The 105,860-nt window shown below is 31.7% G+C and overlaps 9 protein-coding genes, 1 long non-coding RNA gene and 1 other non-coding gene across 16 annotated transcripts; 7 read left to right on the top strand and 4 right to left on the bottom strand.

Moving 5' to 3' along the window:
- The first annotated feature begins 10,942 nt into the window (after window positions 1-10,942).
- Window positions 10,943-14,673, top strand: LOC101210360 (UDP-glucuronic acid decarboxylase 6). Of its 2 annotated transcripts, none has more exons than XM_011657056.2 (13): window positions 10,943-11,099; window positions 11,673-11,786; window positions 12,276-12,362; window positions 12,505-12,592; window positions 12,699-12,790; window positions 12,937-13,001; window positions 13,078-13,166; window positions 13,354-13,431; window positions 13,513-13,606; window positions 13,728-13,794; window positions 13,897-13,960; window positions 14,043-14,083; window positions 14,168-14,673. In XM_011657056.2, exons 2-13 carry the CDS (start codon window positions 11,697-11,699, stop codon window positions 14,351-14,353), a joined length of 1,041 nt encoding a protein of 346 aa, XP_011655358.1. In that variant the 5' UTR covers window positions 10,943-11,099; window positions 11,673-11,696; the 3' UTR covers window positions 14,354-14,673. The 2 variants fall into 2 exon arrangements, with proteins under 2 accessions (XP_011655358.1, XP_004142743.1); XM_004142695.3 differs by lacking the exon at window positions 10,943-11,099 and adding an exon at window positions 11,305-11,464.
- A 553-nt stretch (window positions 14,674-15,226) lies between these two features.
- On the bottom strand, window positions 15,227-21,435 carry LOC101210109 (methionine--tRNA ligase, chloroplastic/mitochondrial). The gene is made up of 12 exons (XM_004142694.3): window positions 20,924-21,435; window positions 20,243-20,386; window positions 19,982-20,131; window positions 19,574-19,741; window positions 18,415-18,539; window positions 18,092-18,185; window positions 17,483-17,581; window positions 16,665-16,845; window positions 16,447-16,562; window positions 15,905-16,060; window positions 15,668-15,796; window positions 15,227-15,574 (listed from the first exon to the last, which is right to left on the bottom strand). The coding sequence occupies exons 1-12, from the start codon at window positions 21,233-21,235 to the stop codon at window positions 15,413-15,415; spliced, it is 1,836 nt and encodes a 611-aa protein (XP_004142742.1). The 5' UTR covers window positions 21,236-21,435; the 3' UTR covers window positions 15,227-15,412.
- An 11,668-nt stretch (window positions 21,436-33,103) lies between these two features.
- LOC101209864 (enoyl-CoA delta isomerase 1, peroxisomal) lies at window positions 33,104-34,244 on the top strand. The gene has a single exon (XM_004142693.3). The coding sequence runs from the start codon at window positions 33,271-33,273 to the stop codon at window positions 33,985-33,987; it is 717 nt and encodes a 238-aa protein (XP_004142741.1). The 5' UTR covers window positions 33,104-33,270; the 3' UTR covers window positions 33,988-34,244.
- Window positions 34,245-38,999: 4,755 nt separating this feature from the next.
- LOC101211906 (hypothetical protein) lies at window positions 39,000-49,542 on the top strand. The gene is made up of 11 exons (XM_011657054.2): window positions 39,000-39,314; window positions 39,829-39,925; window positions 40,472-41,386; window positions 41,492-41,619; window positions 41,999-42,130; window positions 42,223-43,258; window positions 44,417-44,929; window positions 45,032-45,309; window positions 46,137-46,229; window positions 46,316-46,441; window positions 47,254-49,542. Exons 1-11 carry the CDS (start codon window positions 39,141-39,143, stop codon window positions 49,039-49,041), a joined length of 5,280 nt encoding a protein of 1,759 aa, XP_011655356.2. The 5' UTR covers window positions 39,000-39,140; the 3' UTR covers window positions 49,042-49,542.
- A 2,720-nt stretch (window positions 49,543-52,262) lies between these two features.
- Window positions 52,263-59,505, top strand: LOC101209373 (elongator complex protein 1). 2 transcript variants are annotated; one of them, XM_004142691.3, is made up of 6 exons: window positions 52,263-52,666; window positions 52,756-53,077; window positions 53,487-56,544; window positions 57,405-57,503; window positions 57,588-57,906; window positions 59,107-59,505. In XM_004142691.3, exons 1-5 carry the CDS (start codon window positions 52,508-52,510, stop codon window positions 57,901-57,903), a joined length of 3,954 nt encoding a protein of 1,317 aa, XP_004142739.1. In that variant the 5' UTR covers window positions 52,263-52,507; the 3' UTR covers window positions 57,904-57,906; window positions 59,107-59,505. The 2 variants fall into 2 exon arrangements, with proteins under 2 accessions (XP_004142739.1, XP_011655355.1); XM_011657053.2 differs by lacking the exon at window positions 52,263-52,666 and having other exon boundaries at window positions 52,940-53,091.
- A 474-nt stretch (window positions 59,506-59,979) lies between these two features.
- Window positions 59,980-60,051, bottom strand: TRNAC-GCA. Its single transcript has one exon. It is a non-coding gene; the product is annotated as a tRNA-Cys (tRNA).
- Window positions 60,052-60,927: 876 nt separating this feature from the next.
- LOC101209124 (actin-depolymerizing factor 2) lies at window positions 60,928-63,882 on the bottom strand. 2 transcript variants are annotated; one of them, XM_004142690.3, is made up of 3 exons: window positions 63,709-63,882; window positions 61,548-61,813; window positions 60,928-61,439 (listed from the first exon to the last, which is right to left on the bottom strand). In XM_004142690.3, the coding sequence occupies exons 1-3, from the start codon at window positions 63,709-63,711 to the stop codon at window positions 61,289-61,291; spliced, it is 420 nt and encodes a 139-aa protein (XP_004142738.1). In that variant the 5' UTR covers window positions 63,712-63,882; the 3' UTR covers window positions 60,928-61,288. The 2 variants fall into 2 exon arrangements, with proteins under 2 accessions (XP_004142738.1, XP_011655353.1); XM_011657051.2 differs by lacking the exon at window positions 63,709-63,882 and adding an exon at window positions 61,890-63,699.
- A 1,476-nt stretch (window positions 63,883-65,358) lies between these two features.
- On the bottom strand, window positions 65,359-67,564 carry LOC116404113 (transcription factor bHLH112-like). Its single transcript, XM_031886350.1, has 7 exons — window positions 67,462-67,564; window positions 66,652-66,746; window positions 66,440-66,535; window positions 66,210-66,296; window positions 65,915-65,980; window positions 65,655-65,702; window positions 65,359-65,559 (listed from the first exon to the last, which is right to left on the bottom strand). Exons 1-7 carry the CDS (start codon window positions 67,538-67,540, stop codon window positions 65,476-65,478), a joined length of 555 nt encoding a protein of 184 aa, XP_031742210.1. The 5' UTR covers window positions 67,541-67,564; the 3' UTR covers window positions 65,359-65,475.
- Window positions 67,565-74,704: 7,140 nt separating this feature from the next.
- On the top strand, window positions 74,705-81,003 carry LOC101208883 (2-oxoglutarate dehydrogenase, mitochondrial). Of its 2 annotated transcripts, none has more exons than XM_004142689.3 (9): window positions 74,705-74,874; window positions 75,567-77,209; window positions 77,691-77,917; window positions 77,994-78,326; window positions 78,607-78,853; window positions 79,321-79,449; window positions 79,525-79,740; window positions 79,972-80,095; window positions 80,547-81,003. In XM_004142689.3, the coding sequence occupies exons 2-9, from the start codon at window positions 75,659-75,661 to the stop codon at window positions 80,783-80,785; spliced, it is 3,066 nt and encodes a 1,021-aa protein (XP_004142737.1). In that variant the 5' UTR covers window positions 74,705-74,874; window positions 75,567-75,658; the 3' UTR covers window positions 80,786-81,003. The 2 variants fall into 2 exon arrangements, with proteins under 2 accessions (XP_004142737.1, XP_011655352.1); XM_011657050.2 differs by having other exon boundaries at window positions 75,564-77,209.
- Window positions 81,004-87,669: 6,666 nt separating this feature from the next.
- Window positions 87,670-90,865, top strand: LOC105435516. Its single transcript, XR_969574.2, has 3 exons — window positions 87,670-87,923; window positions 88,841-88,922; window positions 90,545-90,865. It is a non-coding gene; the product is annotated as an uncharacterized LOC105435516 (long non-coding RNA).
- A 1,992-nt stretch (window positions 90,866-92,857) lies between these two features.
- Window positions 92,858-97,130, top strand: LOC101208640 (WAT1-related protein At2g39510). Of its 2 annotated transcripts, XM_004142688.3 has the most exons (7): window positions 92,858-93,111; window positions 93,214-93,276; window positions 94,073-94,189; window positions 94,306-94,549; window positions 95,096-95,257; window positions 95,397-95,548; window positions 96,771-97,130. In XM_004142688.3, the coding sequence occupies exons 1-7, from the start codon at window positions 92,918-92,920 to the stop codon at window positions 96,961-96,963; spliced, it is 1,125 nt and encodes a 374-aa protein (XP_004142736.1). In that variant the 5' UTR covers window positions 92,858-92,917; the 3' UTR covers window positions 96,964-97,130. The 2 variants fall into 2 exon arrangements, with proteins under 2 accessions (XP_004142736.1, XP_031740967.1); XM_031885107.1 differs by lacking the exons at window positions 92,858-93,111; window positions 93,214-93,276 and adding an exon at window positions 93,360-93,994.
- The last annotated feature ends 8,730 nt before the right edge of the window (window positions 97,131-105,860 follow it).

Raw genomic sequence — 105,860 nt, 5'->3', positions numbered from 1 at the left:
CCAAGTTGTGTCATATAATTCTTCCATATTTTCTTCTTTCACCATCACTTGCATCCATTTTTGCTCTCAATGTATAAAATAGGCGAATACATCAAACACAATTAGACAAAAGAAAAATGCATACAACTTTCCTATTAATATTGATATCCATTGAGTTAAACACACATTTCCACAAAAAAAAATCAAAATGTCACGTTTGAACTTGAAGTGTGAATTTTGACTCTCATTTTCACATTATTGAAAAGTTTAAATTTTACATTTTTTTAGTCAAGTCATATGGCAAGAATGTTCACCTCCTCCATTTTTAAAACGTATATTTTGTACTTCTAAATATTTTAGAATAGATTTAGGTTTTAAAAACTGTGAAATTAAAGGAGTTTAACATTTTGAAACCAAACTCATTTTTGGACACTTACCATAAAATTCTCAATATTCAGAAACCAAACTCATAGGTTTGATTTTTTTTAATTAACTAATGAATGTTATGGTTTTGAGATAAATCTTCATTCATATCGTAGCTTCTACTAGTGAGTGTAAGTGGCTACTGGTATCAGCCATCGGTTAACTGACCATGGGATTGTCGATGATTGACTACAATATTATTAATAAACACTATCTCATTTTCACAAAAAAATAAAATCATTGTTTTAGGAGTTTCAATGCATGAACGTGTCAATTGCGCTAGTCATGGTTCACTTATCATTTATTTTGTTTTTATGTCCTCCTTCATCCTCACTCTTCCCTTTAATTTTTCTTCTCTTCCCCCTTCTTCATTTTTACATTGAAGAAACCAACTCAACTAATGATTATTAACATTGTTAAATACAAACCTGAAGGATGGAATCCATTTCATGGCACAAAGAAGAAGAAAAGAGATAAATTAGAAACTTATAGCAAAAATCAAATTTAAAGTTCTGTTACTTTGAAAACCGAAAGCTAAATTTGTTATAGGAAAAAAAATAAGTAGATCATAGCATTCCTACGTTATTGTCATGAAACGATAATAGAGCAAAGGAATTAACAGTGTATTACAAAAAGACATTCCTACGTTGAGTTACAATAGTTTGTGTTTGAGATGTAGATTATTTTAGTTTGAGTTATTATAGTATATGTTTGTGGTATAAATTATTTTAGTTTGAGAGAATGAATTAAATTGTCACACCTCCTCCCACATCCATATCTCTCCTTTACTCCAAAAGAGGGTGCAAGAGGCTAACAAGCATTGTCATACTTGACAACACTCCCCAACCAACTAAACTAACTAACACAACAGCCTCTAAACTAATAGTGCATGTTAACTAAGACCAAATCTTACCATTAGTCCATGTTAACTATTTAGCATAGACATACAACAAAGACATAAATCTTACTATTTGGGCTCATGACTTCTAACTTATGCTAAATGCATACACATGCTAACTATAAGGAGAATAACCTCAGTTCACTTATAGCAGTTGTAGAGCAAGCTCGATACGATGATCACTACCTGAAAAGTAAGAAAACATTTTGAAAGGATGAGTTAAGAAACTCAGTGAATGACTATTTTAATAAAAATATGTTTTTTTTCTAAATAGTTATGCTCAAAAGTTTTAGCTCTTGGAAACATGCAAGCAGTTAAATAATATTACATAAGTTTTAGCTTGTACGTAACTCTATAACCGGTCTATAACCTTATAATTCTCAAACCATAGACGCAGTTCTAACTATAATCTTCTCCCTTAAGGACAATATTTTGTACAATCACTGAAATGTACAAGAAACATAGGTTGTATTACCTCGTAAAGTCTTTCTGCCTTCACATCAGTAGGGAATACATGTGTGCACAACTTTAAGTAAAGAGAGTAACACCATTGAGTCTAAATTCGTGTAAAACAATCTTGAAATCTTAGTTTGAACACATACTTGATTGAATTCTTGCTTTACCCAATTCATTTAATAGCTTAAAAACATGCTTGCTTTGAACAGTTTAAAATCTAACTTTCAAATCTCATATTTATTATAAGTCATGCTTGGAAATAGTTTATAAAACATTTTTAATATAAACTCATGCTTTGCAAATTATTTATTAAATCATTAAAGAAATATCATTTAGAGTTTTCATAGCATGCTTAGAAACATTTAGCTTTAAACTCATGTTAAGATTAAACATTTGATTTCATTTTGTCACTCAAAGGCTTGTAGGTGAAATCCTTATCTGTAGGTGAAATCCTTATCTTAAAATTTTCTCATTCCTCTCATTGGTTTTAAACGAAGGCATTAATATTCCATATTAACTTTCTCATACTTAGAAAATATCCAGAACCAACCAAAAGTTACAAAACTTCCAAAAATCCACTTTTTTGTCAAGCCATAGCACGTGCCATGACATAGGCAGGCCATGGTATAGCCCTGGACAACCTTACAACTTTGCATGCCTCAGGCACCAGCCTTGCCTGACACTTTCTTACTGCTCACCCTCTACAATAATACTTAGTTGCTCCCAACTAACCTCTCAAATGGCCGAACACAAGCCTAGATCACCTCGTCTTGCCACCCAGCTTCAATGCCCATATATTCACATTGAAGGAAACTTTAACAAAAAATCATTCTGTATTTATTCTGGCTTTTGACTATAGATTTTGGGGAAGAAATCTCTACCCATATATTCATCTTAAAAAATTTAAAAAGAAATTATGTTAGATAAAATATTTTTTTAAATATATATATATATATATATATATATATATATATATATATATATATATATATATATATATATATATATATATATATATATATATATCAACTATTTCACCTTAAATAAAAAACGACGTATTAAAAAAGTTGTTAGATAAAATATTTTTATTAAAAAACTATCTTCAGTAACTTTGCGACATCTTTAATTTCATATTAAATCATTAAATGGTGATTCAATCAAATTTAAAATATGTGCACTCGTACATGTGTTCATGATTTACATTCATTAATTATCTGTCAATTCATGATTTAAGATGGCATAGATGGTATTCAAAGCAATTGTTCCACAAGGTTATTTGTTCATATTGTTAGATTATAATGTTACTTCCATTCTAATTAGTATTGATCTTCACTCGTTAAGTAATTAATCTTTTGTATATTTCAACCATTTTCGGTCAATTTATGATTCAACGAACGATCAAAATACGCATTGGAAGCAAACCAATAGTAGAGAAGCGAAAATTGAATTGTGAAAATTTAACTTATATATAGTTCTGTAGCCAATTAAGGACATATAAATAGATCTCTATAGCAATAACAAAGAAAAAAAATACATATACGCATAAATTACTTTGACGATGATGTAAAATTATTAACGACATAGGCAAGTGACAACATAAAGTCGTAAGAAAAGAAGGAAGAATGAGAAGAATGACCGTTGGATAAGAGAAAAGAAAGAGAGACGTTTGACTTGTTCACGTCAAAACAAAGTGATGTCCAATAAATAGTCTTACATATAAATTAGTCGGACCTATTTAAACAAGAAATAAACTAGTTTTCCATAATAAAAAACTAACTCTATAATAATTCGGTCACAATGTCATGTTACCATGTAAAAAGCTTACAAACTAATTGCTTATAAATTTTTGGAAGACACTTGAAAATTTGATAGGTACTAAGAGTAGAAAGGGAGCAAATGTGGTCTAATTAGGAACTTGCGATTCTAATGCAAGCCCATATATGGTTAGTGAAGGTTAACAGTTATTCCTATCATTCAACCATTATATATTAAGATGGTTATATATAGATTTTTGTTTGGCTCGATTTTAAATGTTTTTTAATATAAAATTCGAATCAGGTCGAAAAGACAAGTTGGTATATAACAACACTCTAACACGTCAATGTCTTATCGACAAACCAAATTAAACTACTCACCAAATCAAACCATTTTTGTTCGATTTGGTTTATCTATTTTTTATCTCCTATCCCTCCCCTCGCTTTTTACCCTTTCAAAAAGCAAATTACAAATTAAATTTTAGGTTTAAAAAATCCAAAATAAAAGAGCCACGTTTTGCTAGAGTTTATAGAACTTGGAGGTAAATAACTAATTAAATTTTGTCATATTTTAATTTTTAATAAAAAAAGATCATACTAAATCACCATCTAAAACACAAAATTTAAGAAATTAAAAAAAAAAAAGATTATATATATATATAAATGAAATGTTGGGTGAAAGAGGTGAAAATTTTCACAAAACCTTACCTCTTTTAACATACAAATTCAATTTGATTTTGAATTTTAAACTTATTTGATTTTTTAAATTAAATTTCTACAAACAAATTTTTTAATTATTTTATTATTTAGCACTAATTAATCTAATTAATTAATATTAAATCAAATTCCGATCAAACAAACTGAATTAATTCGTGAAATTTTTCGATATTTAAATATCATTTGTTTCTAGAAAAACTAGTTAATAATATCAAATATGTTTAACGAAATTAATTCGAACTATTTCGAATTTTTTGATCACCTTGTTCTAAATTTTACTACCGTAATGAGACCCAGTGAACCTATAGATCACGAGCTCCATCGAGTCAAGATTAATTAACTAAACTATTTAATCATGGGCTCCAATAATTCAACATTCGTTAACTGACTGGTCATTCCACTAGTTTTGTAGTTGCACTCCCCTTATACGTCCACCTAATATAACCATAATTAGTAAGTTAATCATTCATAAGGTGTTCGTAAACTCAACTGAGTCAATTTCTCGTAGAGACATAAGTGTGGATTAAGTTCGACTTCATAGCCTAAATGGTCTCTACAGAAAATTCAAGTCATAGTACAAAATAACCTTGGAGCCTTAGTTTATTGGATTCAAAATTGTAATATTCTATTTTACTAATAAATAATTCAATAATCAAATTATTCAAATTATTGAATGTAAATTACAAACCATGAGTTTTATGACATAATTTTCAACGAATTACATCGTTGAATAAATAAGAAAACAATGTGAGAAAAGAATAATGGATATTAAAGGAAAGATACACTATCGAATTGTAGAAAACAATGTGAGAAAAGAATAATGGATATTAAAGGAAAGATACACTATCGAATTGTAGAATCAAAACGTGGAAGCTAAGGGTGTGAATCATCCATTTCTACAGCGTGCTTCAGGCTCACATCCTCTGTTATATTCATTGACTGGATTTCCAGTTGTTTTACAATTACCATTTTTGCATATGTTGCCTGTATCCGCACCCATTGCGCCATAGCTAATAGGGGTTGTGTTTGTTGGGTTTACCATTAATGAGCAAACCATCATCATAGCTATCAAAACGATAAGTGTTTTGTTGGTGTTGTCTGCCATTTTGTTTTTCTGTTTTTGGTATTGATCTTTCGCTCTTCAAATTTGAGAATAGAACGAGGCAACAGATTTCAATTTCTATTTGCCTTTTGAAACAAATTACACCCCATCCATTGTTTTCACTCAAATCAATTTATAGCATCTTGGGGATTTTCTTCTTCTTAATTTAGTGGCTCTTTCTTGTGGTTGTTATTATGATTAGGGGACAGTGTGCAACCGTTTTCTAAAAAATGAAAACACATCACAACGTTTTCTGTTAATACTTGATATGTAATTTTATTAAAACTCATTAGTTATATAGTCGATTAATCTCGTTACATAAAATAATTTTGACCACTTATTTTAATTTCTTTAATTCCAAATATTTTTTAATTTTAAAAAGTTAGTAAGGATTTAAATTATTTTGATATCTTTAAACACAATTTGGTAGATGAAAAGTCTTAAAACTAAAACCTTATTGAAAAGATATTTCCACACAGATTAAAATAGTGTAAAAATCTTAAATAAGCTCATTTATTTTAATTTAAATACAATTGTACAAAATTTACAAATTCATGGATTCAATTTTTTAGGGTATTTTAAATTTTGAATAGTTTGTTTTAAGAAAAAAAAAACTGTTTTTATTAACCACAATTTATATGTAGCTTGGGAACATCAATAGTGATTTTGTAACCCTACACACAATTCACCCAATTTTATAATTATAATTCAATTATTTATAATTTGATAAATAAATAACACTCATTCTTAATGAATAAGGGAATCGATCTGTTAATAGAAATAAACAAAAAGAGAAAAAGAGAAATGATCAAAAGAAAGAAAAAGTGAAACAAAAAGGAGGATTTGGAAAGAAGAGTTGGAAAAAGACCTAAACGCATACAAAGAGAAAATTCACATATTGTGAATGAATTTTTATGAAAATAGAAAATTAAAACTAAAACCAAACCAACACAAAAAAAAATTATACATATACATATATATATTATCGAAGAAGAAAATTGAGATTTTATTTTACGAAGAACATATATCTATTTATAGAGCAACTTTAATTTATTATAAATATTAATATAATAATATAGATGTTTATTGATGTGCATGATGATCATATATAGCCAGATGTATTTCTATCAACCATCCAACACTCATGTCATGTGTATATAAGAGACTCACTATTTGTGGCTATATAATCCAATTCATGCTTGTGAGATTGATAGTGACATTTGGTGATTTTGTAAATATGAATAAAATTGGTGAGAATTTCGTGAAAGAGGGAGAAAGTGGAGAAAATTCAAATTTTTTAATTTTCTTAATTTCTTTTCTTATTTATTCTTATAATTCTCCCAAATGCATATTATCATACTGCTACAACAATAATCTTTCATCCAAATACATATTATCATTACACCATAATTATTATAATCTTAGGATTATCATAATCTTTTTTCTCCATAACTCATTCTCTTCCCCAAACGCACCAAGGGTTAATTAACAAATTAAAAGTTTAAGATATGATTATTAACAACTATCTTGTGTAATTTACTTTCTTAAAACATCATTAGGTTTATAGTTTTAGGATTTAGGGTTAAAAAAAAAGATAGTATTATAAATAAGTAATTTAATAGTGTAGATGTTCATGTCATGTGTCTTATTATTGTAAACATTTAAGTGTCCAAATAAGATTACCTTGTTCATCCATGTGTCAAGTAACCATGCACTCTTCCGTCACATCCTACTTCCCAAATTGCTTATAAATAATGGATATTATAGAGAATTCAGAGAAAGTGAAAGTTTTGATATTTTCTATTTTCTTTATTTTCTTTATTTTTTTTATTTATATATTATGTTATGTTATTTTAATATTATGATTTTTCCGAAGGGAATTAAAGGAAATGAAAAGCCATTATTAGACAATTCCTTATAAACACTCTTCCAATTCTTTTTTTTTTTCTGTTTTTAAATTTATAAAAATAGTAATGGAATATAAGTGATAAAAGATAACATTACCATTTCAAGTTTCTTTTAGTTTAAGTTTGTTTTGTATATTTGGTTTTATTTTACTAATTTTTTTTATATATACGTGGGTACGTCTCTTAATTTGATTTAAACGTATGTTTATGACTTAAATTTCAAGTAACTTTGTATATATAAAAATGATAAAAAAAAATAAAAAAGAAAAGAAAATTGTATTGGGTGATAAATTAGTTTAGCTATTTTGCAAAAATGTTTTTAAAGTTTGTGATTTTGCAAATATAGCAAAAATAATCAAATACATAGTTTTATATAGTTTTATATGTGTTGGTTAGACTTTATTTTTTTTATCATTTTCGTAAATAATAAAGTGTGTGTTATAGAATTAGTTATTATAACTTGTTTTGTCAAGTGTGCAAGTGTCCCTAACAAAACTTATTATCAAGTTAAAACTAATATTATTTTAAATGAAACACACGTTGTTTCAACTAATATTCAAAAAATAAATTGAGTTTATATCGTGAAATGTTATATTTTTAAATGTACTTAATATAATTTTACATTTTAAAATGCAAAATTCAAATATTGAATAAATGAAAACATAAAATTGTTGTTTTATTATTTCACTAAAACAAAATATGAATTGTATGCGATTTATTTAAACATAAAACACAATCTCGATTCTCTACCTCACATCTTCATATCTCACATTTATTAAACTAACAAAAGAACTTGATTCATATAAAATTAAATCATGAACTTTATTATTAGTTTTTAAAAATGTCACTGTTCACACGACATTTTTGAAGAAATATAATTCGTAGAATTGAATTTTGTATATTGACTAATATAGTGGATACAATCTGTATTATTTACTCATTTGATGTTTTCTCTCAAATACAAATTAAAATTTCTTGGTCTTCGGTCTTCGGAAAGTTGTAGTTACAAGTTGATTTGATCTTCAATATTCTGAAATTTAAGGAAAGTTTAATCTTCTAAATCTTCAATATTTCAAAAAATGATGATCTCGAGGTTAATAAGAACTTGCACATGCTGAGAGCTTTTTAGAAGTTTGAGGATTCATTTCTTCAAAGTTTCAATTCTTCTTTCCACCAAAATATCCTCAAAAGAAATGAGAAGGTTTTTGTTTATAGATAATTTTCTTAAGTTTTAAGTGAGTTTGGGCTCATTTGTTTATTGGGCTTGAGCTTAGATTCATTTTATTTGTTTCATCCAATTTTTATATTGTCTGAATTCAATTTGATATAATAAAATTTAATCACCAAAATTCAATCAAATTATAATTATTACAATATTTGGTGTGACAACTTGACGAAACCTAATTGATCGAAATTTTCTGTTCAACTATCATTCTTTTAAAAATAACAATATTAATTTTTATTTTGTACTACAAAGTTTGGAAACTAAAATCAGAATGTTTTAAAATAGTAATGAGTTTGTTCACATGGAAATTTATCATAGTTTTCCTTTATCTTAAACCTCACATTATTTTTAAAACTATGACAATGCAAATAATAAATATTTATTTCCTATTTTAAATAAATCATACTTTATTTGGTTCAAACCACTTTTGGGAATAATTATTGCAATTTAGCCCCAAAAAAACAAACCACTGATATCCTATTTTAAATATTAAAATACTATTTTCGTCTAAGTAACTGGAAGTTGGTTTAATTTTAATTATTACATTTTCAAATATTCAATTAATTTGTATGGACATTAGTTAAATAACAAAAGTTTTGTATTTTTAAATTGATGAGTAAACATATTAATAAATCAAAAAGAACTTTTGAAAGAAAATCAACCACAAACAACTAATATGTAAAAAAATTAATTTAAACAAACAAACTATTTATTCAGTGTACCAAAAGAAATTAAATAAAAACCGATTTTGTTGGAGCATAAATATTTGGCTATAAAAAAATTTATCTTTAAAGTATTTAAAATATTAAAATGAGACATTTAAAATTACAAAATCAAACATCAAATCTTAAAGTATAGGTAGCAAATATATTTTACGAAAACATTCCTAAAAATATTTACAAATATAATAAAATATTCATAGTCTACCACAATACTCAATAAGCTAATATCTAATATTTAAAAACAACGTAACTCTTTTTAAATAGGAAAATTTATATGAATAGCACAAAAAATGAAACTATTTACAAAATATAGCAAAATTTTCAAACGAGCTATAGAGGGTTTGATGAATTTTGTAGTTTTAATATTTTGCTATTTTTTAAAATACCCATTGTATTGACTGGGGGTGTTCAAAAAACCCGACCTACCATTTTCAATATGGTCATTTATTGGGTTCATAACTTTTTTAGTCGATTGATCAACCAAACCCAAAAGTATACATTATTATATATCTCTTGCCCTCGTCGTCCCATTATTCAAAAGATTTGCATTTACCCTTTGTTAGAACACCTTCGAACAAATCCGTGCCACAAACATATACTTTTCAAAGTTGCACTAAATACTATTTATTTTGACGTTACTTTTTTTTAAAGGAAAATAGACTTCTTATCAATTCCTCGTAAACTTTATCTTCTTTTTGTTGGAAAAAGGGACCAAAAGAATAGGAAAATAAGATATTTCATTTTAAAAAATAGCAAAAAAAGAAGTTTTGAAATTTGGATAAACAGCAAATAATTTTTTTTTTGCATTATTAATTAGAAATGGACCAAAATAACCCTTACCAAATCCTAAATACTTGCTAATTCAAATTATAAATATAAAATTAAACTCTAACAAAAAATACAAGCAAAGCAATTAAAAGAATAAATATATTTCAAAATATAAAAAAGTTAATGGACAGAAAATATAAGGTAGAAAATCTTTAAAAAAATATATGAACTTAAACTATATTGTCCAAGCAATAAAACAACACCTTAAGTATTTTTTTTTAAGAAAAAAGACAAAGTAACTTTTTATAAATATTTGAGATTTTGATGAAAATAAGTAAAAATCACAATGTTTTTAGTTATTAACATCAAAAACTTTTTATTTAAAAAATTATCTCTCTCAACACAAATATAGTAAAAATATATATATATAAAGAAGTAAGAAAGAAAATCAATGTAGCAAATATTTTTAACAACTTAGCCAATAATGGGAAGAATGGCATATCACTAAATTTGAAAATGTATTAGAGAAAATATTTACAATTTAGAAGATGCAAATACCTTATGCTTCCACCCAAATACAATCTCCATTTTCCATATTTAAACCGTTTCTAGAGTTCATTATCAAAATTGATTGTACTTGAAACATAGGTTTCATAATATATACAGATTTAAATATAGAAAGATATTTTCTAAAGGGATATACGGATGAAAGATTAGATTTGAGGGGGGTTTTAGAAATATTGATATAACCTGAAAAATGATCGTAACCCGGGTGAAGGAGTATGAACACCCGGCTGCTAAGAATGTGAGAGGGGTGGATGTTCATCCAAAATAGAAGGTTAAAAAGAGAGTTAGATGTAAAGAAAAATGATGATTAAGATGGATAAACAATATGAGGTGTAATCTACGGTAACCCATTAATTATGAATTAATCCTAAAAGAATTTGACAGCTAATCTCCGTGAAACGTAACTCTCTTCAGTTTCAACTCTCACTTCTCTAATTCCCATTTTTGGGACCCGCGATTTTCTCTTCTCTCCCCAAAAATATCACTCATCCCTTCCATTTCTATATAAATTTCTACTCAAATACCTTTTATTTTCAATCCCAATTTAAACCCACTCCAGATTTTTATTTTCCTAATCCAAGGTGAAAATCTCCTCATTTTCCACTTTCTTTTACTTGATTCCATATATCATTCACCAATTTTCGATTTTTTTTTTCTTATAACAACTGTTTTGGTTCTGTTAGATTTAGATCTGGAATTGTTTGGTGGGTTAGTCCTCACTTTCTTTGCTCAAAAGCTTTCTACTTTTCGTGTTTTTGAAGTTTTTTCTTCATTCTCTTTCTCTTCAAGTCGTCGTAATTTGGTCTATTCATTCTTATATTCAATTATTTTCTTCATTTTTTTTAATACCCATCTTATAAATTCCTATATAAAAGGCATTGCTAGCAACTTAGATTTTCCAAGCAGCTGAATTGAAGCTTAGAATTTGGGGAATTCACTTTGAAGGGTTGGGTTTTTTTTTTTTTTTTTCGGTTGTTTTTGGTTTGACTTTGTTGCATTGCATTTCTAATGTGATACATTCTTTATTTTGCATCAAATCCAAGTCTATTGTCTATTTGAGTTTTTGGTTTTTATACTGAGAAATTTCAACCATTTTGGTTGGGTTTTTTGTTTTTGAAATTCAATTGTGATGTTTGATGATTTTGATGATCCAGTGTTTGAAGTGAAGATCTGAGGTAATGGCTAAAGAGGGTTCCAATGGAAATTCTCATATTTCCTCAAAGCCACCACCGACTCCATCTCCTTTGAGAAGTGCCAAATTTTTTCAGGTATCATTCTTTTGTATTTTTCTTTTCCCTTTTTAATGTTTTCGTTTTTGCTCTGTTTTCTGTTATGTTCTTACTTGTTTTGTTTTGAAATTTGGCATCTTTCTGTGGTAATGTACAATGGTTTTGTATATTTTTTGAACCATCTTGTGATCGGGTTCAAATCTGACAAAACAACAATGAGAAGAGGCTGTTTATGTTTCATAATTGTGAGGTCAAATATTGTTCTTATGAAAATTGGGGATCTAAGATGTTTATGAGCAGGATGGGTTTTGGGATATCTTTTATTGAAACAAAGAGAGAGGTTTATTAAAGTGGGTGGGGGAGGAACGTGAGTGTTAGGAAAACAATGTATTAATCCAAATTGAAGATTTTGCATCAAACTAAATTTGAATCTGATTGGAAGGCTTTAATTGGAATTTTCTATTCCTTAATCTCTTATTCAGCTCGGTTGATTTCCTTGACCAATATTGTGATCTTGCTTTACGACAGGCAAATATGAGAATTTTGGTGACTGGAGGAGCTGGGTTCATTGGCTCACACCTGGTCGACAAGTTGATGCAAAATGAGAAGAATGAGGTACCTTCTTCAGTACTTTAGCTGCTGTTTCTGTACTTTTCGATTATTGACCGAACCGCTGTATATATTCCGAGTAGTGAATTGGCCTGTCCTTGATGATGTTGGTTGCTTTGACATGACATTCTGTTTCTTGGCTTTTTAGGTTATTGTTGCTGATAACTACTTCACTGGATCGAAGGATAACTTGAAAAAATGGATTGGCCACCCGAGATTTGAGCTTATCCGACATGGTATTCCTTTGTTTTCTGTTTTTTCATTGAATGTTACTGGGGGGGCATGTGGAATCTCTTTTTGTTTCCCTGATTTACACCATTCCTCAATTCCTCTAACCCACAGATGTCACTGAGCCGTTGTTGATTGAAGTTGACCAAATATACCATCTTGCTTGCCCGGCATCTCCAATTTTCTACAAGTACAACCCTGTCAAGGTCTGTTTCCAAATTCCATATGTTTTCAGTTTTAGATAATACAATCATCATATTTGAAGATATATATTGTTAAGAGTCTAATGAATGGAGCATAGCACATGTTGCGAATGTTTGGTGATCTGACCTTCTGAGTGGTTTTTTGACAGACTATTAAAACGAATGTAATCGGCACACTGAACATGTTGGGACTTGCCAAGCGTGTTGGAGCAAGGTTTTTGCTACATCCACTCTAGCTCTAAGTTCATTTACATTTTTCTGTTCTGTTATTTATTGAAGTTGTTGTATAGGATTTTGCTTACCTCCACATCCGAGGTATATGGAGATCCGCTCATTCATCCGCAAGACGAAAGCTACTGGGGAAATGTCAACCCAATTGGTAACTTAATTGAAAAATGCAACTAATATATCTTCTTTTGTTTGTTCTAAAACAACAGTAAATTCAAACTGATGTGAATTTAAGTAGTAGTTTCATGTGTAACAATGTGACTCATGATTTTGTAATGCAATGAAGGAAGAATATCCAACAATTCATGGCTCAGTTAGCTCCACTTGAACTTTTCCAGGTGTAAGAAGTTGCTATGATGAGGGCAAGCGAGTGGCCGAAACTCTGATGTTTGACTACCACAGGCAACATGGGATCGGTGAGTTTGTTGGATCACACATATAAGGACTCCATTTTCCGTGCAATTGCCTATTTCTCTAGTGACTTTTTACAATTGCAGAGATAAGGATTGCAAGGATTTTTAACACCTATGGACCCCGGATGAATATAGATGACGGTCGTGTCGTCAGCAACTTCATTGCTCAAGCAATCCGGTAAGTCTAATCCCCACATAATCATTTCACCCGAGTAGTACTATTGTTCATCTTCAATACTTGTCTGATTTCCTCACTCCACACTAAACTAGAAGCTACCATCTATCAAAATATTGTGCAGTAGCGAGCCTTTGACAGTTCAAGCACCCGGAACACAGACAAGAAGTTTCTGTTATGTCTCTGACATGGTAAGGGAATCTTTGTTTGAAATCGTTCGTGTATAGCAACGATACCAATTATCAGCCTTTTATGTCATGATTCATTGCCTGATGTTCATTTTATGAATAAAGGTTGACGGCCTCATTCGACTAATGGAGGGTGATAACACTGGACCAATCAACATTGGAAACCCAGGTCTTCATTTGCTTTTCTGCTCAAAATGTTTCCATATTGACCTGACCTACCCTAAGAGCTTTTTTAATATTCTATGTTTCAGGTGAATTTACAATGCTCGAACTGGCGGAGACTGTAAAAGAGGTAAATTTAGCTTGTTTTTTCAAATTTCAATTACAATTGTTTCCTAATGACAAAGGGACTGATTGTGAATGTCAAACAATGCAGCTCATCAACCCTGCTGTGGAGATCATCATGGTGGAGAACACACCCGACGATCCTCGTCAAAGGAAACCCGACATCACAAAAGCAAAGGAGTTACTCGGATGGGAGCCAAAGATCAAGTTGAGGGATGGACTTCCGCTCATGGAGGACGATTTCCGAACCAGACTCGAAGTCCCAAGAAAAATATAAGCTTGTCAACCTCGGTATAATGATGATGGGGAAAATGGAGTAGCAAATGAATGGAGGAAGTTTGAGGAGATTGTTGGTTTAGGTGATGGTTAGGTGTGTTGTGTTCTTTTTATTATCTCAGTTGTCTTTATTTAGAATAAGTGGCAGTCAGAATTTTTGTTTCACTATATGATGTTTATTCTTACGAAGAAAATAGTAAAAAAAACAAAAACACAATCTCCACCATTTTGAATTTTGGGTTGTATTCAGTACACAAGCTCACTCACACATTTATATATATACAATTATAAAGAAGCTTTCAAAGTACAGTTTTTTAAGAATATGATATGATGGTCAAAATTAGTAGTAGTGCTCAGTTGGAAGAGATGTTTTACCAGAATAAGAAAAAATAGAGAATGAATTGTTCCAAGGCAAATCTTTATTACAAAGATAAATTGATTTTAAATTAATCAGTATTTTTTCTTTCATGTAAAATGTATAAAAATTGTAAAGATTTGAATATAAATTTCTAATTTCCAATTTATTTTTTTAGCTAGAACTAGAATATAAATTTCTTGTACCATTGGTATCGGTTTTTGTATAACCAATTTTAGACTTATTTTTTATTTTTGTCTTTCTCATTTCTTCCTTTGATCTTCTTTTTTATTCTTTCAAGCTTAATCGCGAATAAAAGCTATAGCTATTGTTGTTATTGGTATTCTCAAAACAAAATAGATGACTTTTTTTTTTTTTTAATGTTTTACTAGCATTCATAAAAGCTTTTAGAAATATCAATGTTGAACCCAAGGATATTTCGTCCTACAATAATTCCAATTTGATGAACTAAACTGATTGGCTTAACAAACAAAAATGGATGAAAAGGTACAGCACTGCTCTAAAAGGGCAAAACATGGCTCGGCATTCAACAATAGTTACCTTCATTTTAATTGTACAAACAATTGTATCTGATAGATATTATAATGATTAAGAAAAACTCATTTATGAAGAAGAAAAAAAATGGTAAAGAGGAAAACCAAAGAGGAGAGGGGGAGCACTTCAAATTTGAGAGCATGCATGGTTTTAGGATTCTGCCACTGCTTGTGCTATTTTCTTCTTACTTTTGACTGGTTTCTTAGGAGCTTCCTCTTCACCATTAACGATGGCTTGTTCAATCCTGGCAAAGACTGGATTTGGAGGTGCCATGACCTGACCAGCCTTTAACCCTCCCCACTTTGTTTCATTCTACATCCAAAAAGCCAAATTTTCAGTCACTGGCTGAAATTAAACATACAAAGAGAGATTGAATACAAGAGAAGTATAAATTGAGAAAGAGACCCATGTTGCAGCATCAAACTGGTCCTTCGAGTAGCCGAGTTGCGCGTATATTCTCCAGCTTAAGCGTGGTGTCACAGGGGATAGCGCAATTGCTATAATTCGCATAGCTTCAAGTATAAGAACAAGGTCCTGTCAAGAAAACCAAGCCATAGAATTCAGAGAAAGAGTTTATTTAATGTTGGGAGGCAAAGTTGATTGAAAATTCGCATTGGAAATGGATTTTTTAAACTGAATAACCTTTGCAGCAGCATTTGATGAGGCACCACCTTGTTTGAACAGAGACCATGGTGCTCGCTCATCCATGTAGGAATTTCCAGCATTTCCGATCTCTAACACAGCCTCACAAGCTGATGAAAGGGCGAGTTCTTCGTAATTATTCCGAGCTTTCACAACCTACAAGCCCAAAGAAAATCGACACAACTTGTAAACATGTTGGTCACAAAGTCATAGACGGAGGATATACAACAGACAACACACTCACCACAGAGGATTCATTCAATGGCTAAGAAGCCATTTTCAAAATTGATCCTACAGACTTTCAAGGTTTACCAATTAGCAGAGTTATTTAACAAACTCAATGCCATCTCAGATGATAGATATGCTAGGCCTCCAATCAAGAAGGTGTATATGAGAAGGGGTAAAAAGGGGAATACACCTCAGACAGGGGTCTAGGTGGTCGCAGGTTGTACATGCAGCATGGGAATGTCAATATTTAAGCTTTTGTGTTGGCTAGGGAGAATTCTTACAGAATACCAATGTAAATTCCAACTAGAACTTACCAGCTCTTCGACTTTGTCCTTGAAAGCGTTTCCGTCAGCCGCAGCAGTGGAATCAACCACCAAAGTTGATTGGCAATTCTTTTTAAGGAGTCCAAGAGTTCGATTTAGTAGATTTCCTGCAAGAGAAACGTCAAGAATTTTAGTGAGTGAGTCAAACAGAAGGCTCCAGCAATAGAGCTGTAAATTTTTCGTTCAAAAGAAACTACAGTTCACACTACCTATTGTATTTGCAAGATGAGCATTTACAATATTGATGAAGCGATCCTCGGCATAGTCCCCATCGCTACCAAATTCCACCTCTCGAAGAAAGAAATATCTCACGGCATCAGAGCCGAACTTTTCAACCAATTCGTTTGGTTCGAGAGTATTGCCTAGTGACTTGCCCATCTTCATGCCATCCTATAAAGTCAAAACAAAAAAGGTTGCTCAATTAAATAAAATCAGCAACAAGAGATTTTGCGGCTTGCCAACAATTTTTGGAACAGACAAAAGAACAGGGCATAAAATTCCAGCATGAAACATTATGTTTCCATGAACCGGGACATTTTAAGGTACCAAGATACATTATATTCATAAAGAATCTTGCACCAGAAACTTTTCAAAGGCACAAATAAGAAACATAAAGTGATAGACTTGTGGTTTATGCTTTACGCACTAAAATGAAGTTCACCAGAAAGAAGATAAGAGTGAAGTATGTGTTCCTATGCAAAGATTTTCTGGTTCAAGCTTCTTTATGAATTTGAAGCTAAAAGTAAAAAATCCATGAACTTAGACAACCAAATTGTTGAAAGTTTTTGGTTAGGAGAGAAAACGAATGTTGACCAACTCCAAGAGATTCAGTAAGATTTACAAGACAACCAAGACCCTATACAATTCACAAGATGAAACAATATTAACGCTATATATAAAATCATGGCGACAAGTTTCATCTTTATAGCCTTTGTGGAATATTAAATCTCCCCTGCATCATTAAAGTAAGACCATTACCGTGGCCAACAGTTCCTTTGTCTGTAACAACGTAGAAAGCCAAACATACCTTTGTCAAGAAACCATGACCAAAAACCATCTTTGGAAGTTTTAGTCCAGCAGACATTAGCATAGCAGGCCAATAAACTGCATGGAAACGTAAAATATCCTACAAGAATAACAACAATATTAGATTTGCATCTAACGGAATGAGCTTGCAATCAGTAAAAAAGATGAAAGGGAATCTATAGTAGCACAGAAATTAATAATTATAGCTCGAGGATACAATAATAACACAGAACTTCGAGGATAAACACAGAAATCAGAGCTCATTAATAGCTTCCATTTTTGCTATATTCCAGAAGAATATAGTAAATACAAATCTGAAAAATGGGCTAAGGGAGGGAAAAAAGAGATCTTTTCACTAAGGGCAAGATCTACGTACTTCTTTTTTATCAAGAATAGAAAAAAACTTTGTTGATGAATAGAATAAGGGAGAAAATCCTAAAGAACCTAAAGGCGGATCCATATGAAGTTCCCTTATTAGAAATCGAAGAGGATGAACTATAATTGTTAAAAGGTGCTTGTGTTTACACCAATAGAAAACACCAAGATAAAATTACATACAATCAGGAAAATGCACTAAAAGATCATCAAAGAACAGAAATGTATCACTTACCTTCCCAATCAAGTGTAAAGAGGCAGGCCACCCAGAAGCAACAACTTCTTGTAAATTTGGTTGCTCGCCATTCTCTGATAGCGCTGATATATAACTACATTACGGAATTCTCATATGAGTAAGATTGAAGGCAGTGACTATAGTTTCCATTTCAACTTCCTAACAAAATGGAGAAAAGTTGTTGCAAATTGAGGTAAACCATAAGTTTGGGGTGATGAATAACTAAAGAAATAATCTTTTAAACAAAAATCCTCCGACATAATCCTGAAGGTTCAAAAAGTCACAATACAAAAGTTGTTAGAAGAACATAAGAAAGAGATTACCCTAATAATGCATCAAACCAAACATAAATTGTTTGTTTTTCATCGTTGGGAACTGGAATTCCCCATTCTACCGATGCTCTGGAGATAGAGAAGTCTTTTAGGCCACTTCGAATCCAGCTTTGCACCTTGGAAGATATGATGCTGAATTAATCAAAGGATAATTCAAGATTGGCAAAGTGGAAAAGATTGTAACACATTCCGTTATTAAAACTGGCTATATAAATATACTATCAAATTAGATTAAAGCGGTGAGCATTTACTAAAACTTGATTTTTTTTTTCAAAAGAAAAGAAAAGACAAGTTTAGTTTGTGTTGTGGTTGATGAACAACCTGAAATAATATAATTCATTTTTATTATGAATATATTCATAGATTTTTGTATAGATGCTCTTTCAAGTCAAACTATAACAATGGCAAATCATTAAATAGGAGTGGCATTCTTGTTTATATTTTTAGATGAAAAACCGAACTTTCATCGAGAAAAAAAAAAATGAAAGAATTAAGGCCATACAAAAAGAGAAAGCTGAACAAAGGGAGGCAACCCAACAAGATGACCTTCAGTCTAACAAAACAAGATCAAGCGAGCAGTTATAAAAAGTCTTACATTCTTGTTAGTTGTTTATTGGCACCGTAAAAAAAATTACCACATTTAAAATTCGGAATCACGTTCCTTTCCATGTATCTTGATAGAAACCTTTTCTGAGTTTACTAGAGCCAAGGGAGAACTTGAGAGCTTCCAACCTCTCTAGCTTACCAACCAACCAAAAAGATAACATTCCTCTCTTCGAGTCTTGACAATATACAATCAACAAGCTCACTTTGGGCCCACAAAGGACCCACAACCCATTTCACTCCCTAGCCCCCTCTTCATCTCTATTGAGTATACACCCATGTGATAGGGGGCCTATCTTATCTCTTTGGGCCTCTACTGATAGCTTTTCTTTTCTTTGTAACTTCTCGTTGTTTTAAATTTCAGCTGATTTGAATGCCTTCTCATATGCTCCAATCTACAGGTTTCTATATGGGATGCAAACTATATGTGATGCAGAAAATTTTAAAAAAAAGTATGAAATATTGTACTTATCAATTATCATAGGAGACAAGAAATAAATACAACACATGAACATACGCACTAGTAGTAGAAAAACCCTATAGTCACCTCATTCAAACGGAAGGCAGGCTGCACAAAACCTGGATTCTGTGTTAAAGTTTCTTCAAGCAATCTTTGATATTTCGACAATGCAAAAAAGTAGTTGTCTTCTTTCCTTGAAGCACAGGGCTTTAGATGTATAGGACAACAATTGTCAGCAAGAAGTTCCTTCTCATCCTGCAGATTTATAAATGGACGCTCTTACAAAATTCAAGAGAACTAAATTTAAAACAGGCTACACCTTATAGGATTGAAGAAATGACTATTATCAAATCCATCCATACCCCAAGGAATAACATCTACTAGAGAAGCGTTAATCATGAAACTCTTTTGTGAATATCATATGAACCAAGAAACAAAATGTTCTAATGTGCGAGGGAGGAAGACAAGGAATTAAATACAGTTTAAAAACAATACCTTGTATTCTTCACAATTTACACAATAGAGTCCCTCATAATCAGCTCTATAAATATCTCCGTTGGCAAGAACCTTCGAATAAAATTCCTTTACAATAGCCTCGTGTTTAGGATCAGTTGTCCGAATGAACTTATCATAAGCCACATCTAGCTGCAAAGGGGAAAAACAATAGAAAGTAATAATAAGATATATTGAATAACTTTTAATAGTAAATTAAATGCAGCAAACTGACAAGAAAATCCTGGGATGTGTTTGGACTACATCTTTCCAGAGTGTCTTGTATGCCTCTGAGATGATATCACAATGCTCACTTGGGGTAGAACCTTGAGTAGCAGCAGCTGTGGCAATCTTCTCCCCATGTTCATCTGTGCCAGTAATGAATATAACTTTCTTTCCCAGCAGCCTCTGGCATTGTATTTTAAACAACAGGTTAGCCAAATTATAACTTAATATCACGAGCAAACCTTCAAGCATGGAGCATATGCCCATTAGCTTATACGATAAATTAACCATGTAAAGGGAATGCCAAAACTCATTGCCATTTAACCCTTGAAGAAAAACTGCAAAAGTGACTGCAGAGTGTTGACTTTGATTTGCATGGATGGTGGATTCGTTTGATTTGGTCACCTAGAGTTTAGTTCTTTGAATTGAATTGAATTGAATTGAATTGGGTAAATTGAATTGAATCCCTCAACATTCTTTCTCTATAACATTGAAATAGATAAAAGAAGTCAAGTACGATCCCAAAATCTTCACTTTAAACAACCAATTTTCGATAAAAAGATACCCAATAGCCAATAATAGAGAAGAACAAGAATTACTCAGAACTAAATAATCGCAAGTGATAAACAAAAGCCCCCACTACAAAAGATTTATAAAAGCACTAAAAAATCAACAAGAACAACAGGAATGAAGATCCCAAATTAAGGGAAAAGGGGGTACCTGAAACCGGGCAACGGCATCAGCAGCAATGGTAGTATAAGCACTCCCCATATGAGGAGCAGCATTAACATAATAAAGTGGTGTAGTGATGACAAACGGGTCTGTTGCAGCTCCGGAATCATGGGAATTGAAATTGCTCGTAGAGGTACAGAATATGGCTCGTTTGGAAGAAGAATGGGAAGGGAAGGATAACAGATTTTGACAGAAATGGAGGCGGGTTCTGAAATGGGTGGGTTTGAGATTGAGAGAACTGTGAAAAGGGTTTAAGAGCCAAAGGGAGGTTTGAATGGAGGTGTTTATTCTAGCCGCCATCTTCGTTTTTTCCGGGAAGCAAGTGTTATCTCTGAGTCTCTTCTTACCGTAGCTGAAAGTCGTTTCCGGCAGATTTGGTTCTCAAGGAATGACCATATCCGATTGTGGTTTATCGCTTCCGCGACGAGGCGACGCACAAGTTTGAACGTCGAGTAGTTCAAGATTTTATTTTTCTTTTACATAGTACCCGTTCTCAGCTACTTGAACGATAAATAAGGGCTTTCTAACTAAAAATTTGAACACAACTCATGAAATTAAAACATAGTTTCTTAAATGTATTTAATATTATATATTTAAGAAAATTCTAATAGAAAATATTATAAAAAATTTGAAGTTTTGAAGATGGGATGGAAAATATTTTATTTTTTATTTTTTATTTTACTCTTTCACAAATGTGGACAGGTTTTTGTTGCATGGGTCTCGAGTGTTAAACACCCTAACCCTAGAGGTGATCATCAATCGAGTCGAAGCAGTTTAGTACAAAAGTCGATTTAGACGATTTATAAGAGGAGAAATCGACCAATGATCGCCAAGAGTTCGAATTGATCTCCTGAATTGATGACCAATTTCGGGCATTTCGATTTTTTCAACTTCTCATATACCCTCGAGCAATCTCATACAAAATTGAAGAAAGAAGTGAAAACTTGAGACAAATCTCTGTGTTTTTCAACCAAGATGAAGAACATAGATCTTTAGAGATTGAGTTCTTGGGCTAATCATGATGCTTGTCCGACCGGGATGGAAAGCAAAGAAGTTAAGAAGCCTAGAACTTGTGTCATCTCGAGGCCAAGTTTGGTTGGGTTTGGAAACAAAGAAGTTACCTTCTTTGGAAATAGCATGAATTTGGTTTTTGTGTACTTGAGTTTCAAGTTTTTTTATTTGTTTAGCACGGTTCCTTTTGTTATATATTTTCATATTCTTCTATTCAAATTAGAACAATTTCATATATCTATATATTCAAACACAATATTAATGTAATACTACAAAATTCTTCAATGGAACTTTGACATCTGCAAATGATCGAATCCTTTAGATGTACCTTTAAAACAAAACCTACAAAATTAAAGCAACAAACTAACCTTTAAGTCTTTAAACCTTTAAAATGATCGAATAACTAAGCCTCACTACAAGAAATAAGAGTTTTCCCGACGTAACAATATGTCGCTGAAAATTCTTACCAATGTCGGGAAAGGTTACTACGATGTCGAGGACGACGTTAGCAGACACGTCAGGGAAAACACTGTTGGCTTTTTGGCCCTTAATCTCAAATTTATTTATTCAATTAATTTATGTTTTGATGATAACAAATCTGATTTTTTTTATTGATAATTTTATTAATTTGAATAGATCATATCGTAGAGCTTGGAAAAATGATTCTAACGCCTCTTGAATCACCCAAATCGAAGTTCAAATGAAGAAAATATTGCTAAAAGAAGCTTAACGGAAAAATACCCGAGATGGTGACGTGGCGACCAAGCATTCAATTTGAACCAATTAGAGAAAGCCACTTGGAGCAATGAAGGAGTAACAAATGTGGCTTTTTGTTATGTTTTATTGGCTTTTATAAAGAAAATGAATTTAAAAGGAAAATGATTTTAATATTATTATTTTTTCTTGTGTCTAACGGCTAGTTTTTTTAAAAGAGGGTGAAGTTGCTTTATTGATTTCTTTTTAAACAAAGTATTTTGAAAAGACATATTATTATATATTATTATTTGTATTGTGTCTAACGGCTAATTAAGTTTAAATCTCAACCATTCATTTTTCTTTTACTTATATCTAATGACCCAAATGATTTTGAATTTATCTTTCCTCTCTTTTTAAATACTTCACATTTACACAAGATCATTAAAAATCTTTACAATCCTCAAGCAAAAAAGCCAACATTGTTATTCTCTCTAAAGCTTCCAATTTTTATTCTTTTCATCTTATTCTTGAGAGCTTCTTATTGTATTGTGAGGATTAAATTTGTGAGCTTCAAATTGTATACTCACTCTTTTAGAGAGTTTTCTTTTGTATGATTTAAAAACTTCAACATATTGTAACGGTTGGATCCTAACCCGTGGAAAGGATCGGGTTTGCTCTTGAACCCGAAAAAGGAGCAAGAATCGGTTCGGCTCAAATCCGTGGAAAGAGTCCAAAGAAGATTTTCAATCAAAATCCCAAGAGGTGCTTGGGAAAGTGGATGTAGGTTGAGTTTAACCGAACCACTATAAAATTACGGTGTCTTCTTCTCTAACTCTTTTCTAATTATTTTTTAATTTAATTTTAGTTACATATTCTTATTGGTTGAGTTTGATTGCATACTTCCATTCATATCTTTTTATCAATCTTGTTATTTAACAAAGTTTACAAAGTTCTTTATTTAAATTTAAAAAATATCTAATTAGTTGATTTTACTTTTTATTTGTCAAAAAGTTTATTTAAACCCTATTCACCCCCCTCTAGGGTTGCCATACCGATCCAACAATTGGTATCAGAGCAAGGTTGCTCATCTTGAAATTTTAATTTCTTGATAAACTTTATTGTTAGAGCATTATGGCAAACCTATTGGCAAATGGTATTGTTGAAGGTCAATCTACTTCTAGACCTCCTTATTTTGATGGTTCAAATTATGCATATTGGAAAGCTAGAATGAAAATTTATTTGCAATCTATTGACTATAATTTGTGGTTAATTGTTGCTAAAGGTCCTTATGTACCCATGAAAAATGTTGATAATGTTGATACGCCTAAATTAGAAGAAGAGTATGATGAAAATGAAATGAAAAAGTGTTCATTTAATGCTAAGGCTATTAATTGTTTGTATTGTGCCTTGAGTAAAGATGAATTTAATAGAATATCCATGTGTTCTTCCGCTCAAGAAATTTGGAATACTCTTGAAATTACTCATGAAGGAACAAATCAAGTTAAAGAGTCTAAAATTAGCATGTTTGTTCATAATTATGAATTGTTTAAGATGGATGCTAATGAGACTATCACCGATATGTTTACTAGATTTACTAACATCATAAATGCTTTGAAGGGTCTTGGTAAAGTTTATACAACTTCCGAAAATGTTAGAAAAATTCTAAGGTCTCTACCTAAGACTTGGGAAGCTAAGGTAACGGCGATTCAAGAAGCAAAGGATCTCACCAAACTTCCACTAGAGGAGCTTATTGGCTCACTCATGACTCATGAGATCATCATGAAGGAGCACTTGGAGGATGAGTCCAAAAAGAAGAAGAGCATTGCATTAAAGACTATCTCCTTGGAAGTTGATCCCGAAGATGAGGATGGCCTTGATGAAGATGACATTGCTTATTTCTCACGTAAGTACAAAAATTTCATAAAAAGAAAGAAATATTTCAAGAAACACCTATCAACCCAAAAAGAGTCAAAAGGTGAGAAAAGCAAAAAGGATGAGGTGATTTGTTATGAATGCAAAAGATCGGGTCATATAAGAACGGATTGTCCTCTCCTCAAATCATCTAAGAAATCCAAGAAGAAGGCAATGAAGGCTACATGGGATGATAGTAGTGAAAGTGAAAGTGAAGTTGAAGAAATGGCAAATCTTGGTCTCATGGCTCATAGTGACAAAGATGATGAACATGATGATAAGGTAACTCTAGAACCTCTTTCTATTGATGAATTATTTGAAAATTTTGAAAGCATGCAAAATGACCTAGAAAAACTTAGTTCTAAGTATGTTGTGCTTAAGAAGAAATACAATGTTTTAATTAGTGAAAATAAGTCTTTACTTGATACAATTGCTTGCTTTAAAGAGAATGAAAATTTTGAGCAAATTGAAGAATTGAATGTCTCTAGTGATAAGCATGTTTGTATTGAGAAAGATGCTTTGCTTGATAAAGTTAGATTTCTTGAGCATGATAGTTGTGAAAAAGATAACTTGATTAAAGTGCTTAAAGAAAATGAACTAAGTGTTTTACAAGAACTTGATAAAGCTAAAGAAACTATTAAAAAGTTGACAATAGGTGCTCAAAGATTGGACAAAATTATTGAAGTAGGAAAATCTTATGGTGATAAGAGAGGTTTAGGCTATATTGATGAATCATCTACTCCATCAAGTTCTAAAACTACATTCGTTAAAGCATCACCTATTGTGCCTAAGTTTAACATGTCTAATCATGTGTCTAATCATGTTAAATCTAGTTTTGTACCCATATGTCATAATTGTGGTGTTGAAGGTCACATTAGACCTAAATGCTTTAAATTGAAGTATGCTCAAAATACTTATTCAAGAAGAAATTTTTCGCAAAGAGCAAAGTTTTACATTGCTCCAAGGAAGAATTTCTCCAATAAAAGTAGAGTACATAAATTTGTTATGAAAAATAAATCTTTGCATAATGTTGTTTGTTTTTCTTGTGGCAAGTATGGACATAAAGCTTATTCTTGTTACCTATCTAGATCTAGTGCTTGTAATGTCTATGAAAAAATGAAATGGATCCCTAAATATGTAAATGCTAACATTCTAGGACCCAAACAAGTATGGGTACCAAAGGATCAAACTTGAAATTAGTTGTTTTTAGGTTTGTTTGAAAGCCTCCAAGAAAAACAAATGGTACTTGGATAGTGGTTGCTCAAGACACATGACGGGAGACCGATCCAAGCTTATCTCTTTCTCCAAAAAGAATGGAGGCATGGTAACCTTTGGTGACAACAAGAAAGGTAAAATAATTGGTAAGGGTAATATAGGAAATGATTCATCTACTTTGATTGAAAATGTTCATTTGGTTGATGGTTTAAAGCATGATTTGCTTAGTATTAGTCAATTGTGTGATAAAGGATTTAGAGTAATATTTGATAAAAAAAATTGCATAATTGAAAATGTTAGTGATAGAAAAGTTTTGTTTGTTGGAAATAGGGATGAAAATGTGTACACTCTTGATTTGAATGATTATCCTATTATTGATAAATGTCTTTCGGTTTTGCATAATGATTCTTGGTTATGGCATAGAAGACTAGGACATGCTAGCATGCACTTAATTTCAAATATTTCTAAAAATTGTTTGGTTAGAGGTCTTCCTAGTTTTAAATTTGAAAAAGACAAAGTTTGTGATGCTTGTCAAATGGGTAAGCAAACTAAGTCCTCTTTCAAATCTAAAAATGTGATCTCTACTACTAGACCCTTACAACTATTACACATGGACTTATTTGGCCCTTCTAGAATTGCTAGCTATGGAGGAAATTATTATGCTTTTGTGATAGTTGATGATTTTTCTAGATTTACTTGGGTTTTGATGATAAAACATAAGGATGATGCTTTGAAAAGTTTTATTAGTTTTGCAAAAAGAGTACAAAATGAAAAAGGATTTTTTATTTCCAAAATTAGGAGTGATCACGGAGGAGAATTTGATAATGATGCTTTTAAAGCTTTTTGTGAAGAAAATGGTTTTTCCCATAATTTTTCCTCTCCAAGAACTCCTCAACAAAATGGTGTAGTTGAAAGGAAAAATCGTACTTTGCAAGAATTTGCTAGATCAATGTTGAATGAGTATGGTTTACCTAAATATTTTTGGGCGGAAGCCGTTAACACCGCTTGTTATGTTGCAAATAGAGTTTTAGTTAGACCCTCTTTAGATAAAACTCCTTATGAACTTTGGTATGGAAAAATTCCAAATATTTGGTATTTCAAAGTTTTCGGTTGTAAATGTTTTATTTTGAATAACAAAGAAAAAACTTGGAAAATTTGATTCTAAGACGGATGTTGGTATTTTTCTAGGACATTCCTCTACTAGTAAAGCTTATAGAGTTTTCAATAAGAAAACTTTAGTTATTGAGGAATCTATTCATGTTGTATTTGATGAATCTTGGAATAATGTTTCTAATGAGTCTATTTGTAGTGATGATTTAGAAAAAGATTTTGGAGATTTACTTGTTAATGACAAAGGCAAAGAAATTGTTCCAAGTATGCAAGATGTGAACATCATAGAAAAGAAAGAAGAGGGTTCTTCATCCTTGCCTAAAGAGTGGAGATATGCTCTATCCCATCCCAAGGATCTAATTCTTGGCAATCCCGAACAAGGTGTCAAAACTCGTTCTTCTCTTAATTTATTTAGTAATCTTGCTTTTGTGTCTCAAATTGAACCTAGAAGTTTTAAAGATGCCGAATGTGATGAGTTTTGGATTTTAGCTATGCAAGAAGAATTAAATCAATTTGAAAGAAACAAAGTTTGGAAATTAGTCCCTAGGCCTTCTAATGCATCTATAATCGGAACTAAATGGGTTTTTAGAAATAAGATGGATGAAAATGGAAATATCATTAGAAATAAAGCTAGACTTGTAGCTCAAGGTTATTGTCAAGAAGAAGGTATAGATTATGAAGAGACTTTTGCACCGGTTGCTAGATTAGAAGCTATTAGAATGTTGCTTGCTTTTGCTTCTTATAAAAATTTCATTTTGTATCAAATGGATGTAAAAAGTGCTTTTTTAAACGGTTATATTGTGGAGGAAGTTTACGTAGAACAACCTCCGGGCTTTGAAAGTTTTGATTTACCTAATCATGTTTATAAGTTGAAAAAGGCTCTTTATGGCTTAAAACAAGCTCCAAGAGCTTGGTATGATAGACTTAGCAAGTTTTTACTTGAGAATGACTTTAAGATGGGAAAAATTGATAATACTCTATTTATTAAAGTTAAAAATAATGACATGCTTATAGTACAAATTTATGTGGATGATATTATATTTGGTTCTACTAATTCATCTTTGTGTGAAGAATTTTCCAAGTGTATGCATAATGAGTTTGAGATGAGTATGATGGGAGAACTTAGTTTCTTCCTTGGTCTTCAAATCAAACAACTCAAGGATGGCATCTTCATAAGTCAAGAAAAATACACAAGGGATTTGCTCAAGAAATTCAAATTAAATGAAGGTAAAATTGCAAAAAACTCCTATGAGCACTACCACTAAGCTTGACAAAGATGAAAAAGGTAAGTGTGTGGATATAAAGACTTATCGAGGTATGATCGGATCTTTACTTTATTTGACCGCTAGTAGACCCGATATCATGTTTAGTGTATGTCTTTGTGCTAGATTTCAATCTTGTCCTAAAGAATCACATTTCCATGCCGTTAAAAGGATACTTAAATATTTGCTTGGAACTATTGATGTTGGATTATGGTATCCTAGAAATGTTGAGTTTAATTTGGTAGGATATTCCGATGCGGACTTTGCCGGTAGTTTACTTGACCGTAAAAGTACTAGTGGGACTTGTCAATTTCTTGGTAGTTCCTTAGTATCTTGGTTTAGTAAAAAGCAAAATTCGGTTGCCTTATCCACTACCGAAGCGGAATATATTGCGGTTGCTAGTTGTTGTGCACAAATTCTTTGGATGAAACAAACTCTCTTGTGATTTTGGATTAAAATTTGATAATGTGCCTATATTTTGTGATAATACTAGTGCCATAAATTTGACTAAGAATCCTATTCATCATTCTAGAACTAAGCATATAGATATTAGGCATCACTTTATTAGAGAGCATGTACAAAATGGTCATATTACTCTTGAGTTTGTAAGTTCCAATAATCAATTAGCGGATATATTTACCAAGCCTTTGAGTGAAGAAAGCTTTTGTAAAAATAGGCTTGAGCTTGGAATTATTCGTTGGGATGCATCTTGATTTTATATCTTACTTGATATTGTTACCGTAATGCATATTGATAGGGGGAGAATTAGACATTTTGTATGTGTTCATGTTTTTTTGGGAGAGCTAACTTCATTGGTATTGTTTTTTATGATTCCAAAGGGGGAGAAGTATAAGAAAAATATGTTTTTATCAATTTGTTGCATAATTGTTTCTATTGAATAATGCATATTTTTTTATAGAAAAAAAAAATTAATTAAGGACAAAGAAGGTTCTCTTATCAATTGTTTTCAAGTATGTTCTTTGTGGTGAAATATATACATGAGCTTTATGGTTATACATCTTGATAATAGAATTACTTGTTGATCATGTGTGTTTCAAGTTATTTTTCTTCAATGATTTGTCATCATAAAAAAGGGGGAGATTGTTGGCTTTTTGGCCCTTAATCTCAAATTAATTTATTTTAATTATTCAATTAATTTATGTTTTGATGATAACAAATCTGATTTTTTTTATTGACAATTTTATTAATTTGAATAGACCATATCGTAGAGCTTGGAAAAATGATTCTAACGCCTCTTGAATCACCCAAATCGAAGTTCAAATGAAGAAAATATTGCTAAAAGAAGGTTAAACGAAAAATACCCGAGATGGTGACGTGGCGACCAAGCATTCAATTTGAACCAATTAGAGAAAGCCACTTGGAGCAATGAAGGAGTAACAAATGTGGCTTTTTGTTATGTTTTATTGGCTTTTATAAAGAAAATGAATTTAAAAGGAAAATGATTTTAATATTATTATTTTTTCTTGTGTCTAACGGCTAGTTTTTTTAAAAGATGGTGAAGTTGCTTTATTGATTTCTTTTTAAACAAAGTATTTTGAAAAGACATATTATTATATTATTATTTGTATTGTGTCTAACGGCTAATTAAGTTTAAATCTCAACCATTCATTTTTCTTTTACTTATATCTAATGACCCAAATGATTTTGAATTTATCTTTCCTCTCTTTTTAAATACTTCACATTTACACAAGATCATTAAAAATCTTTACAATCCTCAAGCAAAAAAGCCAACATTGTTATTCTCTCTAAAGCTTCCAATTTTTATTCTTTTCATCTTATTCTTGAGAGCTTCTTATTGTATTGTGATGATTAAATTTGTGAGCTTGAAATTGTATACTCACTCTTTTAGAGAGTTTTCTTTTGTATGATTTAAAAACTTCAACATATTGTAACGGTTGGATCCTAACCCGTGGAAAGGATCGAGTTTGCTCTTGAACCCAAAAAAGGAGCAAGAATCGGTTCGGCTCAAATCCGTGGAAAGAGTCCAAAGAAGATTTTCAATCAAAATCCCAAGAGGTGCTTGGGAAAGTGGATGTAGGTTGAGTTTAACCGAACCACTATAAAATTACGGTGTCTTCTTCTCTAACTCTTTTCTAATTATTTTTTAATTTAATTTTAGTTACATACTCTTATTGGTTGAGTTTGATTGCATACTTCCATTCATATATTTTTATCAATCTTGTTATTTAACAAAGTTTACAAAGTTCTTTATTTAAATTTAAAAAGTATCTAATTAGTTGATTTTACTTTTTATTTGTCAAAAAGTTTATTTAAACCCTATTCACCCCCCTCTAGGGTTGCCATACCGATCCAACAGCATGAATCTTTTCCTCTCCCTCCCTCTCGGCCAATTTTCTCTTCTTTTCATCTTGCATACGGTTTTGTGTTGAAAGGGGAATAAATAGAGTGAACTTTCTCCGACGTCTTTGAACACATCGGGGAATGACCTGTTCCCCAACATCGCGAAAAAGGTTAAATAATGAATTAATTATTTAAACATTTCTTGACGTGTACCTGCCACACGTCATGAAAAGATGACCATTGTCACTTCCATAAGTACACTTAAATTTGCAACTTTCTGCGACGTATGGTTCTTGTGCGTCCCGGAAAGTAAAAATATTAAATTCAATTTTAAACTTTGTGCAACTTTTGATTCTTGTGTGTCCCGGAAAGTGAATATATTAAATTTAATTTTAAACTTTCTGTCACGTCTTAGTGTTGTGGTCGTAGAAAGTGAACGCATTAAATTTATTTATTTTTTACTTTATGCCACGTCTTGTTTCTCTGCGTCGCTAAAAGTGACTTACCACGACGTACCATTGTGTGCTTGCGCGGAAAGTGAACGCATTAAGTTTATTTTTTGACTTTCTATGCATCACGAAAAGTGACTTATCGCGACCTACTATTGTGCGCGTCGCTGAAAGTGAGCGCATTAAATATAATTTTAGAATTTTTGCAACGTAACATTTCGTGCGCCGGCGAAAGGTGCATCGCCACCGACATTGTTTTTGGTGTCGCAATTGTTCCGATTTCTTGTAGTGCCTTTAAGTCTTTCATGTGGGAGCATTTAGGGTAATGTATGCTAGAGATCGAATAAAATAAAAGCAAAATTCTTCATCTCAAGCCATGTGGGTGCTACTGAGACCCAAAATCCAATAACTAAATGAATAATTCTTTTATACTTGAGCATCTCGGACCATTGTATACCCGAGATCGAATGAATTAAAGCCAGAAAGTTTCATCTTGAGGCATCTCGATGAAACTAAGGTTCGAAATCGTGGGCTATTAAGCTTTCAATTTCATTTTTCAATAATATATATATATATATATATTATCTATCATAAAGTAAATTAAAGAACACCGACAATAAGAAAAAGAATAGTGTAATTGAAACAAATATATAAATTTAAGGTGATGGTTAATCAAAACGAGAATTCATTGTTGAGAGTCGAGACTTGAAACTACGCTCTGTCGTCTTAAATACAATAATTTATACATTGTTACTTATGACATATTAAATATGTATTAAGCAAGGTGTCTCAATGCTGACCATTGAATTTGAAGTATGATCTAATCAATGACATATGTTATTGAATCAGAGATTGGACCTAACCATTGAATCTAAACTGTGATTTAATTGATGTTATCGAACAAAAGATTAGATATTCAAAATACAGATGAACATTTGTGATTTGAGATTAAGCAATAAGATCCCTCTCCATTCACTCCAAAACAATAGTTAGTAGAATTATAAATGTAAATATATATAATAGCTATATATTTACAAATGACATTTTTAAAAATAACAAAATCAAATAAAATATTTACAAGCTACAACAAAATTTCTTCTATTCACGTCGTGTAAATGACTATTAATGCTAGAATTTACTATATGTTGTAGATATTTTGTAAAATCTATTCTTTTTAAAAATTTATCTATTTAAAAATGTAGTAAGCATAATTTGTATAACAAGTAAATAACAATAAATTTAAATGAGTATCGATATGATTTAGGTCTAATTCGAATCTATATTCATGTAACCTAAACGGTTGTCAAATTAAGTTTATAATCGCAAATACTTTCTTTTAAATTGATAGTCTTTTTTTCGTTTTTTACTATTGAACTAAAACTACAATTATTGCATTTTATTTAGCTTAGATTAACTAAAGGAAAAAATATTTTAAAAAAATAATTTATATTTAAATATTTAATCCTAAAAAAAAAACTATTTTGAATGATTGACGAAAGTGTTTTAAATTAAATACTTATAAAAAATATTTAAGACTATATTTTAAATTAAATTAAATTAGAAAAAATTAAATCTTCACGTATTAGAAAAAATGTATTTTAAATGATAAAATTTTTAAAAATATTTAAAAATATTATAATTTATCTAAAATAAAGTTTGCAAATCAATGGTAATATTTTATTAAATAATATTACAAAAAGTTACGAAATTACCAAATAAGGCTTTGACAAACCGTGGTCGTAAATTCCAATTACGTCATAAATTATAGTAACTCTAAGGCACACAAATCATAGTAACTCTAAGGCACACGCATTGTTGGTAGATGACTATGCTATACTAATTGTTTATTATAAGTTAGAACCGAAGTTTATTAAATAAAATGTTGGGAAAGTAAAAATAATGATAATAATAAATATAAGGGAAAGAACTTAAACAATAAATTATTGTTCCAACCATTCAAATTCAATTACCTTTTATCCAATAAATAAATAAAACATTCAATTGCTTTGAAATCTCAAATTAGAAATGATCAAACTTGGAACGATGAAACTTTAGAAAGAAAAATGGTTGGGAAAATAAATTAAAATATTTGTAAAATTTTGGATTAGAGTTTGATAGTATTCTTTGTAAAATTTGCTATCTTTTTAATAGAGAAAAAAATCAAATTAATTTTTCTACCACATGTCAGTGTATGATTGGGTACAGCATTTTTTAGGCGTTTATTTTATGGCTTATTACGGATTACTTTATTTGTGTTCACATCTCCGATACTGACCTTCAATCGCCGCTAACACCCCATACTCACTCTTTAAAAACCCCGCCGTCCATTTTCCCCTCAAATTCATTCAATTCTGGTCCGATGTCTTCATTACAAAGAAGAGGTAATATCTTTATCTTAACCCTAACCGGCCCTGGTGAGCATAGATTCAGTCCTCACCTTCTAGATTCTATTCGATCCTCTCTTCGTCAAGTCCGCTCCCATGCTGAATCCGCCGCCTCCTCTGGCACTTCCTCCAATTTTGTCCTAATTACCACCGCAGAAGGTAAATTCTTCTCCAATGGCTACGATATCGATTGGGCAAAAACCTCAATGAATCAAATGATTCTCATGGACGATAATTTGAAATCCGTCGTATCTGACCTAATCACGCTTCCGATGCCGACGATCGCTGCTGTTTCCGGCCACGCCTCGGCCGCCGGCTTTATTTTCGCGATGAGTCACGATTACATCGTGATGAGGAGAGATCGTGGATTTCTGTACATGAGCGAACTCGACATTGGTCGAGTCATTCCGCAGTGGTTTGCTGTTTTGGTTAAAAGCAGAATCGGATCGGCGGCGGTTCGACGGGAAGTTGTTTTGAAAGCGCCGAAACTGACGGCGGATAAGGCTTTGGAATTGGGGATTATTGACTCTTCGCACGATGGCGCGGAGGAGACCGTTGCGGCTGGCGTGCGATTGGCGGAGGATTTGGTGGCGAGGAAATGGGACGGCCACACTTACGCCGGGAATCGGATGGAACTGCTGTCTGAGGTTCTGAATGTGATGGGAGCACGTTGCTCCGTGGCAAAGCTGTGAGGGTTTAGGAAACCGTGAGAGTGGCAGGTGATGGGTAGCTTTTATCGTTTATTATTATATCATTGAAATTACATTAATAAGCATTTGTAAAAGGATAGGATAAAGTCGTTGGATAAATGGGAAAATATAGAAAGATGAAAAATAAATAAATAATTTGTAAAAATATACGAACAGGTATTAGGAAAAATTGGTTAAAATAGTTATAGTATTTTTCTCAGTAAAAATATTTTCAATTCGAAATTTCTTCTTCTTTAGTATATACGGTGCCGTCGTATTTTAAAAATTGCGTCTATGTTTATTTATTTAATTTTAGCAAACATATTTTTAACAAATCTTTGATTTATATTTAAGTTAAACATACAATATTACTAATTTAATTTAACCATCTTTAATCTTCAATGGTCTCTCATAATTTTAGTTTCTATTTTTGAACGAAATCATAGGATTTCAAAGTAAATTACTAAAAATAATAAAAGTTTATATTAGTAACTTTCTTTTTTCTTTTTAGTTAACGTGAAATTTTAATATATTCATTTCAATTTTTGTTCGGTCTAAAACAAATAAATAGTTTAAAGTCAGTTTTTTAAAGACTTTTCTTGAGCTTTGTAGAATTAAAGAAAGGGCGAAGAATTCATAGAAGTAATTATGATGCATTCGTTTTAAAGGTTGGAAAAAAGGCTAGACTTGAATGCAATATTATAAAGTATTATATCATGACTCACACCTATCAAATCAATCTAATAATTAATTATTGAAAACACTAAAAATAAAAATGTGGAATTCAACCGCCCTCCATTTTTGAAATGTTTGCTTCTAAACATATCTACCCTAATAATTAATTATATACTTTATTGTTGAATTTTAAATTAAAAAAATCATTATTACTTTTCTTCTTGAGCTAGGGTAAAACGACTTTATGTTTTCAAACATTATAACCAACTCCAAATCTACAACATAATAAGAACATTAACTAACTACCAAATTTGTGGTTCGAATATCAATACTCTTAGTTGTTGTACTAAAATAAATATTATCATTTCAGATCTCTCTATTTAGCTATTTGTTGCCTCATCTTCTTCTTTTTTTGTTACACAATGTTTACTACTTTACTTGAACTAAAATGACATAGGTTGATATAAATACTTTAAATCTATATAATGGATTAACCCAAGTTCATTCATGCTAAGTTATGAAGAATAAGTTACATATCAAATTTCATTGATGATGGCTATAAAATGACTTTTGTCTAATGACTATAAAATGACTATTGTCACCAAAATCTCCCCTTAGTTCTTGATGTAACTTTTGTCTAATGGCTATAAGACTATTGTCTTCCTCGACCAAAACCATGAATGCCCTTAGTTCTTAATGAAATACAAGAAAACCAAAACCCTTAATGTCATTAGTTCTTGATGGGATATAAGAAATAGTGCTTATTGTTTTGGTATATTGGAGACCATAACTATGGTTCTATTAGGATCCCATTAAATCCTATTCAATCTAGCTAAGAACAGACATGCATGTTTAATCCTTACTTACGAATCTTGTACCTTAATTAAATAGATCACATAATATGTCTAATTTAATAAAAGAACCCAATGTGATACATTATTCATTCACATACATAGCCCCCACTTTAATTAGACGTATTATTTAAATATGTCTAACAACATCGACCCTAATAACAACTATAGACCTTACTAAAATAGTATGCACAAAAAATATATTATTAGCAGAGACTTTCCTACATCTTTGGCAGAAATTGTGCGACGGGAGGGCGCGTAGAGACTTTTGCCGATGTTAGGTCTAATGTGTCTGGTGGGTACGAGGGATTTACAGTTGATATGGCAACAATATGAATTTTTCCAATATGTACAGTCATGGATTAGACATGTTGCTTGACGAAATAATGGGCACACGATTCGAGTGCACAAGTGACGGTAGGAATGCTTCCAGTGGGTTGAAGAGGAAGCGAGGAGGGCAACCAATAGAAAATGTGGACATATTTTGCAATGCCATTGAGTATGATAATGAACCGCTTAACTGCATTGCAGACTGACCGATCTTACAACGACAAGATGCAAGCACAACACGGCAAGAGGTCGTTCAACAGCCATCCTCGAACTGACTAGAATTGACATGTGTCACTATATGCATGTACTGATTCACATTATTGATGACATTAAAGCATTCCTAGATGTATCTAATGACATGAAGTTCAACTTCAATACGGTCATTCTCCAAGAAAACCCTTGAGTGCTTTTTGATATCTTTGTTTGTCTTTTGTGTCTACTGCTTCATATGTATTGTTTACTGTTTTTCGATCTTTTCATATGTGTTTGATAGAACTAAGTCATGCACAGCGGAAAGAGAATCGAATTTCTACCCTAATTGCCACAATTAACATGTAACCATAAACTAATCAAATTAGGGTTTTAAGAAATATTACATTTGAAGCTTTCAAAAGGTTTGATATCTTCTTACCAATTCTAACCGAGACCACCACTAGTACTCAACTGCTATCCTCTAGACAAAGAACCGGGTTGTGGGACCCAATTTTGGTGTAAAAAGTAATGGAGATAAAATGGGATTGGAAGGTTTTTTTTTTCTTTTGTTGAGATGATGAAAATGATAAAAGAGGCAAAAGTTTTTTCAATATTTGAAACACCTCTATTTATAACCTAATTACATGCAAAAATGCATGCAATTCATTTGCCAAATCTCAACACCTAATGTTCCACTAACAATTAGTGGAACTTAGTGGGCTAGGTGTCTATATCTCATATAGCCACATATCCCACTAAGAGTTAGTGGGATTATCCAACAAAATGTTGGATTTTCCCACTAACTTAGTCCAAGGATAAAATGGTCATTAGATATTTCTAGTCAAAAGTTAAACTTTGACTTTTCTTAGTCAAAAGTCAATATTTTTTACTTTTTACCATTTTGTCCGTCTTGACTAATTCCAACCTCCCGAGCATGAATCCGCATTCATTTTTCCAAAATTCAAATCACATTTGAATATAAGGCCAGTCAAAGTTTGACTTTTCAAAGTCAAAAGTCAACATTTTGACTTTTTACTATTTTTGACCAATTCTATCAATTCCGAGCTTCTTAGTATGAATCCGCATTCATACTTATAGTATGTAAAACATAAAACTCTATTTCTAATTAGAATTCCGACGACTATATCACTATATTTGTCGGTTTCCCTTTCTTCTCCCAATTCGAACAATTCGACTTATTTCATCACACTGTTCTAAGTTTAATCCATATGAGCTAGCAGAGGAACCTAATGGATCTATAGATCATGTGCTCCAACGATTCAAGATTAACTAGCTAAACTCTTTTAAACCGAGTTAATCAACATTCGTTAACTAACAGGTCATTCCACTAAAGTCCCGTAGTTGCACTCCCCTCACTATAGATATATTTGTGTCCATTTGATAAAACCATAATCAGTAAGTTAATCCTTCACAGGTTGCTCGTAACCTTGGCTGGGTCAAAATACCGTTTTACCCCCAAGATTACATTTTGCTCCTTAAGTCTCACTAATCCACTATTGAACAATTGGTTTAAGGTTCAACTTATAAACTTAATCCCTCTCGGGCCAATGAGAGGGTGGGGCCCCTTGTTCAAGACTTGGATTCAGTGCTTAAGAGAACAACCTATCTACTAACCCTAAAGCGGGTAGGAGTGAATTCCATCTTGTACCCTATGTTCCCAGCTGGACCTGATCTTACCCCTGAAATGGGAGGCTTATTGGGCCAACGCTGATGAGTTGCCCTCACCTATGCAGATCTAAGGATAATCTCGTGTGAACAGGAGTTCATAGTTAACTCAGGATTAAGACTAAGTTACCTAGGTCATCAATAATTGAGATAGTCAGTTTTAAACAGTAAACGATGTTATAACGTAAAAAAGACTAATTCATGATTCAGTCTTATGTAAACATTTTACATAGGATGCCCCCACTTTCATGTCTCTACATGAACGATTAGGATCACTTCGTTTGTACTACAAAGTGGGCCGCATCCATAGTTTCTCTAAATAAGGCGCCTAACCTTTATTTCATATACTATAAACTATTTATGCTATATACTCGAACTTGATCCACGTTTATGTTTACACATAAAGTTCAAGTTTATTCAAAAATAGCCTTGGAACTTGATTGATTGGATTTAAGATTATAATATTTAATTTCTCAATAACAACTTTATTGAACAGAATATGATTTACAAACTACGAGTTTTAGGACAAAAAATTCCAACAGTATTGTTATTCGGATGTTAAGTGAACAAAAATTTATAGTAAACCAAATCTTCCCAATTTCGTTTAGCTTCAAATTTATATTTGCATGCTCTAACAAATTTATGCACTAGATATGAACGACACTATAAATGAAAAAAAAAAAATCGACCACAACCTAACAATTTATAAATCAAATTATGAAATAAATGGAGTATGTAAGAAAAATATTGCAAAACATATTTACAAAAGATAATATGATTTATTATATTACATATATTCATAATGATTATTTTATATAGATTTTTTCTTATTTGTTATGTAATCTTTATTATAATAACACCCCAATCATAATAATTTCTCCAAACGCATATTATCATAACACTATTCTTATAATCCATTATTCAAACAAATGTTATCATAACACTATCTATTATAATCATTTTCTTAAACACATACTATTATTTATAATTTTCTTTCCAAACACATATTATCGTAAGACTGCCAATAATAAACTTATTTTTAAATACATATGATCATAATACTTATCGCCATAACTCTTTTTCTCCACCAAACGCACCCAAAGATTTGAAGTCGGTTTGTCGGTTTGTCGGTTTGTGTTCTTGTCTACCATAAATATGCCTTTGGAAAAAGGAAACACATCCTTCCATTGATTGGGATAATGAGAAGGGCAGACAGCTTTGTGACAGTGGGAATGACGTAATTTAATAGTTAACCAAGGACACGGATGTAATTTCACGTAAAAAATCAATCCTCACTTCGGTCTGTCCATTCTCTATTCCCGTGTCCAAACACCCCCAAATTCATCCCACCTTCTTCCTCAAACTTCCGTTTCCCTTAAACCGCTTCTTCAATCTCCCTCTTCACTGAGCGGGGAGAAGGAGATGGAGAAGGAGAAGGAGAAGGAGAAGGAGAAGGAGAAGGAGAAGGAGAAGGACTCCGATGAGCTCACCCTCAAATCTATGCCCTCCAATTCAAAACCTACCAAAATCAAAGCCTCCGATGGCAAAGAAGAAGGCGAAGTATCTTCTTCCGACAACGATACACAAACACACGACGTACTTTCTTCTCATTCCCTTTTCTTTTTGTTTTTCTCTATAATCTGCATCCCATTCCTCTTCGTTTTCGTCTTCTCCGATGCTGAAAATGATTGTTCATCCCTTACCATTTTCTTGCTTCCTCTGTTTTTCTTGGAATTGAAGGCTTCCTATAGCTTGCTTCATACACTATTCTACTAATCAAAGTTCTAGGTCTCTGTTTATCTTTTAATTAATAGTTGTTTATGTTGTCGAGGTGAGAATAGAGGGACTGCTGTATTTGAAGTTCAAACGGTTTATCTTTATGCCGTAGGGTTGAAAGTTTTAGTTCTGACTTGTGAACTCTTGTGTTTTTAGTTATGATTATGTTTAAGAACACTTTGGACTTGTGAATTTGTTTTCATTCTTTATATTCGGATCGGTCAAGGATTAGCATTTTTTGTAGTATCGTTAATGGATTGGTTATCTTTTCTATTCGTGGTATAATTTTTGTATTTCTGTTTTATATGGCTCATGAGGGATTTTTACTTCTCAGGTACATCCTGTTTGTTCTACTGTGCCTGCTTCGATTGCGTCACGCATATCATCCATTCTTCCTCCTAAGAATAAATGTAATCCAGGGATCAAGACTGGTAAGTATTGCCTCTTATGAACGATTCTGGTTTTTTAAGGCATTGTCTATTAGTTTATTAACTCCATCCTTTCACTTTGAATTCTGCAACAGTATAAAAAGTTGTTTTGAAAGCTATTTTGGTTATGAAGCTTTTGGTATATCTGCAGTATAAAATACGTTGGATTTAGTGTATATGCATATTTTAAACTAAGGATATTGGACACCTACGGCTTTCTTTCGTGTGGCAGTTTACATGGATTTAGGTTTACTATGGAGAAATACTTTTCATCTTTACTAAAGTTGAAGTGTTCACACATTTCTTTTCTTTAAGGATCTAAAAGATGTGGATACTAGCTGGGGTTCTTTCTAGCTGTGATGTTTGCATTTTAGGTTTCAGTGCTTGAATATTTCCCATTTTTCTGGATGACGGGATTCTCAAATTATTGGTCTTATGAATGAATCTATCTGTGCACTAAGCTTTATGGTGGTTTTATATTAAAAGTACTTTATGATGACCAATATCTGCCACTGACACAGTGAGCTGTTTCTGGAAATAAATTTTCAGCTTCTGCTGATGTTTGCACAAGAACATCCATATCAACTATGTCTCAGAAGATACGTGATAATGCTCAAATTGTAAACAAAGCTAGTACTCCTTGGGTTGCTTCCAGAAAGGCCAATTCTAATCTTGTGATTAGCTTCTCCGATGACAGTGGCAGTGAATTGGAGGAATGTAGTAAAGTGAGAACTTCAAAATCTCATAGTGATGCTGTTAGGCATTTTAAGCCTCCAACTTCAATACTTGATAGATCAAACAAGTTACGGAGTATGACAAGGAACAAAGTTGTGGTAAACAAACTGCCTTTGAGTCAAGCGTTTATCCCTTCAATGACCAAGAATCACAAAGCATATTCCAAAGGTGCTGCTGGGCCCTCATTTGCTGAACAAGGATCTAAAATCAGAGCTTTCAGTGGGAACCTACAGAGCCAAGGGCGTGGAAATGATCAAGGAATGAACGTAAACACTAGCAAGCTGCAGGATTTGCGGCAGCAGATAGCCATTCGTGAAAGCAAATTGAAGCTCAAGTCTGCCCAACAGAACAAGGAGAGGGTTTTAGTTACAAACCAGGATTATATTGTCACAAATTCAAAATCTGATTTGGGTAGGAAGGGGAATGCTACTATCTCGCAGTTTCCTCCACTAGGGCCTAAGGATCTAAATGCGAAGCGCATGAAAACCAGCGGGTCTTATTCTTCCAAGCTGAGTTTGAATGGGCAACAACTTCGTTCATTGATTGCTGCAAAATTTATTTGGCCTCAGGAGCCTGGAGAAGAGACACAGAACATTAAGGGCTCTTATAACCAGAAGGGGAAATCCTTGAGTAGAGAAGAGTCCAGTGTGTTGAAGCAGAGTAAGGAAGATATCAAGCATGTGGCTGCTTCACCTTCACTTGGCATTGACCTTGGCAAAGTACAGGATGGTGAATAGTTTGTTCATACTGAATAGAAAATTAAAATTTTCAGTTTAGTTCAATCTTACTGTTTATGAGGTGCTGCCCTAACTTGTTATGTAAAATGCTGTGCAGATACTGACATTGTTGCTAATGGCAATCAATCAGACTTTATTGGCAATCAGGTGGATCCTCACCCTCTTGTTGTCTTAGATCAAGCTACAGCTCTACCAAATGTCGCATCCAATGTCCAATCTCAGTTTGTAAGTCAATAATTGTATATGCGGCATGATGTCTTTTCTCATTGATGTCTTTTTTTATCAAGTATCTGAAATTAACTATACTTCTCAGAAAATCTAGAAAAGTTGCTTCATTAAACCTTTGATGAATTTCCACTATCTTATGTTTGACGATATTGTTTGTGGTTTTTCCTAAAATCGTTAAGTTCATGGTGAAGTTAATTGAACCATATCTCATATCTGTATTATTAACAGTGGATGATCAGGATTTCTTGCATATTTAGGAAATAATAAAGTATTTGTATACATAAATGGATTTCTCTTCAAAATTATGTTACCGTTTATTATACACAGTTTTTCCTTCTCTCTCCTTGAAGCATAATTTGAATATTTGTCTCAACAGGATAATGTTGAGTTTCACCGTCAGAGTGATGGCCTTCAGCCATCTGCTTCAACTGCAAAATTTTTTGAAAGAACACCTCCTCAATCAGCATCCAATGTCAAGACACCAGAGCCATGCAGTAATTTCTTTAAGGTTTATCTTCAAGCTCAACTGTTCATTTTTGGTTTTTTGTTCTCGCTCTGTTTTTATAACATGGATTTCCTCTGGATTTATTATCATCGCAGTCATTGATCAACAGTAAAACTTCTGGGACTGCTTTTGGTAATCCATCAAGTTGCTTGGATTTTGGCAATTTTGATCTCCAATCATTGTTTGAAATTGAGGAGTCACTAGACAAGGATCTAGAAGAAGCACAAGATTGCAGGCGCCAATGTGAAATTGAAGAAAGAAATGCTTTCAAAATTTATTCTAGAGCTCAAAGGGCTTTGATTGAGGCTAATTCTAGATGTGTTGAACTTTATCACAAGAGAGAATTATTTTCAGTTCATTTTCACTCTTTTTGCATGAATAATCCTGGTTCAGTTAGTTCTTCAAGACAGCAAGAAGACATGATAATTGACGTGGATCACTTAAATAGTATGTCTGGACATGCTAATATAGCTTCTCCTTTGTATCAGAAGCATTCTGAATATAACAGTTCTACTCGGCTACATAATGATTTAAATATGCAACTTGAAAATGCTGGTGCCATAAATACTTCCAATCTCCATGAGAATGGACAAAGTTTGGGGTCTGAACCTGGATCCTGCTCTGACCTAGGTGGTAATACATTGGATCCATTGCCTTTTAAGGGCAATAATATTGCAGATAGAATTTTCTCTCCTTCTGTTGATCCAAACGTTTCAATGGATGGAGATGAAGAGTCATTTCCATCTGACCATGAAATGATTGATTCCTATAATGAATGCTACATGAGAAAGAAACACTTTGAAAATGATCAAATGGAGGCATATAATACGTCGAAGAACAACCACTGCGACAATAATATTGAGGATTCTTTGCGCCTTGAAGCAAAATTAAGGTCTGAACTATTTGCACGTCTAGGAACAAGAAATTTGTCAAAGGCTTGCAATCCATGCAATAACCTTCAAACTTCAGTCGAACAGGGGACTGAGAATGATGCTAGGGATGACATAACTCAGCAAAATAATACAGAACTTACAGTAGATCTAGCAGTTGGAAGTGACGTCGACCTCATAAGTAAGAAGAATGAGAGTGCCTTACTATCAGGAAAGGGAGATCAACAGTTTGGTTTTGGAGGTAACTTTATCTTCAGGAATGAGACTTATGCTTCATCATATGTGATCTTGCAGGCATGTTTGAAGTGGCTTTTAAAGATACCTTTTCTACTGTTCCCATGTTATTCATGTTATTTTAGGTAAACATCTTTTACCTAAAATTTATCATTACCTCAGTCCTTTTCATGAAGGCCGGTTCTGGAGGTCTCTTTGAATTGAAAAATATGGCAATGTGTGGAAATATACTTTAGATTTAAATTGGGGCCATTTATTCTTTTGCTCATGTCCGAAGGAAACTTTTGTGAATTTAAATTCTAACGGCTGAGTCTAATTCTGAGTAAAAAATTAATAGAGATAAGAGCTTGTCAACTTGAAGTCTTTGAGTCTATTTTTTTTTCATATCGTTCTTTGAGTGTATTCCTAGCTCTTTAAAGCTTAGGGTGAAAGGGGCCTAAAAGTGCTAGTATTTTGTGGAATTGTGTTGTTAGGGCATTGTTGTGGAATATTTGGCTGGAAAGGAATTCGAGGACCACTTCTTGAGTATTGTTCTCTTCTTTTGATTTTGTTTTTGGAAAAAATTGCCTCTTCTCTCCCTTCCTACACCATCAGTTTAACTAAGAAGAATACATATCAATGAACATAATCTGACAGAGTAGGTAGTTTCTGGTTGGAAAATTATTCATAGCCCTCTTTGTCTTGGCACCATTGCCTTGCAAATACTTTTCCCACATTTCTAAGAGGGAATTTGCAAATGATTTTGGCCTTTGGTATCTACTCATGAAACCTCAGTGCATAATGCTTCAGTTTTTTTCTCTTAGCATCGAGCGTCATTTCAAACTGCTGATTGTGGATGCTCTGTTAACTTAAACCTCCATTACCTGCACATATTGCCATAAAATGAATCAAACCTTAAAGTTATGCATAGGGAATCATGGATTAAAGAGATAAGCCATAACTTGGTTGTTTTTGAGTTTATCAGTTCAAGATTTAGTCTCTTGCTGATTATGATATTGATCATTTTTTTCTCATTTCAAAATAATATAAATATTTTGAGCCTTTTTTACTCTTAAGCTGTGGTTCAGATGGCAGTTTTCTCAGGTTGGTTGAGTGTGAATTATGGTTAAAAATGATTTAGTGAAATACTGAGGATTTTGCTTAGAATATTTACTTCCTTATGCAGGCACAGACAGATGCAAAACCCCAGATGAGATCCATGGTCGTTATCATTTTGAAAACTTGCCATCAGAGGCTCCGGATTTAACAGACTCTGATGACAATGAACCATTCAGTAGAGAAGGATCTTGCTCCAAAACTACTAATAGTTTTACACCATTGACTATGAACAGTGTTCTGCAACACATGAAGGTCATATCCTCAGTTAGTATAGAAGTCTTACTCACTAGAACTCATGGGAGTCTCTCTAATCTTGGTTTCCCTGAAGACGGTGATTCTTTGGAAGTGGATCAAATCCACTGGAGAAAATTAAAAGAGAACTCTGTCCATGAGATTGCCAGACCCATGTTACAGAGTGATGGCTCTTATACTGACGATCTAGCAATTGATCCATCGTGGCCACTTTGCATGTATGAACTCCGTGGAAAATGCAACAATGATGAATGTCCTTGGCAACACATGAAGGACTTCTCTTTTGCCAATAGAAGCCAGTGTCAGCATGGCCACATCAACTCTTCTGGTATGATGATTCTGATGATCTTTTAATTAGATGGTTCAAATTCTGTAGACTTTTCATCTGCATCTTTTTCAAATTCTTGCGATGGACTATCATTTTCTTCAGATGAAACAAAAGTCTTCAAGAATGAAGATCAAATGACTCCTCCAACTTACCTGGTTGGCATAGATATTCTAAAAGCCGATTCACGTTCATATGGCCATGTTTTAGCTCAGAGAAGTAGTCAATGCTGGCAAAGCTTTTTTAGTATTTCTTTGACGTTACCAAATTTGCTCCAAAAGGATGCTTCTGCTGATGGGTTATTTTTACATGATGCTCGTATAGAGGCCAAGGGAAGTTGGAATAGACCATCATCATACTTTCAGAGGGGAGGCTCTGTATTGGTTTGTTTATTACTCCTTATATATGCCCTTGGTTCAGTCTGCAGCTTAACATTTTTTTTCCTGTTCTTTTCCTCTTGACATGCGGCACACGATGGCTGTGTTGAACTAATTTGTATTTGAGTTCCTTTATCTCTCTCTTCCTTCTCTGTCATGCATGGCTGCATATCTTTTTATTGTTTTTGGATCAGAAATATCTATTTAACTCTCTTAGCATGCTGTGATCACAGTACTTGATCATTGCCACTTTCTTCAATTAAACTTCATTCTGAATGGAGTTTTGCCTAAATTATTATAATTCTTTTCTTGGTGTAATTTAAAACTGCGCCATCATATCTGAACTGTCTGATTTTGGGAAACAGGGTACTCTTCCCTTGCTCAAATCATGGCATTTAATTTGAGTATTTTAACCTGAGAAATATCGTATTTTCTTCCCCTCCTTTTTGCACACACACGCATGTATGTAGTCTGCACAGGAGTATTTCATTTCTCCTTTTTGCATATTGTTATTATATGAAGATGTTGCCTTTTATTTTTTATGCTTGTGCTTGATGTTACCTCTTTTTTTCCCCTTTTCTTTTTTACATGAAGATAAAATTATCCTTTTTTAGTTTTTGTGACGTTATGATTCTGGTCTTTGAAGGTTTCTATTACATATTACTGATAACTGATCCTTAACATCTTCCGGTTGTTTGGTCCATGATCTCACTTACACTGACTTTTCTTGCAACTGCTATAAAGTTTGCTGTCACTGATTCTGAAAAAAGAACATTAACCATCTTTCTGTTGTTTGATCCATGATCTCATTGTGGCAACTTCTTACAAAGTAGAGTCAGCTGAAACAGGGTGATGAGAACCTAGCTCTGGAAACAGCTCTAATTATTATTAATCAGGAAATGAACAGTCGAGAGGGCATGAAAAAGGTACGTTTTTTTTGTTATTCATTCTTCTGTTGCTTCTTGCTTGTGTGAACCATGTTGCAATACAATTGGAAATATTTGTCTTGCAGGCTCTTCCTGTACTGTCACGTGCTGTAGAGAACAATCCAAAATCTATAGCTCTCTGGGCTGTTTACCTTCTAATATTCTATAGCTATACTACAACTGGAGGGAAGGATGACATGTTCTCTTATGCGGTATGCATTATTATATTTGTTCCTGCTCTGCTGCGTAATATAATCTGGATGTAGAAAAGTACTGCAAAAACGTTTTTAAAGATGTTAATTAAATCTATGTATTAGAATATATATAGTAGAAAGATGAAACAAGATTTGCGATATCGAAGATTTTTGCTTTTATCAACATTTAGTAAACACTTTAGCATTTTGGTGATGCTGACTGTCAATCCAAGTTATTTTTTGGTTGTATCAACTTTATAAAGCGAGGACTAAAACATAATATGTTTTTTCATCTACTTGGTGATATACCACTACAATGTTGAAACTACAATAAAGTTTCTAGTATTTTGAAAACAGTCCATCTTTGAAGTAACATTGAAGTTACAAAAAAGCTGTCATTGCTTAACAAGGGAGAAAGAGAAACCAGATGTTTACTAGAATGTTAATGAAAAATCTCTAGAAAGCTTCTTCTTCTTCATCTGTTTTGTTTTGTTTTGTATTTTTTTAAAATAAAAAATAAAAAATAAAAATCTCTAAAAAGAAGAAATTAGAAGTATAAAAGATTTTAGACAATGGGCCAGAAGAGTTCATCTACTTTGCTAAGTGGTATGTTATGAACCAGAACTACTAGTGATCTCTGAGAACATTTTATTCCAGCTGATGTATGGTCTTTGGGTCCTGTCTAGTTCTTTTCCTTTTAAAAAACTTTCTCCTTGTACTCGTATCACCTTTATGATTCAGTGTTGGTCTTTGGTGGGCACTTCTGTCCATTTTTATTCTCACTCGCTTAATCAAACATTGTGTGGAAATCCTTTGTTCTTGTTGTTCAGGTCAAGCATAATGGGCAATCTTATGAACTTTGGCTCATGTACATTAACAGCCGCATGAATCTTGATGCTCGATTGGCTGCATATGATTCTGCAATTTCTGCACTTTGCCACAATATATTTACTCATAACTTGGATGGGAAATATGCTAGTGCCCATATCTTGGACCTGATTTTACAGATGACAAATTGTTTGTGTATGTCTGGGAATGTCGAGAAGGCTATTCAGAGGATTTTTGGACTTCTTCAAGTTGCTATGGATTCTGATGAGCCTTATTCTTTTACGCATTCTGATATGCTCACATGCTTAAATATATCTGACAAATGTATTTTCTGGGTTTCTGTTGTGTATTTAGTTCTTTACAGGAAACTGCCTCATGCTATAGTGCAGCAGCTTGAATGTGAGAAAGAACTGATCGAGATTGAATGGCCTGCTGTTCATTTGACAAATGGTGAGAAGCTAAGGGCTTCTAGGGTGGTCAAGAAAGCAGTAGATTTTGTCGATTCATGCTTGAACAATGAATCACTTGATAGTAAATGCTACCAAAAATCCATTCAAATGTTTGCTGTCAATCATATAAGGTGCTTGATGGCATTTGAGGATATAGAATTCAGTAGGAACTTGTTGGATAAGTACGTTAAACTTTATCCATCTTGCCCAGAACTTCTTTTGCTTGATATACGGGCAAGGAAACATGATTTTGGGGATGCAACTGTTATGGCTTTTGAAAAAGTAATCAGGTACTGGCCAAAAGAAGTACCTGGAGTTCAGTGCATCTGGAATCAATATGCTGAATATTTACTTCGGAATGGGAGGATCAAATGTACTGAAGAACTAATGGCCCGTCGGTTTGACTCTACTTCAAAGATGGATTGTTCTAAAACTAGAACACCAGTTAATAGTGACTGCGACTCCTTGCACCTGCTAGATCATGCTTCAGGATCAATTGTACGTGCATTAGATTGCAGTCCCAATGAGGTGGATGTGGTGTTTTGGTATCTTAATCATTCAGTTCACAAATTACTACTGAATGATCAATTAGAAGCACGTTTGGCCTTCGAAAATGCTCTGAGGGCTGCTAGTTCTGAAACTTTTAGATATTGTATGAGAGAATATGCTATGTTTTTGCTTACCGACGAGTCTTTGTTGAATGAGGCTGCCTCTGTTGGTGGAATAAGAAGCATCTTAGAGGGTTATCTCAACGATGCTCGGGCTTTCCCAGTTCCCGAACCCTTGTCCAGAAGATTCATCAAGGATATCAGGAAGCCAAGAGTTCGACTTCTTGTCAGTAACATGCTGTCTCCAATTTCTCCGGATGTTTCACTAGTGAACTGTATTCTTGAAGTTTGGTATGGGCCATCTCTTTTACCTCAAAAATTTAACAAACCAAAGGAATTGGTGGATTTCGTGGAAACTATCTTAGAGATTTTGCCTTCTAATTACCAGTTGGTACTTTCTGTCTGTAAGCAATTATGCAACGACGACAACTACTCTTCCCAAGCTGCCTCTCCCAGCCTTATTTTCTGGGCCTGCTCGAATTTGATCATTGCAATTTTTAGTTCTGTCCCAATACCACCAGAGTTCATTTGGGTAGAAGCTGCTAATATTCTGGCCAACGTTAAAGGTCTTGAAGCCATAACTGAGAGGTTTCACAAACGAGCTTTATCTGTTTACCCGTTCTCTGTTCAGCTGTGGAAATCATATTACAACATATGTAGAACTAGAGGAGATACAAGTGCTGTTCTGCAAGAAGTAAACGAAAGGGGAATCCAACTCAACGAGCCTTCGTGATAGAGTTTCACCTTGGTTTGGTAGGATCAGTAAAATTACAGGAAAACTAGGATCAGTTTTTTAGTTATGGGAGAAGCCTCAGTGTACAGATAGTTCACCTCATACCGTTTTATCATATACATGCTAGGCACGGTAGTTTCCCCAATTTTGTTAAGTGGTAGAGAGTTGATTGCGGCTAGGAATTAGATATTAATATAAATACTTAGCAGAAAGAAAAACTTGGTGGAAAAATAGCCTTTTGTTTCCCGTCTGTAAAGTCATCGAGACCATATCATCATCAGATTTCTCAGCCAGTTTCTTGCTCTGACCGTTGTTCGGCTATTTCGTTAAGGTGTGTCCTCGAATCTCAGGTTTTCCTCTGTCTTTTTTGGTAGAATTAATTTCTTTAATTGACCCTACCCATTTAAATGTAAGTACTAACCATTTTTAGGTTTAAATATGATATGGTATAAAATGAAATGCTAATACTCAATGTTCATCGTCATTGTTTTGGTTTTCCTACTATCTATGTTATTTTGTTTGTCAAACAGTGGTTTATTCTAGAATTTTGCTACAAAGCTTGCTTGGGTTGCTGACTTAAGTATTGCCCCTTCATCACAATTGTTGCTGAACTACTTTGTTGATGCAATGAGTTAAATATTTGTACAAGTTTTAAATGGTGATGAACATATGATTTACCTAGCTAGGTTGGAATATTGTTTTGAACTTTAAGAAAAGATTTACAATTGTGTTGGCTTGTATAATTTGAATTATTTTCTTAAAAAAGGGTGTTTTTGGAGACTAATTGATAAAACAAACTATTTATGGCAAAGAATAAAAAAAAAACCACTAAAGGAAAAAAAATTTACAGCAAGAAAGTGTAAATATTTTGTACACTTTTGTTATTCTTTTTTTACCGTTTTCCTTCAATAAAGTAAGACTACTGTTTTTAGCATTCAAGATGATAAGTTAGGAGAAATAAATAAAGAAAAAAGGGTTTGAATGTCAAAATTGTTTAAAACTATTTATAAATATAACAAAATTCATTGGATTGAGATGAACTATTATTTGTGCTTATCGGAATATAAAAGTAGATAAATATTATATAGATTGAGATATTTTGTTGTATTTATAAATATTTTAATTTTTTTTACTATATTTGAAATTAGTATTTATAAATATTTCAGTTTGTTTTACTATATTTAAAAATAATTTTTAAAAGGTAATTAAATGTGCCGTAGTCTATTTTCTCTATACAAATGAAAAAACTTCGATTGGTTCAACAATAAAAGATTTAGGGCATTTGGTTTAGGCTAAACCTAAGAAGCCCTTTGGTTTAGGCTAAACCTAAGAATGTGAAAAATTCTGTTTGGAGTTTGTGAAATACTTTCTTTTGTATTTAGTCATTGATTAGATTTTAAATTAATTTAAATTGTCTCATCTTAATAATATTAAAATAGTTAAATTTAAAATAAATTAAATTTTTTATAAGAATATTTGTATTTTAAAAAACTTTTGAAATAGAGATTTGACCATAATTATAATTTTATTTGTTTATTAGTTTGATATTTTAACTTTACTGGGTTTTGAAAGAAAATTTCATAAATTTTTGTCTTTAATTAATTTAAAAAACATAAGTTTTTTAACAATAATTTATTAACTTCAAATTGAAATAAATTGTTATTTCAATCTTAATTTCAACTATTGAAAAACTATAATTCTTTTTATCGAACTATATTTAAGAAATAAAATCAAGTTCTTTAAAAAAATATAATAAACCGACAAAAGTTTATACTATATAGAACATTTTAAAAAACCGATTAAGCTAGCATGCCCACAATGCAAAATATAAAAAATGTTCCAATCAATATGAGATCAACCTGTCAAACTCAACATGAGATCAATCTGTCAAATGCGGACATATAATTCTTCTTCTAAACGATTGTGATCGTGTAGTTTTTTTAATGATGAAAAAAATTTCTTCAAATCTAAGTGATCGTTTTGACCACGCAAAACGACCGTGTTGAGTATGATAAACGATCGTTTATATCAAATCCACACAATCGTATAATTTTTTCTAAACGATGGAAAATGACTTCAAATCTAAATGTCTATATCATTCAAATCTAACTGCCTATATCATTCATCCTTTTATTCAAAATTATTGTTTGAAAACTTATTTTCTCTTTTCTCTACAATCTTCAATTATAAAAATGGAAAAATAAAATAAAATCTTTGTTAAGAATTTGAATTTTATTTAAGAAATATGACAATTTTCAAACTAGTCAAAACGTTTAAATAGATTGAAATTTTTTAATCTAATACAACAATAAAATATTTTCTGTTTTATAATTTTTTTGTAAATGAACTATTTTGATATTTGTGAAAACAATTAAATAAAACTTTATTAAATATAGATATAATTAGTTTAATACAAGACTAAAATAATACAAATGAATAAGATATCTTAGAAACTTTATTAAACCTATATATTTTTCCAGAATCTTATAAAGTAGATACTATGGATTAGTTAAAGATTAATTTTTATAAGTATAATAAAACACCAAAATACTATAATAAAATCAAGGTTTGCCCTTTCTTTTCATCTTATTTATCCTGTAATATATATATATTTTTTTCAAAGTATTTTTTAGTTCAAAATTGTGTGAGAAATATAAATGATCTTGAAAAAGATACTTGGATATTACGTGTACCAAAAAATCTTGAAAAAAATAGAGATTTGGGTGGTTAGTGGCTAGTGGTGATCATTGGAAAGTGAGTGAGAATGGCTAGAGGCGAACAATGGAAAAAGGTGACAAGAGGTTGCTTAGTAGGGATGCCATAAAGATGATTATTGAAAGTTAACTATCGACGATCGCACCGAAACAGTGGTTGGAAATTGTAGGCAATGATTGCCAAAATCGATAAAGGAAAGCGGGTCAACGTTTCACGTAAAAACAATGACTAAAGGTACGCTGGTGACAATCATCGAAAAATGGTGACAAGAAATTGGTGAAAGATGGTTAGCTAAAATGATCGCCGATAGTTACTACAGAAAAACGGTATACGAAAGTTGACCATGGGACTATTGTCAGAAAGTGATCGTAAGAGGAAAAAAGGGTATATGAAAGTTGCCATTAGGGCTTGAGAAAAACAGTTGCTAGAAAAACAGTATATGGATACGACGGACTTCTATATCACATATAGATATAAAACTTTATTGGTATACTTTGTAAATATTTTAGCATGACAAAAGTATCCCTCATTTGTGAACTTATTAACAAAAGTACTCTGCCACTAACCGAAGCAAGTGAACGAAACGGCGGCGTTGTCTCTAATAATACGGACCTAAAAAATTCCCCACCGATCAATCGGAGGAGCTACTTAGGTTACATATATAACCCGTCAGTAACCGCCGCCGTTCCTACGTCGCCGCCGTAAAACCTTCCATCTTCTTCCAACACTTCCAAAACCTCACTCTCAGAGGATGAATAATTTGAAGCTATATTCCGAGAGTTCTCTCAAACTCGAATTACAAACCAATGGAGAAGTCATACAATTCTCCGCCTTCGACATTGAACGGAATCGTCTCTTCTTTCTTTCCTCCGCCAATTTCATCTACACTACTCAGCTTACTTCCTTCCATGTAAGCATCTCCTTTTGGAGACTATTTTTTGTTTTTTCTTTACGGTGATATACTCTGTGCTAAGTGTGCTTGTTATTCGCTTGTGTTAGAATGAAAGAATGAAAAGCGTAGCCATGTTACCTGCTGAAGTTCATCCTATAGATGTGGAAACTGGAGACTATGTCACGTCGTTTGATTATTTGATGGAGAAAGAAGCGCTGATAGTGGGAACTCGGAACGGAGCTCTTTTGCTGTTCTCTGTGGATGGAAATGGGACTGAAATTGTTGGCATGGTGGAGGGTGGTGTGAAACGTATCTCACCTAGTCCAGATGGGGATTTGTTGTGCATAATTTCTGGGCTTCGGCAGATTTTAGTAATGACTCATGATTGGGATTTGATGTATGAGAACACTCTCGAGGATTTTCCTGAAGGTGTGTTGACGAACGTAAGAATTCCTTTCATACACAATTGAATAGGGTATTTTATGTTATAGCTTATCTATCTCAACATGTGTGTTGAAGTGCGTAAAGAGCATCTTGCTCACTGATAGAAAAATTTATGACCTTTTCTTTGAGCTTTCTTCTTTTTGAGCTACTTTCTATTTCCAGAGTTGATGAACTTTGTTTAAGTTGTGATTTTAATAGATATTGAATTACTTGATGTTGGCTGCAAGGTGCTTCATGCTGTTCTCTCGTCATCTTCATGAACATTCATAAAAAAGAAGAGGAACAAAAAAAGAACAAAAAAAGAAAAGAAAAGAAAAAACCAACCATTGTTACATTAGAAATGGCTCCATACATCTGAATGTTTGTTAATACAATGATTGAATCGTGTCTTCAGGTGAACCAAACTTTTCTGAGCAAAATGATTTTGAAGGTTCCATTTCTTGGCGAGGTGATGGGAAATACTTTGTGACTCTAAGCGATGTAGAAACTTCTAATACTGCACTCAAGAAGCTCAAGATCTGGGAGCGAGATGGAGGTTCCATGCATGCTTCATCTGAAGTAAAAACGTTTGTGGGAGGAGTTTTGGAATGGATGCCCAGTGGAGCTAAAATTGCAGCTGTTTATGATAAGAAAAGTGAATCTGAATGTCAGACTGTAGTATTTTTTGAAAGGAACGGATTAGAAAGAAGTTCATTTTGTATTAATGAGCGAATTGGTGCAAAAGTTGAACTTCTAAAGTGGAATTGCAGTTCAGATCTTCTTGCAGGTATTGTCAGATGTGAAAGTTATGATTCTCTTAAGATCTGGTTTTTCAGCAACAACCATTGGTACTTGAAGCATGAAATTCGGTATTCAAAGAAGGATGTGGTTAGGTTTGTATGGGATCCAACAAGGCCTCTTCAGTTATTCTGTTGGACAGTTAATGGACAAATTACTATGCACAACTTTATGTGGACCTCATCTATCATGGAGAACTCAACAGCATTGGTCATTGATGATGCAAAGATACTAGTGACCCCTCTTTCTTTATCCCTCATGCCACCTCCTCTGTATTTATTCAGCTTGAAATTTTCGAGTGCTGTCCGTGATGTGGCCTTTTTCTCTAAGAATTTTAAGAATTGTTTGGCTGCCTTTTTATCAGATGGCCTTTTATGCATTGTTGAGTTTCCTGCAGTTGATGTCTGGGACGAACTAGAAGGAAAGGAATTTAATGTTGAAGCTTCAACTTCTGAATCAACATTTGGCTCCTTTCAGCATATTGTCTGGTTGGACTTGCATAAACTTCTTGTTGTTTCTCATTATGGGTCTGACGATTATAATTATGTCTCTCAAGGCTCCCCAAACGAGGAACCTTTCGGATTTTGTTTATTGGAAATTGATCTTAAATCACCCAAGGATCATGTTCTAGGTTCACCTACATGTTCTGGTTGGGGTGCGAGGATTTCTAATAGAAAATTTATTGAAGGACCAGTTGTCTGTGTAGCTTCAAATCCTGCTGAAAATTGTTCTGCATTTATACAGCTTAATGGTGGAAAAGTTCTTAAGTATGCGTCTAGATTGGGCTTTCCTGGTGAATTTTTGAAGCAGGAGGATAAGAGTTTTTCATCATCTTGTCCCTGGATGAGTGTGGCGTTGGTGGATAATAATGGGTTATTAAAGCCCCTTCTTTTTGGACTTGATGATGTTGGGAGGCTCCATTTGAATGGGATGGTAGTTTGCAACAATTGTAGTGGTTTTTCTTTTTACTCAAATTTGGGGGACCAAATAACTACGCATTTGATTTTAGGAACTAAACAGGATTTGCTTTGTATTCTCGACATTTCGGACTTGTTGCATGAAAAAATAGAAGAGAAATACAATTTTTTCCAAGCTAGTAGCAAATGCAAAGAAGAAGAAAATAGAAACTTCATCTATATATGGGAAAAAAGTGCCAAAATTGTTGGTGTTCTGCACGGTGATGCTGCTGCTGTTATATTACAAACAGCTCGAGGAAATCTAGAGTGCATATATCCAAGAAAGTTGGTACTTGCGTCTATCACGAATGCATTGATCCAAGGGCGCTTCAGAGATGCACTTCTTATGGTTAGGCGACATAGGATAGATTTCAATGTCATTATTGATTACTGTGGTTTACAAGCATTTATCCAGTCTGCAGTGGAATTTGTGAAGCAAGTTAATAATTTTAACTACATCACTGAATTTGTTTGTGCCATTAAGAACAAAGATGTAACAAAGACCCTTTATAAAAACTTTATATCCAGTTCATGCACGGATGACAATAAAGTTGGAGCACCGAGAGAATCCAAAGATTCTTGTGTAAAAACCAAGGTGTCTTTGGTACTGTTGGCCATAAGGAGGGCTGTTGAGGAGCATATGATGGAAAGTCCAGCAAGAGAACTATGCATTTTAACAACCCTTGCACGTAGTGATCCGCCAGCACTTGAAGAAGCTCTAGAGAGGATAAAAGTTATATGTGAAATTGAGCTACTAAATTCTGATGTTCCAAGGAGAACATCGTATCCTTCTTCTGAAGAAGCTCTGAAACATCTCTTATGGTTGTCTGATCCTGATGCTGTTTTTGAGACTGCTTTAGGACTTTATGATTTAAAACTTGCTGCTATTGTGGCAATAAACTCGGAGCGGGATCCAAAAGAATTTATCCCTTATCTTCAGGAACTGGAGAAGATGCCGTTCCTCTTAATGTGCTATAATGTTGACCTAAGATTGTCAAGATTTGAGAAAGCGTTAAAACATATTGTTTCAGCTGGGGAGGATAATTTTTCTGATTGTATAAACCTAATGAAGAAAAAACCTCAATTATTCTCTTTGGGACTTCAGTTGATCACAGATAATGCTAAGAGGAAATTAGTCCTTGAGGCCTGGGGTGATTATCTTAGTGATGAAAAATGTTTTGAAGATGCTGCAGAAACTTATCTTTGCTGTTCCAATTTGGAAAAAGCTTTGAAGTCATATCGTGCTAGTGGTAACTGGAGTCAGGTGTTTATAGTTGCCGGATTTCTTAAAATGAGCGAAGATGAGATATTGCAATTGGCTCATGAACTCTGTGAGGAGCTTCAAGCTCTTGGTAAACCAGGTGAAGCTGCTAAAATTGCGCTCGAGTACTGTGGGGATATTAACCGTGGGATGGCTTTGTTAATTAATGCTAGGGACTGGGAAGAGGGTTTGAGAATTGCTTTTAGGTATCAGAGAGAAGATTTAGTAACAGAACTGAAGAATGCATCTGCAGAATGTGCAAGCTTGCTTATTGGTGAATATGAGGAAGGATTGGAGAAAGTAGGAAAATATTTAACTCGATATTTAGCTGTTCGACAGAGAAGATTACTTCTGGCTGCTAAAATCAAGGCAGAGGAAAGTTCAATGAATAATCTTGATGATGATACTGCATCAGAAGCTAGCAGTAATTTGAGTGGAATGAGTGCTTACTCAGCTGGGTATGTATTCTAATCTTCTTTGTACTACTGCTTCACGGTTCTTTTGATTCTTTAAAGTCTCTCTATATGTTTCCTATCAGCCTATAACTGAAATAAGGTACTCCTGTTTTGGCTGTACAACTTCTGGAAGTTTAACTTGTAGGGTTTTGTTTTTTTTAATCTCTTTTTATCCATGGGTATTCGGGTCAGCTTATGCGCACCTCGACTAATCTCACGGGACAATTCCCTGACCCTACAACATTTGGATGTCAAAGAACCTCATGAAATTAATTTCTACGTAGGTGGCTTCCATGAACTGAGTGCATAATCTTTAGTTAGTCATTGAGACTATTAACCTGTAGGATTTTGTAAAAAGCCTCAAATGAAGGAATGTTATTTATTGACAACAAAGGTTGTAGGCTTAGATGATGGTCTTATAAGTGCAGTCAAGGGGCTTGTTTGAATATCTACAACAAAACATTAACAATAGTAAAATAAGCATGATCGTTTCTTTTAAAATGGAGAACATTTTTAATAACACATAGGTTTATAGGAATATAAATTGAATATGGAAAATAAGAATGTTGTTGAACTGAACCTTGATAGATAAGAAACTTCTGAACTCTTTACAGCTAATTAATTAAATAGATGTTGCTTAGCTTCTTTTGTGCTTCTCTAATATGTTTTCTGCCTGTGGAGGTCCATCTACATGTATTTTTGCTCATGTTCCATAGTTACGGCCTTGCTATAGGTTGTACACTCGTGTCCTGTATAAGTTGAATATTAAAAATAAGAATGTTGTTACCTTTACTTTTATTTGACCATCCTTCTGTGGGCCCTACGAATATTAGTCTTCAGTTCTTACCCCAAATTATGAACAGGAGTAGAAGGAGTTCGGCTGTTACCATGAGCACAACTTCTGGTAGGAAATCAAGAGAGGCAAGACGCCAGAAAAGTAGAGGAAAAATCCGTCCGGGAAGGTATCTAAACTGCTGATTTTTCCTCTTTTAACTAATGGCATCCTGTCACTCGGGAAATAACATTTTTATTGTACACTTTTGTAGTCCTGGTGAGGAGATGGCTCTTGTAGAGCATTTAAAAGGCATGACTCTAACTGCTGGGCCTAGGTCTGAGCTAAAATCCTTGTTGATTTCCCTTGTGATGCTGGGAAAGGAAGAAACTGCAAAGAAGCTCCAACGAACTGCAGAGAGCTTTCAACTTTCACAAATGGCAGCTGTAAACCTTGCAGATGATACTATTTCTAGTGATATAATAAATGAACAGGCAGACACATTGGAGAATTACGTACAAGTATTGAAGAGTGAAGTCCAAAAATTGGAAGCTTTCTCATGGCGTTATAAAGTATTCCTTTCTCCATGACTGGTGAGCTCTGGTAACTTAACTGATTAATTTTCAGCTCTAACTTGACAACTTGAGCATGCTATGTTTTTATGGCTGTATGTTAGTTTGCATGTGAATAGCATTTGATGGCTGCGGTGCCTTCTGACAGATTAAATTTCGTCATACTTATCATGACTATTTCCATATCCTTTTTTTTTCTTTTTTTCTATTTTGTTTTGTTTTGCATAAAGAAACATTTACTATTACCATAATTTAAGAAAAACACTTCCACTTCAATTTGGCTAGCATATCCCTGGCTGACACATGTTGGACACACGTTAATGCAACAAATGTGTTAGATGTGCTCGTGCATCGAACACTAATTGAGCAGGCTAAAAAGATATATACGACAACAATAATAAAATTTAAGTGTAAAATGTATCAAACTAATTTTCTAAGTATGCAAGTGTGTTGATCCATTTTCTTTGAATTTCTTTTAATCTAAAATTGATATATTTTCATAACGCATCCCCTATCGTGTCCATATCCTAGATTTTAGAAAATGAAGTGTCCCTATGTCCTTGTTATGTATCCATGTCTCGTATACGTATCTATACTTCTTAGACCATAATCACTCTCATTCCATGCTAGTGTTAACACATGCTAACAAAAACGATCTTAATAAATAAACTATAAGAAAATACAATATATACCCAAGTATAAGGCACTTGGAACCTTCCTTTTGAGTACTCTCACCCAAGCCCTAAATCACTCCACAGAATAAGCTTCGTCTCTCTCTTACCCTCCCTTCATTTATAACAAGATGCAACCACTCTTGTAACCACACTTACATGATAACTACTAGTAACTTCCTAAGTATCTAAGTACCCTTATACCCTTAACCCTCTACTAATCTAATTACCCTTATATGAGACAAACCCATGTATACTAATCTAGGTATCTAACAGAAGAATTCCATTAGAAACTAGGAGGCTATAGAAAGGTGGGAATAAGATTGGATTCACCTGATTCATAACTTTCCTCCTCAACATTATTTCTAAAGAGTTCTTTATTCGTTTTCTTTTGGTTCTTAATTAATGTTGATGCTCTTCTGCATTGAGCCATATTTTTATAAGGTTCTGACTACTTGATAATTGATATACACATCATCATATTGAGATTCCATTGTAGATCAACATACTCTTCCATTGTTTTCTAATTCTCCTTTTATTTTGTCTTCAGCTTAACCAAGGAAAAGAAACCTGCCTTTTCAAATTAAAGCCTTTGCAATCTCAAATTCAGAGGGATTGAGATACAAATGGTGAACTGAAGAATGAGTATTAATAGAAATCCATCCAAATTTTGCAGAAATAATCTTTTGGTTTTAGAATGTATGTATCAGTAGACATCTTTATGTTTGAGAGTTGAATATTTAGATGAGCATCATATTCAAGTTTTTAACTTTTCTAATCATTTTCAGAATTATCAAGAAGAAAATTGTGAGGCTCATTTTATTTAAATGGCAAAGATTATAGTGTAGATAGATTGTTGATTTTAATTTTAGTAACTGAAGAACTATTATTGTTATTATTATTACTATCATCATCATTATTAAATTTCTACAAGTCTCTTTTCACAGAATGATTGAATGCGAAACCTTATTATTATTATTAATTTTTAAGTGGCTATTTTCTCAACTGTACTGAACGTTTGTAAAAATTTTAAACGATAATTTTGGCTTTCATTTTCTGTTAGTTTGAACATGAAATGAAATAATCATTTCAACTTGAACCATAGTTCTCTTCTAATCATCTTCTTTGATTGTAATCTAATATTGATAGCAAAATTCATCCTGAACAATTGACAACTATTTAAGTTTCTTTTTAAAGAAATTTTCAAAAATAACAAAATATTAAAATTATTTACCACATCAAACTCTCTATAACTCGTTTTTGTGTTATGTATAACATTTTTTTTTTATCTTTCCCAAGTTAATTTTGAACTTTTTATAAATAATTGATTCTATAGCTGTTTAAGAAAAATGTAGATCCCATCCTAACAAATATAAAAACAGGTGGTTTGTTTTTAAATTTTAAAAAAAAATAAAGAAAAAAAAGGGCCCAACCGGGTTCGAACCGGTGACCTCTTGATCTGCAGTCAAATGCTCTACCACTGAGCTATAGACCCTTTGATGACATTAAATCAATTGTAGTTTTATAAATATTATAACTCATAGTGTATTAATTTTACTTCAATACCAAAAGTTTTCGTTCTTTCCTTTTTGCAAAAATATTCAACCACTCCACAATTGCAAGAATGCTTTTACGGATTTCAATAAACTATACAATATACTCGTTTGTATTATAAATACTATTAATAATAGATGCTCATTAGTGTGCTTACTCATTATTCATTTAACGCTCATGTCATGTGTCTATAAGATACTCATTCTTAGTGGTCATGTAATTCATCAGTATCTTGTCACTTTTCCTATAAATAGAGGGTTATGGTGGATTGTTTTTATTTTCTTAATTTTCTAATTTATTTATTATTTTTATATTATATTTTAGTTGTCTCGTTTTTACAATGAATGCTAATTAAAAATACAGTGGAATCAATTATAAATAATCAAAACGTTCATAACTTTTTTTAACCATTTTAAACATAAATTTGTGTGTTATAACCAATTTTTATCAAAAGACAAATCACTTAAAACTATATCACCTTCATTAAAATTCTATCAATAAAATAGAGTTGTTGAAATTTAATGTGTTCAATTTAGCATCCAAACTTTTAAATTCTAATAGTCTTATATAAACTTCATATAATGCATAGTTTAGAAAGGTAGGTGTTGGGTAAGTTTAACATGCCATGGTGTCTCCTGTAAACATTACTTCCACGTTCAACCTCCAAATTTTTTTCCGAAATAATGACTAAATATAACCAAAATGATTAAGATGCTCACGAAAAAGCTTATGCTTTAGGCAAAATCTAAAACATGCACCAATAATTATCCAATCCAACTATTAAATTAAATTCATAGGCTTAAACTTTACAGCAAAATTTGGCAACATATTGAATTCATAGGATCATCATCACACAGATGAAAAATCACCAGAAGAATTGAATAGAAAAAAGAATGGAACCTATGAAACTCGAAAATCATTGAAAATTATTCCGAGTAGTTGTCCTGATAAAAACCAAACTGGCATTGATCCCATATTTACCTGCATATAAAATTATCCATCCAACTAAAATCCACCAAAGCCAAACAACACTAATCATCCTTAAAAGCTTTTAGGTAACACTTTTTAAGAACAACCCAATGTTATCATCATATAGCATTCATAAAAAGCAAGTTTGGAGCCCACATTCTTATGAACATTTTGGCGTAATCAACACCAGCCGTTGCATAGCATTTGACTCAGCCAGACCGACTTCTGATAACATCAAGTCCCATCTCAGTTGGATCAGTTGCTTGTAACTCCACTTGAATGCCGTCTAACTCCCTCTTGAACCTGTCCTTGGAGCTTGCATAAATCATCTTGCTTCTCACCTTTGATGTATCAGGTGACCTTAATGCAAAATTGGTAAATCATGTGTAAGAATGTATGTTACGTTCATGAAATGAGGGGCAAACCGTTTCAAAAATGATGAGAGTGAATGCTAGGTAGTACGTTTACCATGCAATGAATATAATCCTGCTCTTTTGGCAATTCTCTTCAGTGACAAAATCAAAATCATAGACTGCGTATCGGCATTCGTCAGCAGGGAGGCTGGCAGTGAAGTCCTCATAACTTTCAGATGGCTTGCCAAGCTTTTCCACCACAACCTGCTTCTGCTTTTCCTCAATCTTGAAAACTATAAAACGGTAGGTTCTTTTTGCCTTCAAATCCAGAAACCTAAGCTTGCAATCATCATGCACAGCCATCCCTGATGCTGCATTTGCCTGTGATAGATTGGTTTACAAATATAAATTATGAACTCAGAGAACCTAAATTTCCATGCATAGTAAGAACCCCAACCATAGTAGAAGTCTAGTATAGACTAGGTAAAGATGATGGAGGAAAACTGGCCCCAGTTTCTCATTCCTCTAACGAATCAGACCTCCTTGCTAGAAAATACAACCATGAAGCTCATATATGATAAACAGAATCTGCCAGAGTCTCCTTCAGAGAAATATGCATCCAACCTAGCCCGCTTAGAAATATAATACATATCTAGCTTCTTTGTCAAAGTTTTTTATATCTTCCCCAAGACTTCAGACCACTTCCCTATTCTTCATGATAACTTTTATAACCGAACGATTTCTTCTTTGAGAAACCTTTATATTTTGGTATTTTGTAGGGAATATGGCATAATATTCGACATTAATACATCATAACTAGCCCACTCAAGTTATTAAAATCACTCAAGTGCTTGGGAAATCCACAATCGACATGTATGGTTAAGGGTAAAATATCTGAGATATTTCTTTGTTAAGATCAGAATTGACTTCTACTTGAGTTTGCCCTACCAAGAAGCTTTAGTATTATTGTCATATCCACGGTCTGCTACTAAACAAACACAAGAATTATTGTCTGAACACAAGGAGGCCCGAAAACAAAGTCAATTGACAATGCATCTACAACACTGTTCGGATTCTAGCTTCTTTAAGAAAATTCTAAAATTGACTTCAATACAGTGTAAACAGAACCTTTGGCCAACTTCAAACACAGAGTAGGGAAAAAAAACCACCAACCCTTTTTTCAATATTCATTTCTTGATGTCATTTTACCTAGCACTGACCCTAACCTTTGATGTGAAGGAGACCAACTTTAACCAGTTCCTCCCTCCTGAAATCTAAAGCTACTTAATTTTGCTGCTCAACTCTGTAGTCTATACCAAACGAGGCTACTATCCCTATTTCCTAACAATTACACACTAATAGTGATGATGACAAGGAAGGAATACATTAAAATTTAAAGAAGAAAGAGAACAAAGGATGGATGAACAAGATGAGCAAGAAGAGGGCGACTTACAGACTGTCCCCAAGTGGTATAACTTAAATGCATAAAGGAATTTTGACAAGGACTGACCATATTAAATGAATGTACCAACAAGAGAAGGGCTACTTCACTAACAAACCTCTACTCTACTTAAATAGGTAATTGATATTATCCTTTCTAATCCAACATCCTTCAGTTCCTCCCTTCGAATTTCATCATTAAGCATTCCTAAATTTCCAAATTATAATTTTGTATGGATACATAACTCAACTAAACATCGTCTAATCCAAAATGTGAAAACAACTCACCATTCTAATTATATTTATCAACACAAAATGCGTACATTTAAACTGAGATAAAGCAAACACAAATTAACAATAACCATTATTGCGCAAAATGAAGATTGTAAAAAAATATATTGAAAAAAAATCGTTCTCCTTTTACCAGAACCAGTCCAATTTTAGTATTACATAATCTTGAAAGTTGAAATAACAATAACATGAAAACAAAGTACATTTAGAAAACTGCAATAAATGTACGATAATAGAATAAGTGGTCGCATTACACAAACGGTGACCAATGATTTTTACACACTCACTTACAAATGCATGGCACTTAAAGTACACTCACATATACAAACGGCAACAGATATGAAGCACATTATATAAGCACAATGAACAATCTAGGGGCATTAAAAACAATAAATAAACGGACCCAAATAAAGATAGAGACGAAAAAACGAAATTAGGAAGCGATTGGTGCAGCGATATACAAGGATTGAGTTTGAAAACAGAGGGAAGAAGGTTAGAGATGGAAAAGAGAAAAAGGGAAGAGGTAAAGTTAAAGAAAAGGATACCATTTTAGGGAGAGAAAGCGGAAGAAAAGGCGAGAAAGAGTGAGAAAATTTAGGGCAAAGAAGAAGGGAAGAAGATGATAAACGAAGATAGAGAGGAGATGGTGAAGGGAAGATGATGGTGGTGATGGGATTGGGAATTTGAGGGCTGTGCTGTGCAATTACATTCCACGCTAATATTCAAAATTATAAAAAAAAAACCCAAATATTCTTTTTTATAATAATTTTTTGGAAAAATATCCGTTTAGATTTTGAATTAATCGTTAACAATTTTTAAAATAACAAAATTTTGGATTCTATCCCGTTGAGTGAGAGACTTCTATCAATGACTATGAAGGTCTTTTATTAATAGAATTTAAAATTTTTGTCAAATTTGCTATTTTTGACAACTCTCTTAATAAGTATATCAAATTGAAACCTATCAATGATAACATCTATTAGTGACAACAACTTAACATCTATATTACTGATAGCTTATATCACTTACTATCAACGACAACTTTCAATATGAGAAAAAACATTTACAATGATAGCAAATAAAAAATTATTGTTGATAACAATTGAGTGCAGCTACTAGCGATCGATATTCACCTTAGTGATATCTTCCAACATGAGAAAATGAAGAAGAAATGTTGAATAAATGCGTGAAACTATCATTTTCAAGTTGAAAGCTATCAGTGATAGATGTTATATGTGATAACTTTTAATTTGAGAAATTCGAGAAGAACGTTTAAAAATGGTGGTTGAACGTAAGTTTTTAAGTTTTTAACTAATTTTTGTGCTATAGATACCATTGTTTTATCTTTATACTATATATTTTATAAACTTTTGGCTGGCTTAAATGTCATCTATACAAACAATACGGTTCAAAACACAAAAACTGATTGATGGAAAAAAATATATTATCAAGATTCCATTAAATTACTTATACATGGATAATTTCATAATTTAATAAACTATAACTATGAAGTCATTAGGTTGGTTACAAAATTCAAATGATGAAGACTAATGTTAATCACTAAAGTTAACCAAATTATTCCACATTTAAAAACACATATAAAATCTAAACTGTTAATTAGGTAAAGGAATGAATATAAAATATGCTTTTCTAATTTAATAATAATGACTTTTATTTTTTAGAGTTTCAATATTAAAAAATATAATAATAAAATATTATAAACAATAAAATAGTTATGCAAAATAATAAAAATTGGGGGCAGTTGCTAATATCACCGAGCGGTTAGAAACGGAACAAATTTACCAATTATTGGGTTCCACGCAATTATAGCGGTGCGTCGTATTGATTCGATGGTGGTGAAGGAAAACTTTCCAATTTTTCTTTAGAAAAAAGAAAATCAATTTTTGGCAAAATAACTGCATAATTAATTATTGCATCTTTTTATGGCAATAAAAATGTATTTGGGAAATATTTAAATAGATACACAACTCAAAATTATCGTCTACTCTTCTAATGCCATTCTTTTATAGAGTACCTAATTTGCATATATAAATTAGATAGGTTTGAAGGAAATTTTGAAATAGTAAAACTACTTTTATAATTTTAAAAATTGTTAAAAAGAAATATTTTCAATTACCTAAAATAAATTTTAATAACAAGAAAAACATTGTGATGTATATAATTTGGAACATAGAAGCAGAGAAATTGAGAATGAATACTAATGAATAGGGGTTTTGGATACATGATAGTGGCAATTTAGGGGTACAAAATGATATATAAAATGATGGGGTTTGAACTTTGAAGTTGGATTATCATATATGTGGTTTAGTAAAACTCAAAGGAACCACACATAATCCTTCACTTCTTAGAATTCCTTTCTTCTCTTCATCATTTCCCTGTGTACAAAAGTTTTGGAGTCATTCTTTTTTACTTCTACTTGAAAGTTGAAATTTCACTAACAACACTTTTTCATTCTTTTTTTTCTTTTTACCTCAGGATTTTGGCTTTTATATGAACTACTCTGCATTTGAAGTATAGTCTGTTCCAAACCCAGCAAAAGAAGAAGAAGAATTCTAGCTTCAATTCATATGTATTTAAGAAATTTCTATTTTCAAATTGTTTATGAAACAGATCCTAAAATATGACAATATATATACTTAGGAAACATGATGTTATGTTATACTTGAGAAAATTAAATTGAAGGAGAAAATTAAGAAAAAGAAAAGGGGAAAGGATCAATATATTTTGTACCTGAATATGGTGTTGAATGAATTTGATATAAAGATAGGCTTCTTGAAGAACTGATGCAGTATCAGTCTATAATAACAACAAACACGTACATAATCATTTTTAATTCTCTTTTATTTTTTTTATCTACATTTTTACCAAAACTATATATTAATTTGATTTTTTAGAAAAGAACAATTAAGTAAGAAGGAAAGTGAGTATAGAGTAAAAAATAGAGTTGAAAGTGTGAGTGTTGAATTGAACTGTAGAGAGGTAGGGATAGAAGAGTAGTTTAGAGAGAGAGAAAAAGAAGAGGTACCTTGCCGTAAGGGGAAACGAGCTTTTGAAGGGCAGTAATTTTATCGCTAAGCTTTTGACTTCTCCTTATTGGTAATGGTACCTGCAACTACTCCCCCATCAAACTATACATCAGAATCAGATGCTTATTCATATGTGATTCTTTTGGAGACTAATTTAAGTTACCACCATTATTTTTTGTTACTAATTAACTATACCATTTTAGAAAAAAAGAAAAGCTTGGGCACTAACCTTAATTCTCTTGTAATCTGCTGGCAAATGATCAAATGGGGGTGTTTGTACTTGTAGGGCTTTTTGGACAAACAATAACTCATCTTTCTTTGCATTCTATATTATATATTAGGCCACAACAAACAAAGGAATCAATACACAATTTTAGTATACAAAGTAGTAATAAAATTGTTGGAAATTAAGTTTAGGAGAGGGGATCAAAGTGTTGTTACCAATTCACTCTCCAAGAAACACAGCTTCTTAGGAAACAATATTGACTGTGGTGAAACATGATTTTCAGTAATGGATATACTTCCATTATTCCAACCTTCCACACAACAAAAAGAAAAAAAAAAGTAAAAGATTATTTGCAATTTGGTTAAGAAATCCATCCCAACAATATGTTTACCTCCTAATCTCATCACATTACACGTTATTGTCATATTCTATTTAGATAATTGCATTAGATAACACGCTTTAGAGATTAATTAATTGTATAACAACATATTTTTAAATAGATGTAGATATGACAAAATCTATCAATAATGATATGGTCTATCGTTAATTGACTCCGAAGATTAAAGGTAATTTTTGCTATATCTATCTTTTTTTTTCTTTTTTGTTATATATATTTACTAATATTATTCTATACCAAATTATCATATTTATAATTATAATGGTTCCTTTTCTTTATACGATTCCTGTTACAAATAATAAGTTTTCCAAATTATTGAAAGTTTTGTTTTGATTTTTGAACACCGAAAAAAGAAAAGTAGGATCACCTTCAAAAGAGAGATAGAGAAAAAGAAAAAACTACCACTTTCTTTCTTTATTATATATATATATGTATGTAAATAATTTAAAAAACCAAAAAACAAGATGATTATCAAATGATCCTTTAAATTTTGAAATGATACTTTGATAATGTCAATCACTTTTTCTTAAAGTTGTTGGTAGAAAGAGAAAAAAATGAAAAAGAAATGAGAAACTAACATTATTTCCCCAAAACTAATATAAGAAAAAAGGAGAGAAGGCAAGTAAACCTTGGTGGTGGGTGATCATAGGGTGGTGATAAGGAATAGTAAAACCTCCACCTTTTAGCTGCCCATCATTATTCTTCATTATCTTTGACTCCAACCAAAACCCTGCACTGTATTTAAACCAAACAAACTTTTTTAGTATCAAGTTTTTAAGAGACTGGGTAAAGGAGTAAACTAATCCCATATGTTGATTTCTTCATCAAACTTTGGCCATTCATTCACTCAAGAAACAAATGAAATAAAATAGAAAAGAGAGGAAGAGAAAGAGTGAAAGAGAACTAATTAACACATACTAATTATTAACCATATGTGATGGAACATCCATCTTAGCCACCCAAGAATTGATCTCACTATCTCCTTGTTACAAACAAATCTACTCATAACTGAAAACCTTACCTAATAAAAAACTGCACTGTGTCAGTTTATTTATTACTTAATTCTTTAAAATGTTTTACACGACGATTGAAGTCATTGCGTCGAAGAATATAGATACAACAATGTTCAACATACTTGTATAATAAAATTTACTATAACCATAGCTTAAAAAACAAGTAGGTCAAGTTATGTTTCTGACCTCTTAGCAGCACGAAAGAAGAGCTCAGTTTCTGAGGTTACCAACTAATTCCCATGAAGGAGCAATGTGATTGTAGATTCGATTTTGTGTACAAAAATGTTTATATAGTAAGACAGAGTGAGAATTTGGGGGACATTTTGGTAACTACCCAAAGGAAAAAAAATATTAATTTACTTGTTTGAGAAACCATATATTTAATTGATATGAAAATTATTATATTAGAGATAGATCCACTTTGATGGTTTCATAATACAATTAATATTAAAATCATTTCATGGTCACTATAAAACAATATATTTACTTCACAAATAATGATGGAATGAAATGATGAATTGACACTTGTTGCCAATATATATAAGAGTCGATACACCAAAAAAACTACCCCATGTTTTTTTTTATGATTATTTGGTTTTGAAAAGTTTTATAATTAGGATATATTTTACCATGATTTTCATTTTTTTTAGTAAGCGTTTGAATTTACATTCACATCTTAGAAACAAAAACAAAGTTTTTAAAAGCTATGATTACGTTCTAGTTTGATAGTATTGATAAGAGTGAACATGATAGATTAAAAAATCGATTGAACAAAAAATGTCGGTTAGCGATAAGAGGGGATCAGTCACTGTCGGGTTGAAAAAATTCAAACCAATAAATTTTAAACAAATTTCAAAGGTTTAACCGACCGAAGTCGTTGGTATTCCTTCATGGTGGTCGGAGTTGGTTTGAATTAAAGGCGTACATACGAGATTTTGTTATCACTATTCACAACAATTAATTATAAGAAATCATGTTAATGATAACTATGTGTTTATATAGAAAATGAAAAACAAGATGTATAGAGTGTGAGGATGAAAATTTTCCCTTCATAGAGAGTTCTAACATCATAGGCCATATTCAATAATGTATGAAAGGCATATAAAACTTCCAAATGACTCATAAATTTTGGCCAAATTTGTAGCTATCTGTTTGGTTTTGCTTTCACTAAATTTGATGACTTGCATTGTTTAATTATTTATGCAACTTGATTATTTTCTTTAGCTCATTGATTCATACATGGATTAATTAAGGATAAATGCATGTTAATAGCTAGTCAAATATAGATATTAAATTTGGATGATCTTTTCGTAAGTTAGTAGAAATTAGAAAACAAAATTAATTATATAAAATTTTATATCAAGTTCAAATTTGTGACAAACTTTGTGCTTTTGTATACTGCATACTATATAAATAAACCTAAATCAAAATATTTACAAAATAAAGTAAAGTATTTATTATATATGCATCCTGATAGATTATACTATCTATATCTAGTGGTGGAAGGAGTTTTTATGAACTTAAATTTCTTTTTTAAATAAGGTTTTATAGATGAGACTACTGTTATAAGCTTAATTGCAAAAATCTATTCGAAACCTTTTAACTAGAGGAGCCATAAAAATATCAAGAACACTGGTGATATCAATGAATATATTAAATTAATTCATCAACAGAACTATATTATTGTTGAATATTTCTATACATACACCAGAAACCAAAATAGATGTAGAACGTGACATATGGAAGAACAACAATAGTCAACAAATTAAAAGAAAAAAATAATCTTCAAATGGATATAGGGTTTTTTTTATATGGTTACTTTCTTTTCTATTATTATATACTTTGGAAGGATGTTTTGTATTTGAGATCAGCTATTTGAACTTGTAGTAAATGTCATTGGTATTCATATTACTAACAAATAGATCTAAAACCATTAGTTTTTTCTTTAATACCAACTCTATAATCTTCTAATTCTAGGTTAATCTTGATAGTAATTCTTTTCTATAAAAGAGTGTGTGTAGTTCACAAATATTGAACTTATGAAACCAACATTTTGAAGAACGAACACGAACACAACATTATATACAATAATACACCAATTTAGAAAAACCCACGTCAAGGATATGCATCTTAGGTATACTCTTTTTTTCCATTAATACAATCTACTAAAGAAAACATAAAATGTCGAGTTAAATTAACAGTGACAATGCTAGAGATGAAACATGAAGGTTTCTACCTTTGGTGTTTTTTTTTTTCTTTAATCCTAATTTAATTACCATATAAAAATGTATCCAACAATTATCTAAACTTTTCCCACATATTTGAAGTTAGAAATAAATAGATAAAAATACTTGGATATAAAATGTGTTGTTAGAAACATAAATATCTCAACATATGGGTGTCTAACATTATTGGATACTCCCTTGACCATATGTCATACACTAAATGAAATTATCTCAACTTTACTCAACTTACCTAATACTGTAATTGTTTTCAATATACACTCCAAAATAAAAATTATTTTAGCCCCAATTTTCAAGTGTGAACCAATCATTTTGTCAAAAGATTTTGTTTGGTCCAATATTATAGTGTATTAACATTATTCATTTAGTTGGAAATGTGCTCCAAAATTTCCACATTAGTTAGATAAAAGGATGATCATAAGTATACACGTGAGAGGATAAAAACTATTTCTATTGATATTAGGTTTTGTATGAGATGAAATCAAAAGTACAGCTTAAGAGAGTTTATTTCCAAGATATATAGACAATGCCAAACCCTTCACGGAGACATGTGAAGGGTTAAAAGCAAGTGATATATCATAGCCATGTCCCTAACTTAGGCCATGTCAATAAAATTTTTAGGTGTCCAAAACAAACATGTAATAATGAAATCTCGAAAGTAGGCCTAGACATGTTTGGGTAAAGACGAATATAGTCCAAATAAGAGTTAGAGGAATGAATGTCCATGTAAGGAGAAGTTGAATAGTGATCTTTTGTTGGAAAAGTATGGATTGCGTTGCCACCTACACTCCCATCATCTTTTCTTGCATTATTCAGTGTATTAGATTCTGAAGTTGGGAAATTAGTGAAAAGAGTAATTATAAAATGGGAGTTGACTAGATGGAAACATTTAAAAAAATGTCAAATGGGGTTTTGGTTTGTCTCGTAAGTTTTGGATGTTTCAATAAATCCTAGTGATTCCTTTTCATATCATTAGTAGTTTAAAAATGGAGTTATATGTTGTAATATTAAAATGAATAATGGAGTCTTGAGCATGCAAATGTATAGTGTTTCAACGTGGAAAAACAACAGAGATAGAGACCGAATAGCAACTGTTTTCCAAGAAAATTTTGCAACCAAAGGGTCAAATAAGAACGACAGGATATATCCAATAAAAACATACAGAGAGCGATTGCCAAACCTCAAATCTCTGAAATTCCCAGCATCTTCTTCTCTTTCAATTGCATGCATTCAGAGCCTAGCTTTCCTTCAAAAACATTACTTGAAACTCTATATTTGAATTAGCTGATCTAAACCGTAACAATTGGATTAGATTGGTTTTATTTTTTGGTTTAGTTAGATTGAATTTTTCTGTTTTTTTAGATTGGACCAACTGTTGGGTTGAATATTTTTTTTTGGCTTATATATATATATATATAAGTATAATATATAAGTTTGTTTTTTCTCTTAGGATTGTTGTGGTATTTACTTTTATTTCAAACTTAAAATACGTATGATGAATATTTGATATATAATCTTTGAATTTCTTAACGATTTTAGTTATCAGGTCAAAGTTATAATTAAGGGTTAGGTGGAAGACTATATTCATAATTCACATCTTTTGGGTAGGTTGAAAGAATACTTCCAACCCAACCCATATACACTCTTGACTACAAAGTATACAAACTACATGTTTATGTTTAATATTTTTCCTCAAAGCAAGCGAGCTTGAGAGTGGAAGAGAAAACATGCTTTTTCTAAGAAGACTTTGAATGTCGAATTGAAACCACATTGAAAAACAAGATCCAAAAAATGACTCAATACCAACAAACTTCAAAACCAATTCGATCTCAACTATTAAGATATGCTAGATAACCATTACTTAGATGATCTAATATATATATGAATCTAGGAATTATCTTTAAAATTTCTCATCAACCCTTGATCTTCAAAATAGTACTCCACAAACAAAACATATCAATCTTGATCACTTGAATGCTTTAAATATTCATGCATTCTAACACAAGAATACGAGAAACCAAAACTTATAATGCTTTTTAAGGTTTTAAACCTAAAATTTTACATTTTCAACTTCCTCTCTCAAATGTGAAAAATAGTACTAAATGAGAAAAATTATGAAAGAACACTATCTTACCTATATGTATTATTGTCTAAACTCATCTAACACCCTCTCAACTACTCCCATAAATGTAAATATATGAAATTAAATTGGTATATAATTCATTAATAATGTAGATGAATATGAAAATGTGTCTTTTCAATGAAAACGTGTGGCTTTTTGAAGAGTTGCAACAATTCAACAATTGCTTAGAAACTTAGTTTGGGAGTAAACATAAAATGCTTCAAGAAGACTTCTAGGTTTTTAACTCTTGTTGCTATTATTTGGGATAAAAGAGAACTACTACGGTTACGTTGGATAACTTCTCTTATACAAGATGAACCTCCACAACAATCATTTAACTAATTGATACATAACCTTAAGAAAGTTAAACAATTTAATTGGCTTGGAATGAATCAAAGACAATAAGAAATTAAAGAGAGAACTTGCAGGTACACTCTTCTTTTTTTTTTTTTCCCGAACACTATCTAATTCCATTGTAAGTCACTTATAGCCTAAGAAAAAGATAAAATGAATTCCACTCATGACCATAGATACCATATCGTCAAACTAAATTAGGATGTGAAAAGGTAAATTGCTCCATGAAGACTGTAATATGAAAGGGATAAATTTAAGTATTATATATATATATATATATGCTTAAGAATGAGTAGGTGCTCTTTCCGTTACCCTTGTTGGGAGAGGAGCAAAGTTTTGTAGCAACTAGCACATTGATTTCAATGCTATTTTATGGGGATCAGTTTGGCTGAAGAGAAACAATAGGATTTGTAGAGATGTGAAGAGGCTCTGGGACATGGTAGCCTTATGATTACCGTTTGATATCACTAATTTTGTCATATTCACAATATAAAAAGAACTGGTGCCGTGAGATGTTTTTCCTAAATGTTTTTGTCATTTGATGCAATTTTTTTTTTAATCTTGAAAAGTGAATGTTAAATTTCTATTAAAAAAAAAAAGGAGAAAGAAGGCTAATCTTAATTTAAAATTAGTAAAAATGATCCATTCATGACAAAGTGAAAGTAAAAACAAAAAATTTTAGAGGAAAAAAGAAGGAACATTTTTTAAAATAGCAAAATAAATTAAAATATTTACGAGCTATAAATGATAGTAATTGATAAACTTCTATCACTATAACATATCAATCAGTGATAAAATTTAAAAGTTTTGTTTAGGTTGTAAATATTTTGTAAAATTTGTTATTTTTTTAAAATTTTTCAAAAAGAGCATGCATACAATGGAGGTAATAAATTGATCCAAATAAAATCAAGGAAAATTAACTTTTCAAACTCCACATTTTGAAGAAAATACGTGTTTGGTACCTCAATTTTAAAAATCTCTTTTTAATCTTCATATTATAAGAGTAGAGTGTTGTTTAAATTTTCAAAATGTACATTTTTAGTCCACGAGTTTTTGAAATTAAGTTTAAAAAACTAAAAAATATCTTTAAACCTTTATTTTAAAAATAATTATATGACATTTTATATGAGACCAATAGTTTCTAAAAAAATCATATTCTCTTTAAAATAATTTTTTATTTAAGAAATTATCGAAAATAAAATATTTGACATAATATTTACAACAAATTATCAAATTTAATAGATTTTATTTTATTGTGGTTTTTTTAGGTAGAAAATTTTGGCCAAATTTTGGCACAAAATATTTACACTAATAATCAACATATTAAAAAAATAATACGTTGGTTGGATTAGTTTAGTTTTTTTTTTTTTTTTTTTTCTTGGTTAGCCCAAAATTGATTTAGAGGTTACAACCTTCAATTGCTTAACCTCACGGATTAGGATACCGTTTTGGTGGTAGAGTGTGGTTCACTTCACGAGACTATGAGAGGGTTAATTAAACGTCGTCGGATGTGTTGTTCACGGAACGAAGGTTCTGCCCATCTATGCTTGCTTGATTGCCTGCGGGCGCATCCATCACCTTACTATGCAACCCCAGCTACTTATTCACTTATTCTTATTCCTATTCCTATTCCTATTATTTACCTGCTTTAAAGAATAATTAAAAGAAAATTCCGTATTCAATGGCTCACAATTATTTCTACAAAAGTCCCTAAAGAGGATATTTGATTATAATATTTACACATTACATTTATATAATTTACTTACAAAATTCACCTTTTAAAATTATACTACTTAATATAGACAAATATTATTATTTATATATATGTATATATAGGTTGTGATATTTTGAAATTTTATACTTTAAAAGTAATTTCGGTTGCTATAGTTGTAAAATGATTAATCTAAATGTAGAGCATGAGATGATAAGAAGTTTGAAAGTAAAATCTTATTTAATTAATTGAAATTGACTTTATATATTATAAAGAAAATATTTGTAGAAAAGTAATAAGGACACGTATTTCAATTCTATTCTAGCGCCTTCCTGAACCCATTCAATTAGGATTGAATAGAATAAATCGAACGCCAATATGAAAAACAATACTAATAATAATAAAACTAACTCTATTATTCATTCATCCATATGAAAAAGAGAATGAGAGTCATAAGTTTTTTTTTTCTTTCCATAATGCGGGAAAAAGCTACACACACCCAAACCGAATCTTGCCTTCTTCTTCTACCCATCAACAATCACAACTCATTTCTCCTTCAAATCCATGGGGCTTTCTCTCAATCTTCGATTGCTTTCTGGTGATCCTTCTTCCATTTTTCTTTTACCTTTAACCATTCTTATTCTTCTGTTAAATTCCATGTTTTTCTATGCATTCTAACGTTTATTTGGTTTCTCATAACTTCTTCTCACCTTTTTCACTCTTTCCTTTATCTTTTGTAATTGTGGAAATTCTATTTTTAGAATTTGTTTGCTTCATATTCTCATCCTTATGGTGTTTTTCTTATTATATTGTAATCTGATGAATTCAACCTTTTTTCTGATGCTTGTATACTTGTACTTTGTTATGTTTTGATTCTTATACAGCTTATTTAACTTCTACTGTGTTTTACTTTCAACACATAATGTTTTATATCATTCTTGGTTTCGTTATATTTTGATATGTAATGTGTATGCTTTTTTTTTTATTAGTCAGCAGGTATAGCTTAGAGTTTATAGCTTTTCAGATATTCTGTTTTACTTCATTTTTAGTTTTTCTATAATTGATTATAGCGTATGTTTTATGAAAGTAGGGGATATTTCGTTCTGTTTCAGTGTAATATATCATTTTTGTTAATTTTATTTGTCATCTTCTCCTCTGTTTCGTTGTTTTAATTTGTTGTTGTTTATGAGCACTTTTCTGGACTGTTGGTTTTCTACAAATGTCATTAGTTATATGTTCTTTTTACTGTTTTTTATTCTCTAATCCTATGTTTTCGTTTCTCATTAGCAGGAGAGGAATGATGGGTACCTTTATGTATTAGCTCTAACTCTAAGAAGTTCAGATTTGACTCATTTTTTTTCCAATGAACTGACACGTGAACTATGAGGTGGTTTAGAGCAAGCGCTGCTGTAGCAAAATTGGCCATTAAGAGAAACATATTGCAGGGAGGATCATATGTTGGGAGATCAAGGATCAGTACATCTCAAAGTCGATATTTTCATTCGACACTTTTTAAATCAAGAGCTCAAAGTGCTCCAGTTCCACGTCCTGTTCCTCTTTCTAGGCTTACTGATAGCTTCTTAGATGGAACTAGCAGTGTTTACTTAGAGGAACTTCAAAGAGCTTGGGAGGCTGATCCTACCAGTGTTGATGAGTCATGGGATAATTTCTTCAGAAACTTCGTGGGCCAGGCTGCCACATCTCCTGGCATTTCTGGCCAAACAATACAAGAGAGTATGCGTTTATTGTTGCTTGTGAGAGCATATCAGGTTAATGGTCACATGAAGGCCAAGTTGGATCCATTGGGATTGGAAGAAAGAAAAATTCCCGAAGAGTTGGACCTTGCACATCATGGTTTCACAGAAGCTGATCTTGATCGGGAGTTCTTCTTGGGGGTGTGGAAAATGGCCGGGTTTTTGTCTGAGAACCGTCCTGTTCAGACCCTCAGATATACTGTGACCCGTCTTGAGCAAGCATATTGTGGAAGCATCGGATACGAGTACATGCACATTGCCGACCGTGAAAAATGTAACTGGTTGAGGGATAAGATTGAGACCCCAACACCAACGCAATACAATCGGCAGCGGAAAGAGGTTATTCTTGATCGTCTTTTATGGAGCACACAATTTGAGAACTTTTTGGCAACTAAGTGGACCACAGCAAAGAGATTTGGGCTTGAGGGAGGGGAGACTTTGATTCCTGGGATGAAGGAAATGTTTGACAGGGCTTCAGATCTTGGAGTTGAAAGTATAGTTATTGGAATGCCTCATAGAGGGAGATTAAATGTCTTGGGCAATGTTGTCAGAAAGCCACTTCGTCAAATATTTAGTGAGTTTAGTGGTGGTACAAAGCCTGTAAATGAGGTTGGGCTCTATACAGGAACCGGTGATGTGAAGTATCACTTGGGAACTTCTTATGATCGACCAACTAGGGGTGGGAAGCGACTTCACCTTTCCTTGCTTGCTAATCCAAGTCATTTGGAAGCTGTTGATCCTGTGGTTGTTGGGAAAACACGGGCAAAGCAGTACTACTCAAATGACGCGGAGAGGAAAAAGAACATGGGTATTTTGATTCATGGAGATGGTAGTTTCGCTGGACAAGGTGTTGTGTACGAGACTTTACATCTCAGCGCTCTTCCTAACTACACAACTGGTGGGACTATTCACATTGTTGTAAACAATCAGGTAGCTTTCACCACTGATCCAAGGTCAGGAAGATCCTCACAGTATTGCACTGATGTTGCCAAAGCCTTGAATGCACCCATTTTCCATGTGAATGGAGATGATGTGGAGGCAGTTGTTCATGTATGTGAGCTGGCTGCAGAATGGCGCCAGACTTTCCATTCAGATGTCGTCGTGGATTTGGTTTGTTACCGTCGTTTCGGGCACAATGAGATTGATGAGCCATCTTTCACCCAGCCTAAAATGTATAAGGTGAACTTTCTTGTATTCTGCTAGTCTAAGGACACATTCTATTTGTTTATTTTCTTTTATATATATTAATATTTAGAAACATTTTTTAAAATAACAAAATAAATTAAAATATTTACGAGTTATAACAAAATTTTGAATTCTATCACAATAGCATATGAATGACTATGAACGATAGAATTTGCGTAAATATTTTGTAAAATCTAATATTTTTAAAAATTCTCATAATATTTCCCTATATATATGTGCGTGTATATTATTTATTTAATTTAAATTTATTATTATTATTATCATCATGGTTATTATTGTTTTTATTACAAAGTTGGAACTCTTACATTCCTCAATCATTTCCACCTATTTATTTAACTACAAGAAAATTTCACATGGTTGTATAGTTTATAATTCATGCTTTATAATGCACTTGAGTGCTACTGACGAGACGGTGTAGCTCTTGTCCATGATTCTAAATTTGTTTATGATACAGGTTATTAGAAACCATCCTTCATCTCTTGAGATTTACCGAAAGAAACTTTTAGAATTGGAGCAGGTGTCTCAAGAAGACATCCAGAAGATGCAATCCAAGGTCAATTCAATACTTAATGAAGAATTTGTTGCCAGCAAAGATTATGTTCCTAGAAAGAGGGATTGGCTTTCAGCGTATTGGGCTGGATTCAAGTCCCCTGAACAGCTCTCACGTATTCAGAATACAGGGCATGTGGAATAATATTTTCCTTTTTACTGCCTTTTGTTCTCTTATTTGTACTAATATCTGTAAAATTCTTTTCAGGGTTAAACCCGAAATCTTGAAAAATGTAGGAAAAACTATTACATCCCTTCCAGATCACTTCAAGCCTCACAGGGCAGTCAAAAAGGTGTATGAACAACGTGCCCAAATGATTGAAATTGGGGATGGCATTGACTGGGCCCTTGGAGAAGCACTTGCTTTTGCCACATTGTTAGTGGAAGGTAACCATGTTAGATTAAGTGGACAGGACGTTGAAAGAGGCACCTTTAGCCATAGACATTCAGTTCTTCATGATCAGGAAACAGGAGAGAAGTATTGCCCTCTTGATCATGTTATCATAAACCAGAACGAAGAGATGTTTACTGTCAGCAACAGGTAATGGAAAAATATTTACATATTACGCAAGCCATTTCTTTTACATCTATGTTCACCATTGATGATAATGTTCCTGCCTGATGGTCCACTTTTGAACCTGACTTGTTGAAATATGTTCATTGCTATTGTGATGAAACAAATACCAAGAAAAGCTAGCATTGGGCCTTTGTTGATTGCAAACTAGATTTTTACCATGATAGGACAAAAGAGTATTGTCTTACGGGAGACTTCATACTGTCTCCTTGTTCATTTGTAAAAATGCTCACTTTCCTGTCTACAGCTCTCTTTCAGAGTTTGGTGTTCTTGGATTTGAGTTGGGTTATTCAATGGAAAATCCCAATGCATTGGTAATGTGGGAGGCTCAATTTGGTGATTTTGCTAATGGGGCTCAAGTAATATTTGATCAATTCGTAAGTAGTGGAGAATCAAAGTGGCTGCGACAAACAGGACTTGTTGTGCTACTTCCGCATGGCTATGATGGGCAGGGACCTGAACATTCAAGTGCAAGATTGGAACGATTTCTTCAGGTACTTCATTGAAGATTTCTTTCCTCTTTACTTGCAGATCAGCACAATGACAATCTCTACCTTTTTTCCTTCGTACTTTACTTTTGTGATTGACGTGAGAGTCACTCTCTTGTATGTATAAAAAAATTGATTTGATGTTTACGAATTATTTGTATTTTCTTAGATGAAAAAGGGCTCTACATGATCTTCTAATATTTTTAATTTTTCTACCCTTTCTAGTTATAAAATAGTCTGTTGTGCTTCCCCACTCTTTCCTAAGTTGGCAATTGGCATGTTAAATCACCAAAATATGATGTTATTTGTGGTTAAATGTCTAGAGTTTTTGCATGGAGTTCCAGAACATTAGCATATCTTTTATTATCTCATTGGCGTATTCTTAATTAGAAATTTCCATTCACGAAGTTGATTTTTTTTTTTAAAAAATTTTGATATTTGGCTGATATGAATTTCATTGAACTTTGTTGAAGATGAGTGATGACAACCCTTTCGTTATACCTGAGATGGACCCTACTCTTAGGAAACAAATTCAAGAATGCAATTGGCAAGTTGTGAATGTTACGACTCCTGCTAACTACTTCCATGTTTTGAGGCGTCAGGTGAGTTCATCAGTAAGTTACAGAATTCAAATTTTCTCGAATTGACGTGTTTTCCATCACGATTTTGCTCTCCAGATTCACAGGGACTTCCGTAAGCCTCTCATTGTGATGTCTCCCAAAAATCTACTTCGTCATAAAGACTGTAGATCCAATCTATCTGAGTTCGATGATGTGAAAGGCCACCCAGGTTTTGATAAACAGGGCACGAGATTTAAGCGCCTAATCAAGGACCAAAACATGCACTCTGATCGTGAAGAAGGTATCAGGCGTTTGATTCTTTGCTCTGGAAAGGTAAGCCACCTATTTTATTTTGACTTCGTGCATCATGTGTGTTTTTGCTCTTAAGTCTAATTATTGGCTCCTAATTGTTGGTAACTTTCAAGGGAAGAATTTACTTGTTTGTATCACATATGACTCATAATATTTTTGCATCATCATAATTGGAAGCTGAGATGAGTCAGACTTTCACCCATTATTTCAATTCCAAAATTTAATATACGATTTTGACATTTTCTACTTCAGATTTATTATGAACTAGATGAAGAGCGAAAAAAAACCAATGGAAAGGATATTGCTATATGCCGGGTCGAACAACTATGTCCTTTCCCATATGATCTCATCCAGCGAGAACTGAAGCGGTATCCAAGTATGTTTATTCGACCTACTGCCAACAATATACCAATAATGAACTAGTAAAAAACTTGTAAGGCTTTGAGCAATGCATGACAAAGCTTGCATTAGGCTATTGTTTTCAATACTTACCTGGTCACCAATTTGTGTGCTTGTGTTTTTTTTTTATTTTTTATTTTTTATGTATATATATATATTTTAGTATTTTTATTTACATGAAGGATGCATTTGTTTTCATTTTGTTTCGAATACATTTTGTTGTTGCATAATGGCTTTTGAACTCTATGGAGATGGATGAATATGGGGCTTATCTCTTGGCAGTCATCCAATGATTCTAAATATATGAATATGAATTCTTTAAATACAATTTTCGTAGGAGGGCCATGAAAGCGGGGAAAGAAATACCCCCTCATTTTAAATGGTTAATTTGGTATAACTGACGACATCGTTCACCTTTTGCCTCACAGATGCTGAGATTGTTTGGTGCCAAGAGGAGCCAATGAACATGGGTGCATTTACCTACATTAATCCTCGTCTTGGTTCTGCCATGAAGAGTCTATCCAGAGGAACAATTGAAGACATAAAATATGTCGGTCGTGCTCCATCTGCCGCTACAGCCACTGGTTTCTATCAAGTTCATGTTAAAGAACAAACCGAGATTATCGGGAAAGCTCTGCAACGTGACCCGATCCCATATATTCATTGAAGTCCTTCCAGATTCCTTTTGTAAGCAATTATTCATAACATATCTAATGATATGTAAATGTTAACTCTATGTTGTCCTAATATCTGTACTTTCAATGTATTTGTTCTGCATACGTATCTATTAACATATAATGGGAAGCCATATGCAGTCTCAATGCACAGATGTATTCTGCTCATTCCAATAAAGTTACTGATAAACAAAAAATTTATTAGACAAAATCCTCATTTCCGTTTTCTCCTAAAATGCCAAAGAATGCATTAAGATTTCTCTCTCTATCTCCCTCTATTTCTTTACACTCAAACTCACATAGGTTTGTCACAGTTGGAACAGAGAATAAGCTCTATTTTGAAAGGACACAAAGGTCTGCTTCCTGAAAATATTTACTGACATTACCAGCCTAGTTTAACGATCCTAGTTAGAATAATAAAAAAATAAGATGAAGTAAATCTCAAGCCCAATATTTCTAAGAATATATATTTCCAATCAACTCCTCCAAGTTTTGACAGTAACGTATGTATTTCATGATAAAGCCCAAAAATTATACTCTTATTCTGAATTCCATCTGATGTTTGTATTTTTTGTCAAACAGAAATTCTATTCTCATATTCTTATTTGTTTCCACTGTTTGTATATCACATCTTTAACCTCTCATGTTCTTGAAAGCAGGTCCTGACGCAAGACAACTTTTTCACTTTTGCAGGGCCTACTTCCATGGTGTAATTTTGTTTTTTAGGTATCAATGTAGAAAGGTGTATCAATTTGTACAAATTATTCTATCAATTTAAACATTCAACTTTCATAAGTATATTAATATAAATTCACCTTCTAATAAGCACTAACACTCTTAAGATAACGAAGTCACGGTATTAGAAACGTGTCCAATACATGCTAGCTGGCATGTTGGTTTTTTTTAAAAGAATTTTGGAAACGGCTCCGACACGGCCAAGACATCGTTGGAGAAATAAAAGACCCATAGAAACGGCTCATTATTCGGCCCAATGACAATAATTATTAGTTTTCTTTTTAATTATTAGGTTTGTTGATGCATGTTTTATGGGTCTGAACTTGTTATTTTGATATTTTTAATTTGAATCTTTGTTATGTGTTGTGTCGTGTGTCGGTATCTATGCTTTCTAGTTCACCTTCATGCTTTATTTGGATGCACTTATAAAAGCTCAAGATTTAAATTGATGTACATGTACTTATAAAAGTTTAAGGTTTAGGTTGTTATACTAATAAAAAAAATTAAATTGATACAACCTTTCAAGTTGGGAGGTATAAATTGATATTTGTCACATTTATTTTTTATAGAAAGTACTACTTTTTAAATTGTAATGGGGTAATTGATATTGATGTTTTGTTTTCAACAGTCACCATTTTGAGAGTATGAGATGGATTGCATTATATATTATATTCATAAGAATCATGGCTTGGAAAATCACACTTGCTCTTGTGGAGGCTGAGAGGGAAAGCATTTTTTGATTTTGAATGCTCATATTTGAACTATTATTATTCTTTCTTTCTTATTATCTCCTCTCTTTAATCAGGTGATGAAAGCAGATGAACTTTAGGTGTTCTCTCTTATTATATTGTTCCCTTTTTAAGTTTTGGAAGAACCTTCTGATTCCACACCAACATCTGCTCCACCAAAAAGCCTAATTGGACATCCAACTTGCTCTGTAAGTGAAAACGAATCTTATATATCTATAATAATACTATTATGTATGCTCTCACACTCCACTAAATTAGCCACAAAAGGCAAATTGTTAGCTTCATTGTTAGAATTGAAGATTTAATCCTTCACTTTACTTAATGCCTTGCTACTGTTCCTCGTTGGGTTCCTGGGATTGTACACTGAACAGTATCAACTAATTTATATATGAAATTAATTATAATATAGTCTATAAAGTTGTTGGAGAATCTCTCTTCAATTTAGGAATAACGTTTATTTGTCACCCAATTTTGAAGTATTTTTGTATTTAGTTGTTGTCATTAGTACATATATTTAATGGGATAATGGTGTGGCAAATTAAATATATATGGATTTGATAGATTAATGAGAATGCCACCTCCACATTTCATTAATAATATTATGGACAACAATTAAATAGAAGCATAATTCAACATCTAGGGGACTTAATTAATAGAGGTTTTTAAAGCTTTAGAGAATGAATGATTATTCACAGGATTCGAAGTTGATGACAGCTTATGATTTAGTGCAGCAAACTTAGTAATGGAAGCTAAAGACAAGTTACAATTTAATTATCCTAACAAAATTGGAACTTAGGAAAGAGGGCATCTCCTTTTAGAAGTGTTTAGTAGTTTGTATATCAGAAGTTGTATACTTTTGATCAGATCAGTTTGAACAATTTGGTAGAATGTGTAAAAATAGGTGTTGTATTGGCTATACTCGACTAAAGTAGATGGAAACATTTTAAAATGGGAGAAAAAAGGTTTTTCATTTTGAGCAGACTGAATTAGGGAAAAAAGGAAAAAAAAAGATAAGAAGGTATCAATGAGTCCATTTTAAAAGTAGAGTTTATTAAATTTAGAACTTAGAACATAAAAAGTGGGTTGTTTCGATCTTTGATATAATTAATTTAAAATATTTGGAAGTTGATCAATCTTGGTGGGTTGTTGATCATATTGGATAATATCACATTTTAATTATTTATAAGATAAGATTATCTTTGTGTGATATATAAATAATGTGAGTAGATGTATATGTCAAAATATGGATTATGGAACATATTCTAATATGAATTATCCCAAACATTATATTATTCTTCAATTTGTGGTTAGTATTATTTCACTTAACACATAATTTTCTCTCTTTTGTATTATAATAATTGAAAATCACTAATGGAAATTAAAGTTAGGCCCTTTGTTTGATTATCTAGGTGATGTTATCTTAAGATGAAATGAACATAATTGCATGCCTAAAAAGAAGTACAATGAAATAATGAACATTGTTCCATATATTAGGTATAAATACCTAACCATACATTTAAATTCTTTGTAGCCACGACAATCTCGAAAAGAAAACTTTTTTGGTTATGCTGTGGGTTTGATTTTCACTCGATCCTAGATTTTCAAATGTTACGATTGTTTCGAAGTCCTTAATGCGTAACACTTTGAGTTTATAAGAGAGTTATATGAATGAACCGATATCACATGTGAATGAGAGACATTCTGATAACATGAAAGTATATGATTAAAAAAGACTAATTGTACTTATACTAACAAGGTGTACCTTCCTTTTCAATGGTTCAATCATAGAAACTTCAAAGTTAAGTGTGCTTAGTTTGGATAATCAATCTTACATTGGTTGACTTATTGAGAATTTTACTAATAGAGATAACTTCTGCTCTTAAAAGCTTTAATAGATAGGTTGCAGGGGAAGTTTGGGAGTCATGAAGTGCGGATTTCAAATCCTAACATTAAGTGCATTACACCTAAGTTTTGAAATCTTACAATTTTACACTTAAAAGGTTCAAAATGTTACAAGCTCCGAGATTGAATTCCGTTTTAATTTGATATATAGGTTTCAATATATTTACACTTTTGAATTTGATTTTTCACTAAATATTAGTATGTAATTAACTTAAAATAATTATAATAGATTAAATTCCAGAATTATTTATCACTATTAAAATTAATTATATTTTTTATGCATAATAATTTTAAATTAATTAATATACACAATCGCCATATATGATATATAGTGAATATTTAGTTTAAAGATGAGAATCAATAGAGAATATCTTAAAACCTAGGAACTAAATTTAACTAAACGAAATTAATATTTTGAAATTATGGATCAAATTTAAATCGAAACAAAACTTAAGATATAAAATTGTAATATTTTAAAATAAATAAATTAAATGGAAATTAGATGAATTTAAAAATATATATTTTAACAAAAGAAAAATCTAATTTTATTTTTAATACTTTTTTTTTTTTAGCATTCTTCAACTTCATGTCACATTTATCTAAACCAACATGGATGTTAAATTTAGTTTCCTTTTCACTTTAGTACCTATGAATAGAAGGAATATAATAAGTAATATTATATATGAAACTAAAATTGATTATCAAAACAACATATTCCTATTTTATTCCAAGAATATATTGTTAAATCATTAAATTGACTTCTAAAACTTAGTTCTTTTAATTTAAAAAATTAAAATTTAGTAAATATCATTTGAGAAAATCTCATAAATGATGGAATGATTCGATAAAATTTTCATATTTAGGGACGAATCTTGAGAGAGCATGGAGCAAGTGCCTCCTTTAACTTTTAAAAAACATGTACGTACACAAAGTGGTATGTACAAAAATTTTATATAGGAACACAAAACACTATGTAATAAACATATTAAAAAATGTTAAAAGAATATCTCGTTTTATTGGTACTTTAGTAATATTCACTGTATTTGTAGCAATAAAGAAAGATCGACAATTTTCACTTGATTTTTGTTATAAAGTAAATATATATGAATTTAAATAAGAAATCATTGAAACTTAGTTTCATAAAAATAGTTTAGTTATAATCGAACAGTTTTGGAGTGGTCGTAAGAACAAGAAATTAGTAAAATAAAATATTATTTAATATAATATAATTTAGTACTTCAAAATTAATATTAAAATGCAAAAATCATTAATGGAAGAGAGCATGTGCCTCTAAATTCGCACGTTCATACAAATTGTTATTCAACGAAATTGAGGTATCGTGTAAGTATTCTATACTTGATAAGCCCAAGTTTTATTCGTTCAATTCTTCTCTTTTATTTTTAACACATATTATATAGTTTTCATTTTGATTTTCAAATTTTAATTGTTTTTTAAATGACACATTTATATTATTTAATTTTTTAAAAAAATATTTCCCTTGTTTTCTCTCCGATTTACAATATATATTATAATATTCTCTTTATTAATATTCAACTTTGCACGTTTTTTAAGTAGATTTTTTAAAAATTGTAGATTTTACAAAATATTTACAATCTATAGCAAATTCTATTACTGATAGTAATTGATATGGATAAAAGACTATTAGTGACATGATCTACATTTGAAAATATTTTAATTTATTTTTTTATTTTAAAAAATGCATGCAATTATATATCATTTAATTTGTTTTATTAATATTCCTTATTTTAGATATTTATCAATGTACTTTTTATATATATCTATAACGAATATCTAAACTAAAGAGTATTAATAATAAAAATTAAAACAAATTAATATATGTATATAAATTTTTTTATTTTAAATTTAAATCATATTTATAATTTTTCTAAAAAAATTGAAGTACGTCCCAACCACTCAAAATAGAGATTTTGAAATCGATTTTATCCGAACATATTTGCTGAAGTGTTTGATGGTTGCATAAAATCACTATTTTGAAAAGTATAATTTGTTCGATAGTGAATCGAAACGAACCCTCTGTATCTAAACTTTTTAAATTGTGTTCGGTAACTCTATTTTTTTCTTTAAATTTGTTTTATTAGCAATAATTTTTGGACCGTCAAGAACAATAGCAAATTATGAGCTTTACTTTGAAAAAAATAGCAAAAATAATTTTAAATTATTAGAGTAGCAAAACATAAAAATTAGGAAAATAAATAAATGAAACAATCTCTTAAATGAAAATACAATCGTTCACTTAAATCTCAAATATAATATAATTGAAATAACACATGCTACATAAAAATTAAAAATTCTCCCAAAAAGCATAAAGATTAAAAAACTTATCATTAATGGGAAGCTCCACCTCGTGCGTGTAAAAAACTTTTAAAATCAAATGATAAAATATTATATAATCTGAAAACAATGAATGATAAATATGAAAAATTGTGTATTTGTTTGTTGTAATAAAAAGTTACTAAAAATTGACCAAAACTATGAAACGTACAATGAAAAAATTATATTATCAATCGTTTTATGGATAGCAAAAAAGTATGAATTAAATAGCTATTATTATATATTAATAAAAATAAATTGTTAATAATTTGATTTGAAGTCTACAAATCCGAAAATCTGGTATAATTTGAAGGTATAGATCTAGCCGATGTTGGTTAAATGAGATCAATCTTGAAAATAAATATTTATTTAATATTTTTATAAAATTGAATGATACGTAAATACATTGTATTCATGATTCTAGTTTATATTGGATTATTTTACTCTGCACAAATACACTGTATATGAGAAAAAGAAGTTTCCGTCTATGAAAAGGTAAAATCGTTTGAAAAGTTATAAAAAAAATATCTAGTTCAAGCGATTTTATTAAAAATCAAAATATTTTTAGAATTTAATATTTTCCAAAATTTTAACGGAAGTTTGAAGTATCCATTTTTTTTTATAAAATGTAAATACTTCTCATTTTCTTCTATTTAGGTAAATTTTCTTTTATTTTATTTAAAAGATTAAAATTCAATCCATTTTAAGGGGAATTTTTATGAATAGAGAAAAGAAAAAACCTATTTATAAAATTAAGCAAGGGCTAAAGAAATTGGATGAATTTTGCTTTATAATATTTGAAACTGTCCCTTTTATTTAAGCTTGGAGGTCCAACCATCAATTTTATTTATTAATTCAATACATTTATCTTTTCTTTTTCAATCCATATTTTTTCATTTTGGTAATTTTGACATTGATGCATTGTCACTCAATTTAAGTAATGGCATCTTATCATGAAAAGAAGTCACAAGTGAGCATCTAGTTGTCCATATCTCATGAGCATCGATGCAATATCTCCATAACCTTTAAATCAATTACATGATATTATACGTCTTCCAAAAAAATTAAAGTGGTATATCGAAAAATGGAATTATATAACATGCATCTATTCACATAAAAAAAATCTCCATTCTATCATCTACAATAATCACAGATTGAATATCCGATTTTCCTATGGCAGGATTCAAAGGCAAACCAGAAAAAAAGTGTTATTCTTCATTCAAATTCTTACAAATATTACCAAGTGCTTTGCCACCCAAATCATTCTGATCATATTGGTGAAGAGGAAATCAATGTGAAGTCCGAATATGTGGCAATAGAGAGAGAAGAGTGTCTGCTACATCATTTTCATCACCATCCATATATTTGCACAATTGTCTGTATAGTCATGCAAGTAAGACAACCAACCATCCAACTATATCTTCAATCTAACAAAGATGCATGCTTTCAATAAATCTAAAATTTGGTTCCTCAAAATCAATTTATATAAAAATTTGTTGGATAATAATATTTATCTTTAAAGAAAATATAAAATGTGAATATGTTCCTTAAATTTACTACAAATTGCTCAATGGGACTGGTTTTTAAAATATTCAACTTTAACTATTGTTTGGAATTAAATTTAAAATTTATTAAAAATACGTTTAGATTAGAATCGAACTCTTTTAGGTATGGCGATCAAATTTCTAAAAGACAGAGAATGAAAGGATGTTTATGTCTTTGTTTTTATTCATGCAACTTCTTGTCATATTTGTTCTTAACAAGGCATCATATGTTCTATCTTTCTTTTACTATTAGCCCACACTCCTAAATCAAATAGACTATTTTGACGTTTGTTATTTTAAATACTTGACAATTTTGAAAAAAAACGTCAGAAAAACGAGTGTTTCTGGAGATAAAATGTCAGATTTTTTGTGAAAAGGTGGAGGTGGACAAATTTTCGAAAACTTTGCACACGTTGGGGCCTTTCTTGACGTTTCAAAACCATCAAGTGGTATGTACCTTTCTTGACGTTTTAAAAATGTCAAGTACTGGTATCTATTTTTTACTTGATGTTTTGAAAAACATCAAGAATTTTTATGACAAGGTGAAGGTGGGCTAATTTTCGAAAAAAATTCATGTCATGGCCTTTCTTGACGTTTAAAAACTGTTAAGTGGTATGTGCTTTGCATGTCAAGTAGTATCTAATATTTTCTTGATGTTTTTGCACACCTCAAAAATTGAGTACGACTGGTTTTTTTTACGGTATTTGTTCAAGACATATGACACGTAATTGTTCATATTTTTCCAATTTAATTGAATGTTCTTCAGAACATGTGACTTTTGGTGATGCCGTTAAAGGATGAATTCTAGCAAAGGGGACATTGTTAGTCAGTATCTCCCTAGATTTGAGGTAAGGTATCTTGAAGGACTAATTACTGCTAATCTTATAAGCATAAGTCAGTTGTGTGAACAGGAGTATACTGTGAATTTCTATAAAGAAGATTGCATAGTGATTGATGTAAGTAATGCTGAAGTTATGAGGGGTATGTGTCAACCTGGTAACTGCTATCATTGGAAGTTAAATAAAACTAAGTCTTGTAATTGCTAGAGAATGAGTTTTCTATTTTATTTGCAAAGAAAGAGTTTGTTGGATTTTTTTTTTTTGTTGTTGGGATAATTATTGAAGACCTATTTATTTTAAAAGAACTTGAGTTATCTGAACACTTAAATTGTATTTGTTGAAGATTGCTCTGATGTGTTATTCAAGATTATTTTATGAAGTATTGTTTTTTGAAGTTTCAAGAAGAAAGCTTATTCAAGATTATGAAATGAGGGGCAATATGCTTTGTCTACCGTGGTGTTGTCTATGTTTTGATGTTTTCTTGCTTCCGTTTGAGTATGTTGTGACTTCTAGAATCTTTTATCTATATCTTTTTATAAAGAAGATCTTGAAGACTATTGATGGCCTTAAAATTAATTCATGAGAAAGACCCATATTTATTTCTTGGCTCGTTTGTTTTTACCTAAGAAGAAAAATTGGAAGTTAGTCTTATTTGCAACCGTTGTCCATTCATCTTCGTCTTCTTGTGTTTTTGGCTGGAAAGATTGTTTCCATTTCTTTCAAGCTTGAACAATGGTGAATACTTGTCGTGCAAAGTATCAAGATCCTTCAGTTGTTCCAGAATATTATAATATCATAATTAACTTGCATGGAGTCCGAATGAGAGAAAGTCTTTTAAGAGTGTTCCTACTCATCATTCATATAGTTGACCATATGTTCGTAGATACTCCTAGACCAAATCCGAGGACTCTGTCGCTAAGTTATAGGCTATTCCAGAGCTCTCATGTTCCTGATATTAAGCACAATGTATGGCCTTTCAGGGAAGCTCGAATGTTTGATTTAGAGGATTTCAATATTTCTTTAGAAGGAATTTCAATTCCTAGTGATGTTGCCTCACAAAGTATCAACACTTAGCTGTGGAATCCGATGATTTGTGAATCTTCATCAATGTGTTGACTGATCAATATGTACCTCCATCATAGTGAATTCTTTTTGTGTTCAAAGAGGGAGTTTTTTATGTTGGTAGATTGTTGGAAGTTATGTTCTGGTGGGTTCTTATTATCATCTCTATGATGTTTCTTTTGGTGTTGTGGTTTTGATTGAACATAAAAGGAATTCTTCTCTTTTTAACAAAAATGGGGAGTTTGTTGAATTTTTTGTCAAAAAGAATTAAATAAGAATTTTTCTTAACATTTAGTGATCGATGGCTTTTTTATGAAGATAAAGATTTTGAAGATTGATCTATTTATTAAGAAGTTTGTTGGATAAATTATTATTTATATTTTAAAAGATAAAGATTGACCTATTTATTAGGAATCTTAATAGATATCTTTTAACCAATAAGATAAGGAAGATCTATATTGTTGTTGCTCGCCAGATTGGGTTTTGATGACACTGGACCTTAATTCGAAAAGCAGTATTTGTCGAAGAAGTTTTTGAAAGTATTACAGTTACCTTCTGACTTATGACAGATTATTGAAGATTGTCAAATGATTTGACAGAGTATCGATTGATAAGAAATATGAATAATGGAGGCTTAGATAATTGTACTGCAGTCAATGAATTCAGGGGAAGCTTGAATTCGTCTTCGAGGAGATTCATGATGGGGCGAAAGATGGCCGGAATGGGGAGAAACACGCACGGGAGGAATAGGGGAAATTTAGGGGAGAAACGCGCACGGAAGGAATGGATTGGGGAAAAATTAAGGGTTTAGAAGGGGAAATTGTGTGTTTTTTTTAAAATATAAAGTTGTAATTTTAATTTTTTTAAATATAAAATAATAAATTATTTAATGGTAATATTCTATAACATCACATAACTGTCGCGAGAAGTATTATCCGAAAAATTTCGTTTTTTCCGGCAAAAAACGCAAAATTTTTCATTTTGTGACAGTTTTTTCTTCTCCCTTCCATTTTGTGAGATACACAACTGTTATAGTAGACCGATTTTCTTGTAGTGTCACGATTACCTTTAGGGGAAGTTTGAGTTTATTTTAAGTTGTGGTAATAACTTATCAAAGTAGTTTTAGATTTAATTTACTAACTTTTGAACCTCAATAATATTTTTTATATGAGCCAAAAAGCTCTCCAAACATCGGCCAAACTTGTCGAAGTGGGTTATTAAACCCTTCCGTATTGATTGATCTTTATGTTTCTTTAGCTATCGAGTAGTTAATTATTTTCCATATATACCATATACTAGAATGGTTGCTACCAAATGGTGGTGTCTTACTGCGACATTTTCCTTCATATAAAACTGTACTTACAAAATCCTTTTGAATTCAAAATCTTTTGAAAAGAAAAGATAAAGCAACGTGATGTTAATTTTAGTTTGAATATTTGGTTTGGCTTTCTAATATTTTCACTATTAGAAATTTAACCAAAAAAAAAATCTTAATCAATTCATAATCAAATTAAATTACTTATCCTAATAGAAAAAGAATTGATTAAGAATTTAATTTTTTTGTTAACTTTATTTATTTATAAATTAATTAATAATTAGAACAACACCTCAACATTAACCCTAAACCCCAACCCTATTTATTTTTTTTGTACTTTCCTAATCCCCTACTACTTTATAGCTTTTCTATTATTACGTACGTCCTAAGTTTCGTACTTTATTGAATGATAAGTAATTTAATTTGATTAAGAATTGGTTAAGAATTGATTAAGAATTGATTAAGAATTTAACTTCTCTGTTTTGTTCAATATTAGAAAGCCAAACTAATATATTCAAACCAAAATTAATACCAATTTTATATGAAGCAAAAACTCACACCCATTGGCAGCAACCATTCTCTTCAGCAAGTTGAACTTCCAAAGCTACGCCTTTGACATTACAATACCTATGTTAGGAAGGGAGAGGGATAGCAAAAGGATTAAAACGAAAATATCGACCACAAAGAAATTAATCAAGTAAACCGAAACTCAATATCTAGTCTATGGTACAAATGCAACTTTGGTAGAAACGGTGCCAACACCGTCTTTGTCTTAATAATCCTTATTTGAATTCATATACCACAATTTACAATCGGATGGTTGTTAAGAGATTCTTCCTTTTAAATTAGAAAAAACTTCACACGCCAAACAACCTTCCCACAAACTCAAACTAAATTTCTTTCCGAGCATTTTAAAAAAGAAAATTGTAGAGAATGGAATAGAGTAAGCATTTGAATTCAAATATACGGAGTAATCAAACACCCTCTCATAAACATTACACAAAGCAAGAAAACAAACCCCCCACAAATTCTATGGAAGGGCAAAGTAAATTGTAGAGGTTGAAAAATCAGTGAACATCCCAACTCAAATTTACTAATTTCAACAACAATACCAATATACAAGGCCTCCATACCAAGTTTTTTTCTTAAATTCACCCATCTCCGCATTTTCTTAAATTTATTTTACGTTTTCAAAACATGAACAAAACTAGATACTATTTGACATTTTTCGTATCACTTGACAGTTTTGAAACGTTTCAAAACTTGACCCACCTTTACCTTTCAATAAAAGTTCTTGATGTTTTATCCTTGAAATCACCAATTTATCGATGTTTTTAAAATGAAAAACGTCAACAGTCTATTTTTTTTTATTTAATTGAGTTAATCATAAATCAAAGATAGATTCTTTATCTAGAAGGATATAAAGATGATGTAATACTCCATATGTATTTTTTCTTTTAGAAAAAAGAAAAAAAATTCAAAAGTTACAAAACCAAAAAAAAGTTATTCCTAATTAATGACTTTGAATGATAAACCCAAAGGACTTATTTATAAAAGGGATGTCACTAGTGGTTTTATTTTGATTGAACATAAACAAATTTAGAGAGAGAGAGAGAGAGAGAGAGAAATGGAGAAGATAGGTAAAACGTTTGAGAAGGCAAAGCCATATTTGGGAGCAATCGCATTAAGATTTGCATCAGCAGGAATGTCTATTATTTCTAAGGCTGCTTTAAACCAAGGAATGAACCAACTTGTTACCATTGTTTATCGTTATTCTATTGGTGCCATTGTTGTTGCTCCTTTTGCTTTCGTTTTGGATAGGTATATATATATATCAATATATGTGTGTGTGTTTTTTCTTTGGGTATAATAACGATACTTAACTATCATATGTATATTCTCATTCATTCATTTCCATGGCAGGAAAATAAGACCAAAGATGACTCTCCCCATCTTTGCCAAGATTCTTCTCCTCGGCTTACTCGAGTAAGAACTCAACCACCCTTCATCTTTTTCTCTCTTTTAAGAAAATATATATATTCATAAATGAGTTTACTGTAATAGTTACGTGAGCGTGTCCGTCTTTGTGAGGCGAGACTAGTCCCACCCTTGCATGTGTCATGCCCACCATTCACCCTTGTGTGTGCAATGCTAGCGCATGTGTCATTCTCATCCAACCCATCCTTGTGCACCGTCAGTGTTTAGGGGTATTATGCAAGCAGGAAGGGTGGGTAAGCATGATGTTAGACATTATATTAAATTTATATTTATTTATAAACATAAATGAGATGGTCTAAAGAGGTCTTGTATTCAACCCCTCCAACCATTTTATTTCTTCTCTAGTCAAATATTATATTAAATTTGTTTTTAAATACTAACCGAAAGTTTTGAGTTAAATGGTGTCTTGTAAGAGATTGGGGTGGGCATGGTGTATGCAAGATGGGTGGGTTGGTGAGAGACTGGGTGCGCGCAAAAAGAGTCAGGTTGGTGGCCAGATGAGGGTATGGAGGGACGAGCACAAGGGATGCTGCGCGGGCATACTAAAGTTATTTCAGCATATAAACAAGTATATATATATATATGATACGATATGTGCGCGAGGACTCTAGGAGGATAACAACATCGTCACTATGTCATATGTAACTATTACAGTGAAATCATATATATTTATAAAGAGTTTTCATATATATACCTTTATAAAACGGTGAGTTACACATGGTCGTTGGGTATGACATGCTTCGATAAAATAACTAGAAACTAACCTCAAATTTATGTGTTACAGGCCAGTAATAGCCCAAAGCTTGATTTACTCTGGCACTAAATACACAACAGCAACTTTTGCAACAGCCATGTGCAATATTCTTCCTGCCTTTGCATTTCTAATGGCTTGGATTTGTAGGTATATATATATATATAGATAGATAGCTAAATTCAAAGAGAGCTCATTGATTAATTAATTCTAATTTTGATATTATTGATGGATAGCTAATTGATTATTATTATGTGTTTCTGAAGAATGGAGAAGGTGAATATTAGAAGCTTAAGAAGCCAAGCAAAGATTTTAGGGACTTTAGTAACAGTTGGAGGAGCTATGATGATGACACTTTTAAAAGGACCTTTATTGAGTTTGCCTTGGACCAACCAAAATAATTTAAATCCTCATTCTTATTCTACTCTTCCAAATAAACAACAACCTGTTAAAGCTGCCATTGTTATCACCATTTCAAGTATTTGCTCCTCAGCTTTCACCATTCTTCTGGTACAAATTTTATAACTAGTTTCTATTTAATTTCTTTAGTTAAAAGAAAAAGAAAAACAACTGTTCAAAATCTACATTTTTTTTTTCCAATAACCAAAAAGAACAAGAATTGAAAGGTGAATAATGAGCCTGTGTAGTTTTAATTTTTTAAAAACAAAAAACCAATTGACGAGTCCATGTTATTCTTTTTTATGTTTTAAAAAGGCCTTTATTCTTTAAAATATAATTCTTTTGTTATTCTTCGACCTTTGCTAAATGTTCTTTTAAAAAACTATATTGGAAAGGTAAGTAAACTATTATATTCTTTAGAATATCGGAAAGAAATTGAGATTGGAATGAGTACAGTATTAGTATGAGTGACAGTGTTCAAGTTTCTAATTCCAATATATTTATAGTCACGCTACCACAAAACATTTCTACTTCAAATGTAATTTTGAAACATTTGCAAAAGGTTGAGACGTGTTTGAAATTAAAACAAGAGTACAAAGTTGGTATTTTGTAAAATTATAATAGAAAATTTTAATTGCTTCATTGGTTGTGTTATAGGCACATACAATAAGAACATATCCAGCTGAGCTCACATTAACAACATTCATATGCTTGGCTGGAGCTGTTGAAAGTACTATTTTAGCCTTAGCATTTGAATGGGACAATCCATCTGCATGGGTTTTACATGCAGATTCCATACTCTTAGCTGCCCTCTATGGTGTAAGTAATTTTACTTTATCTTTTTAAATTAATGTATCAACGTTTATTTTTTAATACGACAATTGTACGAGTAGGATCAAACCTAAAAAATGCATATAAATTACCACTTGGACTAAGTTTAAGGTTATGTCAATTACAGGGCATAATATCGTCCGGGATTGCTTATTATCTTCAAGGAGTGGTGGTGAAGTTAAAAGGACCCGTGTTTGTAACTGCATTCAATCCTCTTAGTATGGTTATAGTTGCTATAATTAGTTCGTTCATATTTGCCGAGACATTGCGCTTAGGAAGGTAACACTACTAATAACTCTCCAAACCATTTAATTCTAATGTCATATTTCTTCTCCATGTTAATTTGGTTTTTTTACGACATTACTATATCTTTTAAAAAAAACTTTCAAATATAGTAAAATGAATCAAAATATAACAAAATTTTAAATATATCTATGAGCCGATAGATACTTAATAGAAAGTTATTGATAGAATTTGAAAGTTTGTTATATTTTTTAAATATGTACCGTATTTTTCATTTACAAAATTTTCTCACATTTTAATCGAGAAGTATTAGGGTATTAGAGTTGAGTTGACAATATTTGATATTTAAAACAAAAGTGTAAAAAATGTAAAAAGGACACAATAACTCTTGTTGACCTATGCTTTTATTAGCTCTATATGCACAGTAAACATTAAGAGTACACTTGTTCAATATAAATAGGGAGTTTTCCAATTGTAAACATGTTTTTGTATTGTTAAATTCTTGATCATATTTTACTATTGTTAAATTCTTGATCATATTTGATTTAATTCTTGATCATATTTTATTATTTGATTACTTGTATGTTTTCTTTTTCTCCAATTTTTAGTGTTTTAACTTTCATAAATAAAAATAAGCCTTTTTGTTTCAAGCACTCCACTAAAGTTCTTTTAGTGCTAATTTATGTGGAATAATTGTGACCACATCTTCCGTGGATTCCTTAGTTGAATTTTTTTTTTTGTTTGAAAGGACTTCTTAATTATTAATTTAATTATTGTTTGGGCAACACTATTTCATTTCTTTTCGTATTTTTGTTTTTGAAAAGTAGGGCTATTTTATTTCCAACCTCAAATCAAATTTCAAAAACAAAAAATTTAAATTATTTTTGTTTTTCAAAATTAGCTCAATTTTTTAAAAGGTTGGTAAATGAAGGGTGATTTTTTCTAAAAAAAAAATATAGCAAAATTTAGATCTAATTTTTTAAAGTCTATTATTGACTATCGCATCATTAATGGAAGTTTAATAAATTTTGCAATATTGTTTAGAAAGGTTATCATGCACTTAATTATCACTAAAACGCTATCTATTCTACTGTCTCATCTCTTTTCTCAACTTGAGAAAGTGATTTCAAACCTGCATTTTATGGAGAACTTTGTAGGTTAAATTTTGTTGAGAAATAACTTTTCTTTATTATTATATTTTTCACAAATTACAACTCTCTTTGCTAAGAAAAACACTAAAAATAGTTTTATTTTTCAGGGTTGTTGGTGCAGCTGTGATAATTATAGGCCTTTACTTGGTATTGTGGGGCAAAAGCAAAGATAAATTTCAATTAAAAAATGGAAATAATGATGATGATGATGATAATAATGAAGAATTGCCAACTTCAATCCAAAACTCAAGAACCACAAAACAGCAGTTGAAGCCTTTAGATTCAACAATAAGCCATTAAGTAATGGTGTCTTCCAAAATGGAGAAACAATTGAAATTATACATTGCAACTTTTTTGATCATTTGTGTAATTGTATAACAGCAAAGATAAACAAAGTATCACATATTAATTATTGTTCCATAAACCCAATTACAATAATCTATTAATTAATTTACCTTATTATTCAATCTAATCAAAACTTTCTGTCTTATCTTGTATCTATACTTTTAAAAAAGTTTCAAATTTAGATTTACCTATATAATTTAATTTATTAATCTTATGGTTCTATATTCCATATATATTAGCTTGATCCTCATGGTTGACTTATCCTTTCAATCAAATTGATTCTATTTCATTTTAAAATGAAAGCCAATTCACCAAAATAAAGAATCTAAATATTCATTTCATCGATATACTTTTAATTGTCCCATTGATCAAAATAAAGAATTTAAATATTAATTTTGTCGCTGCACTCGTACGTGTGGGAAGAAGTTCTTGACAATGAAATTGAATTTCGTTGGCGTATGTATCTTTTCTCCGACATATATTGATGCGTTGACATACAAGTTTTATCGACGAGACGTACAAGTTTTGTCGATGCAACATAATTTTGTCGGTATAATGCATTTTTACCTACGAAAAATGTTGAGTTGGCATATAAGTTGTTCCGACGAAAATACATGTTTCGTCGATAAAAAACCATTCTTCAAAATGCGGTAAAAAACATATGTATATCGACGTTTTCATATGTTTTTGTCTGCATAAGTAATTTACAATTTTATACATGAACTGTAATTGTTAAATAAACAAATTTTTTTAATAATAATATCTAATTATGCATGACCAATAATTAATCGATAATTAAATCAATTGATGAACAAATATAATAAAAATAAGCTTCTATATTAAAAATCAAACTGATATTCAATTCAACGATGTAACATTTGTAGTATATATACATTTGAGGATCGCTAAGTTTTCACAAATCTCACATATATCATTTCCTAAGTCAAAGTTTGTATAAAGGCATAAATATTAAAATGGTTTAATATTAAAATTTTACATATATGTATAAATTTTGCGTCGGCATAAATATTAAAATTGTTTAATATTTACATAAGTCCCATGTGATAAGAGAGATAATAAAACCGGTCGAAATACTTTGAACTATGACAAAATGCCAATGTTTATCTACGATAGACAATGACAACATTTTGTTATATTTATAAATAAATTGGCTCACCTTATATCAAAAACAACTTGTTGGTTAAATATTTTATTTTTCTTTTTTATTTTTTAAAAATTAAGCTTTTAAACACTCATTCCATCTTTAAATTTTTTGTTTTGTTATCTACTTTCTCGTGATATTAAATAAAGGAAGCCAAAATTTATAAACTAAAAACGAAATGGTTTTTTAAACTTGTTTTTGTTTTTTGAATTTGACCAAAAATATCGTTGTTGTACGAATAAGGATGGAAATTATTTTTCAATTAATAAACTTAATTGTAACAAAAAAGAGGCTAAATCATTAATTCAACCTCAAAATTGTTGCAACACTCAAATATGAAAATAGATAGGGAAAATTTTGCAGTGGTTTGTGTTCAAATCAAAGCTCATATTCCCCACACCCTCTTTGTTTATGGAAATATGATATGGATGCCACATTTCACAAAATGGAAATCTATAAGATATATGAAATTGGAATGGAAATATGAGATGGATACCATTTTCACGTGTCTTTCTCATCATGTTAAACAATCACATAAACAATCGTATTCGAAAAATCAAAACGATCTTATACTTCTTATAAAATAGATAAAGTACTACTCTTCTAATCATTATTGTCAATTAGCTTTGAAATTTGTATAACTTGATGTCAAATATATCATCAGAACCAATAAAAGCAAGAGTTAATATTCGATCCAATAATAAAATGAAGTTGAGATTCAATAAAAAAAAATGGTAAAACTAAACTATGCATCATCTTAAGAAGATATATTGAATACTTTACATTCAAATAAGATAGATAGTTTATGCCATTACTTTCATTGACATTTGGTTTTAATATAAAATTCTATACTATCAAATAATTTCAAGATAAATATACCGTGGTGGATTTAAATTTCTTTAAGATTACTAATTTCTAATAACGTTTTTCTTTAATTTAAAAATTAATCAATAAGATAGAAATTGAACGTAACCACTCATAAATGTTTCATGAAAATATGAACCGATGTCTTTATCTATTAAACTACGTTTCAAGGTAAATGATAGCAACATCCAAATCAAACACGATTCTTTCCTACCACATATTTTTTTTACACCTTCTCCCACTACTTAGCATTATTTTATCAATTATTCTTTCATTATTCATACACTCTATTATTCCTCAAAAACAAATCACACATGCACTTTATTGATCAAATATTAATGTCACCAAATAGTCTTTTTATTAATCATTACAAAATCTTTTTTTTGTCTTCTCTTTTTCTAATTAAATAAACCACTAACACCATTTGTATAAAGGCATATTGTCATTTCCTAGTCATCATAAATTGGATCATCAAATTAATTGACATGTGAAATTAAACCTAATTGAATTTTAATAATGTACCAAATTAATCTTGTTCAACAAAAAGTATTCACCCTCCACCCTTTGAAATGGAGAGAGATGTTATATTGTTAGTTATATATTAATAATCTATCATGAAAAACTCAATGTTAATCACACTTTCTAATTGAATTAAGGCAAAATAATTACCAAAATCCAACAAGTTGTTGAAGGTGGATTTTCGGCACAAAGCATTATCAAATGGGTCGATCGTCACAATATATAATATAACATTTATGGGTGCAGCCCTTAATCTCTTTTTCATTATGATGTGAGGTTTAACATTATTTATTTAGGAAACAAAAATTATAATTGACAATAAAATTTGCACCATATTTACATTTATTTTAGAATTTGAATGATTTAGTGTTTGATGTGAAAATTAGTGTTAGGAGTTAAATGAGACTTTTTTTTTTTTGCACAAATAAATTGATTAATTAATTAGGAGACTCAATATTTTTATAAAAGTATTATGCATGTCAACCTCATAAAACAATAAAATTTAATTTTGATTTCAACTTTTTTACATTAAATATTAAATTGTTATAAATATGAAAGTATAAATACTAATTTATTATATATTAAAGTTTTGATGATGGATAGATAGAAAATTAAAATGATAGGAACAAAATGGCTGCAAACCAAAGTCTTAAGATCAAAATATGGTTACTTTAATAAAAGTTTAGATCAAAATTGTTTTCAACTGTACAAATATGTAAGAAAAGAGAATATAATTTGTGAATATGATAGTTCTTTTAATAAATTTATGTTTTGTTCTATTGTATAATCGTTTTTATACACTTATAGTTTTAGACGTGTGCCTATCACTATCCATTGATAATCAATTGTTAGGTTAATTAATGTATTACTTGTATGTTTATTGGTTTTTAGATATCTATTGGGATTATATATACTCGAGTCTTCCCAAATCTTGTGCCAAGTTTGGCTGTTATTTTGAATCATATTGCTATCTATATATATATGCAAGAAAGATTCAAACAATTGAGTGTAGAGAGTAGATCTACCAATTTTTAAATCATATCGAATTCAACTATCTTCTTTATTCTTTTCTTCGTGTTGTTTCTATTCTTGTGTTTATGTTGTTTCTTTGTTCTTAATTTATAACACGTTATCAACATGAGTCTCAACTACTTTGAAAGCTTTGTAGACATTGATTTTGATTCATGTTAAACACCTACTAGAATTTTTTCATTAATATTTGAGGTATTTAAAATTTTGTTCAAATATGGTGAGTATTTTGATTTTGGTGTTTGTTTCGTATATGTATGTATTTGGTGTATTCATCATTGATTTTTCCATCACCATCATTCATCTTTCTTGAATTTAAACATAAAGTTGAAAGAAGTTTATGAGCAATTTTTGTGGAAAAAAACTTTAATATTACTCAAAATGAGGTCACCTATTAGTTAGATGTGACTTTTCGAGACTTTTTAACATGGTTCAAAATTGATCCTTTTTTCGTAGGCTATAGCATTGACAATTTTTCAACCGTTTTGGGTGCTACCATAGTACACCACTAACGAGTCTCACTCGACCCCTACGTTATTTTTTAGTGTCATACAAAATGCAAAAGATGGAATGCCACAATTATCCACGGACTATCATCGGTTAAAGAGGTGAAAGAAAAAACACAAAAAAAATCAAACCATTTGAAGAAAAGTACTGGGAGAAAAATAGAAACTGACACAATTTAAAACGATGTCAAAAGTCTCAAAAATTCACATCTAATTACTGGGTGGCCTCATTTTGAGTAATATTAAATTTTTTGCCCACAAAATCCGAAGAAATATGCCTGAGAGTCGGTTTTTATTTTCGTCCCAAAACGTTGAAAAAATTACCAATGTTATAGACTACGAAGAAAGGACCCAATTTAGAACGATGTTAAATGTCTCGAAAGTTCACATCTAACTACTGGGTGATCTCATTTTGAATGATATTAAAGTTTTTTGCACATAAAAGCCGAAAAAAATATGTTTGAGAGTTAATTTTTATTTTCGTCCCAAAACGTTGAAAAAAGGGTCAATGCTATAGCCTACGAAGAATGGACCCAATTTAGAAAGATGCCAAAGATCTCGAAAGTTCACAACTAACTACTGGATGGTCTCATTTTGGGTGATTATAAAGTTTTTTTACCATAAAGGCTAAAAAAAATATGTTCGAGAGTCGGTTTTTATTTTCGTCCCAAAACGTTGAAAAAATGGTCAATGTTATAGCCTACGTAGAAAGGATCCAATTTAGAACGATACCAAAGGTCTCGAAAGTTCATATCCAACTACTGGGTGGTCTTATTTTGAATGATATTAAAGTTTTTTGCCCATAGAAGCCGAACAAAATATGCCCGAGAGTCGATTTTTATTTTTGTCCCAAAACGTTAAAAAAGGGCCAATGTTATAGCCGACGAAGAAAAGACCCAATTTAGAACAATGCTAAAGATCTCGAAAGTTCACATCTAACTATTATATGGTCTCATTTTGAGTGATATTAAAGTTTTTTTCTCATAAAAGCCAAAAAAAAATATGTCCGTGAGTCGGTTTTTATTTTCGTCCCAAAATGTTGAAAAAATGACCAATTAGCCTACTAAGAAAAAAATGACCAATTAGTCTACTAAGAAAGGACCCAATTTAGAACGATGTCAAATGTCTTGAAAGTTCACATCTAACGACTGGGTGGTCTCATTTTGAGAGATATTAAATTTTTTTGCTCATAGAAGCCGAAAAAAATATGCCATAGAGTTGGTTTTTATTTTCGTCCCAAAACGTTGAAAAAAGGGCTAATGGTGTAGTCTACGAAGAAATGACTCAATTTATAACGATGCCAAATGTCTCGAAAGCTCACATCTAACTACTGGGTGGTCTCATTTTGAGTGATATTAAAGTTTTTTGCCCATAAAAGACGAAAAAAAAATATTCCCGAGAGTCAGTTTTTATTTTCGTCCCAAAACATTGAAAAAAGGGTCAATGTTATAGCCTACAAAGAAATGACCCAATTTAGAACACACAAGAATGGGGTGTGATTTTCTCTCAGCTATGCTCTATGCTCTCACTTCAAACACAGAAGGGGAGTAAATGATGAAAATGAGATTGTCCTCTAGATTCTCGCACACATTGATTTAAGGAGGTAGCCTTGTATTTATATGCGATACTGATGGAATGTAACGACCCAACTCTTTATATTAAGCTGATGTCATTTTCTTAAAGATAAATAACAGTTTTGGTAATTTTCTGAAAATAGAAAAAGTAAATTTTTATTAAAAATACCAGCTTTCATCTACCTTTACGTTTACCTGAAATATTAAATATGGAAAATGATGAATATAAATATATACTTAGTAATAGATTCACTGCTAGTCTTGCTAGGTGTATGTTAACTTTCCATTAGGGCTCCGTAAGAAAGTACCCCAAACTATCATGCTCTTGAACACACGCTATCCAGCGATCTTATAGGAAAAAATCTAGGCTCTCGGTGAACCCGAAGAAAATACCTAAGAGAATTGGGTTGTAAGTGATCCCGTCAGATCACTCATAAAACATAAACTAGTGGTCTCATCGAACTTACATCACAGGCCCAGGATTGGATTTGGAACTCGAATCTCCGACATTCCCCTGCATCCCCTACGACCTGGCGGCATCATCCTTACTATTCTTAAAAGCTTATTAAACAACTAACACAGGTCTTGTCTAAGAATAAGACTAGGAATATTCCAAGGAGGTCACCCAACATAGAATTGCTTAAGTTAAGCACGCTTAACTTTAGAGTTCCTATGATTGAGTCACCTTAAAAGAATGTCCATCTTGTTGGTATAAGTATTAACTTTTAATTCTTTTTATGTCTTTCTTCACATGACTTTCATGTCCTCAGGATCTCTCTCATTTAAATGTGATATCGGTTCATTCATGTCTCCCTCATAATCTTAGACGTTACATGTTCACCCGCTTTCGCTTGGTTTGTTTCCGAACCACATCCTACTCGAAGAGGTTCCGCTCTGATACCATTTGTAACGACCTAACTTTCCTATTAAGTTGAAGTCATTATCATTTCAATAAATATAGATATTTTTTAAATACAAGAAAATAATAAAACTAAAGAAAATGTTTTAAATATTCAGTTAGATTAAATAATAAAGTATATAAAAAGGGAATAAAATAACTAAATAAATAATTAAAATACTAGTTTGGGCCCCATACAAATAAAATACTAACAATATAATCATGAGTTTCGAAATAAATTTCTGAAAATTAAATACTAAAAACATAAATAAAATGCAGAAAAAAACTGAATTATTCCTTATGACGAACCACAGTCACTTGTCACTCGTTAGCTTGCTTTTACCTTTATCTGTAAAATTAAACATGTAAAATAATGAGTATAAATTTATACCTAGTAAGGGACCACTATTAGTCCCGCTATGTGTCTGTTAATATTATGTTAAAGTCGTATAAGAAAGTACCCCATACTATAGTGCTCCCAAATGCACGCTATCCAATGATCCCGTAGGGACATATCTGGACTCTCGATGAACCTGAAGGAATCACCCTAAAGGAGACTTGAGCTGTAAGTGATTCCATCGAATCACACATCAAACTAGTCACACTTGCATATATAGGTGGTGATCCTAAGGGACACCCATATGGTACGACTCCAACAGATAGACTTAACATAACACTATAGCCTATACATATATATCATAACATCAATATCATAGCTCAGTCAGACATAACTCAAACATAACATATTTAATCATAGCATGCCTCACTCATACTATATCTCAATCATAATATGGTTTTTGAAGTATCCATTTACAAGGTCATCTCAAATAGTCATATTATATCTCCTTTAGTACACTACTGAGTAACACAATAATACAGAACATACATGCAGCTTCAAAGTGGGGTCTAATAGACAAATCTCTTATGTGGAGATTTGCTAAAAATAATAATTCCATGGTTGACCGTCAAATCCTCCCAATACTCAGTCCTACACATGAACAAAATTAAAATTAATAATTTTGTCAATATTATGACCTTACTGTTTAATTAGGCAACCAAACTTATTCAAACTTCAAACTTACCCCAAGATTAATACAACTTTAAATGAAAAAAATCACAGTCTCAATTCCTCAAATTACACTTGAACCTTCAAACAAACATAAATCAACTTAATCTAAATACAATTTCATTTAAGATCCAAAAATATTTTAATTGGGTGTACCAAACCCAACACAAACTCACCCAAATGACTCAAAAGGTTGCAAGAAGGTAAACTTTGCAACAACTTCTTGCAACCTTGAAGGTGTCTCAGCTAGAAGAGGCTTCGACTAGGATGCGGCTTGGTGAAGGAGCTTCGGATGGGACGCGTGGCTTAGACTAAGAGTCGGCTCGAGTGCGGCACAGTGAAAAGGGATGTGTGTGGCTTGGAGAAGGCTCGACTGTAGTGGGCTTGCGGTGGTCAATGGGGCTTTGTTTAGCGCTTGACAAAGAGGCGTGGCCAACGAACGACAAACAGCAGTAGTGGCACCCTTCAATGGTGAGGCTGCGATGAAGAACGAAGCACGGAGGGATGCAGACAGACGACTGCAGTTGGATAGGTTCAGCTTCGACAACCTAGTGTAAAATGCGGCGTGAACGCGTTCTCGGCTGGGCAACAGTCCTCGTCTCCGTATAACCAGGCGGCGAACGAAGAAAAACATATGGAGAAAATGATCGGAGGAGGGTGACAGCGTGCGGCTATCATTTTTGTTGTTGTTGTTATTATACTATTCTTGCTAGATATACTCTATGACATCTTATACTGCACAAATGAATCGTCATTACATAATTTTATACTGCTAACTTTGATTTAGAGCAAACATGGTCTTTAAATTTGTTTTTATTAATATGTCAAAATTCCAAGCAAACAAGATGAATATGTTTATTTTGTTTGAATTTAGATTATGGACAAACTTAGCTTGTTTGTTAAAAGTGTATTGATGAGAATGAAGAGAAATTTATTTGAAATTGGTTACACTTTTAGTATGTCAAAAGTTGTATACAAAAGATGAGAAATTGATTCATTTTCTTTTAGTGTGTATTAATGATAACCGAGAGCAAATTTGGATTATACACAAAAGAAACGGACTAAGATAAAACTTGGATGGTAATTAAAGTCATGAGTTTATTCCCTCTAAATTTACTTTCACATCTACGTTTATCTGCTAGGAAGAGCTACTAATAATATTCCCAATTCAATCATAATCTAGTAAACAAGATGTATATTTATTATAAAAAAGATTTATTAAAATAAAATAAAA

This window comes from Cucumis sativus, chromosome 5 (genome assembly GCF_000004075.3).
Source record: "Cucumis sativus cultivar 9930 chromosome 5, Cucumber_9930_V3, whole genome shotgun sequence".
NCBI classification, from domain to species: domain Eukaryota; kingdom Viridiplantae; phylum Streptophyta; class Magnoliopsida; order Cucurbitales; family Cucurbitaceae; genus Cucumis; species Cucumis sativus.
This window is presented reverse-complemented; position numbering and strand designations above follow the sequence as displayed.

Bases quoted from the DNA above. Each gene is read 5' to 3' on its own strand.
- LOC116404113 (XM_031886350.1), bottom strand. From the start codon at position 67,540: ATGAAGAATAATGATGGGCAGCTAAAAGGTGGAGGTTTTACTATTCCT. The intron at 66,536-66,651 runs GTAACAACACTT...TATATAATATAG, and splicing joins GTTTCTTGGAGAGTGAATTG to AATGCAAAGAAAGATGAGTT. The intron at 66,297-66,439 runs GTTAGTGCCCAA...ATGGGGGAGTAG, and splicing joins CAGATTACAAGAGAATTAAG to TTGCAGGTACCATTACCAAT.
- LOC101209864 (XM_004142693.3), top strand. From the start codon at position 33,271: ATGTCTTCATTACAAAGAAGAGGTAATATCTTTATCTTAACCCTAACC.
- LOC101209373 (XM_004142691.3), top strand. From the start codon at position 52,508: ATGAATAATTTGAAGCTATATTCCGAGAGTTCTCTCAAACTCGAATTA. The intron at 56,545-57,404 runs GTATGTATTCTA...AATTATGAACAG, and splicing joins ATGAGTGCTTACTCAGCTGG to GAGTAGAAGGAGTTCGGCTG. The intron at 57,504-57,587 runs GTATCTAAACTG...ACACTTTTGTAG, and splicing joins GGAAAAATCCGTCCGGGAAG to TCCTGGTGAGGAGATGGCTC.
- LOC101208883 (XM_004142689.3), top strand. From the start codon at position 75,659: ATGAGGTGGTTTAGAGCAAGCGCTGCTGTAGCAAAATTGGCCATTAAG. The intron at 78,327-78,606 runs GTAATGGAAAAA...TCCTGTCTACAG, and splicing joins ATGTTTACTGTCAGCAACAG to CTCTCTTTCAGAGTTTGGTG. The intron at 79,450-79,524 runs GTGAGTTCATCA...TTTGCTCTCCAG, and splicing joins TCCATGTTTTGAGGCGTCAG to ATTCACAGGGACTTCCGTAA.
- LOC101208640 (XM_004142688.3), top strand. From the start codon at position 92,918: ATGGAGAAGATAGGTAAAACGTTTGAGAAGGCAAAGCCATATTTGGGA. The intron at 95,258-95,396 runs GTAAGTAATTTT...TGTCAATTACAG, and splicing joins TCTTAGCTGCCCTCTATGGT to GGCATAATATCGTCCGGGAT. The intron at 95,549-96,770 runs GTAACACTACTA...TTTATTTTTCAG, and splicing joins GAGACATTGCGCTTAGGAAG to GGTTGTTGGTGCAGCTGTGA.
- LOC101210360 (XM_011657056.2), top strand. From the start codon at position 11,697: ATGGCTAAAGAGGGTTCCAATGGAAATTCTCATATTTCCTCAAAGCCA. The intron at 13,002-13,077 runs GTTTTTGCTACA...GTTGTTGTATAG, and splicing joins GCCAAGCGTGTTGGAGCAAG to GATTTTGCTTACCTCCACAT. The intron at 13,795-13,896 runs GTAAGGGAATCT...TTATGAATAAAG, and splicing joins TCTGTTATGTCTCTGACATG to GTTGACGGCCTCATTCGACT.
- LOC101209124 (XM_004142690.3), bottom strand. The intron at 61,440-61,547 runs GTAAACGTACTA...TTTTGCATTAAG, and splicing joins AGGATTATATTCATTGCATG to GTCACCTGATACATCAAAGG.
- LOC101210109 (XM_004142694.3), bottom strand. From the start codon at position 21,235: ATGGCGGCTAGAATAAACACCTCCATTCAAACCTCCCTTTGGCTCTTA. The intron at 17,582-18,091 runs GTAAGTGATACA...TTATTCTTGTAG, and splicing joins CTTTACACTTGATTGGGAAG to GATATTTTACGTTTCCATGC. The intron at 15,797-15,904 runs GTTATTCAGTTT...TTTTCTTGACAG, and splicing joins CATCAAATGCTGCTGCAAAG to GACCTTGTTCTTATACTTGA.
- LOC101211906 (XM_011657054.2), top strand. From the start codon at position 39,141: ATGGAGAAGGAGAAGGAGAAGGAGAAGGAGAAGGAGAAGGAGAAGGAG. The intron at 39,315-39,828 runs GTACTTTCTTCT...TTTACTTCTCAG, and splicing joins ACGATACACAAACACACGAC to GTACATCCTGTTTGTTCTAC. The intron at 41,387-41,491 runs GTGAATAGTTTG...AATGCTGTGCAG, and splicing joins CCTTGGCAAAGTACAGGATG to ATACTGACATTGTTGCTAAT.